At 37.7% G+C, this 144,179-nt stretch overlaps 1 protein-coding gene across 1 annotated transcript; it reads right to left on the bottom strand.

The window, feature by feature from the left end:
• Positions 1 to 32,524: 32,524 nt before the first annotated feature.
• On the bottom strand, positions 32,525 to 119,625 carry Chl1 (cell adhesion molecule L1 like). The gene is made up of 25 exons (XM_059256810.1): positions 119,462 to 119,625; positions 112,973 to 113,078; positions 110,868 to 111,055; positions 92,435 to 92,557; positions 91,247 to 91,417; positions 90,284 to 90,331; positions 88,458 to 88,578; positions 82,972 to 83,156; positions 75,254 to 75,385; positions 68,927 to 69,067; positions 68,621 to 68,732; positions 67,162 to 67,328; positions 65,683 to 65,848; positions 62,784 to 62,908; positions 58,346 to 58,447; positions 57,420 to 57,617; positions 56,278 to 56,348; positions 50,847 to 51,069; positions 48,822 to 48,937; positions 48,450 to 48,654; positions 48,117 to 48,239; positions 44,161 to 44,340; positions 40,010 to 40,141; positions 37,038 to 37,110; positions 32,525 to 33,445 (listed from the first exon to the last, which is right to left on the bottom strand). The coding sequence occupies exons 1-25, from the start codon at positions 119,550 to 119,552 to the stop codon at positions 33,229 to 33,231; spliced, it is 3,516 nt and encodes a 1,171-aa protein (XP_059112793.1). The 5' UTR covers positions 119,553 to 119,625; the 3' UTR covers positions 32,525 to 33,228.
• Between the last annotated feature and the right edge of the window lie 24,554 nt (positions 119,626 to 144,179).

Below are 144,179 nucleotides of genomic sequence, written 5' to 3'. Positions count from 1 at the left end.
ACTTGTATTTATAGGAGATGGACTCATAAACACTAGAGACAAGATAGTACTTATTACTCTGTGTTTACATTGATGGAGCTATCATAACAGGAAAACGGATAACCAAATAGGAAGCAAGCAGACTCTAGGAAATATATACTTAAGTAGATGTATGTAGGTTTGAATTCATAAACCAGAAACTCATAATCATAATGTTTTAAGCAAAGATAGGTTTTTTTCCTATCAGATTATAGGTAATTGTTTCACAGATGGTTTGTTGACTTAGATCCATGATGCCCACTTACTTCCTACTCCCTGATCTTCTATTCATAAATGAAGCCCTCATCCTCTGGGTTCAACATAGAGCTGGAGCTACTGTCATGTCCACATTACTGGAAAAAAAAAATGGGAGCATATATCTCAGAAGTCAAACATACAATGTTCACTTAAACTTATTACCTAGAAATTTACATAGAGGACAAGACAGACTACAAGAAGCTAGAAATAGCCGGGCGGTGGTGGCGCACGCCTTTAATCCCAGCACTCGGGAGGCAGAGGCAGGCGGATCTCTGTGAGTTCAAGGCCAGCCTGGGCTACCAAGTGAGTTCCAGGAAAGGCGCAAAGCTACACAGAGAAACCCTGTCTTGAAAAACCAAAAAAAAAAAAAAAAAAAAAGAAGCTAGAAATTACAGCAACATTTTCCTTCTGAGCCGTCACATGTTTAGCTGTATTGTAAGTAAGGAAACAAGAGATAAGACACAATTGTGACAACTGGCAATTTTGCCATAATAGAGCAGAAAGTTATAAAGAAGAAAAATTGGGAAGTACATTAGTGGGGTTTGGGCAGCAAATTCAGAGTGGACTTTCAAGATGAGCATTTCTAGTTATCTGATGTGTAAGTTGGTACAGCCTTGAAAAGAACCCAGTGATGCTAGTTATCCAAGCTGAGTAAAATGTTACTCCTTCCAACATACAGTGCCTTTAAATATCATTTAACATCTCAAAGTTTTGACTCAGCTCAGGTGGGTGAAAGCTATCCACAGGCCAGCCTGGATCCTTAAGGCTTGGGCTGGTGGGAAGACATCCATAGGCCTATCTGATGCCACTTGGCTCAGGCAGGTAGAAGCTACCCTTAGGCCAGCCTGGGTCTCCAAGGCTGAAGACATTCACAGCCCACCAGGTGTCTTGTGGCACCAGGCAGGAGGGTACCATTATGATGAGCAAATGTGTGGTGGAGAAACAGGAGTGGAAGAAAAGTGTAATGGCTCCTGTACTGTGGAAAGAGGTAGAATGGATGAAGCAATGGAGGTGAGGAGCAGGAAGATATGGGTAGCTTGCTTGATATTCACTGGGGGCCATGGCGATATCTGGGCCCAGGCTGCTGCCTAGGGCCATGTCTGGATCTGTGGTCCTACTGCAGCCATGATCTGTGCTGACATCTGTGGCCCATGTTGCCTCCAAAGGCCACAAGGATGCCCAGTGTCTGGGCTGCCACCTGTGCCCAGGCAGGTGTCAGAAGGCCATGCCTCCACAGAGCCTTACCTGTCTGAGTGGCCTGCACTGCCACCCATTGCTATGGTGATGTCTGGGACACTAAGGTGCAGCTGAGGTCCATGTCTGGGTCTGTGGCCTTACTGCAGCCAGGGTCTGTGGTTAAAGTCTGTGGCTCCTGTTACCACCAAAGGCCATGTAGATGGCCAGGGTCTGGGCCACCATCTGGGGCCATGTTGGTGTCCGAGGGCCATGCCACCTCTGCAGTCATGCTGATCTGAGTGGCCTATGCTGCCACCTGAGGCCATGCTATCATCCAGGCCTGAACTACTGCCTAGGGCCATGTCTGGATCCATGTCCCTACAGCAGCAAGGGTCTGAGTTAACATCCATGGTTCCTGTTACTGGTAAGGGCTGTACAGATGCCTGCGGTCTGGTCAGCCATCTGAGACCATATTGATGTCCCAGTGAGGATCCAGTGATGATGATGTACCTATACTATGATACGCACCATGGCTCCCAATGTCACTTAGAGGAGCAAAGAAGGTGTTGGAGGGGCAGGAAAAATAGAGGGGCAAAGTCTTTATTCTTTTTGTTTTTGTTTTGTTTGTTTGATTTTGTATTGTTTTGTTTGGTCTTAATTTTTTTACATTTTCTTTTCGGGGGTGGACAGTACAAGGGTGAAGTGCAGATGTGGAGGGACTGGGAAATGAGTGAAATTGGGGAGCATGATGTGAAATTCCCAAAGAATCAATAAAGAAATTATGTTAAAAATATTTCTAAGTTTCTGTGAGTAAGAACTACAGATGTGGTTTTTCTTAGCTTCATGCTCTAAGTCAAAACTATGGTGAAACCATTGAGCCAAGATGTCAAACCATCTCATAGCTCAGCTGAGGAGGAACCCACGTGTGGGGGCAGATGATTATTAACAGAATCTACCTCTTGGATTCTTGCTGAGCTGACAGTTTTGAAGACTTGTTCCAAGTTACCTAGTGATAGCCTTCAGATCCTACTTGCTTGAGGCCATATCATGAGGGCTAAGCAGCATCATTCAACAGGGACATAAGGAAATCTTCTACCAAAATTGAAGTCACAGACACTATATCATAATTTCAAAAGTGAGGTCTTATCTCTTTCTGATGAATTATTTTCAAATGTGAGTGGCCTGCACTGCCACCTCGGGCTATGTTGATGTCCTTGGCCTGTGCTGCCACCGAGGGTTATGATGGGGTCTGTGGCCCATGCAGAGAGAGACAGAGGGCCATGTTGATGTCTCTGATCTGTACTGCCTCTGGAGACCCCAAGGTCAATGGCACATGCTGACACCGAAGACCATGTGGCTGTCCATGGTCCATACTGTCATCAGAAACCATGTATAAGTCCATGATCCATGCTCCTGCTGACTGCAAATGGCAAGAGAGCTACTTTTGCCATGGTATTGATGACTGTAAACTCATAGTTGAGAAAGAGTGACATAGAGTGCACTTCTGTGACAACCCCTACCCCACTCGGCAGAAAGTAACAGCCTAGACAGAAAGCCATTGAAGAGAACTCTTAAAAACTGTGATAAGGATGCTAGAGTGTATCTTTCCACAACTGATGGCTTCTGGGGAGGGAAAGACTCAGTTTTCGTTAAGGGACTGGCCACCAGGAGTATGACTGTGCTCCAATGAGTATTTAGGCAACACAGATTGGAGCTCCTCTTCCTCCTCCTCCTCCTCCTCTTCCCCCTCCTCCTCTTCTTCTTTCTTCTCCTCTTCCTCTTATTTTCCTCCTCCTCCTCCTCCGTGTGTGTGTGTGTGTGTGTGTGTGTGTGTGTGTGTGTGTGTGTGTGTGTATGTGTGTGTGTGTGTATGGGAGGTTCCAAGAGTTGGGGGGCAGACCTGAGAGGACTGGGAAGTGAGGGTGCTTGGGGTTCATGATGTGAAATTCCCAAACAGTCAATGAAAGTATTGTGGGGGAAAAAGAGAGAAAAGTATGTAATAGAGCATGAATGTAGCAGGAGGTGATTTTTTTCTTTTAAGGTTTCCTGCCATGCTGTTTTAGTTACTTTAATATTTCTATAATAACATACTAAGACCAAGGATACTTAGGAAGGATTTTATTTGGGGTTTATAGTTTCAGACAGCTAGAGTCCATGATTTTCATAACCAGAAGAATGGCACCAGGTTGGCATGGCCCTGGATCAGTATCTGAGAGTTTACATCTTGGTCCATAAGCAGGAGGAAGAGGGAAAGAGACTAAGAATAGCACTAAAGTCAGACTCCCAGGGATACCTCTGCTCCAAAAGGCTATGTCTCCTAATCCCTCTAAAGGATTCTATTAACTGGAGACCAAATATACATCCATGAGCCTATGGAGACAACTTCATTCAAATGACGTATGTGCCAATTACAGAAATAAATGCACAAAGATCACTTCAAGAAATATGACTAATCAGTATAAAACTACCATGGTAACAACCATGGCATGTTAAAAAGAGAAGCAAGGAGTACTTGACTGGCATGTATAAGAAAAGAACCAAAGAAGAATTCAGTGGTATGTGGATATCAGATTACATAGGGCTTTAGGGTTAGGATTAGTAGCTTACATGTTATTATATTATAAAGCCTTTAGAACACTTTGGGCAGAAGACTGATATAGTGTAATTAATGTTTTTACAAAGTTCACTCTGGGCCACTGCACAAGATAGTCCAAGAAGGTAAGATGGTACATTATAAGAAAGCCAGCAGAATGTACGGTCTTGGAGAGCAAGAAAAAAAAAAAAATCACCACGGTAAACAATCCTGAGAGGTGTATTCAGAGACAAAGATCTGATCACTGGATTAGAAATCGGCATAGCATCAGTGAGACTGGAAGCATACTTAGAGCTGTAGGAGGTATTGAAGGAGAAATAAAGTGGGGATATCATGAGGAATGGAGGAATGTGATAAGGGGACTACAGAATGCTATAGTAAGAAGATTTTGATGTGGACTTGCAGGACAAAGGGTAGGCATCTGATTTGTGTGGAGTACTGGTTATACTTGACTGGGTTGTATTGAGTTCATCTTTGATCCTTAGTAGCTTAACAGAGCAAACATTAATCTCTCTCTCTCTCTCTCATACTACAAAATCCAATACAGGTTTTCAAGAGTTTAAGTTATCCTTCACACTTAGAGAGGTAAGCTGATGTAAGTCACACCTCCTCATCATTAATAATCTGTCCCCAGGCCAGAACACATCTTACAGAGCTCCCACAACAAATGAACTGGTCAAAGCAACTCCTACATCCATATCTAATTCAGAAAGATCAATAACAGAAAAGGAGGTTTAAAAACCACTGCTAAGAGCATCTTTCATTAAATGTATGTTTCACAAACTCCATGAAATAATTACATCAAGCAGTGAAACAGAGAAACTGATCATACTAGAGAAGAGAGAATTGAGAAAGTGAGAGAAGATGGGCTCACACTGAGAACAATTCTTTAGTCTCCTATGAGCAGGTATTTTAATCTGCTGCAATTATTTTAACAAGATAGAATGCATGAAACTTGAAGAATGTATACACAAAAGGGATGCTTAAATACAAAGTATTACAGTGCTGGATTTTAGGATACCCAAAGTTTATCTACACACAGGGAAAGATACAGATATTGAAAAGTAACTTGAAAAAAATAGTTGCAGAAAAACATTTAAAAGAAATATAGAGAGATGGCTCAGCAGGTAAAGATGCTTGCTGGCAAGTCCGATGAGCTGGGTTCAGTCCCCAGGACCCACATGATTGAAGGAAAGAATAATCTCCTCTGATGCATATACATAAAGTAAATAAATTAATAAATGTACAAAGAAATACATGGAAAATATGGAGGTCATATGCCATCTAACATACATGCACATACCTATCCATGCATATACCTGTCCATATGCACATACATGCCCATGTGCCTATTGATAACATCATGGGAAAAAGAACTCTAACATTACTCATGAGAAACACTAACAAACATTTCTGCCACTTTCTGGAGACTAGTATAAAACTTGGGTTGGATAGAAATGAGAAAATATTTGTTCTTAAGTGGGGTTATGCTGTTTTTATACTAAAATAATATTTGGGTAGTGTTTGTATAATTTTTAAACAGCTAATTAACTTTGCCTAACACAGAACTTCCTAAATGCAAAGCTCCTTTTATGTAGATGAATGGCTTACTCTGGAGTTTGATCTCTGACCTCTGAAAGTGTACTGTGGCATGACTGGCTGGCATATTCATGCACACACATATACACATGCCACACACACTAGAAGACTCTAAAGGAACAATGCAAGTGTGTAGCAGGAAAACTTCTTCTACTACCCAGAACACTGTGGAATCTCTCATAAGTCTACCAGAACCCAAACGGCCATCACCATGATTGTTGTAAATGTAGCAAAAGAAAGGAATATAAATATGGAGGTTGAAACAAGGTCACTTTTGTTCATAAATATTCACACAAATGAAACTCTGAACATCCTAACAGAAAGAGAAAGAGAAAAAAAGAGAGATCTTTAAAAGAAACCAGGAAACTTCCATCTGATGAAGGACAGGTGGACTACAGGGACACAGTGGTGTCTAATTGTGCAGCTTTATTTCCCTTCCACTCAAAACCACAGAGGCAAGAGCAAGCTTGAGGTAGAGACTCCTCAGAGTGAAAGATCAGGGAGGCAGGAGGAAACGATTCACATTCCTCTTGCTTTAGTACCTGACAAGGATGGCATTGTGATTCCGTCCTCAGGTGAACTACGAGGAGAAATAAAACACAATACCTCAATCAAATTTCTCCATGGAGTACATCCCTAAAGCAGACTACCACATGGGGCCTCCGCCCATCAATGGCGTCTTCAAAGGCATCTTATCATTGTAAAGACTACCTCCAGCCTCTGCCTCACATTGCAAACAAGAAAAGCTGAATAAAAGAGAATAAAAGGACTTGAAGTTAGAGATTCCCTAGCCCAAGGACAGAGCACTTAACACATTCACGAGATAAAGTGGCTTGACCGAAACCAGTTTTCAAAAATGTATTTCTGCGAAAAATATTTTTCACCTTTAAGGATAAATGTAGCATAATGGCTTTATTTGAGAAAATTATCTAAGTTAGACACTGAATTATGATTCTTTTCATTATAGAAATATAAGGGCATGCACGCGCACGCGCGTGCAGACACACACACACACACACACACACACACACACACACACACTCAAAACCTTTTATCCCTCTGGCCAAGTCACAGATACACATTTGAATGCTTCACAGGAGTAAACTCTCATTGCACATTTAGCATACTGCACTGCTGTAGACACAATCAGTTTATTATGTTGTTTTTAATAAACTCTTACATATTTACAATTTGCCCTGCAATCAGTGCCTTTAATTGCCATCAGGGAGATGATTGTGGCTTAACACTGTGAGCATTTTTCTTTCACTGTAGACTAATTTTTATTTCCCCCGGGGAGTCATTTAGGATTTCAGAACCTCAAAGAGCTGAGGCTGTTTTATTGAGGTTGATCACACAGAACTAAGGTCAGAAAACTTTTTCTACAAAGTACTTGACAGTGAATATTTTAAAGTTTGTGGGTCATATGCTCTATCACAACTCCTTCCGTCTAGTGTTAAAATATGGAAACAATCAAAGACTGTATCTAAGCTATTATAGCTTTGCTTCTCAAAACTATGAAAATAGCATGTACACAGGGGCCATAGTTCTCATGCTGCTTATAAAAATCTGTAGTTATTAGATGTTGGAAGGCCTAAGTATCTAGCCATGCCTACATTATTGTCACAACATATTACAAAGAAAAATTTTGCAGTAACATAAATGTCAGCTCACATTAAGGGTACACATATTTTTTAAAAATGTAATATACCTTGTTTTTATATTACTAAATTAATGATAACTTGGCATAAATATGAAAAAATATAATTGCTTATTTTAGAGGGAAAATAATGAACAACACAAGATTCTTATTGCAATATCTTTATCTTCCCCTCCCAAATTAAATTCAATTATTAACTCAACTGCATAGACAGACGTGTAACACACAAGGTTTGTAGGGAACATTATTTCCTTCAGCTGATAATTGCCAAGCCTGACTCATCAGGGCAAGCCTCAAATGATGTGAGAAAAGCCTTTAAAGAACGTACTTCTGGCATAAGCTGGAGAGCCCAGAAAAACAGAGTGTCTTTGCTACAGTTCCTTCATGGAACTAATGACAAGTGTGAAATCTCAAGAGGCTAGAAAAACCATTAGCTACATAAAAACTTCTGAGCCCAAAGGGACTGGGATAATGATGTGCACCAGCTCCAGTGCTATGACCAATCTCCTGAACCCTCCCTAACTACCTGGAAATAGTAAAATATCACGGAAGGAAAGACACTATGCTCTCTTGCTAATTGAACCAATCTTAAGCTTTGTGTAGGAACTTCTACAACTGTGCACTCACTAAATTGCAGTTTAGAGCAGACAGAACATAAAGAATATCTGATAATTGTAAAAATTAATCTATTTTCTATCACAGATAAATCTAACAATTAATTTTCATTTTATTATCTGATTATGAGGACAAAAGAAGCAACTAGTCCTGTCAGACTTCCCATGAAGTGAAAATGAAAGTCATGGGTAGGACAGAGAGAGACTCATTTGTCTGGTCACCAAGTTTAAAGTCGGCTCCAATTTATAATGCTTTGTCTGTTTTATCTGGAATAAATCTCATTTTGTTTTCCCATCAGTTTTAACCTGGCTGTTTGAAAGTCACTTGTATTTAATTTCCCTTCTCTACCTTTACAATTTGGGAATCTCTTGACTAACTCTTTCCTTCTCCAGTTCTCTCTGCAGGCAGGTGGGGCTCCTAGCGCCTTAGTTTGAAAATACACAGTAAATGATTGTGTATTTGCTTGGGTTTCATTTGCTTGTTTATTTTTCATGAGTTGCCTTTGCATTTAGAATATCTTTTCCTTCCTTCCTTTTCCCTTCTTCCTTCCTTCCTTCCTTCCTTCCTTCCTTCCTTCCTTCCTTCCTTCCTTCCTCTCTCCCTCCCTTCCTTTCTTTCTTTAACAGGGTCTCAAACTGTAGTCCATGCAGTCATCTTGCCTCAACATCATGAGTGCTGGGCTTACAGGTGTGAGCCACCATGCACAACTCAGTAGTATCTCTCACATCATAATGAGAGTATTCTAAATGAAAATGGTAGGAATAGCTGTTTCAGAGGGTGCTGGATACTGATCCTCCACGAACTCTCATCACATAGAAACAAAACTCTGTTCCAGCAACATAGACAAAGCACAATTATCATTGAAATCCACAGATACACAAAATAATTTGGAACGTTTGCTCTCACCCTGCCTCTGTCATATGTGGATCCAAAAAGAAGGAAGTTTACTAAAAGGCAAGAAATAACCTCAACAGCCACCAATCAGCCAGTGCTTTCAACTTAGACTAATCAGACTCCATAAGCATAGGAAATAAGCATCAATTGTTTAAGCCACCAAGTCTGTGGCTTCCATTTACAGAAACCCTAGCCATTAAAGACACTGTTTTTATAGTGTAAAAACCTCATAAGATAAAGATTACCCACCTTCTGTGAGTAGACATAGAAGTAATAGATACTTCCAAAACAGTAATTTCCGTTTACTATTCAGAGGAGATTAATAAACCAATTACTGTAGGTTCAGTCATACATCATTATTACTGAATTGTAGCATTAAATAAAATGGATGATTTGAAGACTTAGGACAATTCATACTAGATATTTTCTGAACTGGGACCATTTTGGTATATAACACAGAGTAGCACTTACCCTAATTCAGACTTAAGTGATTCTTCATAGCCTAGGAAATGGACCATCTTACTGCAAAAAACAAACACAGGAAAAAAAGATCCACCACATTTTCCCACGGGGGAAAATGAGACCGTACTTATCTATAACATAGACCCTCCACATTTCCATTTTCTGCTTCTTGAGTGACAGGCTGAGCTGTCCTTTCTCTACTAATTATGAAACAAAATTTTTCTTGATCAAACTTGGTTTATTTTCTGGTGAACTCAATCCGCTGCCCCAGTGGGTACATAGCCCCTTGTCGGCAGCATTTCTAGGGAACTGAGTCACATGGGAGGAAATCATACTTTTGTCTACTCTCTGTTACCACCAACCCTCATTCATCACCTGAGACCGTATCTGTACACCCTTATTTCCTTCAAGGAATGTGGCTAATCTTTTCAGTTTCTGTGTCAGCCAACTCCTGATCATGATAGCAAACACACGAAATGGTTACTTTAATAAAGGCAAGGGCTCATTTGGTTTACTGTTTTCAAGGTTACTCTGTGAGTTGTAGGCCCTCCTGCTGCCTGTGTCTGTGGCAGGGTCAACTCCTCATGCCCAACAGCCTGTCAGAGCAAAGCTATTTGCTTCCTGGCTTCAAAGTGGAAAAGAGAAAGAGGAAGACACTGTCACTATCCTCCCTGAGGGCACACTGTCAAGCCTGGAGTCTCTCTTAAGCCCCACCTCCCAATGGTACCACCATCTCCAATAGCACCCATCAATAGACCACAGCTGCAACACGTGAGCCTTTGCAGAGCTTTGAGGATGCCAACTGAAGGCCTTGGTGCTCTTGTGATCATCTCATTCACCCTCTTTCATAATAATTTTGAATAATCTTTTTCTACCCAAGTCTAGATTCATTTTTAAGCTTCAAAAGAAACCCGAAAGAAATATTTGTTACACACCTCAGGGAGCCTTAGATTAATTGGCTGCTAGGATTGCTCACCTCCTTTCCCCGTGACTGCCACTATGTCAAATTTTCCTACTGTAATTGAAAATTGATGGGCAAAATAAAATAATACATAATCAAACTAGAGACATGTTACTGCTTTGCAGGGAGATTTTTCTCAAGGGTATTTTCTGCCTAATCCAATTTGAAGCATTCTAATAAAATTTCTTTTTATTCAGAACCTTTTGTACAGCTGGAAACTGAACTATTTTGCCAAATCAGTTTTAGGGCGATATTAGAAGGTATATTATAAAAGTCAAATCATCTTCACACTAGGGAATCAGGGATATTATTGCATAGACTTATAATTACCTAATCAACAGGTTCACATATTACAGTGATGAAGGTTCTCACCAGAGTAATATTTTGTGCTAAGAAGTTAGGGTCTAGCTTGGATATACTGGAGAAAGCTATGATTTAGACTCATGTAGTGGAGGATTCCCGTTTTGTTTTTCTATTCTATAACAGCTGGGTGATATATTGCTTTAATTGCTTCACCTGAAAATCTGGGCAATGCCACTTTGCTTTACTCCATTATGAGAAGAACAGAGTGTGGCCAAAGTGCTCATCTAAGTACCTTAGAGTAGGGTTAATAGATACCATTCTTAATAACTTCATCTTCTGTCCCAGTGATTATTGAGAGGATGGCCCATTTATCCCTAGACCAAATCTATATTTTACTGTTTGGTTTTTTAAAATTTCAAAGTTCAGTGTCATTTACCACTCAATTTTGTTGAAATACAATGAGTATAAAAAACTGCATATATTTGATACATATAATTTAGTTAATGTGTATGCATGCATGCATACATACATATACCTACTTGTTTTACTAGTTCTAAAATCATTGATCATACAACACAATATATTCACAGTGGCTTGTGCCCCTTTGTTTTTATTTTGTTGTTGTTGTGTATGCACATAAACAAGAAATGTTTATGCCTTCAACATGAGATGGACTCTTAAGAAATTTTAAAAACACAATTACTTCTTGTGAACTATAGGTACCATGTTGTTGTTAGATCTCTGGAATAAACTCTCATATAAAGATAAATTCATACATTAAATATATTTTAAAACTCAAAGTTACTTTTTATGTTTCCAAAGATAGTCTCTGTTCTCAAATTCAAAGTGTCTACAACAATGATTGTAAAACTAGATAGCATGTTGGAAGAGAGTGGAAGTTGGTAGACAGCATCTGGTTTACTTCCCTTTTCTCACTTGAATACCTGACAAGTATTTGTTATAATTTTTCCTTGTTGGACAACTTGTACAGTTTTAGGGGAGATTAAAAATTTTTGAGAGCTCTCCTAGCTCCTCTGCCGATGACAAATAAGTTTCCATTTCTGCTGTTGACTTCCTCCTATGTTCCAAAGCTTACTATCACATTTTCTCCAGTCCTGTGTGTCAATCCTACAAGTATGTTTTGTTTATGCTCTATCCCATGTCACTTGCACTCCCTCATGGAGCACATTAAGGCTCACTAGAGACACTTTATGCATCCTGTTTCTCTCCCTTCACTGTTCTGCCACACACTAGCCAATTCTTACCCTTCAGATTTTTCAGATCAGAGTCAAACTCCAGTCTGTTGTGTTGCCTTAAGTTCTGGGAACCCATTTCAAAATTCTATTCCTCTCTGTCTCTCTGTTTCTAACCCTTCTCTCTCTCTCTCTCTCTCTCTCTCTCTCTCTCTCTCTCTCTCTCTCTCTCTCTCTCTCTGTGTGTGTGTGTGTGTGTGTGTTGCTAGTGTTTGAAGCCAGGAATTTGTACCTGCTAGCCATTGAGCTACAACTCAGCAATCGGTATCCCTTTGTAATTACTCTTGAAAGTTTGTTGTTGTTTGCTTTAGAAAAAGAGGGGGGCGGGTGGGTGATTCCTTCCAGTTCTCCTTGAGAAGGTAGAGGAGACAAGAGACTCATACCCTTATGTCACAATCTTTCCCCAGGTTTTAACCCAATGTGGGTGAGCTACTTCTAAGACCTTACAACTGGCTCTCAGCTACCCTAATTTTGTAAGTTCTGGTAAATAGATGCTTTTTACCATCTCTCTCTCTCTCTCTCTCTCTCTCTCTCTCTCTCTCTCTCTCTCTCCCTCTCCCTCTCCATATATATATATATGCTAACATCTTGTTATTAATACCCTGTTGAACTATTAAGGATTTATTAATTGAGGCAGCACATAGATTAATATAAGTGAGTTAATTTAAGCTTAAAAAAAGCTAGTTAGAGACAAGCCTAAGCTAAGGCTGAGCATTCATAATTAATAAGTCTCTGTGTCACGATTTTGGGCCTGGTGGTTGAAGACAGCCTGTTACAGACACGGACCTCAAAAACATGCTCCTGATGACCTTTCCTACAACCTGAACCTACCTTCTAAAAGAGGTGCCAGCAGCTCAGGCCCAGGCTTTCCACATACGATCCAACGGAAGACATTTCATATTTAAAGCATAACACTAGAGTATGTTGAAAACTTGGCCAATGTCAGTATTTCACATATACCATGATTGACTGTACATTATATTGATAATGTGGTGTTTGTGCTCACTGAGAAGCTGACACTCCATTAAGGTTGCGCCTTCTCCATTTCAGACCCTAGCATGTTTGTCTCATAGTGTCCTTCAAGGTCCATTGCCTGGGGCTGGGGCTGGGCTTGCTCCCTAACTCTGCGACTGCAAGGTAAAAGAACAAGAATATAATGCAAAGATTAAAGGCACAGTGCCCTTCTGAACACTCAGAAGATGAACTATTTCCAACGGAAACTACTGTTGTTTATCCATGATATAAAAGTGCCCTCAGTGGGAAATAGCTGGAAGCTCAGCCGTGGGGACAAAGCTTGATGGGGAACAACAGCTGAGTGTCTCAACTTCCACAGGCAGTTTCTCCTGGATGCTTTGAGCACTCAAGTTGATAATGTTTTGTTGTCTGTCTCTGTCTCTTGCTATATGCTCTTCTACTTGACTTACTATATACTTAATAAATTCACTCATTCAAATCTGAACATGTAGGTATCCTAGTCCATTCTACAGACAGTACAGAAAAGGAGAGAATAGCTAATTGATGGGAAATACAAACACATAATTTATGTCCTTTAATTTGGCTTAAGAACTAAAGTTAAAGTTTTTCACATGGTTTATCAAAGATAGAAAGAGTCACATTCAATCAATTGCTAATAGGTTTAAAAGTTTGTTTTGATAACAAATAAAGAGAACAGGATATTTTACATCTTTGAGGGAAAACAAAGAGCCGCCCTTAACTAGAGGTTTGGAGATAGCATAGTTAATGCTTTTAGATACCCGAACTGGCATTCACCATTGTTTGACAGACAGAAAGAGAGCAAATATCCCATTTAAGAGGTAGAGAAGTAGCAAATATTATCACTGTTTACTACACAGTATACACACACTATCAGGGTCTGTGAGGAAGAAAACAGAAATTCTAAGAGCCAATAGATTTGTAGAACAACAGATTAACTGGGTTTAAACCTCTATCTTTGAAGTCTTCCTGATACAATTGATGTTCCAAAGACAGACAGTTTCGGTTCAGCTCCACACTCCTTTCATCATAGAAGTCTTTTGTTCCCTTATCCACTCTCTAGGCCAAAGGACCAAGTTTCCAAAAAAGGAGTGCCAGGGTCTGGGGAAGCGTCTTTGAAAAACAGCTATCCAAATGGCCACAGGGCTGAAGCTATGGTTCTCATAAATCTATTTTAAATGTGTTTATTGGAAGGGAAATAGAGCAAGGACTGTGGGGGCTTCTCATCCACAGAAGAACCGTCAAAGCGGGTGTCTAGAGAGAGGCAAAGCGTCTGAGTCAGACGTTTGATCAGCGGGATCGCTGCATAATGAGGTTGCACATTCAACCTCCCAATCTGATGTGTGTAGCTGGAAACTGACGGTAAGACTTTGGCTTCTTTTTGAAATTTTAAGTGATAAATGCTTATTTTTGGCACAGAAAGTCACAGTCTTTTTTTTTTCTTCAATAGCGATTTTCCAGCTGAAATAGCTCATCATCGTGATAAGCACAGAATGTGTACTACAGACAACTTCCTCTGCCATCTGCGAACAGAGCACACACAGTAGGAGGGCATGACAGCTACAATATGCAGCACCGCTTAATAAAAACCAGCTAAGAACAGCTGTTAGCAAGAGGAGTGCTCCAGTCCCTTCTAATTTATTTATTATTTTACATGCCAAAGTGTTATCGGAGTCCTATCAATTTCATTTTATGTTAGAGGAATTTCACAGAAGCTCTCCAGAGAGAAGCAGCTAGCTCTTCAGGCTACCTTACAAAAGAGTCCAATTAAGATCTCTTTCACAGAAGCTGACTTCCCAGGATGCCAAGACTGACTTTGCTCTTAGACCCTCCTGTCACATGGCTGAGTGCAACAAAACTTTTGTGGATGTAAGGCTCAGGTTGACAGCTCAGAGGCTGAATGGCACTGTGCTATACACCTTATAAACTCATCCTGAACTCATTTGACCCCTCCTGGTCTTCTTGGATGGCATCACAATCTCAGCTGTAATCAGAATCTTTTGAATCTGTTCTTAGTTCTAGATGAAAGTGGTTCCCAGAATGTCTGAACAGCATGGATTCTTTACTTCCTAATCCAAGGGACAAACAAAAGAAGTTCAAGATGTAGCTGGAGAATTTCTCTCCAGCTCCTGCCACCAAGTCCCACCAGTCCCAGAGCCCATTTATAAAATAAACACACGAACTCTTACATTATTTAAACTGCTTGGCCATTAGCTCAGGCCTGTCACTGTCTAGCTCTTGCTCTTATATTTAGCTCATTTCTATTAATCTTTACTTTGCCACATGGCTCATGGCTTACTGGTACCTTACATCTTCCTTGTCCTGATGGCGGCTGGCAGTGTCCCTCTCTCCGCCTTCCACTCCCAGAATTCAGTGCCACCACGTTGGACGCCATCAAGATATTCTGCTTATAATATAAATAATAAATAATATAATCTGAAACAGGAAAGGGGATTAACAGTGACTATCTCAGCTATTGGGGTGATAGTGAATTATACTTTAAGGTTTCTGAATTATTAAATAACATTGAATCAACTATATTCTTACATTATACATATAACACCTCCTAATGTAGGAGTTGCTTTTGCCATATTATACATTAGTCATTAGGACAAACTAGTGAGAGATAATATAATTAGTTTGAAATCAAGTAATGTACTTGGTTCAAGAACACTTAGCTTAAATGGAATAGCAAGTGAACCACTTGATGTCAGGATGTTTCAAAGGTCAGAATGTGTTTGCCAATCGCGAAGTCACCTGATTCAAAAGTTATATTTTTAGGCATTGGTCTTTAGATATGCTTGAAAGGAGTTATATTTGGAGAATAATGTTCAAGGACTGCTATTAGTTCTTAATGTCTCTGTCAACAATTTACTTCTTAAACCTGAGATGAAACTGAAGAAATATCCATCTTTCTACAATTTCATCAGATAGAGTAGTAATACAACAAAATAGCGGTTTTTTGGTATTTGGCTATTTTACATGTATTTAATGATCATAAGCATAGAAAGAGGCAGAAGGCAGACTGACAAAGAGAAAGAGAGAAAGAGGAGGAAGAGAAGAGGAGAGAGACAGAGGCAGAGGCAGAGACAGAGAGACAGCAGGAGACCCTTCCCAAAATTCATGTTAAAATTGAATTCCTATTGTGGTTATATTAAGAGAGTAGAACCTTCAGAGGATGATTAGATCTAGAGAGAGTCACCCTCATGAATGAATTGGTTACTTATAATAAGTTCACCCCATTCTATTCCTTCTTCCATTGGAAGACACTGCAATGAGGTACCATCATAGAAATAAGTACTGGGACCTCCCCAGACACCAGATGCTGGCTTCTTGATATGAGTCTTCACAGACTCCAAAAGTATAAGAGATACATTTCTGTTCTTTATTAAATTATTCAGCTTCATGTTTTAACAGCACACAGAAAAAAACCCTTCAACACACATTTAAGGTCACTTAGCCACTTACCTAGTGAGAGGGAATGCCAGGAATTAAATCCAGGATCCTCTGATGATTAAAAGCTACAATTCATCACCTCCAGCACAGGAAAGATAAAACACAGTATTTCTGTGTACATGACAGGCATCACTGATCAATTCTGAGACTCTCACTATCTTTTGGTCCTGTTTGAAAGTGACTTTCCCTTAAAACAGCTCTCCAAAGAGCCATGGTAAATGGATGGAGTTGAGATACAAAATCAATGATCTTAGTTTTTCAACAATACTGATTTTAAGATTTGTTGTTTAAGAAAAATCAAATACACTTTGTAGAAAGAGATAGAAATATGTAGAAATTGGAAACACATTTATAATTGATGATTAACATGCTCTCATTATTTATACAACAGAATGATATGTATGCCAGGATAATGTGGGTTTCACAATGGGGGTTAAGAAAGCTCCTAATTGTTCTTGTATGTCCTATGACTTTAACAGTTCTTGCAGAGAAAGAAGGACTTTTATGAGGAGAAAGAATTAAAGATAAGTGTGTCAACACACACACACACACACACATACACACACACACACACCACACTTACACAGACTACGTTGGGATCATGGGATCAGGAACGTTGTGATTATCTTCCCAGAGCCTTTTAGAAAACATAAGAGGCAAAATCTCATTCCTTATCGAAAGCTACAGTCTCTTCCAATGTTTCCTTGACAAGTTTGCCATACACTACAAAGACAAAGTGTAAACCATTTAAGAGAAGCCCAAGAATTAGCTATAACTAGACACCAGTACACAGGACTCTGCTGTTTCTTTCTTTCTTTTTCAATTGTCATGACTGTTGGATGTATCTATGCAAAAACCTCCAGGTAATTATATTTTGTCATGATAATTTCACTGGGGTTATTTTTTGAAGGACCCAACTATTATAAGCCTTTACTTTTAGTAGCAGAATAGAAAAATGTGAGCCCTCTGCTGGAATTCCAACTCAACAACTTCTGCTTCAAAATCTTCACTTAAAGTGTGGTGCAGGAGTAGCTCAGGCACAAGGAGACTTTACAAACCTCCACAGTGTCATTTGTAAGGATTCTTTTTTTCTTTTCAGCTCTAAGTGCTTCCATTTTGGTAATCACAATATTTAGTCCTGTATTTTCACACATGATTATTATGATGCTTAACTTTATTTGTCTTGACTGGGCACAATGCAAAGATCTGTTAAAAGTCAAGTCTGCAGCCCAGTGAGGGTGTTTCTAGATGAATTTCATCTCTGAATTGGTAGTCTGAAATTGTAAGTCCATTTCCCCCTTTATGTAGGTAGGCCTTATCCAAAATGTTGAAGGCCTCAATAGACTACATGGCTAAGTAAGCACGGATTATTTATCTGTTTGACTGACCTTCTAGCTGAGCCTGCATCTGTCTAAGACTCACAACATGACTTCCACAACTGGCTGCCTTGATTTCCACAGCTTTAGACCAAAATTATAACTATATCATTGTTACTCCTCAGTCTCAGATGACAACTGTATATATGATGTGTCTCTGTGCATGTGCATCCAATTGTCTCTGTTTTCTCTAGAGGATGAAGATTAATACAATAAGGATTACGTATTCCATATCTCTCATTTGTTTTACACTGTTAAATCATCTTTTGTTAGAAGCCTATTTTATTCCTTGTTATTTTAATTGTAATTTTCTTTTATTTCTCATTACAAGCCTTAAAGCTAGATATTATTGCAGAAAATAACACTGAATTTAAAGTCTTTAGTAGTTCATTGGGTAGTCAGCAATTGGGAGAGTCAGAGCATTAAATCTGAAGCATCAGATGCATTATCAGGTGATCTATATTACCACCCCCAATGCCTAGAGAACATCATGGAAGCGGGGGAAGAATGAAAAAAATAAGAGTCAGAGGATGGGGACAAGCTATGAAACATTGCATGACTGCTGCAACCATGAACACACAGTAACAAAGAGTACCTGCACAAGATTGAGCCCTTCCATATTCCATCACGGATGAGGAAGACTCTCCTAAGGCTCCACTGCTTCCTAAGAAACTAGTGGTCATTAATAGTTGCTGGCAGGGGTACCATTTTCTTTTTTCTTTTTCTTTCCTTTTTTTTTTTTTTTCTGTTTTGTTTTTCGAGACAGGGTTTCTCTGTGTAGCTTTGCGCCTTTCCTGGAACTCGCTTTGGAGACCAGGCTGGCCTCGAACTCACAGAGATCCACCTGCCTCTGCCTCCCGAGTGCCGGGATTAAAGGCGTGCGCCACCACCGCCCGGCTAGTGAATCTTTTTTTTTTTTTTTTTTTTTTTTGGACCATTTTCTTTAGTGATGTAGTCGCTGGTAAGTTGCTCATACCCCAGGAAGCATCTCATCATCCAGGCTCATCCAAGAAGCTTTAATTAACTTCAGTGGATTAAAGGAAAAAACAGCTGGGAAACTAGGGGGAACCCCAGTTGTGAAGAAGGAGTTCAGCATTAAACTGTCAACAACTAACTAAGAAATAAATCAGAGAATTCCTTTTGGCTTTCATCACTACATACAAGCAATGTGACCATGTTCAAGTCCCTTTTACCGATTTATTTTATAAAATAAAATAACAATAGTATTAAACTCCTTATCCTATTATTCTATCAAGGATTATCCTCAATAATAATAATAATAAATATAATAGAACAAATGCAAGGAAATGAGGTTTTATGTTTCCAAATAGTAGAGAGATACTCCAGGGTTTGCAGCTATGATATAGAGTGATGAGACAGCATAGCACCTTTGGAAACTAAATTGTTTTAGACTTGGCTTCTTAAATTGGATACAGAATTGTATAAGGAATTTCTTTGTATGGTGAGTAAAATGGGCTTCAGTAAATTCCCAAGCCTTGGCTATTTGATGCAACAGTGCTCAAAGGGGCACCTTTGAAAATCTTATAAAGGCTATTATGGACTTTCCCTAAAAAAGAATACACATACGCACATGAATACAAGGCTTATACATAATGTCACAGTATTGATTCCTGGACTAACTAAAGTCCATGGTCTTTTTTTCCTCTGACAGTTTATCACTATAGAAATGCCATCTCTACAAGAGGCCTTCCTTTAAAATAACTATGGAATATGACATCATTGTATGGTGTGTTCCTTCTTACACTTTAACTTATAGGAAAAGTAGGAAGTGCATAGTTTTAAATGTCTTTCTTATCTGGAAAGTTTTCATACACTGGGATTCCTATGGCTAAGTGGCTTTCATTCATTACTTCAATTTGTATTACAAGGAGGTGATAGGAGCAAGTAGGCGACTGTTCACATTGTCAATTCTAAATATTAGCAAGACTTAAAAAAAATTTCTCAGTTTGAAGGACCTAACTGTATACTGCTTTTTACTTTTAATTTTATTGGCACATTATTGCCTTTGTGTTTATATGTCTTAGTTTAAACTTACCACAGCTACAAACAAGATTTTACATTATTCGAATGATATGGCAAACCTTGAAGAGTAAGAAGGAATTCTTCCCTTCGGATAAATCTTGATTTCAGGAGAAAGTACTAATGTCTGCACTTTTGTCTAGATAACTACAATATTGTGTATAGAGTTCTGCCCTGGTATACTAGGCACAAAAACAGGTTGCTCATTTTATCATGTACACTAGGTGTCCCCATAGCTCCACACTTCCTAAATTTTCTTACAAAGGAGTGTGTGGAAGATCCTGAGGGGAAAATAATTTATAAGGGATTTACAGTAATCCGCTGTGGGCATGCACTTTAAAAGCTGCAGGGGAGACAGGCAATAGCAGACAGGAGTGACTTGGGGACCAAGTCAGGGTATTGGAGGATTTAGAAAAGTTCTATGTTGTTTATTCCCATGCAATGGGACTCTCTGCTGGGCTTTGGAGGGAACCATGAGCAAAAGTTAGCTTACTCTGCTTCTCAACCAAAATGGATGCTGAGTGATTTTCAAACCATTGCCCAACTCCTCAGACACTTTGAGATTATCTCTTGTGCATTGGCAAAATTTTAAAACAATCAGCTAATGCCATAAGTCAAATTTTTCTTGCCTAGAGTTTTGTTTTGGGCAGTTAAAAAAAACTTAAAAATAAATATCTCACAAATATTGGTATTTTCTGTCACTGTGGAGTCTGCTGTGCCTCTTTGATAAGGACTTAGGAAGGTTTGCTGTGCACCTGTGATCTGGGCATGTGGGAGGGGTCCCTGAAAATGCCAAGAGAGCACCAGTAAGCATAGAACCTTGTCTCAGGAAGGAAAAATGAATACTTGTATCTTACCATGATAGGAAGTTTATCCCAGAAATTATGAAATGATAAAACTGTTGTTAAGTGTTTTCAATCTGATGGTCAACTTGGTACTTCTTTTTCAAAACAGAATTATCAAGGAATCAATGAAAGAGCACTGTACTTAAGACTTACTTTCTGTCTTCTTGAATTTCCTCAGTGTTAGGTATTTTTACACAAGTGCCTTTTTACAGACCATTGAGTTCTCAGGGGAATTTTCCTGGTCAGCAGCAGCAGCTAGAAGCTCATTACGAATGAAACTTCTGATGCAGGCATGGTGGCACGAGACTTTAATCCCCACACTCCAGAGGCAGAGGTAGCCAGATCTCTGTGAGTTCGAGACCAGCCTGGTCTCTGTTACACAGAAAAACCTTGTCTTGAAAAACAAAACAAACCAAAAGAACGAAACTTTGTGTGCTGTCCCTTGGTTCCTCCCAGGGGATGGGACTCATAATGTATCTTAACAAGCTTGCAGGCAATAAGGTTGCCTGCTGCTGCTTCAGAATGTTAAGATTTGTGAAAGCATTCCCATAAAAATATTTCACATTTAGATATGGAAGTGACCGCTCTACTCAATTTTACAAGCAATGCTTGATCTGTAACACCATTTCAGAAGCTTCAGTCCATAGCAACCTGAATCCTTGTTATGGGGCCTGTGAGAAGATAGAACCCAATGGTGGGGAGGTGGCCGTGGAATGAAGCCACGGTACCACAGCAGTGGGCAGCAGGAAGAACAGGAGAAGTGGACCCATGGTCCCTTTAAAAGCACGTTCCCTGTAACCTGCCATCCTTTTACCATTGCCCCAGGATACCACAGGACTACAACCAAGGTTTGAGTATACGAGAGACACTGAAAATCCAAACAGTAGGGGCTGCAGAGATGGTTCCGTGATTAAGAGCACTTGTTCTTGCAGAGGATGAGGAGATTCAGTTCCCAGCAACTTACAACAACCTCTAACTCCAGTTCCAAGGGATCCAATGTCATCTTCTACCCTCCATGAACAAGAGGAATGAATGTGGTACAGAGATATACATGCAGGCACAACAGCCACACACATGAAATAATTTTTTAAAAAGATCCAAACCATAACATGATACTATTATTTCTATGTGTATCTATACATTGAAAACTGTGTTATTATTGTATCTGGCTTATTTATGCACATTAAAAAGGACCTAAGACATCTTAATTTATTTGAAAATGTGTAATAATTGAAACAATTCAGAACCATTTCTATTTATTTCTATGGGAATTTAGAAAGGTAAATTGTTCGACTTAATATTTGTATCTTTGATATTATGAAAATGTAGTTTTATCATACTTTGTTACCATTTAGAAAACACCCTTCAAGATTAGAAATGGCCATAAAATTCTACATTTTCATTAAATAACATTCGCTATAATTGGAATGAGATAATAGTTTAGAAGTGAAAGGAGAGTAAAACATCCCTAGTACATACAAAGAAAAAAGCAGCCAGTGAGGGTGACACAATGTAAAGAATGAAGCAATAGAAAGAGAAATTGACCACAGCGTACTTTCAGGAGGCACTTTTAAAGCTTTGAAACACTTCCACCTAGTGGCTAAATCTTTTAACTACACCTTTTATTAAATGATTTTATATTACTTTGAGACTTCCACTGCTAAAAGAAACCAACAGGGGCATAAATTTAAATTTTAAATTTTAATAAAAAATGATTCCCATATCCTATGCAAAAATGTTGTATACCATGAACACTTCACCCATCAACTCACATCACATATTACAGTCCTAAAACTACAATAACCACCCAACTGTGTAGCGTGAACTTCAGTTAACCTCACCATGTGAAACTTACTGATATTCACCAGGCATTGACAGAGTACTGATTGCTACAACTGTAGTGACTTACTTGATCATCTTAGAATATGTTCAGCTTTCTTCCCACAAAGGCTTTTTAAAAGACAAAATAAATGTTAGGAGATCACTTCATGGTCATGAACTCAGAAATGAAAAGACCCAGTTACACTGGGGTAGCTACTCAAGCTAAAATGAAGTGATTCTGCTAAATTTAAATTTATTTTATTTTATTTTCCTTTTCTATGTGTATGAGTGTTTTACTTGCATGCATGTCTTTACACCACATATGTTCCTGGTGCCCTGAGAGGCCAGAAGAAGGTATCAGATCCCCTGAAACTGCAGTTACAGGGGATTGTGAGCTGCCATGTGGGTTCTGGGAATAGAACCTTGGTGCTCTGGAAGAGCAGCTAGTGCTCTTAACTGCTGAGCCATCTCTCCCACCCCATAAATTTATTTTTTGAAAAGGGCAAAATAATAAAGAAAACAAAAAAAGAGTTAGCTTTCCATTGTACTCGGCCCTGCTTACAATAGGTGTAGTTTTGTTGTTTTTGAGTTGTACAGAGTTTTTGATTGGAGACATTATAACTCTAACTATAGGAAAAGTAAAACAAAAACAAGAACATGAATCAGTAGATTTTGAGGAGAAGATTATATATTTTTCCTTAATGTGATTTATTGTGTTTTTTCCTTGTTTGTATAATTAATAATACATAGATGGCATCAGGATAAGGGGATCCTAAGTGATCCAAGAACACAATTGTTACTCTTAGGGAATTTAGTCTATAGTGAAAACAAAAGAATAAAATCATATAAAAATTAAAGTAATGCAGTAATGATTGCTATCAGGAAGGAGATGATGATGATGATCTTATCAGAGGGCCTGACAATCAGAAAACTCTTACTAAAAGCATCTTTAAAACATAAAAATAAGTGACAATAGTCTGGTTAACACAAGGTTTGAAAATAAAGTTTTAGACAATAAAACAATAGTTGCAAACGATCAGAACAAATGAATTTTGGTGAGTTATACAAAACGCAGAGAGATCCAAGCTTTGCTTCTGTGAAGATGATCACAAGGCTGCCAGGTACCAAATCATGTATGGTCCTATAGTCAGAAATCATGCTTGCCCCTCACCCCCAGAAAAATGAACATTAACTGAAATGATTCATAATCCATTCCTACACTCTGACTATATGCTGATTACTGACATGGCTTTACACATTGAAGAAGGGGAAAAGAACAAAGCAAAACCACAAGTGTCGGGAAAGAAGTGACTCTCTTGCTGTGAGGAGGGCAGTAGTGAAGGCAGTGCAGGAAGAAAACTGATTAAAAATACGTTTTGGATGTAGCACGGTGATGGCTTGGGTGGATTGGGCCTAGGACATAAAGTGAGAGTGTTCAAGAAAGAAACAAACCGTTTGTTTTTAACTCTTAAATTTACTCATAGAAATTTAAATACACATGTACTTTGTATCTTAGTCATACTCACTCTTATATCTCTCCTTCAACTCCCCTAGGAACCCAATCACATCTCTCTCCCAACTTCATGTCTTATTTATTTATTTATTTATTTATTTATTTATTTATTTATTTACAGATTTTGTGGATCAATGATTCCAATCAGTGTATCTATATACGCATGAGAGCAGGTCAACTGGAGCATAGGGAACTAAATAGTAGCCACACTTCTAAAGAAAGGTGACTCATGCTCATGGTATCATCTCCCCTGCCAGGTAAAGACAGAAGCCAGAGGCCTACCTCCTGTTGTGTGGTGAAGGCAGGCTGAAGACAGTGTCATCTCAATGAGCAAAGATGTGGTGGGGAAATGGAAGAGAAAGAGAAGCAGAGAGGTTCATGTGCTGTGGAGAGAGGTGGACTGGAGACAGGAGGCTGTGAGGAACAGGCTGTGAGTGGCCAGCTTTGCCACCTGAGACCATGTGATGTCCTGACCAGACAGTGCTGCCACTGAGGGTCATGTTTGTGTCTGTAGCCCTATGGCAACTGGGGTTTGTGTTGAGGTCCATGGCCATGTTTGGTCTGTGTAGATGCCCATGGCCATGCAACCCCACCCAAGGCCATGCATATGGCCATGGTCTGGACTACCACCTAAAGCCATGGTGATGTCCATATGTCATGCTGAGTAGGATCAAGCCATGCAGCAGGAGACCTGGCCCTGCTCTTCACAGGAGAGCTGGCCCCAGTGGTGGGGGCACAGGAGTGCTGTCCTCCTGGGGGTGGGGGGTGGTTCCCTGTTGAGGCCTGGGCTAACCAACTCAGCTACCATCCAGTCCCACATCCAGTGCTTTGAGTTGGCCCACTTCAACATCTATGAGGTGCTGGAGTTTGTGAAGGTTCTGGTCCTATGGAACCAGGGTCTCCATGACTTGGGGCAACAGCAGGATATCCAATAGGAGTCTCAGTGAGCGTTCACTATTGAAAATCTAGTAGAAGCCAGAGACCTTGAACCAGACCAGCAATCCATTGCAATGAACATTCCCAAGTAAAACTGCTTGGGCAAAAGGGTATACCACGGGACACACTGCAGCTCTTACAGCCACTTTGATGAAGAAATAATGTGGTGGAGAGGTGGACAAGATGCTAGTGGTTTTTATTAAATCATTAACGTTTTCTTTCTTTTGGGGGGCATACAAGAGTGGAGGGTAGGCATGGAAGGACTGGAAATGAGTGGGACTGGGGTGCATGTTGTGAAATTCCCAAAGAATCAATTTTGAAATTGTTTTTTAAAAAAAGAAGAAAGAAAAGTGACTCATTCTCACCAGAAGCCATAAACTGCCAAGAGCTCCTCACCCAGGGTTGGGGCCTTGGGAGCTCCCCCTCCTTCTTTGCTGAAATTGTTAACTGGCTTGATTTTAGATAGGTTTGTGAAGGTAAACACAGCTGCTGTGGGTCATGTGTGCAATAGCCATGCCATGTCCAGAGGCCAGCCTCTCACACAGAGTAGGCCTTCCCATCTTCTGTCCCTTCCACTCTTACATTCATGCTCCTTGAGGTACATGGCTTGAGTTCCTGGGTGGGTGATGGAAACATTTACCTTGCTGTAGAACAACCAGGGTCAAAGCAGCCAGGATTGCACACGGCTTGCTTCCATGCAAATATTTGAAATTATCTCAAAGTCATTCATAGTTTGTAAATATTGCCTCTGCCTCTTCAGACTCCTTCTGTTTAGCAGACATTTAATGACTGCCCATAAGATAAGAAGCATTGTGAGTATCTCTTTCATTGTTCTCCCACTCCATCCTTGCTCCAGCTTGACCATCCCATTCCCTTATGTTCCTGTAGGAGGAAATGGAGGGTGGGGGAGGAGAAGGCTGGAAGGGCAGGAGGAGGGAAGAGAGGGGATCTGTGATTGGTATATAAAATGAATAAAAAAAATTCTTAATATAAAGAAAAGCAGCACTGTGTTAGATGGGTGGTGTTTCTAATGAAAAGGATGATGAATCTCCTGGCTTTGTGAAGCTCTAAACTTACAGAAGAAAAAGACAGTACTCAAATACCAAATCAAATCAAATTATGCTTTTTTTTTTTTTTTTTTTTTTTTTTTTTAAAGAGAAATCTGTTCCCTCCAGCTTCAACTCTCACAAAGCTACGAAGGAAACTTAACTAAACCTCTCTCCCTCTAAAGAATTCAAGATTCAAAGGCTAAGGTAGAATTCTACTCTCAGAGGCAAAATAGCAAGTAGCTCACCTCCTCTCCTTGCTCATGTCCTCCCCAAAGCCCCACGCTTCTCCTCGCCCCTCCTTACAAACCCTTCTCCACCTGGCTCCTCCCTACCACTTCCTGTCAGCTAGTTGCTGACGCAGCCTCCTGACCGCAGGTGAATTTTATTTAATCAAACACATTTTTGCATCATTAAACAAATGTTCCAGAGCATAGACAAAAGTAATACACCTTTAAATAATATTCTACAACAAAATTAAAGAGTTAAATCTATAAAATGATTAACACTAAATAACAGAGGTATACATGCCCTAAAACAAGATTTGATCTAGTTTTGAAAGTCTTAGAAGTCTTCCCTAAAGAAATTATATTCAGCTTAAACAGATTATTGAATCTGTGGTGGGAAAAGGAGCAATTTTAAGGTCTTCAGACAGGAAGGAATTTGGTGAACATCAGGGACTGATCAAGGACAGGTTTAGCCTGGGATCCTAACAGCAGAACACGTAGCTACTACTCCATGAAATACTCATTTCCTATGGAGTGTAAGCCTATGCAGGCAATATTAGGAGGAAAGAGAGACAGGAAAGATACAGACCCAAAACAAGGTCACAACTGAGTTGGCCACCATTAAGGAATATAATTTCCCTCAGGACTATGCCATGTAAGGGAATGGAAAAGAAGGCAGGGTAGGAGATAATGTTGAAGGACTTCATCTACAGTGCCCTTTTCTGCAGCAGGTAAATGGATACCCTATTAGGTATTAACTTCTTCTTTTTTTTTTTTTTTTTTTTTTTTTTTGTTTTTTTTTTTTTTTTTTTTTGTTTTTCGAGACAGGGTTTCTCTGTGAAGCTTTGCGCCTTTCCTGGATCTCTCTCTGTAGACCAGGCTGGCCTCGAACTCACAAAGATCCACCTGCCTCTGCCTCCCAAGTGCTGGGATTAAAGGCGTGTGCCACCACCGCCCGGCAGGTATTAACTTCTTAATGCTTCTGGGCTGAGCATCATGGTCCTCGGGCAACCTCACTGCATCTTATGCCATCCTACTGAGGAAAGGTTCCTGGCAAGATAAGGCATAAGTACTGTGCACCTCAGTCATTGCACAGTTTTTGAACAGGCCTTTGTAGAGACTGACACAATATTGATGGAAGCCCAGAGATTCAAAAGCAGGAAAGAAGTGGTAGTGATCAAAATAATTCTTAAAACTACCATGAGGAGACAAAAGATGGAAAGGAGAGAACCGAAGAATTACGTACAGACTTGGGAAGTTAATGGACAATTTCTGCTTTTTAAATAACAGAATAGCTACCTATTCAATAGTTTTCCCATGTTCATAGTAAAGAAACATTGTGAGCATATTTGCACCTTTATAATCACTTTCTGAGCTGGAGAGATGCTTCAGTGGCTAAGAGCACTTTCTGTTCTTCTGGAAGACTTAAGTTTAGTCCCCAGCACCCATGACAGTGGCTCATAAATGACTTTAACTACAGCTCCAAAGGACCAGACACCCTCAAATGACCTCTGTGGGCACCTGCATACATGTACCATACACTCACACAGACACACACATAAATAAAAAATAAAACTTTTTAAACAAAGATCTGCTCCTGTGGATGGTGGAGAGCCATTTATAAGGGGAACTGGAGCAGATAATAAATACATAAATTAGCAAAGAGCAGTCAAGCACAGGTGCTCAAAGCATGGAGAAGGGGCAAGATCCAGGAGACTCATGGAGAAAATAGCAACAAAGCCTAGCAATGCATGTGTTGAAGAACAACTTTCTGTGCACAATGACATCAGTGTTTTCAGCTTGAGTGAATGAACACGATTTTCAGGTTTGGAAGAAGGAAGTGAAGCCTTCATCTTTTTGTGTGATATTTGTTTCATATGAAAAAAGTCACATGTGAAAATGTCATATTTCAAAAGAGCACTTAACTAAAAGTAAGTTGAAATCATCTGTCTGCAGACAATAAAATGAAAAAATCTTTGCTTGAATGTACAAAATAAATCTTGACTCCCATATGCTCGGATACCATATTCTTTCAGCAGTTAACAATGCACAAAATACATCAATTTTATTATTTTGTATTAGCATTTCCAAAGTATTTTTATATTTTTGATGAAATTATTTTCTACAGAATCAGTAATTTAGGAATATCTCTCTCTTTCCTCTCTCTCTCTCTCTCTCTCTCTCTCTCTCTCTGTGTGTGTGTGTGTGTGTGTGTGTGTGTGTGTGTGTGTGTATATACAATAGTTTACTATGGCAAACTTTAAATTTTACATTCTGTTACACACAGGCCAGCCAATAAACATTATACTCCTCCCCCAAATAGAAGCTATATATTTATGTTCAATACAATACATTATTTAGTATTCAAATGTTTCTTTCAGGAAACATATTTAGGCTTTCTCAGCTTATGTATGTCTTGTAAGGAAGACATGATTGTAGTACCAAATGCTCACAACACAGCACACTAAGTGTCTTTAGGAAATAGTACTTATCTCACCTAAATCCGACTTTGCCATAAGGGCTCTCCATAAGTGTGACACCATGAATCCAAAAATGTATGGTTTAAAAATCTGGATGGTATTTTACAGCAAAGCAAAGGAGAATAGCAAAGGGAGGAAGAGGCCCCATTGTAGACTTTTTTTCTAATAGGACAACAGAAATACTAACTTAAAATATTCAAGACAACACCTATGGATGCCAGTCCTGGGAAGAGCTTCAAGTCTTTTTTCGTTTCCTAAGAAGCATCAGTGGAACCTGGTGTTCCCAATTCCCTTGCTGATTTTTCTGAATGCCTGTTACTTTTTAGGTTATCCACATTCACTTATTTGACACAGTAAAATATTATTTTCCCCCTCTCTTTCAAGTCTTCACAAAATATTTTAAAACCAAGTCAATTGTCACCATGTTTAGCAGATCCACATTAAGTTCCATGCACCTTTCTTAAGCATTTCTAAGAGAATATAAAGGAGTAAGGAAATTGGAAAAAAAAAAAAAGCAGACCAGTGTGACAACTACAGGCTTTGGACTCAAATGGCCCTATGTTTAATTTCTTGACCTGAATGACTCTGTAACATTATCTGACCAACTTCTTTGTTCTCTAGTATACAAACCAAAAAAAAAATGTGAGATTTTCAGGTAAAACGTGATAAAGTATCTAAGGTACTTAGCAAAATATTTTAAATATCAAAATATATAGTAAATTGGGCATCCCATATTTAAAAGAAAATGTCATAATTAACTTTTATCCATTTTGAATATATAGGATATTATATGTTGTTAAAAGGACACAGTGCTACATTTTTTTCCTGAAAAATAAGATAGCTGAAAATATATACATGTTAAATTTGCATTCATTGTAACTGTGAACTTGATTGGTATATTTTCTAGGCCTTGATGACATCAAGAAGTCTGTTTGTAAACACAGTAATACAAATAAAATATTTTACTTATATTACTTCAAATTTAACAAATTTTTGCTTCATTTATAGTTTCAGAATCAGCAGGAACCAAGATTAAGCTCACAATGTAAATTTTGCCTTTAATTGGACAGAAAGGGACACAGACATCTTTAGAGTACATGAAGTCAAACTTTTATTTGAAAGCTGAATTCCATGTGTAATGAAAATAGTTTTGAACCATACATATCCATAAGCATAATACAAACACCATCTACAACACAAACACATTTGAATAAAGATCTACTGTGAACATTAATCTAAGAACAGAAAAGCTAACTGGGTGAGCCTGCTCTCTGTACCTTTTGTCTCTTGATGATGCAGTCAATTGAAGACACAAAACGAAAGTAGCATTGACTCAGCCCTACTTATCTCACTATAGGAATACTAGGATACGTCTACTACCACAGACCACAAACCAGTCCTATCACAACCAATTTAAAGTTGTTACAAGAATTACGCCTTCATGGCATGTAAACATATTTAGGGTTTCAATTGGCAAATACGTTTTAAACACTTAGAAAAGCAGCCGACACCTCTCCTTATTGTCCTCTATCTCTTCCATGAGTATAAAATAGCGTTAAGTCCATTGTGCTCTACAGTTTTTTATAAACATGGGTACATCTAAAATATCAGATGCCTTTATACCAAGAGAATAAATCTACTGATTTCACATCTTATAAACATGCATGCAGAATTAGTGGAAAATGCTTTTGTATAGCAAAGACCCTGCTTAATTTTCTTCCGATTAATAATTTTCAATGGCATGTGCAAATCGTCCTCCTCACTTAACAGTAGATTTAGTTTATTTTCTGTAGATACGTTTTCTATAAAAATATATTTATGTGCTTAGAGGGGGAAAAAGTTGAGTTGGTGTATGTGGGGGTGACTTTTTGATACATAATTTGATTCCATGTTGGGTTATGAAGTTAAAAGGCATCTTAGATTGTATCACTTGTAAAGTTTCTTCGTACAAAAGAACACCCTGTGATAACGAACATTAGCACTTTGTAGCACAGTTTGAAGTGAAGCAGTTCAGCAACGTGCCTAAGGTTTCTGTGTAAAATCAGTGCTGGAACCTGGAAGAGAACACGGATTTTCCTGACCCTCAAACAGCTCTCTCTGAAACTATCCCCATCGACAATCCTTGAGATTATATACAATCACTTACATTAAAATCATATTGCCAGTAGACTACAGAAAGTTACTGCAAAACCAATTAAGAGCAAAGTTGTACATATTAGCAGCTGCCTTGCGACTCAGAGGGCATTTTCCAAATAATTATTCCCCTTCTGCAATTATCACTGCACATCACAGAGTCTCCCACTCATTGTCTAAGAGAAAAAGAATTAAATCCACTTTAACCTACTGGATTTGTTTTCCTTTGAACACATTGAATAATGCAGTTCTACAATTAAAATCAAAGGAATCCACAGACCTTGTCCTGCTCTACTGAAGATTTACAATGAAATGAAGCCAAATAGTATTTAGAAGTTCACAGAGGTTAGCAAAAGGAGTTATAACGGAATCTCATTTTTCAACAGCTAACAAAAGAATGATTAAGTCCATTTGGAACAAAAATGTAAGTATTTGTGTCAACTTCTGACTTAAAGATTATTAAATTCTTAATGAGTCAATTCTAAATTTTTGGATATTATTTTTAACCCATGCGACCCTTTCCAAACTACATTTTGCCTGATGACAAGGAGGAAGAGGCAGGATAATAGCATAATTAACTGTCAGTCATATCCTTTATTTTCTATGAAGCTCAGTACCACAGTTCCTCCCACAAAAATTGCACATGTTGATGCTCCCCCAGCAATCTGTTCATTAGTTATCAGATGTGGTGGTAGGGGGGTCAGTTTGGACAGCTGGATGTGTAGATCCTTACACTCATAGAGGCTAGAGCACAAAAATGTCTGCCCCATTACTTTTGCTATTTCCAGGAGAGTAGCCAAACATTGAGATCCATGATTTTGAAAAAAATCAAGCTTTTCCTGCCTATGCATTCTGGAAGAAACATGAGGTTAAAAAGTATGTTTCATGTACATTACTGCATTCGTCATTTTTACATATCCAAGATTTTAACCCCCAAGCAACATAGTGCATCATATCAATTAAACATGAAGACTGAATAATATATGCCAGTAATTACACAAAGTAAAGTTAAATCTCTGAGCCGATATCACTAACATAGTTAATAATTTCATGGTGAGGTTAAAAATTTCCATTAAATGAGAGAGGAAATACCAATTATTTACTTATATGTATGCAGAGTCCTTCAAGGCATTTCTAAAACATTCTAAAACTTCAGTACCATTTTAGACGGACCGGTAGCCCACATGCCAGAAACAAAGTTCCCTGACTCTGTACTAACTTTGACAGAACAAAAACATTAAAAAATGATGATATCACCACAAATACATTTACAATATTATATAAACTAACAGGTATATAAGAATTTCTACTGTAAATAATTTTCTTTGTGGGGGACTGGGGCAGGAATCCACTCCAAAACTTATTTTGAAAAATATGAATGCATTTCCCTTCATGGTTATATGATATTTTACTTTGAGAACACGTGAAGGAGAGAAATATAAGAACAGAATCCAATTCTTCATGTAATCTGGAATCCGGAACCCCATGTTATTGTGACTAGCCCCAGGAGGATAAAAACAGCATCCTACTATATATATACACTCTAGCTGTATACTCATGCTTATTAATGTTCTCTTTCCCACTTCAAAATAAAACACTATGTTTTAAACTGTGTAAATATTAATATAATATGTACAATGCATCCATGAAATATATCCACGTGTACCAGTATATAAACATAAAGGCTAAAAGCTGTGAACATACAAATGGAGATACAAAATACAATCATCAACATCTTCTTTCTATTTTTCAAATAACCCCTGACCACCACTCTTTTTGCAGTTCCAGTTAGTTCAAGTTGAAAAATGATAGAAAGAAGTACGGAAAGAAGGAAGGAAAAAGAAAGAAAGAAAGAAAGAAAGAAAGGAAGGAAGAAAGAAAGAAAGATGCAGAGTTACCATACTGACAGAAATTAAAGACAATCATCCAAAAACTGAAAACATTGTAACTCTGCATAAAGATGGCAGCCTCTGGGCAAATAGGAGCTCAATAAATACGTGTTGCAAGATCATCTACAACTTTTACTACTAAAGTTTTAAATAATAACTTTAGACTGTATAGATTCCATGAAGTGTTTAATAAGACATTCATATTCCTTTTTACATTTTAAATAACCAGCTTGCTTGCTTACAATCTTTTAACCTGTAGTGAATCAAAGTCACTAAAATAGTTCTTACAAACTAAGTACAATTGTGCATCCAGAGAGAAACCCACACAGTTAGCAACGTTAATGCACACACATTCAACAGGAGAACCAGGCAGATGTGGAGTACGTGAAACAGGAACTTTGGATTCAGTCAAAGTGGATCTAAGTACAGGATTTGTTTTGTGTTTTGCATTTTGAGCACCCGAAAACAAAACCAAAAATGAAACACAGGCTTGAAGTGTTTGACATCTGATTTTGATTTTTTTTTTTCTTTTTGAAGGCAGTGCTATTTTTCTCAGCAAAATTGCAGAATGTCAGAATGTCAACCTCTGGACACGTGTTTCTACTCCTTTGTAAAAGGCTTTGCTCCCCAGAAGAGACAGGGGACGTCTAGGCTAGCCAGCCATGGTGCATGAATGTGCTGTGCTTATGCTCGGAGTGGGAACGTGGCCGTCGAACTTCCATTGCTTTCAACAGACCCCTTCTCCTTAGCGCCAGTGTAGGCGCCAATAAAAGATCCGTCTTCGTTGAATATGGAGTGGTCTCCCTCTCCATATTCCACTAAGCTGTCAGCACTCTCTGTGGGCTGCATGTTCCTATTCAAGGATCGAAGGCTTCCTTTGAGAGGCTTTTCATCACTGTCACTAGAAAACAAAACAGAGCCATTGCCCAGGAGTTCAGATTCACAGGCACATTCAGCAAGACTCTTTCACAAGTGCTAACAGGTTCTATAATTTTTAACTTGTTCATATGAACACAAATGACAGCTGAAATGACACCCCCCCCCAAATAAGTATTTTAAAAGCCATAACTAATTTTCTTCATTCTGAGTGACTGAGGAACACTTTTTCTATTTCTTTGCCCTTCTGCTTCCCTTTTAAATGAGGAGCTTCATTGGGACATGAAGATGCAACATGTTGATTTATGTTGAGGCTATGGAGTGGGTACATGTGTGCCCGTTAAACTCACATGCTGAACTGCTTCACCCCAGTAGGATGGCAATGGTGTGTGGGGTCATTGGAGGTTACTAGTCACAGAACAGCCTTCATGAAAGGGATCTGCCCTAGTGAAAGGGCCTTCAGAAAGCCGCCTTGCAGTTTCCAGGGGGAGAATAAGAGAAAAGGGCATGCATAAGTGAGATGATTACCTCTCGGCACACACTCACTCTGTTCTGACCTGGATCTTACTGTCCAGTCCCAGAATTGTGAGAACTGTTTTGCTGTTTTTTTTATAAGTCACTTAGTTCTGCTATTTACAATTGCTACTCTTTGGTTTAAGACAGAAGACAAATGTTACTTTCCTTGCTTTATGCAGTCCTGTTGCTTCTAGGTCCATGTTTTGATCTTTTATCTTTTATTTTGATCATATAAACTCCTGTAACCTTCCAAATTTTCTCTTTTGTTTGGTGTAACTGATCAAGTTTAGTTTTTTATGATTTTTTTCTTAGATTAATATTGTTAAAACACCCTAATTAAATTCAGCAAGTCACCTCTCTCTCTCTCTCTCTCTCTCTCCCCCCTCTCCCCCACCTCTCCCCCCCTCTCTGTCACACACACACACACACACACACACACACACACACACACACATACAGAGAGGGGAGGGGAGAGAGAGAGAGCACATCACAGTAGGAGAAGCATTTGTTAGGAAGACTAAGGGCTTGAGCTCAAAGGTGAAAGGGTAAGATAACATAATGGATAGGTATGAAGAAAGTACCATATATACAATGGAATAATGAAATAACAATTTCTAAAAGAAAATATAAATAATTATGAATACTATTAATATACTATCTGATGTGCATTTTATTCATTACAAGAAGCAAAGCTGAAGTCACAAAATATCTACAAAATTATACCATTTTTTTCTACATATCTGATTTAAAAGTGTAAGTACCAGTTCCTAAGTGAATAGATGACAAGAACCGTCTGTGTTTGACACACTGTTGGGGAGGGAAAGTTCGGATATCCCTCTTTGACATTAGCATAACTCAAGATATCTGTGTGGTTTGGTAACACACTTCAGAATTAGGACAGTGAGGTTCTAAAAGCAAAATAAGAAGAGGTGGCACTGGCTTTAGGGGCAGATAATGAGTAGCAAAGACATATATCTAAGGGCAAAGCATGTAAGAAAGTTCCTGAAACCCAGAAAAGACAAAAGTTTGCTGATGAATGTGAAGTTTTTGAATAAAATGACAGAAAACATATTGATTATTTGAAAGGCTGTAATTGTAAACAATGCAGGGAAAAGAAATTACCTGTCTTTTCAAAGAAAGGAGAGTAGAGTATAGACAAATAAGTTTTTGGACAAGGAATAGATTCAGGAGTTTGTTTTGTTTTGTTTCCCTTATAAAAATGTTTGTGGCCAGTTGTTCTGAGACCTCAGTGATGCTGCCAAATGAAATTTGAGCAATTGTGTAATGTCTTTCTTTCAAATGTGTGCTGAACCTACTGACTCACCGAGCATAGTAGGTAGAATATACTACAGCAGTGAGATGTAAGTTCTAAGATTGGGGTATCAACATACTATGGATTGTAACTTAGGTGTTCGCTTTGGTGTTTCTGCTCTGTCTGAAGCTAGGTATTATTAAATGTCCCAGAGATAGTTCGACATGGTATGGAACTAAGGATGACTCTGGCTTCCCAAAATCTGAAGTTCTTAACCCATAGATCTGAATGAAACCAAGCTCTGTCAACACACACATAAGGAAGCAGATCCACTATCAGCCAAACCTCCAGGTGAGACTACAGTTCTTATCAAAACCCTGTCTCCTGAAGACCATAGGCCAGAAACTCATGCCTGGCTTCATTTCACATGGGGAATGGAGATAATATCCAATTATTATTCTAAGTTTCACATTTCAGAGATAACTAGGAAGCAAAGTCCAATCAGCACTGACCATAACTTACAACTCTCCCAAGCTAACATTCTTTTTCTTTTTACTCTCCTGTTTTCTTTCCTTCCTCCCCTTCCACTTTCTCTCTTTCTTTCCTTCCCTACCTTACAGCCACCCATGTCTTTCTCTCCCATTATTTGCTTGTCAAGAAATATAAAAGCATAAAAAGAAAGCATCTAATCATCAGAAAGAGAAGCTATAGGCATAGAGCCAAGCAGAGGCATCATGGTGCTCAGATCTGTATGAGTTACTCCAGGTCATCTACTCAAAGTTCCTCACATCCCTGGTCATGCAGACAGATTCAGTGATGGGCCAGTGAGGGCCAGCTAGATTTCTTATTTGGTAGGGATTCTGGATTGTATATATCAACATCAATATAAATCTGAAATTTATAATAATTTTCCTGACTACAATAGAGAGTAGAGACAATCTGACTAAGAAATGGTGACAATTCAAGAAAGAAAAGCTAAGACATATGATAGGTATAGGATAGGGCAGAGATGTCTAACTGGAGAAGTGGGAGTTTCAGTCCCTCCTCAAGCACTGCTTCTGTGCTAGACTTCTTGCTGTGTGGCTTCTGTCTGATTACATTCATACATTGAGACATGCTCTTCACGCAGTTATCAGTGACTCTATGGCTTTAAGTACTAACTTATCTCTTAGATGGTTCTTTTCCCAGAATCCTTGTCATGCAGAAATAGTTGTTCACTTTTTAGTCTTTCATTCTAATTGGTTGATAATATTATCTGAGCATGGTAGGTTGTTTTTTTCTTTTTCTTTTTTTTGTGCCTAGGTTCATGTAAAGAGCTGAGTTTGGAACCTCTTTACTTTATAAATGCACATGGAAGAGTTGCAATCTGTGTGTGTGGGAGTGCAACCCTAATGTAATTGGGTCCATAATGTCAATACTAAGAGTGGCTTTAAGACATTTCAATTACTTAGTTTATGGGGACAGTACATGGGACATGTGTTTTGCACAGAGCTTCAACCAAGGAATCTTGATGCCCCCTGCCATCCAGACTGTGGTCCTCAACACATCTCCACCCCTGCATATAATAAATCAGTTCTTACAAAAAATAACAGTAGACAGAAAGGAAAAAGGAAAGAAAAAGAAGGAAAAAAGAAGAAAGGAAGGAAGGAAGGAAGGAAGGAAGGAAGGAAGGAAGGAAGGAAGGAAGGAGTGGGGACAGAGGTTGGGTAAGGAAACCTTTAGTAAAATTTCCTTTATAAAGTCAATATGATGTAGTTCCATCCCTTGAGTTATAAACAAAGCACTTTCTCCACTTGACAAACTTGATGAAAGTGTTTCAAGTGATCACAAAACACCAAGTTCCATTTACCTGTATTCACCAAAAGTTTCATCTTTTGCTGATTGAACTTCTGGATCTGGGTGTAAATCTTCCTTTTCTTTTACTGAAACAGAAAAATTTAAAGTAGTCTAACATCAAAGATATTGTAAATACCTGTCAGCATGGCTGCTGAAAGGTGAGTAGTCAAAAGACATTGCCACAAATTTTTATGTCAGTGATACTAGCTTTGTGAGCAATAGGTATAAATTATCAGTTACTTTTCATTTAACCAGAAAATACAAAGGATTTTCTGGGTTCTATTTTCCTGCTATTAAGCACCTGGCAGACTTTCATGTCATTCCTCCATATAAAATTGTCACTTGCTATACTAAAAGAGTCGAGCTCAGATCATTCTGTCCATGAACACAAAATACTCAGTATTCATTTTTTTCCCACCAAACTATTTGAAGATGTAATAAGCTCCTAATGACCTACGTCACGAAAGCCCTCAAAAATCAATCATTAGGATGTTTTGCATCAATATTTTAATGAAAACTTTCTTGATAATCAAACTAATCAGAGCCACCAAAGCATTATAAATATATAATTATTACTGTGGAGATGATTCGATTTCTATAAAGTGTCTGTCAAACAAGTATAAGGACCTATGTTTTATCCAAGCACCCGATGAAAAAGCCAGAGTTGATGGCAGCCAGTTGTAGTTCCATCTCTGTGGAGGTGGAAACAGGAGGCTCTCTGAAGCTTGTCAACTAAATTAGTCTAGCTAAATTTGTAAGCTTCAGGTTAGTGAGAAACCCTGTGTTAAAAAAAAAAAATACAGCGGAGATGATTGGAGAAGATAATGGATGCCAGCCTCTGACCTCCACATGCAAAACCGCATGTGGAGGTCAGAAAAGGTTCACATCCCTCCATATTAAAAGTAATTTAGTTTTTTTAATTATTTATTTATTTATTTATTATGTATAAAGTATTCTGCCTGCATGTATGCCTGCATGCAAGAAGAGGGTACTAGATATCATTACAGGTGGTTGTGAGCCAACATGTGGTTGCTGGGAATTGAACTCAGGGCTTCTGGAAGAGTAGTCAGTGCTCTTAACCTCTGAGCCATCTCTCCAGCCCCCAAAGTAATTTAGTTTTATTTGAAATACTGGGGCATGATTGGGTTCTTGATTTTCTTGCCTTTAAAATCTCAAACAAGTTCTCTTTAAGATTCTATTCATCACTGCTTACTCTTAGCTGTCCTTCGATATGAAAAGTTGTTTGTTTGTGTTTTAAAGCCTGGACAGAGGTAGGGTTTCAGAACATGTATACGTTCATACTTCATAAATGTTACTTTTTAAAAGATACTCAAAGAGGAATGCTGTCTCTCATTAAAGTTTCTAATGAATGATCTGGAATGTCCATTTAGTCACTGTGAACATAATTGATACAAGCTAGATTTTAGAGGAAAATTGAAACGGACAGCTGTGTCAATTACTCATGCTATTTCATGAAAATGTATAAGTCGTGTTCTTTATGGTTTTATGTATATGATATTCTCCGTAAATGTTTGCTTGATGAACCAGGAGCCAATAACGAACAGTTTCTAAATCTGAATACTTTAAGCTGAGAGATGCAAGAGTTAAATCTTTCTCCCTTTGTAAAAGCACAATGAACAGGAAACAAAAATAGTAACAATGTATATTAAAAAAAACAAGTTGTATATAATTAAGATAAAAATAAGTTAATAACTAGAGTGATTTTATTTTTATTCAATGTATAATTAATTCAAGAGGTAGTGCAATCAATAGATGTTACCCAGTAGAGTAATAGGAAATGTGCCCTCTGCAATGCAATGGTGAACCCTAACATAGCTGGGTAGTGGAGCCAGTTCTACCAGAGTGTAACAGCACAGATCATCAGAGCCAGGTACAGAGACAGAAGCAGAGGCATGCTATACATAAATGAGCTCCTTTTAAGGGTATTAAAACATATATGTGACTTAATAATGTACCTTCTCAATATCTGATATAGCTATGAACAGAAAACATAAGTTTATAAGCATTATGATCTTTAAGGACCAATTTTAATGCTTTTATCCTAAAGATTCATTTCATTTGGGGGGCTGTGGAGTAGGGGTTGTCATAGATGCTTTCTATGTCCCTCTTTCACAACTGTGAGTCTGCAGTCATTGACACAACTGCAAAAGAAAATAGTGATAAATATGCTGAGATGTAGCTCTGCACAACTGATTGCGTCTATTGGGGGTATGGGTGTGGAAGGACTGTTTTCCTCAAGAGGCTGGCCACTGGGAGTATGACTATGCTCCAGCGAATATATGGGCAACACAAATTGGACAACTTCTTTTGTGGAGGGAGATCATAAGGGTCGAGAAGCAGACATGAAAGGATTGGAAGGTGAGTGTACTCAGAGCGCATGATGTAAAATTACCAAACAATCAATAACAATATTATGTTGAAAAAATATTTGATTTATGTGTTTGTGTGATCGGAGGTACCTGAGGAGACCAGACACATCAGGACTCACTGAATTCAGAGTTACAGGCTATTGTGGAATTATGGCTGCTGGGAACCAAACTCAAGCCCTCAAGTAAGCACTTTGAACCATCACTCTAAACTGAGCCATCACTCTAGTCCATACAGTCTCTTTAAAACACTAAAATAGACAGGTGTAGTGGTGCAGACCTTTAAATCTCAGCATTTAGAAGGCAGAGACACAGATGGATCTCTGTGAGTTTGAAGTCATCCTAGTCTACCTAGTGAGTTCCAGGCCAGCCAGTTTTAAGAGTGAATCATTCTCTCAAATAAGTAATTCCTAAAAACTAGCATTATAGACTATGCATATTTCCTTTGGTTGCTTAATTAAAATATTTTTCTTTAGTATATTTCATAGCTAATGCACTATAAAGTTTTATCTATATAATTTTTATAAAATAGTTTACATAGACTGATTCCCGAAATACGCTATTCCAAGTTGAAAATCACGTTAAGCCATGGTTTTACCTGAATACTTTCCACCTTTGTTCCTCTTCACGAAGCAAATAGTTAACAATATCAGTGTGAGCAGAGCGATTGCACACATCAGTCCAATAAACCATCCTTGAGTGGAGATGTCATCGTATAAGCCAGCATATTCTGTTGTACAGAGAGAAGGTACAGCGTTGACCAACTTCTAGAATCAGTCCGGGATATTGTGTAACATTGGGGCACACTCAGATATCATTTTAAAATAATAAGTAAATAATATTTCCTTTGAGCCCACAGGAAATAAAGTATTCTGGAGGCATTTTGTTGGGAGACACTAGGAAGCCATTGCTTCCTTACTAGGGAAGAGGCTCTGTCCAGTTGCATTTAGCTCTGAAGATAAGAATCAGAAGGATAGTGAAGTTAAACGCAGAAGCAGTAGTAGGAAAGCCATAGCACAAGCTGCCTGGGTTACAAGCAAATCACGGCATCTCTGTGAGCTCTGGTTTGCTTCCGTTTATTTTCTTAGTTTCTGTTATTTACAGGTGTTAATTAGCGTAAAATTCATTCAGGTGACTACTCTGAAAAACCCAGTGGGGGAAACATCAGATCATTGTGATATGATTTCATTTTGGTAATTTTCAAATACTATGAATGCCAATAAAAATTGAAATTATGACCTTTATATCTAGTGTACTCTGTACTTTTTAATATATATATATATATATATATATATATATATATATATATATATAAAATTAATACACAGGACATAGTGAATTGTCTAAGACTATGGCCCACACAATCTCATTTCTCACCTCTCCCTCTTGTCTCAATTACATCTTGAAAAATGCTATCGTTATCACCCCAGTTCTTAGTCATTAGGTGAACAATATGTTCCGCTCCCGGCACAAGTACCTCTACAGGGTGAATCTTTTGGGTAAGATTTACTCCTTCTGTTATCTTCCTGATACCTTTACCTAAGAAAGGTACACAGTTAAATCATGTAAATTTTAATCACTGAAAAGCAGGAGAGAAATGTAAAAAAAAGTATATAATTTTTTGAGATGGGAAAAAAATCATTTTGGCATTTTTATCTTAAATGGCTCCTGAATCATCAGTGGACCCAGGAATTAACATTTCGAGATTTTTCTCTTAAAATGTTGAAAATGAATAAATGCAATGATTTCAGTTCATGGCCATTTACTGATGAAATGGTACTATAAATCTGCCTTTATGTGAATGGCTAAAAACCAAACACAGACTCAGAAAAAAAAGAAGAGAAAAACTTCCAATTTTTTTGTTATTTTTGTATTAGTTGAATTTTCACAGCTAGTGAAAAGCTGAATATATAGCCTTTGGCTTATGATTACAAATATAATTATGATTTTAACTACATTTCATTAAATACATAAATACATTGCTGCCTTGATCTCAGTATGTTCTCTTAATATGGCATCACAATATATTCACATATAAAGTATTTTAAATTAGAATCTTCAGCGAGATTAAGTGCAGGTTTATAGGTACATTTAAATGGAATGGTTTCACTGAGTTTTGGAACATGTATGAAAAAGATGAATAATATACCAGGAGAAGTTATCAATAATATGTTAATAAGTTAACCATTGAACCTCAGAGTAACAGATGAAAATGAGTCCAGTTTAATTAATATACATTAATTTCTGATCTTGCAATTAAACATGTAAAATACTTTTGGCATTAAATTCATATGTTTTCTAGGAATCAACTTAACATAGAAAATGTAAATTGGTAAATGTAAATAATTTACACATGAAATGAAATAAGATCCCCAGTGAGAGTAAAATGGATGATGGATGATGAAACTCTTGGTTATGTGGGCATAAGATACAAAAATACTTGGTTATAACTTTTCATCACAGAATAAAAGTTGATTATATGACTACTGAACAATAAAAGATTTCATTAAAAATGGTGCCATAGAAGAAATAAAGCCAGTTACACAGAGCAGCAAAGCTTTTCAGCAAAGCTTTAGACTGGATTATTATAATAGAATGGAATTAATTTTTACTTTAAAAACCAGAAATATTAGTATATCATTTAGTGCAAGCTTTTGAAAAACAGAAATGCAAAGTGATTTATTCAAACCTATAATGACACAAAAGCACATTCTAATTCCATCCTCTTCCCTTCTTTAATTAGAGAGCCACCTTCAAACTGGAGTGATAACCAGAAAACAAAAGTATAAATGTTAAATCTCAAACTTTCAATACCAGAGTCTTAAACTGTGTTCCCTAATCAAAGGAAGGAGAAGAAATATTTGCAGCAATAGATTCTAACTGTTATCAGTTTCAGAGTTCTTAGTGAAGCTGAGATAAATCTCTGTAGAACTGTATAATATTCAAAGATTGTGTCAAAGTTCAGTGGAAAAGCAACGATAATTTACAACATGGCAATATATGTCTACAGAAGAGAAATCAGTGTCAACAGGGGGAAAGGGCAGTAGCTGGAATACTGAAAATGCAGATCCCTGGAAAAGAACACAGACACCTTAGTACGGCACAGTTTTAATAACCGACATGGGATAGTGAAGCAACTTGCCTTTGTACACTGAAGCATGCTAGCTCTAACTTCGGTGTGCAACAAAAATGTGACATCAGCTATGAAACCACCCAGCAACACTTCCACTCTCTAAGAGAGTTTGGTAAGCACAAGTGCACAAAGCCCAGTTTTCCAATGTATGTAGTATAATGTGGAGCATGGCTAAGGCAATTCTGTGTTTTTTTTTTTTCCCATGCTCCTTATTGTCAACAATGGGGCTAATATTTCTCCTCATTGTTAAGTTGTCACTTCTATCAAAACAGCAACTATCTCTATGGTTGGATATCTTGTATGAACAATATGGAAATTGAGTATTTAGACCACTAACTACTCTTTGACATACTGTGAATTGAAAATTTGATGCCAGTTTATACGCCTGAGAAATATTCTTCTTTAGCGACTAGCCCATTGTTATTATCTTGAAGTCTAACATTTTTACTAGATTAATGGGTTTTTCATCTCATTCAGTGTTTTACTTGTCCTTTACTCATGGGTTTGGGAGTGATGCTATTTGAAAATACTCTTCCTATATAAACAACTTTAAGTTTAGAGGAGAATATATAGACTCAAAGTTTTGTAGCTGGGATGGAAACAGTAACAGAGAGAAACCTCTAGTAAAGTTCAGAGTCTAACAATTCCTAGCAGGAGTACAATGAATGGTAGTGATTCACACATCTGAGTGAGTCATAATTGCGTCATTAATAAGTGATGCCCAGTTTGGTTTTCTTCCTCACTACTCTCCTTTTCTCGGTATTTCTTCCATTGATTTAACTGTGTTCCTAATTGACAGAGAATTACCTTTGCCATATACTTCTTGTGAATAAATGATTTTGTTTCCCTTATTGCCCTCTCCCATCAACTCCTTTCTCTTCCCTCAAATCCTCCTGTGCCTGACCACTCTGAACCCCACACGAGGCCCTCTTTCTTGTTTATGTGAACATCAGTTCTTGATTACGTTTTATTTTACTACTTAATCTATTTCAGTCTTGATTCACTATAGATATTATATAGAGAGTAGGAAGGAAAAATCCTAAAATTTTCATTGGAGAAATAATTTTTCAAGGTATATTGTTACAATATAGGGGAAAGATAGAAACATAATTTAATTATAACTGGGCTACATGTGAGACCACAGACTGGTAAGTCATTTTCAATTGTTACTTAGCTTGACCCACCAGACCGTAAAATCAAATTTGACATATGAATTAACATACTATGGGTCAAGGCATGGGAGTGGTATATATTTGATTCTATAAAATATCTACCAAAGTAAAAGACCATATTTTTAGACAGAAATATTTTCCAAAGAAAAATATCTTTCTTCTAACCTTGTGAGAAACTTTGAGCCCATGTTCACTTATTTTACTTAACTAGAAGTATGTTCCTGACCTTGTATACACTAAGCTATGGTTTAGTTGTTGTTCAGAAACCCATAAATTGAACCAATGTGAACTTTTCAGACAGGATCAGTAAATTCTGTATCTGTGTCAGTGGTACATAGCGAGTGAGTTGGATGTGGGTCGGTTGTTTCTAATTTTCAGAGACTGGGTGCCTGTCCTATAGTGCAGTGTGTGAAGCCACAGCATGCAGAAGCATCGGTTACTTACTCCCTTCTCCCAGTGTGACACTTTCCTCACTTATTGGCTTTCCACAGCCTTTCGAGGTGCATGCCTTCAAGTAGAACTTGTATTTGGTTGTCGCGTTGAGGTTTGAGAGATGCCAGCTAGATTTAGATGGAGTAGTAACGTTGACTTCATTTAATTCTCCAATCTCATAGGTGTCGTTTACTGAAGAAACAAGAGTGATCATTAGTACTGCCAAGTTCTTCACAATTGAAGTTACAGTGTGTTGTATTTTTCTCTATTTATTGAAAAAGTCGCCATCATTATTCATCACTATCAACTCTTTCCAGGTACACAGATTTATTATCACTATGTCAACTAAAAGAAGACTGGGTTGTGAAAATAGTAAAATCCTTCCTGGGAAGCGACTCAATGTCTGGTAAGCTAGGACTTTCCAAACCACAGCCATTTAACTGAGTCACCATGTAATGATGGTGGGGCCGATCACCTTCCCAGTTTGCTATACGTGCTGGACACTTCTCCATTACGGAATGGATCCTTAACATAAATACTTCCCATGTTCTGTTATTATTTGAGATAATAAATAATAAAGTACAACGATTATTTTATGTCTTCTAGGGCTTCTCATTTACACTGTAGCTTCAAGTTGGCAGACATGTTCCTAGGCTGGGGACAAAATTGTCTCTCATCCTTAGTGTGTTGGAGGTATCACACATAAAGCACATGTTTAGTATTCCCAGTCTCCTGAATGTAACTTAGCAATGCAATATTCTATGGAGTTTGGGTTGCTGACTCCCATTATTGTTTGACTGACTAGTGGCTGGAATGAGCTGTCACTGCCAAGCCACATCAGAGAGTGTGATGCTGCATATGGGTAGCCAGGAGAAGAGCAAATTAAAAAATCGTGAGGTCCCAACACCAATATAGGTTCTTACTGTTTCTCTTAGATGCCCACCAGGAATTGCTGGTAAGACCCCATTGCTGAAGACAAACTTTGGTCAAGAGATATAGAAAAAAAAAAAAATCAAGCTGGAAGTGACCTGGAAGCTTTCATCCTGATAGTTAGCTTTCTTAGTTCCAGAAAGTACTATACCAGATGCTTGGGGAGAAAATTCATCAGCACTTTTACCAAGGTGTGAACCCTGAAAACTATGCTTCTGATCTATCTGGTGAGACATACCCATTGGTGTAATAATGGTAACAATATAATACAGTAATCAACCATTTTTGAGGCACACGTCACAGCCTTGTATTGTAAAGCTGGCCAAGAATCCACTGTTAGGGAGGTTATAGGACCAAGGGAAGAATGTACTACTATTATTTTGCTAAGTGAACAAGATATCAAGCTATCTTCTAAACATTTCTCTTTAAATCCCGTACATTAATGCAGTTCTCAGCCCTCATCAGAGATGCTTCTTTTTGCCATGGAAATCTGTTAAAAGAAAACTAACAACTGGTCAAAATACAGAGAATAAGTGACTGTATGGTGATCAGCTTTAAATGGGATATATAAATCATACCATTTCCCCAAAAGGGCCAGTAAATTTTACAGAAGAACCCTCACCCTAAGCCTGGAGAATCCTCCCTCTAACTGTAAGAGTCATAGGTTGGGGAAGGCTGCTCTGAAATAGTGTCTTTCCGAAAGATGAACTCACTGGAACTATGGTTACCAGCTCAAGGGTATGCCCCTCAATATCTCAGCATGGAAGGCAGAAGGGTTCATGAGGTCCCACTTTGCCCTGAGGGAATATTGACAATCAGTGGTGATTGGGGGAAGGGTGTCACTTAATTCAGTGGCAAAATCACAGATAAGTTGCCCTTTCTCCATAAATAACCTCCTGCCCATGCTCATGCAAGCAACCCTAATTAAATACAGTAGATCATACACATAAAAAGACATGGGAGCAGGAAGGGAATATGTTGGGAAGAAGGGATTCAGTGGGAGAGGGAAGGGAAAACAGGATAGTGAGGAGTAAGAGGGATGAAATTTCATTATAAATATGTCTGAACTGGTAAAAGAATAAAAACACATTAAAAAATAGTGTGGGATTTCCTGAATATGCATTATATTTGTACCCTCATTAATCTCAAACCTGCAGTTAACTCGTTGAAAGTCAAGAGCTCTCTGAGCTCAGCATATAGAGAATCAATGAACTGCTGAACTGGTGAATGAATTAAGTGCTTTTAAATATCTACTGTGCTCTGAACACTATGCTAAATGCAAAAAAAGGCTAAATTATGTGGGGATATGTTTAAGGTCTGAAGACGGCCATGGCAAGGAAAAGACTGCAAAAAATCCTCTCTACACTCATAAAAAGTGAATTTATTATTTACATAAAATACCTTCCTTGTTCTACATAATGCGATTACATCAAGAAACTAAGTAGTAGTCTAAACATTGTAAAGATGGAAATATATTGGTCACTTTATCACCATTAAACACTACAGATTCAATTAAAATAATTACTAGAATCAATACAAGAACTAGAGAAAGTATATACCACTCTGGTATATACAAATAGCAATTAATTAGACCAGAGAAGAAAAAGGAAAGAAAAACACTATTAAAATGTACCCAGCACTTAATATTAATAGGGAAATAAATAATTTAATATTAGTGAATTTTAAGAAGTACAATGACTATTGTAATTATTAATATCTCAACTACTCTGTTATGAGAAGTAGTTTTTAAATCAAGTTTAAATCTTACAGATAAAAAATGCTTGAATTTAAACAAATTAACTAAACAAAATGAAAATTTAAAACTCTTAAAATATTTCAATTCTGCCCACATTTTTAAAAATTGGTCCTTTGAAGAGTGTGGCTTAAAAACTCAAAAATCTAGACATACACAGACTTGAGTATTCATCCTAGTCCAGCCCTTAACATTGTGGTGTGACCTTAAAATAAGAGTAGACTGTGTGTGTCAATTCCTTCATCCATAAAAGAGTGCTGATGTACACTACAGCGGGCACTGCAGAAGCTGCATGGAACAGGGCAGGGACAGCACTTACTACAAAGCCAGCATGCACTAACAACACTGCAACAGGACTTCCCTTGGGTTTCCTCTGCATTTACTTGAACAGGTGTGCTGTCCTCAGCAACAATCAATGGAACCTAAAGCTGATATGTGACCCAGATATGGCAGCTCAATAGACAGCAGAGTAGTACACCAGGGCCACGGCAAAGTTGGCTTTTGTGAGCAGGGTAGACTGAATGACTATAATCCAGGCTACTTAACAATTCATGGCCATTAAGTCTTATCATTGAGATATGACTAAAGTTCCACTTTTCATTTTGAAATGATGCTTATGTTTGATGACTGTTTCAGGTAGGGATGCTATGGCTTTAAAAAATGTTTTAAATTTGTTTAAACATGTTCAATCTAGTGACACAGAAGTATGCAGAGGAGATTGTTCTGAGTCTCTCATCATGATCTGCCTGACTAGCAAGCTACCAATTCAGAGTTCTACCCAGACAAATATACTTAGGCACAAGACTGGAATCATTCACCCACCATAGAAGAGTCAGTCTTATGATGGAGCTTTGAATGTGCTTTGTGAATCTACATTACATTATTTACTAACTCTGCCCTCTGTTCCATAATTCTCAAAGCCACTCACAGATGTATGGTAAATACACCCCTAGTACCCACTGTTTTAGTTACAAAATAGGAGTCCACAGACCTTTTATAAATATAAACTGTAAATACTTAATATTATGAGAAACATGTAGTGTTTGTTGCCCTAATTCACATTTTCCATTCTAGTGAGAAAACAGCTATAGTTAATGTGTAAATGTGTGAACTAGCCATGTCCCAAAAAACACAGGTTTCTTACTGAAACATACAAGGGCTACCACTTACCTTTATTTTACTGATCCTTTTGCTATAGGGAATACTGTTCATTATGCAGCAAGCTAATTCCTCAAACCAAAATTGAATCTTTGGTAGATTAAATCCAATTCAAATCTGTACTTACTTATCTGGTATTGTAAAAGATAACCAGTTAAATTTCCATTTAGTTTCTTAGGAAGTCCCCAGGATAAAGTGGCAGTGTCTTTATCAACTTTGATGACCTTGAGAAAACTTGGCTGTTCAGGTACTAGAAAACACAAGATCATAAATGGGCACTCATAAACTAATGAATTTCTAGAAAAAAACAAACAAAAAATTCCCCATGAGATAACACATTTATAGAAACCAAAACGTGAATTCCTCTGAGCTGCACATTCACTATCAATAATGAAGGGAATGTTTAAGAGAACCATTAGGTAATTTGCATAGACGGCACCTTCCACATTTATTCTCTTACCTCCTTCTGGTGTCCGAAATATATAAGGCTCACTTTCTGGACCAGCTCCTTTGGAATTATAGGCTAAGACTGTTAAGTGGTATTCACTAAAGGCATCTAGGGAAGGAACCATTCCCGAATTTCGCTGTCCTGAAAATCTTAAGATGTTCACTTCTTTGGGATGTGTCCTTCCATCCAACAGACTTTTGGTTTTCCACCAATTTATCTGCAAAGAAAATACAAACCCTTTAACACAGCAGCCGTAGTAACAGATACTCAGTTGACCTCTTGAAATCAGTTTAAACTCTCAGTAAAGAAACAAATTCAATAGTAACAATTAGGAAATAAAAATGAAACAAAAATTTACTTAAAAAATATTATCCTGGTACCAACCTGGTATCCTTTCAGAAGCCCATGTACTGTTTCTTTTGGAATTGATGACCAGGTAACTTTAACTAATGTGCTGTTCATAACATCTACACTATGGATCACAGGAGCTGTACTAGGATCTGCAAAACATTTAGGATTGATTAGCTTCCAATGACCTACACACAGGATTCATAAGATCTCTCTCCAAAAGTGATCTTCATAACAATTAGTCTGGGGAAAGCACTCACGAGCTATTGGTTTCAAATGATACCAGTAGTTTCTTGGTACAGAGGACTTTCTCAGTCCGCAGGAGATACTTTATCTATCCTATTGAGAAATGATGACAGTAATGGGGAAAAAATCAAATGAAAATTTAAAACCATGTCCACTGGAATGTTCTCTGAGTAAAAAGAAAAAATCGACCCAGTAACATAAATTATTTCAGAATTAGATTCACATTAAAACAACAGTTGTCTTGGTCAGATTTAGTGCTATTTATTTACTTATTTTAATTTTGTCAACTTGACAAAAGCCAAGGTCATCAGAGAAAAAGCAATTTCAAACTGAGAAAATGTCCCCATTACATTGCCTTTAAGCAAGTCTGTGGAGCAATTTATTGATTCACTGGCTGATCTGGGAAGGCCTGGTGTACTGTGGGTACTAGCTCCCCTGCGCTGGTGGTCCTGGATTGTATAATAAAACTGAGTAAGTCAAGAGAGCAGGCCAGTAGACAGTATTCCTCCATGGCCTCTACATCAGTTCCTATTTCCATGTTCTTGTTATGAATTTTTGCCTTGACTTTCCTCAGTAAAGGAGTGTTGTTCAGAGAACTGAAATAAACCCTTTACTACTCACATTGCTTTTGTACATGGTGTTTATCACAGCAAAAACATTTTAACTAAGACAATAGTCAACATCAATAGAGCATGCATTATGCTTCAGATATTTAGAAACTCTATCTGGATCAACTCATACATACTTTAGAATATCCTTATGAGATCAGCACTGTTGTTCTGTTCTGTACAACTGAGATTACTAAAAAGGAGCCAGCAAGACAAATTGTTTATAAATGATTTTCTTTGTATCTTTTTATTTGAGTATAATAATCTAAAGACCGTTAATATAAGAGATTATCATTCTTGACCTTTCCTTTTTGATTCAAAACGTGACTCCAGATACTAGAAGAAAATAAGAATATCTCCTAATGTGAAAAGTTGTCCAATGATGTTTTTTTCTTTTTCTGGACTACAATTGCAGCAGTTATTATGCTATTAGTATTTAATAATATGACCTCATGACAGCTATTTCAAAATCATTCAAATGGTTAGAATTCATATTTAAATCTGAATGTGTATCTCATCTGTGTTAGGCAGTCTCCAGGCATGCAAATGAAGTCCAGAGAATAGTAGCAGGCTGTTGCTAAGAAGTCCTTGACAAGAAAGGGTACATCTAATAAAACCGTGGTAACCCGTGACCATTATGTTCCTTCACAGAGTCTTGTGATGGTTCCAGGTCTTTGATTTTCAAAACACAAAGAATTTTAACAGGTTCTTGAATAAGGCTGAAACTTTCAAAGTACTTGTTTTGTTGTTATGATTTAGTTTTTTTTTTCTTTGCTTTCAGAACTTTATTATTGTTTTGATACTGTGTCATATGTTGCCCAGACTGGCCTCAAATGTATTATGCAGTCAAGGATGACCTTGAACTTCTTATCCTTCAGTCCCTACCTTCAAAAAAACTGGAATTATAGGCATTTTACATCACATCTAGAGTTGCATCACACTAGAGCTTCAAACACAGAGCTTTGTGCATGCTGGGCTGGCACTCTGTCAACAAACTACATGTTCCCAGCAAAAGGACTTCTTTAACATTCTATCTTGACCAGGTTTCTCCAAGATCAACCCTAACTTCAAGGCATCCACATATATTTTTCTGTCTCATGGGTAATATATTATCTTTGCAAGCAGTAGGTATTGAAATACATTGACACAAATGCAGTAACTTGAAAATTTTCTTGATGTGCTTAGGATTTAATAATGAACCACTTACAGTCTTCCCCTGAATAGAGTGTCACTGGCTGAGGCTCAGGCCCAGAGCCGAGTTGATTGATGGCTTGGACTTGGACATCATAAGGAGCATAGACAGTAGGTGTCATCACCCGCAGTGTGTGGTTTGTAACTGTTTCTTCTTCCCATTCCTCAGGTGCTCCCTGGGGCTTCCAGCTCACTCTATACTCCAGTCCTGGCCCATTCTGCTCCATGGATTTCAAAGGCTAAAACAGAAATCAATGCTCATTTGATGTACTTGTAGATATGCTGACCTAAAGACAGCAGTGACTCATTTTAAAGACTGTAAGACTAACTGAAAAAAAATAGATATCTTAACTATGCTCCTTAGAGTCAGAAGCATTATTGCCATTTTATTAGTTTAATTTTATGCATCAGTCTTCTTCCATCCAAATACATGGGACACTTTAGAAGCCTGAATTATACACATATGGTGAAACACAAATGCTCATATATAAAATAAATTACAAATAGATTACAAATAGTGTTTTAGGTTTCTTGCTTCTGATATATTCTACATTTTGTTTCTACCAAAGAAACAGAAACTATGTGGCCATGAACTCTTGGCCATGGATTCTCAGGCAGAATATTTTCCTCCACAAGATTCTGTCCCAGCTTCCATTAAAAGATGGAGAAGGAACCATCTTTAATTTCAGAAAATGGACATGTTTATAGAGAGCAACTGGAAGCGGTACTTCCCCTTTTTAATTAATACTTTCTTAGCTCCTTGGCACAATATCACCACTTTACTTACTTTATTTTGTCATATAGAATGGTTTTGTGGAAGAGTTTCTGGTTTTCTTTTATTAGAAATTGGTTATTTCAACTTTAGTTTTTAATTAAGGAAAACTTTAAAGAAAAATAATGTGGTTTAAAGCACCAATTTAATTTTACAAATCGGTACTTTATTTAAATGATTCAGCTATGTATATAAGAAAATTCACTTAAAATGCATTTTTCATCCTAGATTAGAAGTTAATTTATATTAAGAGTAAATTTATGTATGTATGTGGGTGACTAAATGCCGTATAAAATGTTCTTGAAGTTTTTACCATGCTTCTTCATTCAGTATAACTGGCTAAAATACTTACTAGAAGCATCGGTTGGAATTACATTGAAAACAGAGTGCTCTATCAAAAACAATTTTAATTTTGTATTTATTCCAAAGTAACCACTTAAACTAACTAGGAGAAAGAAAATCAAGGACTCTTAAACTGAGCATAGTAGGAAACGCCTTTAATGCCAGCACTCCCAGAGGCAGAGACAGGCAATCTCTGTGAATTCAAGGCCAGCCTTTGGTCTACAGAGTGAATTCCAGGACTTCCAGGGCTATTACAAAGAGAAAGCCTGTCTTGAAAAGCCAACCGACAAACCAACCAACCAAGTAAATAAATGACTCTTAATTCCCAAAGTTCTTGTTTTTATTTACATTTACTAGAAAGTATCATTCAAAAATATTTCAGTATAATATACCCATATTGATTTAAATTCTTAGATTAACTAGGGGCCTAACATTATCTAAATAAATTAGACTATACACATTTTTAAGGATTTATTTTTAATTTTAATTACTTGTATGCAGTGTGTCTGAGTGTAGTTATGTGCAAGTGAGTACAGGTGCCCAGGGACTCCAAAGAAGGCATTGTTTCCCTGGACTTAAGATTACAGAAGGATCTCCATGTCCCTTGCCTGCAGTATCTCTCCTCTCTCTCATCAGTTGGATTCCCAGAGCTCAGCCTGGTGCCTGGCCGTGGTTCTCTGTATCTGCCTCCATCAGTCACTGGACAAAAGCTCTGTGATGACAGCTAGGTTATTTGCTAGGCTGGTCACTAGAGTAGACCAGTCCAGGCACCGTCTGGACCACTGCCAGCAAACCAAGGTGGGGTCAACCTTGTGGATTCTTGAGAGTCTCCCCAGCACCTTGCCTCTTCCTATTCCCATGATGTCCTCATCTATCATGGTATCTTCCTTCCTGCCCTCCCACTCTGTCCCTGTTCCAGCTTGACCCTCCCATTTCCCTATGTTCTCATCCCCCACTCCTCGCCCTCTGCCACCTCCCCACACCCAGTCCACTCATGTAGAGCTCATCCACTTCTCCTTCACAGGGTCATCCATGTGTCCCTCCTAGGGTCTTTCCCTGTTAGCTAGCCTCTCTGGAGTTGTGGGTTGTAGTCTGGCCATCCCTTCCCTCACATTTAGTATCCACTTATGAGTGAGTACATACTATGTTTGTCCTTCTGAGTCTGGGTTACCTCACTCAAGATGATATTTTCTAGTTCCATCCATTTGCCTGCAAATTTCATGATATCATTGTTTTTTACTGCTGAGTAGTACTCTATTGTGTATATATGCCATATTTTTTTTTTATCAGTTCTTCAGTTGAGGGGTATCTAGGTTGTTTCCAGGTTCTTGCTATTATGAATAATGCTGCTATGAACATAGTTGGGAGGACGTGCAGAGATGACCAGCCACATTAGTGGAAGCCCATGAACTGTGGACTGATGGCTGTGGAGCCCCCATGGGACTGGACTATGCCCTCTGGATACAGAAGACAGTTGTTTGGCTCGAACTGTTTGGGGGGCACCCAGGCACAGGGATCAGGATCTGTCCCTGGTGTATGGGTAGGCTTCTGGAGCCCAGTGCCTGTGGTGTGACACCTTGCACAGCCTTGGTGCAGTGGGAAGGGGCTTGGACCTGCCTAGGCTCAGTGTGCTGGGCTCTGCTGACTCCCCATGGGAGAACTCGCTTTGGGGGATGTAGGGATGAGGGGTGGCTTGGAAAAGAGGGCTGGGGGATGGGAGGAGGGAGGAGGGGGGATCTGTGGATAGTATGTGGAGTGAGTAGAAAATTTCTAAATAAAAAAAATGAAAGAAAAAAATAAAAATTAAAATAAAAAAAGAAAATTTGAGGAAACATACACACAAAAAAAAGATTATAGAAGGATGTGGGGCATCTGTCATGGGTGCTGGGCTAAAAAACTCAGTCTTCTATAAGACAGCATGTGCTCTAAATCACCAAGTCAACTCTCTAGTCACTGATACAAGCTTTTAGGTCCAAACCACAATCAATAATTATATTTTTTCCCAATCCTTACTGACAATAAGTATATAAGTTAATATTATTAAGTTTGCTCATATTTTGCTCCAAGGAAAAAGGTAAATTTAATAATGTTCTCTGACAAAGTTTAAAGTAAACTGTGCCAGTGTTAAGAATAATTACTTAGTTATGTTGCCAACTATTTGGTCCCTGGGCTTCTGAAGGAATTTTGTATTTTGCTTTGAGGCAATAGTCAACAAGAAAAACAAAAACAAAACAAAAAGACTTCAATAATGTTCAAATAACATAAGGAAAGTTAAGTCTCAGAAGAGCAATGGTGATGAATCAGGTGAAGAGGCCACTAGCCTCCCGTCTCTCGTCCAGCCTGACCAGAGTGAAGAGCTCTCTAGAAGGACACTGATAAGTTAGGGACATAAGAACCCACAGAAGTCCTCGGAAGGACCTGAGAAACCTATGCTATTGTTATCAAGTCAGAAATTGTGTGTACTTAGTGTAGAGCACATGTTATTTTGAATATATTTATATTGTAGACTATAAAAATGGTAAAAATCACATAAGTTTTCACTGTGTCATACATAAGTATTTTTGTGTGGTGAGAGTTGTTAAGATTCTCCCTTCTACCAATTTCTAAGAATACAGCACATTTTCTAAACAATGTTTATCATTTTGTTTCCTTAATTTTCCATTTAATTCTCTTTAGTTGAATTTTAAGTCGGTTCTTTTTCTTGTGAAATTTTGAGTTCATATAACTAAACCTTTAGCACTGGGAGGTGAATGCCCTGGGTATTTAAGTTAGCTACTGAAGAACTTCCTACTTCCCTGCTTTCGCTTGATGTCTGGGTGAATTCATTCACTTGCTTGTTGTTTTGGTTTTACTTATGCATTTTACTTTGAAGCTAGTTATGTTATTGAAATAAATTTTAAAATTCTTTTAAATATGCTTAGGAAAAATGAACAAAAACTATCAAGCAAGAGTATTTTTTTTAAAAAAATCCTTTTGATGATCTAAATCCATATGTTAATATAATAAATTTTTAAGTAAAATAGAATTACATCAATTTCCCTTTCTTCTCTCCAACCTCTCCCAGGGACCTCCTGCCTCACTCTCTCTCAGCATCATAGCTTTTTTTTCATTTGCTATTGTTTTACACACACACACACACACAAATATATATAAATACAACTTGTTCAATCTGTTTAGTTTTACTTGTATGTATGTATTTCAGGACTGACTGCTTGGATTAATTAACTACTTAGGGGAAGACTATTTCATCCATGGGGAAGACTGTTTCTTCCACTCAACATTCCTTAGTTGCCTGTTTTTTGTTATTTGTTTACAGATGGATCCTAAGGCCCACTCAGCAAGACAGAAATCATCCCTGATGCTAGACACTTAGCCAACCTCCTGGGGCTAGTGATGTCATGGGATCTTAGTGGAGAACCTACTACCACCAATTTACTAAACAAATATAACTCCTAGCTGCATTCTTAATATTTATCCGTATACCTTCAGATGAATGCAGCTCTCACCCTTCATCTAAGAAACTTCTCTTTGCAACAGGAGAAAATGACAACCAGCCAAAATGCAGAGAACAAGGGACTGTGGGGCGTGCCCAGGCCCAGTTGATCCATCTACTACATAACCCTAGTTCCAGAAGAAACTTGAGAATTATATATTGAAATAATATTATCATGGATGCTATCTCAGCAGATATAAATTGTTTTGCCAAAGTCAAAGAGCGCTCTGTTTTAGCAACATTTCCTGGTCATCAGTTTCTAATAGTGTGAGGAAAGGAAGGCCCTCAGTGTCTGTGTCTAAAGCAGAGAATTGATGAGGTTATAATCAGAATCAGAAGTAAATGCCTGTAAGACCCATGGCACCTATTTGGAGAAGGGTATTTCATAATATTTATTAGACCATATTGTGAGAGGTTTTTTTTACTATATTTTAATTGTGAAAGTATCTAAAATACTTGAAATAAATTACTAGAAATTTGAAATTTCCCATATCAGATTTCATCTTGATCAATTTGTTTATCTGTCATTAAATCTTTTTTTCCAGAATTAATCCCCATTTTACACTTATTCCTTTTGTTTGTTTCTCAGCTCTTGGAACTGAGCCCAAGCTCTCTTTCTTTCCAGACAAGCACTCCACCGGTGAACTACATCTCTAATCCCATTTTACAGCAATTTCTAATCACTGTGATCTTACAGCACTGAGAACTAATCCAAATTCAGCGTTAGTTCCCAGTCTTATTTCGCTGTTATCTAAAAATACTGTTGTGTCATTACAGTTGGCAAGCCTGGTTAAAAGGAATAGCCAAAGGAAGCAAATTAACACCTTAGTGAATACACACCTCCCATTTTATAATCATCTCCTTGGGTTGGGATGCTTGAACCCTGATGTTCTGTGGATTCTTGTCCGGAGCTGAGAAATGACAAGCATTAAAGGTATTTTTATATTTTTTAGTAACCAGTTGGTTAAACATCACATAACTCTACCTAGCCCCTCAAACACCCAATAATTAAATATTTTATATTTATTAATTTCAATAAATCTCATTGCTATGAAGATGATACATTTTATTAAAAGGAGTAAAATAGCACTCTCAGAGTTCTGTATTTGCTATACTGTGGATAGTACATGATTTACTACATATACCTTAAATTTAAGCCTACTAATTAAAATTCTAATCCTGATTTAATATACTTGTTTTCATTTTCAAACTGTACTTTTTTATCAGAATTATTGAGATATGTATATGATGTGAATATATACCTCTAGAAAATGAAATTGAAATTCATGTATCAACATCAACAAGCAACTTTTATGAATATCAAATTGATATAGCATGCAATACACACATGAAATAAATTCAGGCAGATACATTTTATTAGAAGCATCCTAACAAGAATTTTAACACTGAGTCCAATATAAACTAAAATCATGCGGGCAACATTCTTATTTTACTCCAGAAAAAGCAAACACTATATTAAACCATGATACTGCCCAATGCTAATTCTGTAACATATATTGTTTGCAATGTCTCTGTTGGTTATTCATAAAAATATACTGATGATATAGATAAGTATGGAAATAAAAAATGCCAAATGCATAAGATGTAACACTAGCACACAGTTTTAAAATTTTAAAAGATTTCATATGAGCTAAAAGCATTTCTTTGAAAATTGAATACATGGCTTTCTCTATATATTGAACTTCCATTTAGAATATACATGATGAAATATGCTTCAACTGTGATATTTAACTATTGAAAACTATTCAGAGTAATGTTTTTTCACATACCATGCCCCAATGCCAATCTTCTGTTCACTATCAAATAATTACACAACTCTAAAAATTAAAAATACACTTCTAATATTTTACATTGCTAATTTATAGAACTTTTCAAATTATTTGGAGGAATCTAAAATCCTACATTACATGTTTGATTTTTTTTTAAAGAAATGTGTTCAAAAACAAAGAAACCATCCATACCTGCTGGTGGAGTTTCATGATGGTCCGATGGAAGGCTGGCGTGACTTCTCCCCACTTCATTCACAGCTATGACCCTGAACTGATATCTCACATATGGAGCCAAAGATAACACAGCCTCTGTTTCTACTCCTTGGACTCTAGTTAGCTCCTGCCACTTTCCAGGTTCCTCTCTGTTCCCTTCAAATTCTATAATGTACTCTGAGGTAAGAACAGGAGCAAACCATTAGCTCATATTGAATTTGTTGAAGGTCTACTAAGATTTATTTGCCATATTAAACGCTTAAAACAGAAGAAAAAGGGAAGTGATATAGGTACTGACAGAACAGTAAAAAGCATTTTCCTTCAAAGCATGAAGCCCTGTGTTCATTTCTCAAACCCACATAAAAATCTGGTGGTGTGCATTTGTAATCAGTGAGGAGAAGGTGGAAACAAGAGAATCCCTAAGGTTCCGAGACAGCTATCCTCATCTACTGGATAAGTCACAGGCCAGTGAGATCCTGCTTCAAAAACAGTCAGACAAACCAGTACCAGCCAATATTAAGGAATGACACCCAAGGTTGATTTTTGACTTACATACATGCACACATGTGTACACATACACACACACACACACACACACACACACACACACACACACACACACACCCCTGATTCAGTTTCCAGCACATACACAGCAGCCCACAATCATCTGTAACTCTAGTCCCAGGCTATACAATGTCATCTTATGACATCCACAGGTACTTTACTCATGTGGTATACAGACATATAAACACAAACACACAAACACACACACACACACACACACACATTAATAACACACAAGTCTAATTTAAAAAGAAAGATAATCTACCAATGGAAATTAAAATAGCTATGATATTAATTTGACTCTGTTAGGTAAAGATGAAGGTCATTTCAAATCTTCCTACCGCTGATATTGCTGTTGTGGTCATCTCCAGCTTCCCAGGACAGCCGGACACTCCTGTTTTGTCTTTCTGACAAGAGAAGGTTTCCTGGAGGATCTGGAACACCTAGTCAATAACAATAGATAGCTGTAACATGGCAGCGAACAGCTTACAGGAGAACTGAGGGTGCCAGAGCAGAGATGGTTCCATGGGGCAGGCACCACCTTTTTCAAGGGATTTCAAGATCATTGGTCATCAAGATCATTGGTCATCAGTCAAGTTCAGCTTCCTGAGAGGAGTTAATAGTCAAAGCTTCCAATTTATCTGTAAACTCTTCACTCTGAGGATGAACTAGGCTGATGGTAAAATAGTCTTTTTATACACTTATGATTCTTTAAAGTTCACAAAGCATGTTTTCATTTTTTTAATTATTCTTCTCTTATACCTGACCACAGCTTCCCCTCCCTCTACTCCTCCCAGTTCTCTGCCACCTCCCTCTCCCGCAGTTCCATGCCTCCCCCACCTCCCCTGAGAAAAGAGCAGACCTCTTATCTATGTTATTTTATTTAGTCAGAGTGTTTGCCTCTCTTGGGCACTGGTTCAAAGAGAAGCTGAAAATATTTTACTTTTGTCAGTGATGCATAAAAGTATTAATAAAACAAAATATCAAGAAACTATCTGTTGTAGGATAATCTTTTTGTACATTGTGAAGATGTGTCTTTGCCAAGGTGCTTTCTGAATGGTTTAATAAAGAAATGAATGGCTAGTAGCTAGGCAGAAGAATGTAGGTGGGATTTCAGGGAGAGAGAGGGAGAGGAAATGAATCTAAGCATGAGAGAGATGCCAGCAAGACATGGAGGGAGTCAGACATGCAGAGTGAAAGGAAGGTAAAAAGCCACACGGCAGAAAGTAGATTAATAAAAGCAGGTTAATTTAAGTTATAAGAGCTAGTTGGGAACAAGTCTGAGCTAAAGGCCAAACTTTCATAATTAATAATAAGTCTCTCCATCATTATTTGCAGGCTGATGGTCCAAAAAGTCAGATGGGAACGCTTGCTACAACTACCTGAGAATTTGTCCAAGCTTAGTTGTGCATGTCACTGTGTTTCTTTATAAACAAACATGATCTTAATACTTGAGGTGGAAACAAAAGACAGCTATAAAGAAAGCACAGGCTGCTGCTTTGCTGCCCTGATTCCCAGGCTCAGAGACACCCGCAGTCTCCCTTCCTTTCTGGGACCACTGAGCTGTACACATCTTGGCAGCCCTAGAGCTTCTATTTCAAATGAGGTTTTCTTCATATCTATTTCCCTGTTGGACACAATTGTTCTCAAAAGACCACGCTTGACTGACAGGGCATTGGAAATGTCTGGAGAAGAATATTTAACAATGAATGGCATCTGTTCTTCATGTCTGGTTTACTGAAGGAGGGATGACCAGAATGGGCACTTGCAAATTTCTTGCCTATGTGATGATTATGTATGGTCAGGTTTAGGAGATATGATGGGTCCCTGGTAGATCACTGATTTCCTCCAGTTCATCCTGATCTATGTGCCAGGCTCTTCTCCTCTGTGGGACTAGAGTATCTTTCGGAGAAGGGATGTCTTACTAATCTTTGTATTGTTCATGATGCCTTGCACATAAGTGTTTTGTGACTAAATGAGAAATTGGAAAACATATTGTCATTTCAACCATGCATATAGTTATTCTATTAAATGAATAAAAATTGTGTCCTATGGTTATAGATAAACAAGACAGGGACTATGAGCTTTGCATGGCTCTTCTGCAATTGATTTGGGATTTTACTATAATTAGTGATAGTCAGTTGTACATGTGTTATAACAGCTTTTATAGGATATTGGCCTGGTGTTTGCAAAATGTGGGAAATAATTGTATAATAGAAGATGCATATTGGGCACCGGCAAATGTAACAGAAACTGATAAATCAAAAGCAATGACAAATATTTAAGTGTTAAGGTACATGGGTATATCATATATATGATATATGTATGTCTCCATGGTAAAAAGAAAATGTTATCTTAAACTTTAGTTTAAAATTTGCTCTAATATTCTCAACTATTCAAGGACATATGTTTTAGCTTGGAGGAGACAATAAAGCTATTACCATGCTGGTCTTTACTATTTGGCAAATTCTTGTTAAATATACATTTACAAAAAGCATTGTTTATAGTTCAGAAAGCAACATGCTTACTTTTAAAGTTTGGCACATGACTCTATTCCAAGGTCAAGGACTTAAATAAGAAAATGTTTCCACAGGAGAGGGCTTCATGATCAGACTGCCTGCCAGGGGTGTACAAAACCATAGGTTTAGCCCAGTCTTCCCTGCTCACAAAATGTATTTCTTCAACAGTGTTCTATATTTGCCAGCTTGGAGAATTTACTTTTCTCTTTGGGATTTGCTAAGAATCCAATACATCCTGTGGTTTCCTCGCCGATCCCAATTATCATGTTTCACTCGAGATGAAAATCTGACTTCTTCAACCAGCCATCACATGGAACCAGAAGAACAAAGGCTTTGAAAACTGATTCTTAAAATATTTGATACTAAAACCCCTGGAAATAACTTCTAAGCAAATTTGTTTATGTCTAGGATTTTAAAACATTGTTTTCTAGGATAAAATATTCTAGGAGCTACACCTATGTCAAAAATAATTTTGTCAATTATTGATATATTTTAATCAGATATCAAAACTAAAAAAATCTAATTTAAAACCAAGGAAGCAGTTTTAAAAAGTATCCTATCTTATCTAAAATTCTTTACTAAATTGTTAGGAGAGAACATAAATGGTATCTATGGTCATAGCTACTAGCTGGGTGGTGGTGATGCCACCGCCGCCAACCTGTGCCACCTCCACCCGGCTGGTGATGCATACCTTTAATCCCAGCACTCGGGAGGCAGAGCCAGGCATATCTCTGTGAGTTCGAGGCCAGCTTGGTCTACAGAGCGAGATCCAGGACAGGCACCAAAACTACACAGAGAAGAAACCCTGTCTCAAAAAACCAAAAAAAAAAAAAAAAAAAAAAAAAAAAAGAGGAAGACTAATATGAGGGTGGATTTTAATATTTGCAATGAAATTTAGAAGGTGGGTGCTGACAGCAAAAAGCCGACCTTTCCTTGCTGCCATCACTCAAAATATGGAGGTGGAAAGCTCATGTGTCCAGATGCTCTGTACTCATGACACCTGAGATGCAGCTCGCCAGATGCTCAGCTTCTGTGACTTGCAAATACTGCTGGAATAGCTACCAGAGAATGAAATATATCCACTTGCGGAGTCCTGAGGAAACTCACTTACCTAGAGCTAAACAACTCACCCACCGAGCCAAGTCTATACTCTCTACGATGTAGGATGTACTACATTGGCCTCAACTTAGCAGCTATTGGCTTCATATAAAGGAATCCAACATCAGCTTACTCACTTCCCATAGAAGGAAATTATTAAGCTCTCGGTAGTGGGCCATCTCAGGTAATATTTAGCTCATTACATTAGGAAATGTCAAAGGTGTTAGCAGGAAGTCCTTCTTAAATGCATGTGGTATCCATGAAAAAAAAAAAAAAAAAGAGTATCCAGAGCCTGTTTTTGAGGTTGGCTTGAAATTCGAATGATAGGAGGATCCCTTGAGAAGGAATTGTGTAGGAAAAGCCTTTTTGGAAGAATTATAACTTTGGCAGTGAGATTCAGCAAGCGTACATACAGGGAGAGAAGAAGGGGTATGATTGCCCTCCATACTTCTCAGGATAGTATGCCTGCAGCATCAAAGGAAAACTACAGCTTAAATGGTTTGCTGCTGTTGTCTTTACGCAGCAGGTTTGCAGACAGAAGAGCTGGTGGTGAGTCAATGGAGAACAGCAATTGGAAAGCAGCCAGCAGATGGTCTGAGGGCTATAAACTCTGGTGATTTCAGGGCTAATTGCATGGATTGCACTAGTGAAGTGTGCACACTGTTTTCCAATTAGTAATTTAAAAAAATCAAAGATGTTCCTTTACCAAATACTTGATATCTGTGCTCAGCTTCCTGGGGCCTTGGGAGCTCAACCTAAGGTTCTGGTGCAGACTATAAACACCAGGTATCGACCACTGGACACTCCCATTCTCCAGTCTTAAATAGAGCCCTCTTCCATTCTCAGCCCTACTTCTCTGAACATTAGTAATGGGTGGATTGAGACCTTTGTTTTTCTTTCCACTGCCAGCATCGCTTATCTCCTGCTGCTACTGGCAAACTTCCCACATAGGGAAAAGGAATTAAGCATTAATTAATTTCTTTTATGTGAGAAGAGTAGAAATAATCTAAAAATGAAGTTGCAGTTCAAACAAACAAACAAAAAAATCAAATTTTATTTTAAGAGCAGAGGCTCAAGAAATCAGTAGCTTTAACACCTAGAAACGAGGGAAGTTAATTGCTCACAGGAAGCATGTGCAGAGATTCTCTCTGTTTTCACTTACCAAGGACGGTTACTTGAGTTTTCTCAGAAATGCTATCAAGAGCAGTTTGAGCAGAACAGGAATAAATACCCTGATCTTCTACTGAGATGTTAGATATGGTCAGATTAGCTCCATCAATCACTATTCTGTTGGGGGCAGAGGGCAAACACAAAGTACATGATGAATATCTCCAACAGCAGAAATACAGTCCTTTAGCAACACATGATGCAAGTTCCTTTAAGGTAAATGATTCCAGGCAGAGTGATGAAACCAGTTCATACAATGCAAATGTTACCAGAGAAGGTCACAGATGAAAACTGGGAATACAGTCTCACAGTATATATACATGACTACACAGTATTAAATGGAATCCCATTTTAACAAATTACAAAATTACAGGTTGCGACGGAAGTCTGGGCTGGCTGCCATGTTTAAGAAACATATCACACTAACAGAGCTAGGATTTTGTGATTTTTGGTTTTCAGTTTTTAAAGACAGGGTTTCTCTGTGTAACCTCCCTGGCTCCCAGGCTGTCCTGGAACTCTCTCTTAACCAGGCTGGCCTGGAACTCCTAGAGATCATCCTTGCCTCTGCCTCCCAAGTGTTGGTGTTTATATAATTATTATTATATGAGGGAATCTCATAAAGAATCAATGAGGATGCTTCTGAAAAGAGAAGATTCTATAACCCTACCCAGTTCCATAGAACCAGAATATTATGATGGAATCAGAATATAATATAATCTTTTTTAATGTTTCCCTGTCCTCTACTTCCAAGATGTAATAATGGAAGCATTTAATGTATTTGAACACTAGGTGGCAGTCCTGTACTTCTTTCTGCAAATCATTTCAAGTAGCTTTTTAAAATTCATTTTTATGTATTTTGCCAGTCTGCAATAGTTTGTCATGCAAAAGTCATTCTTTTGTCAATTTTATTTTTTACTCTAGACGTATAGACATATTATCAACACAAATCCTCATTTTTTTTTACATAAAGTACTATTAAATTTAAAATATATTCACAGTAATAGCTATTAGTTGAAAAATACTGTAAGCAATGGCTTCTTTATGGAAAGGATGACAGTCTTACATAATTGAAAATTTTAATGCTAAATTAATAAACTGAAAAATTTTAAGACTATAAAACAAAACTGAATGATATGTGACTGACTTTGGCTGGAGGTAGTGCCCCTTGTTCTTACATCAATTTGTATAATGAGAATTTGCCAGTCAGTACTACTAGTTGTTTGTGGGGAAAAATCCCACTACAATAAGTTAGAGGTCACAGTTGAAACAAATGCCTTTGCAAAGAGAAATGGCGTATATACACATACACAGATATTAAGACAATGAGGCCAAGGAAGTAGCAGCCAGGAAAGAGACCGACTAGAGAAATGATGAATGAATTGTCCAAAAAAGAGTAGTGAACAATGATCTGTTTCCTATATTTTCTAAGACCATCAATTCACAATAATCGTATGCTCCAGATTTTTATTCCTTTCCATCGAGTCACGTTATAAAAAGTGGAGGTAGAAAGACATCTAGCAGATAATGTGAGGGCACCAATCCCTTAAGGGCCAACGTTGAGATTTGAACACCACTGAGTTTTAATCCATTTAAAAAAACAAACAAACAACAAAACAAAACAAAACAAAACAAAAACAAACAAACAAACAAAAAAACAAGACTCTGCTGAGATCTCATCAAAAGAGAGCTTGGGCTATTTCCAGACCTTCTGAGTTACTATGTAACTTCAGATGAGATTTGACTTCAAAATGATAAATTCCTACCTCTCACTCAAAGACAATACAAGCTGAGGCAGAACTGACCTTTGTGCCATTTAACAGACAAAGCAGCCTTTCTCTTTTGATTCTACTGGATGCTACTGATCCCTTTATCTTTTTGTTGCCCTTAAACTCCAGTGATTCTCAACAGCCATTCAAACTTTCCTCTTTGTTCTATGTTCTGTATTTCTCCTGTTCAGAATACTCAGAAATTCAGCTCCAGCCTTTCTACACATGAGCTCTCCATTCACAGATTCAACTGATAATGGATGGACAATGTCTTTTAGACTTGCATCTGTACTGAACAGGTACACTTTTCTTGTTATTATTCTCTAAATCACACTGTATAGTGACTATTTGCTGAACATTCCCACCGTATAGAGTATTAAAAATGCTGTAAATGTAACCTACATCATGAATAAAGGCATGAAATTCAAATAGAACACCCTTTTATAGAACACACTTGACCACATTGATTTTGGTATCTGCCTAGGATTCTGCAAGCTACTGCTAGAGATATAAGGGCCAGCTAATGCAGGCAATATCTTATAACAGGATAAGGGGTTTTATGGGTGAGAAGAACTTGTGTGAGACTGGCAGATAGAAGGGAATGGACACTGCCCTTCTAGGAAGCAGTGGAGACAGTGGCTCTGGCAGACAATGGGGTAGCAACAGTTGACCTGTCCTGTAGCATCCGGGGGTGGGGGGTGGGGGCGGGGAAGAGTGTCTGAGGAGGAGGCAGAAGTTTTCAGAAACCTGGACCACAGATGTACTGCCCATGAGCAAGAACCCTCCAAAACAGCAACATCTTCCTCTTTCAGTCTTCTCAATGGTTTGGGAAGCTCCTAAACCTATGCAGCTAATCTGCATCTCACACCTGACTTCTCCTTCCTACACTGAGAGGAGAAACCGTGCTTCATAAAAATGAGCACAAGCAAGAAGAAGAAGAACATATAAAATAAACAAAACAGATATTTTAAGACCTTCTGAATACTGATTTGAAGAATGAAACATTTGAATCAGTTTTTGTACTCTAATGCAGTGTGAATAATTTGGGGGCTGTTTTTTTTTTTTTTTTTTCTAATGTGAGATCTTAAACTCATATGCACCGATGTCCTTCCCTAGCAGTGTACTTACCTGCCATCTTCTGTGCCATTCATTTCAAAAACTTCTCCATCTTTACTCCAGGACAACTTCAAACTGTGTTTCAAATGTGAGTCACATTGGCTTTCACAGTGTAGTTCAAGCACGTGTGATTTGGGGATTCGAGGATTCTTTGGAGAAATTTTGAGCTTTGTAGCGTCTGTATGTTTTTCAGTCAAACAAAGGTGTGAGTTAGAACTACAGAGCACAGTCCACTTTGTTATTCAATGTCTATAACCTTAAAATTGTCATGATGCTGTCAAATTTACATGCAATGTGTCCCACTGTAATTTTCTAACATTAAACCTGAGAAAATTTAGGTGCAAGCACCAACTAATATTAGCATGATTTCTTACTATTCTTTGCTAAAGTAAATAACTAAATTGTGAGCTGACAATATATCTCTAGAGGTTAAAAACAACATAATTTATCATTGTGTATCATCCAGATGTACAATTATGTTATAAGGAAAATTGGAAAGTTAGTTGATTTTATATTAATATACTTATTATTAAGTCAGAAACACGAGCTGAAATGGTGAAGCCCTAGCATCAATGTGCTATCCACACAAACATGGGGGATTAGACATAAGCCCTGCAAAAGGGAGGCCAACACTTGTTTTCCTTCTCAGAGGTACTCCCAGAGCTTAGGAGGGAGGACACTGTAAACATTGAATATTTACTTGTGGAGTTTCTTGCTGAATGAATGTGGGAGAATAATAATTCAGGATAAAAGCAATTGCTGCTATCAAAACCATGAAGCTAAAAGATTAAAAAAATTAAAATAAAAAATGTCAGTGAAGCCTGAGTCTATCAGCAGCTTCCAAGGACTTCACTGAAGGGGAAAGCCTGGTTGATGTTCCTAGTTTAAAGAGAACAAAGAAAGCCTGCCCAAGCTGTCAGGCTGCTTTGTTTTTTTCTAGTATCAAACTTCTATGATTTTTTAAATGCTCAAACAAAACTGGTACTTGGTAATACCTCAAATTCACTACTTGATTTAGTATAGATAAATAAACATAGAATTGAAACTATACCCAAATAAGCCAGGTGGTGGTGGTGCACGCCTTTAATCCCAGCACTCGGGAGGCAGAGCCAGTCATATCTCTGTGAGTTCAAGGCCAGCCTGGACTACAGAGCAAGATCCAGGACAGGCACCAAAACTACAGGACAGGTTTCTCCATAAAAACCCTGTCTCAGAAAAAAAAAAAAAAAGAAAGAAAATATACCCAAATAGGAATTTCTTAAGATATAGGTGGTCATCTACCACTAACAATCTAACAACACACAGCGACCTGCTAAGAGGGCCCCAATCCACGGATATCACATCCTGCCATACTACCAGTAGTCTTTCAGATGAAATACAATGGAGGGCTTTTGAGAAATGGTACTCAAAATGACACTGTTTTCTCTGAGAGAACAGAGAGAAACCAAAGCCATGTGAGAACTCATGAAAGCAAAAGCAAAATAACAATACTTCTAATATCCAAGTTGGCTGTGATGACGGCTTTTCCCATTGCGTTGTCTACCCAACAAGAGTATGATCCCGCATCTTCCTCAGTAGTTCTGTAGATCTCCAGTGTGCCGTTTTCATGGGTGTGGTACCGATGGCCTTCAAGGGGATGTGCTTCATCAGCCACTTCCCTGTGGTGATGCAGAAATGAGTCATTTTGGATTAGGACACAATTCTGTACCCTTCAGATCCTGCTCCCTGATGTTATCTAGGCTCACGCCTTCTATGGGTGCTTGGTAGACCATCTGAAATCTTTTTGTGGGAACTAATTTCTCTCCTAGAACTGTCCAAGATGTAAATCAGAGCTGACCAACAGACTATGGCTAAAAAGAACCCAATTTCCTCCTTGGACAGTTGCCTCTGTCTGCCTCATAGATTCTAGCACTGCTTTACACATGTCCTAAAGCTTAATAAATATTTTCTGGCTTATTTATGGTGAAGTCTTTAGTTAATGATTGCTCCAGGTTAGCAAACGGGAAAGCTAGTAATTGAAACAGATAATGAACCTTCCCAACCTCCCACTGTCCTAGGAGAACATTGGTCATTCAGAAATATTATAAGCCAGGAAGTCTTGCCTCTCCTGTGGACATGCATTACATTTACCCTATCAACCTCAGGCTCATTTTCTCCCACATTCATCCATTCTCCAAGCATTTCTTGTCACAGCTTGATTAACCCTGTGCATTTCACAGTAAGTGATTGCTTGTGCTCACAGTTGCAGAGGACAAGTGGGCCCCTGGCACAGGTTTTACAAAGTGAGGGCTAGGCTGAGAGGTGCATAGGACTTGCCTCAGATGCAAAATGTAAAAGCATTGTCAAAAATTAAGGTAAGTAATATTTTAATCAAATAGTTCTAAAGGTCAAAACCAAATAGAAAAACATCACAATTGACTTAGACAAGATGTGACTCTGATTTTGCATAGCCTGACTTCACTTCTTTCACAGTAAAGTAGTCAAACCTTATCAGTAAAGCAACTAACACAGTATGTGCTTATGGTGATAAGTTTAAACTTAAACAACAGTATTATTAAAATTAAAATGAATGTTAGCAAAGTCTTCAGTGTATTTGTAATTGGCTGTAGGTTAAGATAAATAAGCAGACAGCCCAGAGGCCATAACAACCCTTAGATAGTCCCATCACAGACAAAATAAATCCATCTTTAAAATTGTCTTAGGAATCATTTTAATTCTTTGCTCTATGAACACAATTGACTCTGTATATTTCTTCATGTTAAAAAAAAAAAAAAAAAGAATCCCAGAATTCTAGTCAATGTTTTCAGGAGGGATGAGTCATTAAAATTTGTTTCCTTATTTTTCAGAGGCATCGGCTCTCTGTAGCGACACAGACACAGTGCAGGCTGCCAAATGGTGGCTCGAGAGTCCCCAACATCCATTCCCTTAATGGAGCAGCAAGTCATCTTACCAGATTACAGTGGCCTTGGGTGAAGCAAAGTACTCGCAGTGTAAGAAGGCACTATACCCAACTACCGTTGCATAATTTTCTTCGTTCTTCGTTTGTATCAGTGGGACAACATCTGGTCAGAAATAAAGATAAGGTTTTAAACCTTTCTGCCTGAGGTTGTCCTCTGGCCTCCACATGAACACAAACACGTACATTCCCTCACTGAACTTAACACACCCCCCAAAAAAAAGCTGGCACTTGTGACTATAACTTTGACCATTTTAATTCAGCAAATAGCAGGTGAAGTCAGGACTCAGGTCTGCTCACCTACAACGTCAATATTGGCACTGGCAAGGATGGTCCCATGGATATTTGAGGCTTCACATTGATATACAGCAGTATGGTTTGGTTGTAGATTTGTAAAACTGATTTCCCTGGGGAACATAACGTCACCAGGAAATGGATGATCTGAAAGAGAAAAGAGAATGTCAGTATGATAAAGAACAGAATATAAAATATTTATGAACCATTTATTAAATGTGTCACACAGTATCTATATTTGAAGACCAGTTTAGGGTGAAAAATAGTTCACTGAAGTCACATCTTTACAGTTTGCTCAAATCAACATGGGTGCCTTTTCAGACCCTTTTGCATTTGCAACATCTTTTCAAATTATGTTTTCAAATAAATATTATGAGGACCCATGTTGCCCTATAGCTCATTTCCTCTTTGTATCCCTGCTTATAATAAGATTGGAGGTGACCTGTTTGACACCTGAGTCCTACTGTGAGGGAACTCATACCTCAGCATCTGCATCTAGATGTCACCAGTGCATAGCAACACAAGAGAGCCTAACTGGCCCTGGTTTCTCTCTTGACAACATTTTCTCTGGTTCATTTTTTCCCTTCCTGCTATTTTTGTATTTATTCCATTATTTTGTGTGATTGATATTATCATTTAGCCAGTTCAAGTATGTAGCTCACAACCCTTAATCCTTTCTCCTTCCCTCCTTCCTTCCTCATTCACCCCCTTCATCTTTTTGAGAGTAGTTGCCATGTCTACAACTTTTTAGGAATAAAATCTACACTACTTTCTATAACGATCTCCTTTTTACTCCCTGGTTTCTGAAGTTACTAGAGGGTATTTACTCATATCTGAAGATTTGGAGTTAGGAACCAGAGATGAGAAAGAATATGTGGAGTTTATCTTTCTGGGTCTGAGTTACTGCACTAAACATTATATTCTCTAGTTACATCTATTTATCCCCAAATTTCATGTTTCATTTTTCTTTACAGATGAATAATGTTCCTTGGTATATATGTACCATATTTACATCATCCATTTATCAGCTGAAGAACATTTAGGTTGTTTCCATTTCTTATCTATTTGTGAATAGAGGTCAGTCCTAGCCTGGAAACATGTTCATTCAAGGAGCACTGAATAGATTCAATATCTTGTATTTATTGTTTGTTCTTGTGTGTGTGTGTGTGTGTGTGTGTGTGTGTGTGTGTGTGTGTGTGTTTGTGTGTGTGTATCTATGAGTGTGTCTCTCTCTGTGTGTGTAACACTAATGACAAAAGGACAATAATGACTAGAGCAGCTGTGAATTTAAGAGGGAAGGTCCAGCAAAAAACTATAGGGAAATGATGCAATTACATTTTAAATGAATTTTAAAAACACATTAAAACACAATACTATTGATTAAACATATAGTTATCTGTTGGAAATTAGAGTACCTAACACTTTTGTGGGCTTATTAAGAGCCACAGAATCCCACTGGGTACAGCCAATGTGTTATTACATTGTCTCTGCTTAGAATCTGTTATATCAGCATTTACAAGGCTTTGTAAGCATCACTTTCAAAGAAAATGAACATCTTACAGCATCTGGCAACAAGTTGGGCTCTAAATAATCCCTTGTCTTGACACTCAAGAAATGAAGAAAAATGTTTTATGCTAGAATTTTTGAGCAAGGGACAACGATTGCAGAAATTTTAGTTTAAATGACATCAATAAATATTTTCTTTCTCCTTGTATTTCCATCATACAAAATAACAATTACATTAAACTTCATGGAGTGGGAAACAAGAACTGCTACATATTGGGAGACTGTTTTATACAATTTTTTTCTTTCACTAGAACCATAATGTATGCATTCCTCCAGTCAGCTGTGATGCCTGTATCCATACAGATGTATAGTGTGTTATTACTACCTAAAGAGCAAGCATAACAAAGCAGTGAGTAAATATTTGTGGAAACATCTGAAATAAGTACAAAGGATGACATCTTATTCATGAAAGTTCCCTGTCAGTAGACAGAAATATAGGGTCTGATGTTCACTCACAGAACTATGACTATGTACCTCAACAACAACAACAACAACAACAAAAGCACCCAGGTGTGAATAAGGCTGAGGACTTTGATATAGAGGAGTTATGCTACAATTCAGGTGGGCCCCGTGTAACTACATTGCTTCTTGAAAATCAGAAACTCTTGTCTGGCTATAGAATCAGAAAGGTGTGGGCATGAGAAAATGACCATGGTGATAATGATGTCAACTATGAAGACAGAGGAAGAGAGTCATGGGTGAAGAATATAGGCAGCCTGTCATAACTGAGAAGGAAATGGAGGTAGAAATGAAGAATGAGGGAGAGAGAAAGTGAGAGAGATACTTTGATTTCCTTGCAGAGAGTCTTACATTGACCTCCTAACTTTCAGAATTATACAACAGAAAAATTGTACTGGTTCAAGTGACCAAACTCCTAGGAATTTGTTATAGCACCATCAGAAAGCTAATATCCACCTTTGAGGCAATTTATCAGCTACCTTTTCAGGATTAACAAGGTAGATAGCCTTTCCAAATTCTGTATGACAGAAATCGTAAAGGACACCATGAGGGATTACGTCTCTGATCTCTTCCTTTATTCCTCTACTATTACACAGGCTGGCAGAGCTAATCTTGTCACCCCCATGTTCTGCCTTATATCACAGGCCCTAAGGGCAGCTTTGAATCAATACAGTATTGCAAAAGAAGAATTAAGACCAAATCCTCATGTGTGGATGAAAAACAACTAACCCTGACTTAGCTCTCCTTCTGGAAATGTGTTTGGAAACTTTACAATATACTACACATTGTAAAAACATAATTATTCTAAAGAAAACATAACTTTTAATAGTATCTACCAAACTATCCTAGTCCTGACATAATCCCAGGATTCTTTCTAGATGACTCTCTCTCATAAGGTCAATGAGAACAAGACAATATGGTTGGAGATCCCTCCACTCAAATTCACTCTTTTCTAGGTTCCATTCTAGCCACAAATTTACTTGTATTGTGTCCTCAAGTAAATACTGTAATTCTCATGAGCCTTGGCCATTGCCTCTGAAAAGTGAAGAATAAAGAGACCTGTTTTTCCAAGGTTTTCTCAGAAATACTGGATGCCATATCTGTGGGAAAGGTTACAACAACTGTATTCATTTGGCTTAAGTCTGAAATAAGACTCATAAGGAATATGATTTTCTAAAAGTATAAGTCTAAAGAGATTTCAAATCCTTCTGTCAGCCTGACTGTCATCCCATGGCGGCCCTGTTGCATGTGATAGAAGAAAGCTATGCTCAAGAGCTGTGGTAAGAGCACAGCTTGTTGTTCAACATTCGTTTCTGTGGTGATATGTTGCGTACCCTAATAAACTTGCCTGGAAATCAGAGGACAGAGCCAGCCACTAGATTAGACATAGAGGCCAGACAGTGGTGGCACACACCTTTAACCTCAGTACTGGGAAACACACACGCCTTTAATCCCAGAAAGTGACAGCAGGATGGAGAAAGGTATATAAGGTGTGAGGAAACAGGAACTAAGGCACTTCAGCTGAGATCCTTTCAAGTGAGGATTCAGAGGACTTCAGTTACAAGATTCGTGGAGTTGGTGAGGTAATAGATGGTAGCTGTGGCTTGCTTTGCTTCTCTAATCTTTCAGCTTTCACACCAATATCTGGCTCCAGATTTTTTATTAAAAAAAGACCATCTAAGATTCGAACAACAGGTTTTAGTACCTCGTATGTCACCTGTGAACACAGCTATGCTCATTTCATCCACCAAGCAAATCCATTGTCTCTACTTTGGAAATATCCACTACCTGACCACTCTGACAAATGTCTAGCCTGAGGCCTCAGTGTCTTTCAATCACTCTTCTGCAGTCATAGAACTAAAGGCTGCATTCAGAGACCAGAAAACCCCTTTAAACATAAATTACAAGGGCTGGTATATAGCTCAGTAGTACAGCACTTGCCTGGCATGTGGGAGGAAGCTTAGTTCAAATTCTAGTACTTCACAAACAAACAAAATATAACATTTCTCACTCAAACTTGTTACTCAAAACTCTATGATTGCCCATCTGTCACCATTCAAACCCCAAGACCCTAATTGGGACTTGTCATCTTCTACACTCTGATGCCTTCATTTACTGAATGATTTCAGCAGTTAACAATGCCTCTTCCTCATGCCCCAAGCTTAAGCTACACTGGGTTATTTTCTTTTCCTTCTCCAGACACACATGCCTCGGAGTCTTTTCATTTACTCATCTCTCTACTCCAAATGCACTCAGACAGCAGATGGCAGCTGCCTTCCTTACCTTCTTCATCTCTCAAAGTATGTGTACTTTTATCATCATAAAGCTACCTTGCATTTGAACTTTTCACTCTCCTCAGTACCTAGCTATTTTCTATACTTTGCATTTGAACTTTACACTCTCCTCGGGACCTAGCTATTTTCTATGTACAAATTTCTCAACAACATGACATGACCTCTTCTGATTTTATGTCCTCTTTAATCTTTTTATAACCCATTGAATCCAATTAGTGCTGTCTGTATTTACATGGTTGGGGGATATCCACTGGAACACTTATCGTTGTCTGTATTTACATGGTTGGGCACTAGCTATCCACTAGAGCGTAGGCAACCTACCAGTGACCATACACCAAAAGTAAAATGTCTCCTCTCCATCAACATCCATCAAATGCCAATAACTCTTCAGCTAGAGGGATGCCTCATAAATTCCCCACACTCACCTATGCTGGAGTTTTGACTGACAGGTCTCATATAGTTACTAATATGTTCTGTGAGTTCATGGGGACAATGACTGGTTCATGTCCAGAAGAGAGCATTTCATAGCACTCCTCTCATTCTGTATCTCTTACGTTGCTTCAGCTTGCTTTTCTGTAATAGTCCATGGACCACAGAGGGGCTGAGGACACCAATTATCTTCAACACTTCATCCAGTTATAGGTCTCTTTATTAACCACTCTCTACTACAAACAGAAACTTCTCTGACCAAGCCAGAAAGCAGCCCTAATCTGGGGGTTTCAAAAGCTGGCTGCCTGGGGGTCCACCCTTAAAGCTCTTCAGTATCAGGACAGGGATCCAAGCAGCAAGGATTGACTCCCTCATCCTCCTGCGTCTACCTTTCAGAGTTGCTGTTTTGTGACAGATCCTGTGCAAAACATTCTTTGAGTGGTGTTTTCTTCAAGCCACATAACAGACCCACAAAACACTGCTATTTTCATCTCTGTTTAGCTTATGAAGAAACGGGTCTTAAGATGGTAAGTCATATTCTTAATCATACAGCTAGTCAATGATAGGATGGCCATGTAAACACAAGCAGTATGGCTCCAGAGTTCATAAACCATGAGAAACCTCTACAGATAATCATGACCTTAGCTAGCTGACTTATTCAATCTCTTTCAGACACTACCACTGCTTCCATTTGGCAGCTTGAGACACTTAAGCTTAGATGATTCATTGATCAGCTGGAGGCCACAGAACTGTGAAGGGCCACAGCCCAGGGAGGACTTAGGTTTGTGAAGCACAAGGAGGCCTGCCTAGTATGGGGATCCAGGGCAAAGGAATACATGGGGGCCATATGCCTGCACTCAACACTCCTTTTCTCCATGAAGCTAACCAGAACATAACACATTACATAGGTTCTGTCCTGTGTGAACAAATAGCTTCAGAATAGCCTCAGCTCTGGGTACAGATTAAAAGCTTAGGGGCGTAGAGGCTGATGCAATGAGGACACTGGGCCCTTAGTCCTGCTCCATTCCCATCTTTCCATGGCCACCCAATGTGGACACGACTCCAGGGGATTTTCTAACGTGTCATCAGCAGTTCAGGAGCAGTTGTGTCATGTACTTCCAGGCTTCACATGCTTCCTGGCCACAATAGGGAGGCAATGTCTGACTAAAGGATATTCACAACAGGGGCAGAGCCCAGGATAGGGGATATTGCATGGGTGCAAGATTTAACTTCCAACTTATGCTTTCATCTACTAGGCTACTCTATCATTCCTTCTCATAGGCAGGAACAAGTGTTGGTCCTTTTCCTGATTCAGTCATTGGGTTATTACTTACAACATATATATTTAAGTTAGTGTGTGCATAAACACTATCCATGCCTCTTCTGCTGTGTTGGTTCCCATCAATGAAATTGCTCATAAAGAAGAACTTATTGATTTTCTGGCAATGTATTATGCTAATACAGCCCCACCTAGTTTACCTTAACACATCACCAAACTGTCTGATGATATACTATCCCATCCAATTGCTGCCTTCCCCACCCTTTAGCTCTCTGGTTTTTTGTTTTTAGTTTGTTTTTAACTCACTTTCAATTGGGAAGCCATTGACTCTCCATTTGATTGTGGGTTGAGGTTCTCCTTCCGCTTCACACAACAAGATGCCATTGCTCCCCGTGCTGTACACTGCACTCTGAGGTTTCTTTTTCCAGTGTGGAGGCTCTGAACACAAAACAAAGAGATTTTCAGAAAGTGTATCCCTAGCAAAAGATCCGATCTCTGTAACAGGCCTGCATTTCTACCATATACCAGCAGAGGGCAGACACCACAAAGTATTCCACAGCAACTCTTTTGGTTAGGTTCTGCAAAGTAAGGAGGGCGTACTGTGTGTGTGTGTGTGTATGTGTGTGTGTGTGTGTGTGTGTGTGTGTGTGTGTGTGTGTGTGTGTGTGTGTACTTACATTACACTCTGAACATGTATATAAATCAACATACTAAAAATACACAGCCACTTCAGCTACTCAAGTATACATTTCACTAGCGGAAGCATGAGGGAGAACTAAGCAGATGGTAACTCATTTAGGGCTGGCTACTGTTTCTACTCAAGCTGCAACAAAGTAGCTGGAAATGTTGATATGCAAGAAATAGACTTGAAGAGCTTTTTAAATAACAGTCAAATTTGCAAAATCTTGTTCCTTGATTATTGACTACAGCATTTACATATCCTACCTATACCAATTTCCATAACTTATCAACTTGGAAAACATAATTTTCAAGAGATGTTCTCCTTGCAAAGGGGCAGGGAGTGAACCTGAGAAGAACATTTGACTTTTTTTTTTTTGCTTTTGAAACAATCGGGAAAAACAGAAACAAATGATCTCTATATTTTTATACATAAAACTTCAAATGTGTAACTCTAATTGAAGTATTAGAACAAAGCAAGACAAGTTCTTCAGTTTAAACTGTCATATTTTGTCAACACCAGAGTAGCACTATGTCAACAGTGAATACAAGACTTGAGGTGAGCATAGATATTATTATTACTACTACTACTACTACTACTACTACTACTACTACTACTACTATTGGTGTTCTGCCTGTATACATGCTATTATCAGTTTCTTGGATGTCTGGTGCCTGTAGAGGCATCAGACCCCCCTTAGCTGGAGTTACAGACAGTTGTAAGCTACCGTGTTGATGCAGGGACCTAGACTTGGGACCTCTGAAAGAGAAGCCAGTACTCTTAACCACAGAACCATTGCTCCAGACCTACTCAGAAGTAGCTTAATAAAACTTTGAAGTAGTAATTCTCATCAACTTTAGCTTAGTCATTTTCCTCCAAAAACTGTGGATTTCTGTCTTGATTCAATGAGGAAATTTTTTTTTAAAGATATGTACATGTATACAGAGAAAATATCTTTTAAATGGTTTTAGTAAAGGAAGGAAAGTGTATTATACAGGAAAAAATCCAAATTCATCAAAAAGAAAACACACACACACACTCACACACACACGTAATTCTGGCAAGTCTCTGTAAGCAAGAGACATGCCTTTAGAGTCTTCTACAAGATGTAGGCTCAATTGTTAATTTCGATGTTGAATACCTGTGTTTAACAGACTAATCTAAAAATATTGAGGTACTTAGCATAAAGTACAATGGTCTAAATTAGAACTGTAGATCACTTTCTGAAGGGAAGAGTGCCTTTATGACATTATTATTTTAAATATTTATTTTTATTTGTATGTGTCCTTTCCTTTTAAACATCCCCCCCTTGGTCTTCTTCTTTTTTTTTCATTTTTCTTTATTAAGAAATTTTCTACTCACTCCACATACTATCTACAGATCCCCCTCCTCCCTCTTCCCACCCCCCAGCCCTCTTTCCCAAGCTACCCCCCAACCCCACATCCCCCAAATCGAGGTCTCCCATAGGGAGTCAGCAGAGCTCAGCACACTGAGCCTAGGTAGGTCCAAGCCCCTTTCCAATGCACCAAGACTGTGCAAAGTGTTACACCACAGGCACTGGGCTCCAGAAGCCTGCCCATAGACCAGGGACAGATCCTGATCTCCCTGCCTTGGTGCCCCCCAAACAGTTTGAGGCAAACAACTGTCTTTCATATCCAGAGGGCCTAGCCCAGTCCCATGGGGGCTCCACAGCCACCAGTCCACAGTTCATGGGCTTCCACTAGTGTGGCTGATCATCTCTGCACGTCCGTCCTCCCATCATGATCTCGATGTCCCTCGCCTACAGTATCTCTCCTCTCTCTCATCAATTGGATTCCTGGAGCTCAGTCTGGTGCCTGGCCATGGATCTCTGTATCTGCCTCCATCTGTCACTGGACAAAGGCTCTATGATGACAGCTAGGTTATTTGCTAGGCTGGTCACCAGAGTAGACTGGTCCAGGCACCCTTTGGACCACTGCTAGCAGACCAAGGTGGGGTCAACCTTGAGAGGGCTGATCTCCAAAATATATAAAGAACTCAAAAAGCTAGACATCAAAATACTGAACAATCCAATTAAAAAATGGGCTACAGAGCTTAACAGAGAATTCTCAGCAGAAGAATCTCAAATGGCTGAAAGGCATTTAAGGAATTGCTCAACATCCTTAGTCATCAGGGAAATGCAAATCAAAACAACTCTGAGATACACCTGTCAGAATGGCTAAGATCAAAAACACTGAAGACAGCTTATGTTGGAGAGGATGTGGAGAAAGGGGCCCACTTGGTCTTCTTATATAACCATAACAAAATTCAACTTGTAAAAGTTACAGAGAAAGCCCAATGAACATGCGAACCATTGTGTTCACAGTAGAAACTATGACTCCTCCTTTCCAAGTGTGTAAAAATAATGATCCTCTCATGAAAATATTCTTTCATTCCCCTTGTATAATAAAAATCAATTTTTTAATCACTATCCTCAGCCCAAGAATTGCATAAACCTTTGTGTGTGTGTAAAGATATATTACTGTTAGAGTCAAATGAAGAAGTGAGGTATCACCTCATCTAACCTTTGACCCTATGGAAATAATATTGAGCTTTGGAGAATTCATCTATTTTTTTTTCAGGGTTATCAGTGAAAGAATCCTCATTTCCTGTTCCTGCCACTCTATATATCTCAGAACAGAGCCTTTGGGGAATGAACAGAGAGATGCAAAGGTGTGGAGGCTGTTCCTTACCCACTGACATTTTACACAAGAAACTAGGAATCAAGGTCAGTTCAGTTGTCCAGTTGAGTCTTTGCATTGAGTCTTTGCATTTCCAGCATCCCCCATCCCCATATCTATCAACTGACTCCTGAGGTCTCAAACATTTGATAGTTGGTTAGAATCATCACTATACATTAGCCTGGCCCTTCTTCCTAGGCTTTAAGAACTCTCTCACATTTCTGTAGATGCTTCTTTCCCTTTTTTTTCCCTTAAGCTTCTGATTCTAACACTGATATTGACATGAAACTTGAAAGAGACTTAAAACTTGTCTATGACTTCATTACATCTAGCCCAGGCTGAAACTCTCACTGTTGACTTCATTAGTTGAATATTCAGTAGTTCAATACTGAAGTCTGCACTGAGTGTCCTTAGACTAGTGATCTCTGGAGAGCCAGGGTTGAAACCTGCTGTTTTGTTTCTTCCTGGTATGGCACTCTGGCTCAGAATAGATGTGTAGAGTAGGCTTTTATACAGAACTTTATAACTATCTAAAAACTTCAGTAGAAAAGACATAAAAAAAAAACCTAAAGCATCTTGGATGAAAAATAATCCGTGCTGTCTGGTCATTCTCTCTCCTACGACATAGATTTAATGAACATATTGTTTAACTGATACTTGGTTCACAAAAGACATTATTGTGCAGCCTGTACTGTACATCAAGACAGTAGCTTGATGAGAAACTCAGGGTAGCTGAGATGCAGGGCCGGAGAGTCAGCAGAAGTTTAGGGAAACTCACATCACACATCTGTGTAATGGGTAAGATTAGTCAAGGAGATTACAGAGAGACTAAAGAAAAAGGAAATGATGAGGAAACCGGAAAGTGTAGGGGAAGAAGCCACAGGGTCCCATTCTTTTATCTGCATGCTTAAGATATGTGGTAGCTGATAAAAAGTTCACCCAAATTTTGTATGTTCATGGACTCTGGACTGACAGCTGAGGAACCTGCACGGGACTGAGACTGAAGTAGGCCCTCTGAATGTGAGTGACAGTTATGTGGCTTGAGCAATTTGTGGGGCTCCTGGCATTGTGACCAGGATTTATCTCTAGTGCATGAACTGGCTTTTTGGAGCCCATTCCCTATGGAGGGATACCTTGTTCAGCCTTGATGCAGGGGGGATGGACTTGCTCCTGCCTCAACTTGATATGCCAGACTTTGTTGACTCCCCTTGGGAGGCCATACCTACTCTGAGGAGTGGATAGGGGGTGGGGTAGAGATGAGGTATGGGGGAGGGGAGGAAAGGAGGTAGGGGGAACTGTGGTTGGTATGTAGAATGAAAAAAAAGTTCACCCATTTAGTCATAATGGTCAGCAAAATGCAAGATGATAAATTCAATTTATGCTGTCCCAAACAGAGATGTCAGTGCATGAATTCTGACTTAATAAGAATTCTAATAGTTTATCAAGAGACCAAAACCCAAGCGCAACTGGAAATTTGATATCTATGAAACATGTAACAAAGTAGACATTTTCTTAGTAAAACATTGTTTTTAATCACAGATGTCTACTTACTATTTGTATTCTTGATTTTTGTGAGACAATGTCTCATGTATAGCAGGTAGGCCTCTGTTTGGTATGTAGCTAAGGATGACCTTTAACTGTGGATTCTCTTGCCTCCACCTCCCATGTACTAGGAATACAGGAAGGCACCACCAGACCCAGTTTATATGTGCTAGGGATTGAACCAGGGGCTTTGTATACATTAGGTAAGCATTCTACCAACTTCTTAGGAAAAAAAAGTTATTAATTCAAAACAAGCTATTGTCCATGGTATCAATAATTAGACTGAATTTCAGTTCATGGCATCTTTTAGGTACTGCAGGGCACTATGGATAGAATTAAGGATTGCATAGATGTGCAAAAATGATTGATATTATATTTCTAAAATTTAGCAATCTGAAATGATTCCAAAATGGACAATATAATTTTTTTTGGTGAAGGATTTTCTTTTACATTATCAGTTTAAGTGTGACTGATATTCCGATGTCTGGAATTTTGTTTTATGTGACATTCGTATGTATCTGTTTTCTTTATTATTATTATTTGAGTGTGTGTCCACACCACAGTGTACCTGTGGCAGATAACTTTATAGGGTCAGTTCTCTCCTTTCATCTTTATGTAGATTCCAGACATAGAATTCAGGTTTGCTGCAAGCCCCTTTACCCACTGGGCCATTTCACTGGTCCTTACTATACCTCTTAGTACTGTATATATAATAATCCATGTTGCAGGTGCCCAGAAAATATGGTTACATCTAATTAAGACATCACAGTTGTTTTTCTCATGCAAAATAAGGCATTTGACTTGCAATCTGGTCACATATTTAGGCTGCTGTAGTTTAAAGTACAAGCTCATGAAATTTGAGTTTCAGAATAGGGAAGAAAATCACAAACAGAAAAGAAAACAAACTATGATTCTGCATAGCCACGTAAGATATTTTCATAATGGACTAGACTTTCACAGTATATGGTAGTACTTCTTTTCCCCCATATGACTGATTTAATTTGGGTTTCTAAATGAAAGAATGAAAAGAAAGAGAAAGACACAGGAGACAAAAGAAAATGTAACAAAGATGAACTCATCTCTCCTGATGATTAGTGAACTTTATTGTTACTGTTTTTTCATTTTAGGGAGAAAAACACTTCTTGAATGTATTTTTTGAAGACAGTCCACTGTTTCCATGCAGGTGTAAGGAGAAGCTGAAACATGCTTCTAAGTGTACCTTTAGCATTTTCTCACAAAAGCGAAATGATAAAAACAATATTTACATCTCCGCATCACTAATACCTGTTTTACAAATAGTGAAGATAATTTGTTCAAGAAACCTATATCCCTTTGGAATCCTATAGTCAACATTTTAAGTTGTATAATTAATTTTACTTGTATAATATTTTTGCAACATTTGCAATTCTTTTGAAAGCTTTGGTCTTAATAGTCAAGAAAACCGAGGCCAGATTGTTAAAATATTCAGCTACCGTAGCAACGCAGCAGCCATCTGGAAGGATTTCTAACAGTCAGCAACTCGGAGTAGAAGCGGCTAATAATTATGTATGTCTGGTTTGAAATAGAGGGAGAGAGAGAGAGAGAGAGAGAGAGAGAGAGAGAGAGAGAGAGTGAGCAAGCGCCTGAGTTGGGCTAGGAGCTAGGGAAAATATCCCCACCACAAGATATAGCCACATTATATACAAGTATCAGATAATGTCTAAAATTAGAGACATGTCTTTCATACTTTTTCTCTGAATGTCTTTTTGAATAATTTATTGTCAGAGGAATCTATTATTATTGCCAGATGTTGATGTTAATGTCTAACACTGAGTTCTCTCCAAATAGGTTTTGCTTTGTTGAACCAAAGAAAATTAATTGCCCTTTTTTTATTTTCTGTTCTCACCTTAACTAAGAAAATAGTATAGAAGGGGTTGGGAAATTGTGTTAGTCCAAACAGGATCCTGACTCAGTCAATGGCTGTAACATTTACTTGTGAGTGAAATTTGTGCCTTGTTTCTTTTCTTTTCCAGTAATTATGGAGGAAAAGCCATTACTGAAGTGCTCTTTGCACAAACTGAAGCTTTAAAGGATGAACTTTATCAGAATATTAACGGAGAGCCTATAGCTCCTGTTCATGAACCGATAGCCTGGGAGAGATGATTCTCTTCCATAGTTAAGGCAACACAGCACTGAATGAGTACAAACGTACTATGTAGAGACTACTCCCTCCTTCTGATTGATACAGTTAAGCAAAACACAGAAAGACTAGGTGTGACTCAATGACTCAACCCACAGAAAGCAGTCTGTGTCAATCAAATCCCAGCAGGATCAGGCAACCTCCGCACCTGCACTACAGGCACAGCTCTGATTTCTAATTATGTGGCTGCTACTTGATGAGAGTGATGTCATCATCACCTACTTATTCTTAATTACAACAAATGACAGAAAATCTCAATTGTTCAAAAAAAAAAAACCAATTCAGTTTTATGGGCAGATGAAAGTAATGTATTTTGGTATCATTTGATAAAAATTAATATGTACATCATATTTCTCTCCTTATAGTTCACTGTAAGAAACATACTGAATACAGGGTACAGAACAAAAAATGCTGGAGAGAGGGTAACGCTAAGATAATCCATATGACTCCATCATTGCTTTGACAAAGAACCCGAGGAAGAGAAAAACGAAGCCCAGTGATCATGGGTAAAGGAGCTGAGTGACAAGATTAGGAAGTACTCCAAACCTCCTTCCAGGGTCCTTGCAATAATGTTTAATTTAATGATCATGACCTCATTTATGAGCGTCATGCGTGCATTATAATAAAAATCATTTCATGCAATAAAACCTTACAGGAGGGTAGGTTTAATAACCATTTAAACAGACCCTGGAAGTCATGTATGTTCAACTCCTAACATGAGGCATTTGTGCCTTCCATATGGTTTGGGGAAATAAATTACAAGCCTGATTAATTAAGTATAGTGTCACTCAGTGACCATACTACACCCAAAACCCTAAACTAATGATCAACTTTGACACATACACTGTTGAGGCAAAGGTCTGTGAATCGTATAAACTTATTTTTCTCTTTGAAGCATAAATTTAAATCTTAATGGGGAACGTACCTTGTACTATGATATGAAAATCATGACTGGCTTTTCCCAACAAATTGTTAGCTGTACAGCGATAATTTCCTTTGTCATGGTAGGAGATGTTTTCTATCTTCAATGTCTTTCCATAATTTTCTTTTGTTTCTCTTCCCTTTGGTAATTCACTACCCAGTTTGCTCCACTCGACCTGTGGAGTTGGTCTGCAAAAAGTATGATGAATGCATAGATAAATAAATACCAACCACAAACAACCCCTCATGGCACATCTGTTACCATGTTGCCTTACATAATCATTGAGTTTTAGCAGCCTCACCAATGGACACATCACCATGGGAAGCATAGTGTTGAAAAAGCATATTTCATCAGGAGCTCCTTTAATGGTCTACTCCCTAGGAATCTTGTCCCCTCTATTAAGTGAGCTAACTTCACATGAGTGCAAAATCAATGAAGCTGGATGCAAGATGAATAACTGAAGTCCAAATAAGTAATATTACAAGATGTTTCTCAAGTGTGAAATTCTCCCTATGGTCAGAGATCAACAGATCCCCCGCTCTGTGTGACTCTCAACAACATGACACAGTAGTCTCCAACAGCCAGCAGAGGAAAACCACAATTTCCGTTGAATCCTAATGAAGCCAATTTTGGCTAAAGTGGCTTGGGAATAGAGCCAAGTATGTGGGCTGGACGTAGGAGCAGTTCTTTCATTCTAGGCAGCTTGGAGCTCCCAGCACAGACCTTGCTTTCCTGCTCTGTGGGGAGCAGAGGAAAGGAGACAAGAACTCAGAATCTCCCTAATTCAGGAGCATGAGAGAGATGGGCACACAAGATTAAAATAAACAAAAGCCAAACAAAAGGCAGGGCTAACCTTGCCATATGCCAATACCTTTCTTCATCTTACAGTGAAGGAAAACAGGAGCATGAACCAAGCCAAATGGTTTGTGGAAAAATCTCTTCTAAAAATGAGGGTGAAAAAATGACCTCCTATGACACTTGACTTTATAATGTCACTGATAACCAACTCTAAGTGGTCATAACTTTGTTTTTTCCTCCTACAAGATTGGAAAACACATAATTCTGTTATTTACCATATTCCTGGTTACTAGTTACTAATCTGAGAACTATCTGAGAGTGAGCTATTTTACTGTTATAATTTTACCAGTGTCAAATTGAAGCTCCAAGAAGCTAATTAAATAACACATTGATTCAAAACTTAACATTTTTCTTAGTTGTTTCTCTTTGATTTCTGCTTTTCAAGGAATCCATCCTTCCTAACATATGCCTCTGGTCAAACTATCCATCGGGAGCCAACGAAATAATAATAAAAATTTTCAAGATTTATTTATTATGCTTTTATGCTTATGCATGTTTTGTCTGCATGTATATATGTGCAATACACATACATCTGGTGCCCATGAGGGCCAAATAGGGCATTTGATCCCCTAGAACTGGAGTTACAGATGATTGTAAATGACCATGTGAGTTCTGGGAATTGAATCAAGTCATCTGCAAGTGATCTGAACTACTGAACTATTATCTCTAGCCCCAATAATTAAATTATTGTCTCAAATTGTTTATTTCAGTTATTTCAAAATACCTATTCATAAAGAAAATGAATAAAATAGCTCAATTATTAGGAAACACTATATTGAAGGTAAAGATGAGGTCTTTTTACAAACATCTGTTATTTTCTCTCAAGGCCAAAGGAATTAACCTCACAGATTTGAAACAACAACCTGCTTTTTGACCAAGCCCAGAGTACATGGGAGACTTCCTCAGGAAATGGTCATTGCAGACAGATAGTCGCATGGGGAGTATATTGATTAGCTGCTGAATTCTAGAGAGCATGCCACCAAGCAGTACTTAGAGTCCAAGTTTCCTACCTGCTTGCCTTTTAGACCGTCTGTCAAAATGGCAATCTGCCAAGTGACAGGCTGCCCCGGACCTTAGTTCCTCCCAAACAGATTTTTATGAGTCTGTGCTTTAGCAATGCATCTTGCTTTCCTCAAATTCTTCTTTTACTGCTGGTCTTGAAAACAATCATTTGTCTAACACTCTTCACTCCATACAATCAAATTAAATGATTTTAAATTAGAGAAACCTGACATCACAAGTAGGGGTAGTTTATACAGCTAGAAGAATTCCTACTGTATTCTCCACAGTTCTGATTTGTTTGTTTGCTTGCTTTATTTTTAAGGAGCACTTGCTAACAGACCCTGAACAAGGTTGATTGAGGGAAAATGTGTTATTTAATGCTTTGGTTTTTTGCACACCAACGTACATTATTTTATAACTTCAAATATTTATGCCAGTTCTTATGTGGGTAACTTTTCTTCTGATTCTTGATTAAAAATGTAGGATTCACAGATATCATATGTGCTTAAATTCATGATGAGTCTGTTCTTATTTCACACAGTATGAATGTGAATTATTAAAGCACCACCATCTCCCCACTGACAATAAGATGGCAGGAATGTGAACACCTCATGAGAGTCAAAAATATCATTTAACTCTACCCCATCTTCAGGAATCTATAAATGCTAAGCTTTCCAATTTGTGTATCTCTCTGGAAGCTTCCCTGACATAATTAATATCAACATTTGTGTGTGTGTACGTGTGTGTGTGTGTGTGTGTGTGTGTGTGTGTGATACATGTGGCGGTGTGCTTACAAGTGCATAAAAGCACAGGAGAGTGTCTGTTGTCCTTGGTGTCCTGCTCTACCACCTCTACCACTTGTCACCTTCTTCCTCCCACTGCTACGGTCACAGATTTCCAGCCATGTCTGACTTTTCAAGTGAGTGCTGAGGACTCAAACTCAGGTCCTCATGCATTCACAGAAAGCATTCTTAACTAACAGCACAAACATTTTTATTATCATTATTTTCTTAAATGTGTACTTTATGTAACCGCCTCAGAGCAGATGCGGTGCTCCTGTTTCCCTTGTTTAAACCGAAAGGGTTTATTTGGTTAAAACATGTTGGTGTTTGTTACGTGTAGAGTAGCTTAAGGTTTGGGTGCCCAAAGGGTTGAATGAGCCAGGTTCCATTAGCTTGTAATAGTGCTTTTCTTCAGTATGAGCTCTGTGGGCTTCATTTGCCTAACCTGCATGTGGGAATGATTACAGCCAGGGGATGTTGGGAGGCAACGTGAGTCATGGATGTACAGGACAAAATATTAACACAATGGTCAGTGATTTTTACTTCTGTTACTCTAGAATGCGTGTGATTTTAAACTTCCTCGAGATATATATGACATCCTTCAAAAACCTTTTTTTTTTTTTGACAGTATTGCCTCCATTTAAAGGAAGACCAAATGAACAAATAGTCCAACTCAAACCAATTAGGAGGGGGGAAAGAACCCTTCTTATGAAAGAGTATCAGGAATCTTCATGTTACAAAGGCAAACACTTCTTACAATGTCCATTTTCTTCTTCTATGTGCATTCCCAACACTCTGGTCTCTACAAAGCACATGTTTTTTGTTTGTTTGTTTGTTTTTGTTTTGTTTTGTTTTGTTTTGTTTTGTAAGTGGAGGATGATCTGAACAGATGCCAATCACCTCGGAAAGAAAATGACAGTGTTAGCAGGAGATGAGGGGAAAGAGTCCCTAAAAGGTTTGCCTGACCCTCAGAGTTAGCCTGACCAGTGACAAAGCCTGAAAGAATTTAATTTCTACCACACTATAAATACATGCTGATGCCAGGTGGTTAAACACAAATTACAGCAGATGGGAAGGCTTTGACCTTCTCACATAAGAGACAGACCAGGGCTAGAGAGAAGGCTTAGCAGGTAGGAGTACTTTGTCCTGGCAGACGACCTGGTTTTAATTCCCAGCATCCATGTAGTGGTTCATAACCTCTGAAACTCTACTGCCTTTTCTTGCCTCTGTGGGCACTGCACACATGTAGTGCAGACATACCTACAGTCAAAATATTCATGCATATAAAATCTTAAAAAAAACACACACAAACACACAGATACCAAACTTTCTCCATAGAGGTCATGTGACAACATATTGAAATAATTTATCACTTAACACTGGTGATTTAAGGCTGATAAGTAACCTGGCTGGAAAGAGAAATGTGAAAAGTTTAGAAGTTGTACAATAATTAAAATAATTCCTTTCCTCCACAATCTAACTTAAAACAGGTCATTCAGACTTTTCACTGAATTACAAACAAAGGTGGATTTTACTTTTTACTTTTAATAACTAATTAATGTAACACAATTTAAGACATTTCAAATCCTAGTTGATTAAAGAGACTCTCATTACTTGCACAATGATCGAATCTCAAATTAATAAACTGGAAGATGAAATGCCTTTCTCCCCAGCATTCCCAATGGGAGACTGTTAAGTCAGCGGGAATACTTGTAGAATAGGTGAACTCATATGACCATGGCTCCAGTCACATAAATGTACAGTAGTTGCTCAGCTAAGGCAACAATTTTAGGAGATGACAACATGTCAACCCTTTGGTGGCTTTGGTGGAAGAGCTGAAACAGGGCAGTAATCTTGGAGATATGAGGAAGTGTTAGTCAACCAGTTTTGATGTCCCCTAAATTTCATGATCTGGACCTGCTTTTGCAGAAAACACAGAAGGGGAAATAAAAATAAATAGAGGCCTTTGGAAATTAAAAAAGAGAGTAATGTAATGGGCTGGCACAAATGAAGAGATTCTAATAAGACTATCAAACCAATGAAACAATGGACCCCAAAGAAATGAGAATTTCTCTAGGAATCTCAAGCTGGGAGAAGGAAAAGAGGCAGCCAGAGGGCGGAACTTCTCTCCCCTGAGAAGAAATTTCACATAGTTCTAACAACTTGTCATCCTACGTTACAGTATGAGATTGAAGTTCAGACAATGCTTGATGAGTCAGCAGTATGTGGGGCCACACCTTGCTGGGATTTCTTCAGTGTGCTCATCCTTAGATCTCCATTTAAAGTTGACTCTCACTTCAGGATCAGAAGACAGACCCAGGAAGGATCTCCAGATTCTTTTATATCTCTTCAAAATATGGGCACATTGAGTTAATCTTCTTTTCTGTTTTTCTCTATTAATTTGACTCTTTTAATCAGCCTACTGGGGATGGGCAGCTGGACATGGCTTGGGCACAGGTTGTGACCCTCTCTAAGTACTATAACAGTGGAGCTAGTGCCCTATAAACCAGGGTCTGACAAGAGAATAGAGAAGAAAGAAAATGCACAGCTTAAGGGCTTAAGGGCAGATGGAGTGCCTACTAGTGCACACGCTCCGAGGATAGCACTTAGAATATCTACTTCACTAAGGTTTTCCTTGATCCCTGAATTCCACAATAAAAAGAGATACTGATAAGTCAATTTCAGTTGTAGCCTGAAGTCTGCATAAAAAAGCACAAATTAGTTTCTCCAGTGAAACAGGAAGAGGGTTTATATTTTTAAAAAGAGTAACTTAAGAGCTTGCACGTAGCAAAAGTCTTGATTTTGCAGTCTTTAAAACACTGTATGGGAGAAGGCCAAGGTACTCACAGGCCTTCAGCAAAACATTCAAGTAACAGGGTTTCCCCTTTGAGGACAGTCATTGTGGATGCACTACCACTCTCAGCGGGAGGCAACAGAAGTTTGGGTTTCCTTTGCTTGATTGAATTTGCTGGAAAAGAAAAAGGAGGAGTCAATTCCCTCTCGAATAAAGATAGTAAACATTCTATGGTGCTAGATTGTTCTTTAAAAATGACTTCACATCGTTTTATGTATACATCTCTATGTGCTGCTTCCTAAACAGATTCTCTCATCCAAGACATGCATCCAAGGAACCAGGTGTCTTTCAATTTCTTTACCAACTTTTCTAAATGTCACAATGTATACCATCTGCTCTTTTTTCAGAAAGTGAAGCCTTATCCAAGACAACTTCTTGAAGACACCCTCAAGTTAACCGATAGTCTGACTTTGTGCTCTATAGTTTGACCATAACCTTATTATTTTTGATGATTATGTATGTTTATTTAATTTATTGATCTAAGTATTGGATAGTATGCCTTCTAAAAAACACAGCTTCCTGGGGTACTTCACTGAGAATTCAGACTGAGGAAACAGAGTAAACACAAGGCATCTGTGAATTTATTTAGTGTCAGGAAGTTCTTTGTAGCCTCAGACCTTCAAGGATACACACTGTTATAGGAAATGATTCATAGTAAGTCTCCGCACTAAGTAGAGACTGGGAAGCTTCATTTCTCCTTTTCTTAGTAATTTTAAAATATAATGGCAAATTAAGACACTTCATTCATACTACACTTTGATATCATTTCCAAATATTAACATAAATTGATTTTACAACCATTGCCAAGGTGACTTTATCTTTTGTGAAAAGACAATGAATACTGATCTACTATCAGAAGAATAAAGTGTAAAATATAGGAAACCATGTGCAGTCTGCTTTGCATTTCCTTGCATGTATTTATATATTAGAAATGACTTTTGAATTTTATACTATATGCAATGTTCTTTGTGCTCGAAGATTATATATATTCATATATTATATGTAGAAGATATATAACTAATTTCAAAAAAAATGATGCTGGGGATGAGTCAGCCCACATGAAATGGCACCCCAAGAGGAGCCTTATCCACTTCTGATGACATCAGTATACTAGAAATCTAAGTGAAGCCTGTAGTCTAACATCATATAAAGGGTATTTATTTCATTCATGTATGGGTTATAGTGTAGAAAACAAGTTGACTATTTAAAAGGAAGAGAATTGGAGACTGCATATATATATTGAAAACTGCATTCTTTCACAGAGTTAGAGTACATAATGATTTATCAATTATTCTGATAAGTCTGGCAAGTAAAATTAATTCATGTAACTTTCCTAAACCCAGTGTTTCTCTACTTTTCTTGATAGTAACCATTTATTTTCTCTTTCCTTTTGTAGAGTTATCAACCTTCCATGTCATTTGTGAACTCTTAGGAGAGCCAAATTTATAAACACACACACACACACACACACATATACTTTTATAGATATACCTAAAACTACAGACACAAATTTATGATAATTATATATGATTATATATTACTTGTAGAGATGACACACACACATTTATCTACACATACACACAAACTCACACACATGCACATATATATATATATATATACATACATATGTCTATATCTTTGCTAAATTCTAAAACACAGTGGATCATAAAACTTTCTATACTAAAGGGTTACTTAACAGAAGTATTTGCATTGTTTCTCATAAATTCTTGGAGTATATAAAGGAAAAATTCAAACTGAGATGACAATGAATGACTAAAAGTAAAAATAAATGCCCAAATGCTTCACATGGACAACTTACCCTTGGAACTAATTTCTGTGGATGAACTTGAATCATTAGCATGCTTTACTGAAATAAAAAAAGATGGAAGAAACTAACACAAACATAATGGTAGATGCTAACATCAATAAAGTATGAAAAGTCAAGGTCATGCATTTATTTCTGGAAAATTACAAAATGAAGTACAGCCATTCCATTTGCACAACGTCTATGGGACTATATATTCATACATATATATACACACACACAAATATATATATATATATGGAGCTTAAACTTGAAGTTGTGAAGAGACAAGTGATAATTCTATTACAGAGATTTCAGGCTACTGAAAGGCATCATAGAGAAGACCCCACACATCATATGACACAAGATAATGGAACAATCATGGACTAAATTAGACAATGAAATGGTCATGCTAAACTTCTGCTCGACCAGGGCCAATTACTCAGTCAGGAAGCTGCTAGGATTATTCTTTGCCTTTGATCTTACCACTTCACCTCCCACTAATTACTTCTCCCCTTTTGGGAATCCAGATATGCATGTGCAGATTCAAATAGGAAACAGAAAATCAATTCAGATAACTTTGTCAATTTGAGAAGGACAAAGAAAAAGGTTGAAGTGATAAAAAATATAAATGGTGATTTTCTTTTGACTCAATTTTTGTCTCCTTCATTTTCAGCCTGATGATTTATCCAAGGTCACGGTGAGCCCATGCCTGAGATGTGCCTTATGCTCACTGAAAATGAGTAGATCCTGCAGACATCAAATGAAACACATTTGTACTGTGAACTGAGATTTGATTTTCTGGCTGCCAGAGACAGAGCTACTGTGGATGTGCAGCTGCAGAAGCCTAGATTATCTGTAGGAAGTCTCTGGAGTTAAACAAAACAATGATAGAAAATGTCTTCGGAGAGAAGAATGAAATTACGCACATATTTGCATTCAGCATGAGTGAAGGAAGAATAAATCATTTGGACTTACAACTGTTCACAGTTAGTTTCATTGGCATTTTTTGTACAATTGTCCTTAATTTTGGAAATGCAGCAAAGCAACAGTAATCATTTCGACTGTCTTTTTCTTCCACATTTGCAAAGTACAGATCTCCCTTTTGGCTCATGTATACTCTTTCATCTTGTTCAATGTGTTCTAATTCTGCAAGGAAAAAAAAAAGTAAAACCTTGTCACTAAAATGGGCTGCCCCTTCTCACAATGCTGCATCAGATTTTTACATTTCTATTTTTTATACAATTTATATTGTGATGTCTTCTTGTCTGTACTTCCTAGTTTTCTACAGTTTATTCTTACTGTAAGAGCAGTGAGCAAGAAAACAGCTAAAAAGAGGCAACAATGAAATCCTTGGAAGACTGACAATCTCACAGATTTTCCAGCAGTTCAGTGTTCTTTCTCTCATTACCAATTGGTCTCTACCTTTGCTCTGGCTTATTTGAAAAGTGTTCAGTCCTAATAACAATCAATTATTACTTTTATTGTCTCGGGATGATATTTCTCTGAAGCTGTGCTCCTCAAAAGTTTTGTGTGAGCACCAATCACCCTGCACTGGGGGCAGTTGTGTAATTCTAGGATGAGTGAAGGATACAGATTTTGGCTGCAGACAAGTGTAGCTTCACTAATTCTCCTCTGGCTGATTTACAAATATGATTTTTCTATGTAACACAATGGGGAAAACACCCAGAGGGCTGTTTTGAAGCATGTGACAGAAGAGGCTTTGCAAGAGGTTTCAGGAACCACCAAAGCACTTCAGAAGATGAATCACGCAGGCTGACACTGTTTATAGGCCATTGATTTTATCAGATAGAACTAAAATAAAACTGTAATACTAAACAAACAACAAACCCAAGACTCTTCAACTCTGACTTAGCCTGTGTTCCAAAGATAAGGACTGTGGAAGGAAGTTTTTTCACAGGTGTTTCCTATCATATGAATACTCCCCTTCCAAATACTATAAATCAAGGAATGTAATGATTTTCTAGTGTCTTCATATACAGTTTATACTCAGGAGAGAGGGTGGAATTTCACATGTATCCAGTTTTGAAATCTATTTGATTCTACAGGATAGTCAATCACATATGAATGGTTGTTTTCATTATGTTACTTACATAGTGCATGGACTTAAAGTGACTCAGAATGGTAGGCCAGAACACTACTTACCAATATTCATCCAATAGATATGCAAAGGTGGGAGGCCTTTGGGAGGGTTGCAGGGCAGGACAATGGAATCCCCTTCTTCCACATCCAAGGGTTCAATTTTTTCTTTTGGGAATTTTGGAACACCTGGTAAAATGATCACCATGAGACATGAGACACAAGATATTCACTTTAATGTAACCTTAATATTTTCTATGTTATTAATCACCAATGACATTTTTGTCATAAAAATGAGCAAGTAAGAAATTCGGCATTCCATGTCCTTTTTCTCATATCTATCTACAGATGCACACACTATTAAGAATATGGTAAGATGCAGCTGCCCCCAGACCTTCTCTTTCTGTTCCTCCAGTTCCAATCCCCGGGTCTCATCCCAGGTCTACAGCAGAACAAGCTCTGCAGCAGAACACCCTTGGCAGCCTAGCCCACTCTCATCTCCCACTGTTCCCACAGATGTTACCCCTTCTAACTTTCCTCCCCAACTCCTACCTTTTTCCCAGACCCCAACCACATCAGGCATGCCCCACTAATCCAAGGGCAACCCCTCCTATGGCAATAAGTAGGCAGAAGGCAGACCCACAATTCTCCTACTGCTCCTGAGATCCAACTGCCCCCCAATTCTCCACCAGCTTAATCTCCAATTCTGAAGCAGGAAATCTGCTCTGGTTTCTCTTTCCTATCTCAACTCATTTCCAAGAGATCACAAATACCTTCTCCTCCAACCTTCTTTATCCAAATTTATCCCAGTATCCCAGCCTTCAATCCTGGAAAGCATTTCCTATGAACATACCACCCAACCAGGCCAGGAAAAACAAGTAACACACAGCCATCACATCCTCTAAAAATCCAGGGAAGAAACAGAATCCAAGAAACAAAATACATCCAACAAGGACAAATCCAGAAATCATCACCTAGACCTATAACAGTACCAGATCCAGATGCCTAGACACCAGTGTAAAACACAGTAATAGGCAGGAAAATATGTCTTTACTGGAGTCCAGCTATCCTACCACATCAGGCCCTGAATATGCCAACATAGCTGAAACACAAGAAAAAAAAACCTAAAACCAAGTATTTAAAGATGATAGAGGTCCCTAAAAAGGAAATTAATAAGTACCTTAAAGAAATCCGGGAAAACACAAACAGTGTGAGGAAATGAATAAATTCTTAAAATTCTTAAAATAAATTCTTAAAGAAAGCTAGGGTAACACAAAGAAAAAGCTGGAGGAAATGAATACATCCCTTAAAGAAATCCAAGAAAACATAAACAATTAGTTGACAGAAATGAATAAAATTGTTCAAGACCAGAAAATGAAAATAGAATTAATAAAGAAAATACAAACAAAGGGAATTTCTGGAAATGAAAAATTTAGGAATTTGAATAGGAGCTACAGGAGAAAGCTTCACCAACAGTGAAGAGCATGAAGAGATAGTCTCAGGCATTGAAGATACAATAAAAGAAATGGATACATCAGTCAAAGAAAAGGTTAAGTCTAAAAAACTCCTGGCACAAAATATCTAGGAAATCTGGGGCACCATGAAAAGACTATACTTAGGAATAAAAGGAATAGAGGATACAAAGAATCCTAGCTCAAAAGCCCAGAAAATATTTTCAACAAAATCATACAAGTAATTTCTCTAACCTAAAGGAGGACATGCCTATAAAAGTATAAGGGGCATACAGAATGCCAAATAGATTATACCAGAAAAGAAAGTCCCCTTGCCACATAGTAATCAAAACACTAAACATACAGAAGAAAGAAAGAATACTAAAAATGGCAAGGGAAAAAGACCAAGTCACATAGAAAGGCAGACCTATTAGAATTACACCTGACTTCTTAGTGGAGATTCTAAAAGCCAGAAGGGCCTGGATTTATGGCTGCCGACTCTAAAAGAGTACAGATGTCAGTCCAGGTTACTACTTAGCAAAACTTTCAACCAACAAAGATGGAGAAAATAAAATATTCCATGATGAAGTCAAATTTAAACAATGTCTTTCTACAAATCTACCCCAACAGAAGGTGCTAGAAGGAAAACTCCAACCCAAGGAGGCTAACTGCATCCATGAAAACATAGGCGATACATAATCTCATCTCACACCAGCAAAATCAAAAGAAGGGAAACACACACACACACACACACACACACACACACACACATACATACACTCACATGTACACCACCACCGTCTCTCAAAATCAGTGGTCTCAATTCCCTAATAAAAAGTCAGAGAAGCACAGGATGGTTGTGAAAATAATATCCATCCTTTTGCTGCATCCAAGAAACGTACCTCAACTTCAAGGATAAACATAACCTCAGGGTAAAGGGCTAGAAAAAAATATTCCAAGTGAATGGACCTAAGAATCAAGCTGGTTTAGCCATTCAGTGTATAACAAAATAAACATCAAAACAAAACTAATCAAAAAAGATAGTAGAAGACATTACATTCCCATCAAAAGAAAAGTCCACCAAGATGACCTTTCAATTCTTAACATCTATGTCCTAAAAACAAGGGACCCAAGTTTAAAAAAGAAACATTACTACAGCTTAAACAATTTATTGACCCTCACACACTCATAGTGGAAGACTCACCAATGGATAGGTCATCCAGAAAAACAAACAAACAAAAACAAAAACTAAACAGAAAAAATGCTAAACCTAACATGTTATAAACCAATTGGACATTACAGGTGATATTTACAGACTATTTCACTCAAACACTAAAGAATATACCTTTTTCTCTGCATCTCATGGAGCTTTCTCCAAAGTTGACCACATTTGGATACAAAGCAAGTCTCACAGATACAAGAAAATAGAAATAAATCCCTGTATCCTATCAGACTACAAAGGATTAAATCTGGATATCATCAAATAACAAAAGCAACAGAGAGCTTACAAACTCATTGAAACTGACAAATCTCTATGGAATGAAAAGTGGTTCAAGTCAGAAGAAATAAAGAAATTAAAGATTTCTAAAATTCAATGAAAATGAATACATAGCATACTCAAACTTGTGAATTCTAATGAAAGTGGTGCTAAGAGGAAAGGTCATAGCACTGAGTGCCTATGTTAATAAAACAAAATAAAACAAAACAAAACAAAAAACTGGTGTTGGCATAAAAACATATATGTTGATCAATTAAACTGGACTGAAGACCCAGACATAAATCCACACACCTACAGACATCTGAATTTTTATAAAGAAGCCAGAAAAACACAACGGAAAAAGGAAAGAATCTTCAACAAATGGTGTTGGTCAAGTTGTAGTCTGCATGTAGAAGAATACAAATAGATCCGTACTTATCAACCTGCACAAAACTCAAGTTCAATTGGATCAAAGACATCAACATAAAATCAGATACACTGAACCTGATAGAAGAGAAGACAAAATGGGGAACAGCTTTGATCTCATTGGAGGAGAAAACTTGCTGAATAGAACACTGATAGCAATTAATAAATGGGGCCGTGTGGAACTGAAAAGCTTCTTCAAGGCAAAGGACACTGCCATTCCAACAGAGCAGCAGCCTACAGATTAGGAAAAGTTTTTTACCAACTCCACATCCACAGTAGAGGAGTAACATCAAAAATATATAAAGAACTCAAGGAACTAGATATCAAAAAACAAATTCTCCAGTTTTAAAATAGGGTATAGCTATAAACAGAGAATTTACAACAGAGGAATTTCAATGGCTGAGAAACACAGGATTGTTCAACATCCTTAGGAAATGCAACATCAAGAAAATACAAATAAAAACTACTTTCAGATTCCACCTTATATTTATCAGAAAGATCAATAACACAAGTACCAGATCATGCTAGAGAGGATGTTGAGCAAGGGGAACACTCCTCCATTGCTGGTGGAAGTGCAACTTTGTACAACCACTATGTAAATCAATATGGCAGTTCCTCAGAAAATTGGGAATCGATCTACCTCAGCATCCATGGGTTCTCCTTGGCCAAAAACTCAACTGAAAGCAACCTAGTCCCACCACTGGAAGCCTCACCTAGAAATGACCAATTGAGACTCTGTAACCACCACTACTAGGAGTCCTTATTAGGATCACCTTTATAGATGCCAGGGAATTTCCAGTGCACTAGCTTTCCGTACCACCTCACAAATGCCCCACCCCCAATTCCTATAGTTTCTCCCAGAACTCTCTTCCTCCATCCCATTTCCCCCTCAACCTGATCCCCCTCTATGATCTCCACCCACCCCCAATCTACCTGTAAAATCCATTTTATTTCCCCCTCCCAGGGAGATCCCTGCATCGCCCCCTAGAGAACCTCCTCTTTACCTAACCTCTCTGGGTCTATAGATTGTAACTTGGTTATCATTTGCTTAATGATTAATAGCTCCTTATAAGTGAAAACACATTTCTTCTCTATACAACTACATTTTCTATGTCTCTCTACTCACTCAGCTACATCTCTCTTTCAACACACACACACACACACACACACACACACACACACACACACACAGTACAACTCTTTACACAGTTCCTTCACATCCTTCCTCTCATAGTCAAACTTTGCATACATAGGAGTTACATTTTCATTTCTAGAGTAAACAATCAGAGACAGAACCTAACTGATATACACATAAGGAATGTCATGGTTTCTCTCAGGCTAGGAACGTCACATGGACTGGCTAGTGAGTAGCACTTGGCCAAGCACATAGCCTGAGTGGTTAGCATTCACAGAGAATGACATTGAAATTCAGGACTTAACAAGAACAGTTAGTAGGCTGAAACTTAAATGGTTGGGTTACATGCAGAAAGAGAATTATTGTAACCAAAGTTGTTTCAAGTCTGACCTTGATTCAGCAATAAACACCTGGAAACTTATGCTTGTATATTCTCTGCAGGGGTGGCTAGTCTGTTTTGAATTTGTTCTGAAGTCTAAAATTAGCTGTCTTTGTGACTGAGAATACTGTTATTTTCCTGTGTTAGTTATGAAATATAATCTAGTATTATTTTTATTCATCAGAATTATATAGCTTAAACAGAAATCATCTTCCTGACCATCCCCAACTATAAGTGTGCACAATAGAGGGACTATTTTCACAAGATAAACACATAGCAGTGGAGTGACTACACATAGCTGTTTTTAGGAAAGAAATACAATGGCACACAGAAGAAATTATAGACAGAAGCAAATTGTTATTTACTTGGCTTTGCCAAGTGGGGCTCCATGTCTGGTGAATCAACCTGTTAAATACTAGTTGTCACCTGCTGTATACTCCCACAGCCCTCATCAGGCTATTATTATTGAAGCCATAATGAACATGGTTGAGCAAGTATCCTTATAGTAAAATGGAGTGCCTTTTGGGTATATGTCCAAGAGTGGTATAGTTTCTCCACAAGGAAGAACCCAGAACCAACACTGCTTAGGTAACTAAGACTAGATAGCCTAGAGTTCTATGGTAAAACCAAACACTACTGGTCTTAACAGAAATCAATTAAAGTAATTCCTATTGATATTCTGCTATCCTCATAGATCAGTGCCTTATCCAGTCATCATCAGAGAGGCTTCCTTTGGCAGAAGATGGGAACAGATGAAGTGACTCACAGCCAGACATGCAGAGATAAAGAGTCTAAATTGGATGTTTCCTTCAAATCCCTCCTCTGAGAGCTCAGGGAATCCCTTGGCCATGGTAGTGTAAAGAATATAAGAGCCAAAGGGCATGAAGTGCACCAGGAGCACAAGGCCCTCTAAATCAACTAAGGAAGGTTAATATGACTTCACAGAGACTGAAGCAGCAAGCACAGGGCCTACATGGGCCTGCACCAGGTCCTCTGGAATATATTCTAGCTATTAGTTTAGTATTTTTATGGGACTTTTAACTGAGAACGAGGAGGTGTCTGACTCTTGTGCCTGCTCTAGAGACTCTTTTCCTCCTATGTCAAACTTCCGTATGATAGCTTTTGCTTCATCTTATTATATTTTATTGTGCCATGTTTAGTTGTAATTTATTAGAAGCTTGTTCTTTTCTAATGAAAAACAGAGTGGATCCAGAGGTGAGGGAAGGTGGGGAGGACCTGGGGAAACTTCATTCAAGATATATTGTATGATAAAAGGATCTATTCTCAATAAAAGGGAAAAATAGCCTGGCATGAGTTTTTGTACACTTTCAAGATCCTGCTTGGACACATGAGATGGTGCATTGGGTAAGCCTGACAACCTGAGTTTATTCTCTGGAACCCAATGGTAGAAGGAGAAACTGATTTCTAAAGTTGTCCTCTGGCCTCCACACATGTGCTCTGATACAACCACTAAATGATACATACACAAACACACACACACACACACAGAGAGAGAGAGAGAGAGAGAGAAAGAGACAGAGAGAGAGACAGACACAGAGAGAGACAGAAAGAGAGAGAAAGACAGACAGACAGGAGAGAGAGAGAGAGAGAGAGAGAGAGAGAGAGAGAGAGAGAGAGAGAGAGAGAGAGAGAGAAATGAAAACAAAACATTAAAAATATTTCTGTATGGTAAAATCCTGAACCAAAATATTTTTTGCTTGTGCTCTGAATAAGGCATGAAAACACTCATGCATGTTTTTTTCTGAGATACACTGCAAAGCACAAGATTTGTTCATTTTAGTTCCCACAGACATGATAGCATTTTTCTTCAAACATTGGTATTTCTTCTGTTAGTTTTATGTTGCTTAGTGCTGGATTTATTGCAAAGGCAGTAAACATGATTGGCAAATACTCTATTCAGATAATAAATTACACTAAACAAACAAACAAATCAAAGCGCACATGAAGAAAAGGGAAACACAACGAAGAGCAAATTTGACCACTCTAAATTGCAAAGAGAGCCACCCATCTTGAGATCACTCAAATAAATGCAATTTAAAATGAGATAGAACTGATGTTGGAAAGGAGGATTTCCAATAATTCACTCTATTGTTTCCTCTCCATGCTGGAATCAGTTTCCAAGGAGCCAAGTATGAAAGGAATGCATGTCAGAACCTCACATGACTGGCAGCCAACACCAATACTCCAAGTTCATATAAAATACTTACACCTATATGGATATTCAAAATGTATTCTTCCTGAACATTATATAGCTTGCTTCCAACTCCATGGGGGGAGACTTTGTTTTGTGGATTCACACAGGTTCTGATGCAGGACAATGGTTAGAGGATGACATTTACCAACAGTCCTGGCCTGATGAGATTTTTTTTTTTAATACGTGTCCTACATTTTTTTTTATACTTAAGTAGTGATTCACAAAATAATACCATATTTTTTGGAAATCTAAGGCATTTCTTTTTTAAAAATCTCAATATTTCACATATCTTGCCAGTCTCTACAAATTTTATTGTGAGAACTGCTGTCTATTTCCTCTGTATTTATCACAGAGCTCTTTAGCCCCATCCCATTCTCAGTCTTCAGGGCAATTAGCTGACATTTTGTTGTATCCAGGTTTACAGCTCTTTACAGGGAATTGTTTTTTTGTCTAAATTCAAGGAGTTTTCAAAGCCAAGTATTATAGGAGGCAGTAGTCTATTAGAGAACCACAGCAAGACGGGCAGGAAAGCTTCAATATCTACACTTTCAGCCATATGCCATATACACTTTCATTCCCTCTTGGTCACTACACTTATGCCAGATTTTTTTTTTTTTGAGACAGTGGCAAGATATGTGAATTACAGCTATCCTCGAATCATGCTTTTGCTGTAGGTACCATGAAATTCCTAATAAAAGACAGAACGATTGCTTAGTACTTCACAGTTAGCACTGCAATGATAAAATAGTATGCCAGCTAAAGCTCTGGCATTGATTGATAGGAAACACACCTTACTCATATGCAAAATTAATAAAGGTGTTACATATTTAAACTTGAAATTCTAATGATTTATTTAGTGTCATTTGCCACCCTGAGGCCAAATGTTCACTGGTATGGAAGTTAGCCATGTTTGGGTTTTGATGAATCTGTTTACACTCAGAACCAAAGAACAATATAGGAAGAGAAACACACATAGGAAAAATGAATGGGTATATTATTTTTATCTAATATGCAAACAATCCAGTGCTTAATGTGAATACCCAGCTTGCTAGAAGTAGATAATTAATAAGATATATGAATCATTAGTTGGAAATCTGCTCCCTCAAAGCATCCAGGAAGGTCTAATAATTCAGACAGATAATACAGTCAGTGAAATGCTAGCATCCTTACATTAATTAAATCTAGATTATGAAATTCCAGTTCCCAAATTGTAAACATATAGTTAGTTCGGTGAGCATCTAATCCATCCATAATATAATGGAAAAGAAAAGACAATTTATAAGTCTTCCAAGCCCTTAAACACATGCTGTAAATCTTCAGAACAGTTTTTAACTAAAGATGAAATTAGTATCAGGATATGAGAAAGATTATATATCCTCTAATTTAAGGTCTCAGAGGAAATATTAAAAACAAAATTAATTATTCTGGGTTGTTTCATTTTTCTGTGACCTTGAATCTTTTAGCATTCACTATAGAAGAGCATGAACATTTAACATTTACAGTAAACATTCTTTTGCTTTCTGTTACTGTGATAAATGTCATGAACCAAAGCAACCTGGGAGAGGAGAGGGTATATTGGGATTATACTTGCAGGTCACAGTCCACTACTGAGAGCAGTGAGAACAGGAATTCAAGCAGGAACTACATTAGAAACAAAGAGGGATGCTGCTGATTGGTTTACCTCTTGCTCATGCTCAGCTAGGTTTCTTATATAGCCTAGACCAGCCTATGGGTGGTATTACCCACAGCAGGTTGCATCTCCCTACAGCAATCATAATTCAAAACGACCTCTCACAGACATGACCACAGGCCAATCTGATCGGAGCAATTGCTCAATTGTAGTTCTTTCTTCCCAGATGACTCTAGGTTGTGTAAAGTTGATGATGAAAACTAACCAGCACAATGTTGTTGTAAATTAAATTATATAACTCGGCAGCAGTCATCGAGCCAATTTTAACTCAGACAGAGAAATGATTCTATGGAAAACTACTCTGAAAGTGATTGACTGACTGTAGTTCACTGGTAATAACCACAGAATTATTTTTTGAGGACAAATACAATATGTTTAGTCTTAAGTAATAGTTTGTGCTTATGTGAGTCAATTCCATCTTTTTGCTTGCTCTCACAGTTCTAAGGAGCCCTCCATCATCACCAAAACACAATCATTTAGATTAGATTTGACCCTGAGTGGTCTTCCTGAAAAGGATCAGAATCCACCTACTCATCACTGCCCACCTAACCAGGGCTTAAAATGTGTTCAGAATTTCCATCACCCAGTGTGGATGAAATCAACCTCCCATCTACATGACAATACTGCAGATCTATTAGCACCAGCAATTGAAGCACTTGGCAACTTCCCACTCTTCATGATTCACTGATGGGTCCTCTTCACGTCCATCATTCAGCACAGTGTACTGATCTCCAGTATTCACTCACAAATGTGAGCTACACTTCGCTATGTTCACTTCAATTCTCCCAACATTCAGAGAAAAACTATCTCTTCGTACTGAGCAGAGAAAACATCTGACAAAAGTTGGCTGTCTAGAGTAGTGGTTCTCAACATGTGGGTCGCGACCCCCACAGGGTCTCAGCAGATATTTACATTCTGATTCATAACAGTAGCAAAATTACAGTTATGAAGTAGTAATGAAATAATTTTATGGTTGTGGGGGGGTCACCACAACATGCAGAACTGGATTAAGGTATCACAGCATTAGGAAGGTTGAGAACCACTGGTCTAGAGGATTCTCTAGGATAAACTGGGGAATATTGAAACTGTTTTAATATTAGATTATCATTCCTTCATTTAAAGTAACTAGAACATATGCAAATGATAGGTTACAAACTCAAAAGCACAAAGCAGAATATTTAGTACAGGCTATGACAGATCAGGAAAGCATATGGAGAAAGCTCATCAGCAACCTGAAGGATGTTTAGTATTAGGCAGCCAAAGTATAGGCATTTATATCCTCAGTTTAAACTCTGATGATTAAAAAGAAGGGAAAAGAGCTTCCCTCTGCACACATACCCCAGCCACAGCTACAGGATGTAGACATTCTTGTTTGGTTTGCTGTGCTCTCCCAAGTCACTAATGCTAAGGTTCAGGGAAGCACCCCTCAAATGTCCATGTGTTCAAAGCTAAGTCTCCATGACCTCTACTTGGAGATGCTAGAACTTTAGAGAGGTGAAGCTTAATGGTAAGTTGTCAGGGACTGTAATTTTGAAGAGAATTTTGGAACTTTGGTCCTTTCTCTTTCTCCTTACTTCCTAGATCACAATGTAGGCATATTTTATTCTTCCTCATGTTCCATCACAATGTGCTTCCAATAATCTGTCCCAAAGCAATAAGGCCATCCCATCAAGGATGGTACAATACAAAAATGTGAACCAAACTAACATTTTTAGCTTTATAAACTGATTATCTCAGAGATTTTGCTATAGTGGCAGAAAGCTGATGAATATAAATAGGAAAATAGCTCAAACAGGAAGGGGACCTAGTTATGACTTGTTGACTAATTCACTGACTGAGACCCTACGCCACAGATATCCCATTTAGGGAAAAGATAGGTCATGCATGCATAACAGATGCAATCGATTTGTTGGTCTTTTCCTCTTATCCACTCCCTAACAAACTCAACTATGATACTATAAAAATAGAAAACCAATCATTGTGAATAAAAATCTTCTTTATACTAAATAACAACTTGATAACTGAGAGAGACAAACCCTAAAACTAGAAGCATCAAGTTTCCATCAATATGAAAATAAAAACAATTCCCTGCAGCTTAAGAGAAAATCCATTGTTCAGGGAGGAAGCTTGAAATGGTCCTATTCATGAACTCCAAAGGACTGGAGTGGAGGTCAGATGATGAAGTATTTTCAAGACAGCCTAGAAAAGATTTGTAAGAAATCTAATTCTTTGTACTTGTTTCTGCCGCAGCAAAGAAAGAGCAATTACCTACATTAAAGCCCTGATCTTTGATCCACCACCTCTTAACTGCAACACTGTCATATTCTGACAAGAATTATCCTCATACTACCATCATTTCACTGATAATGCTTAGATAATGAGAGAAAATCTTTTTAAAATCTGTTAATTGTATCTTATATGCAACTGTCCAATTTCTCTCCTGCAGTGGGTCTAGCTATTGCCATTTTTGTTTATTTCCATAGCAACCACTTGAATTCAGGTTAAGAACCACCCCAAAACCTTGTCTTTTACGATATAGATTTAATCTTTCTTTCATCCTATATTTCTAACCTCATTTCAGTTAAAATATGTACAATAGAGACATAGATTTATGAAAACATACATAAAGTAGTCCCCAGGCCAAGAAAAATCAGTGTATATTTGGAAAATGTAAATTTTAATTTTGAATATATTCTTTCTGAGGTTTGCTGGATCCAAAGGAGCAGAAGCCAAGATTAGAGAAGGCTGACTATTTATTAAGTAGTTTCTTGACTTTCAGTCACAATGTTCATGGCAATATTTTCTGATCCAAAATTTATAGACATTTCTAACTAAATGTCATTTCAAATTAACTCTAAAATGAAGTCTTGAAGTCTACTCATTGCTGCTCTGTCCATTACTTCTGTTGTATCAGCCCAAACCTAGGACAGCCACTTCAGCAGCACGACCACATCACAGAAAGGTTTGTTCTGAATACATAAAGAGACCATTAGTGAAATAAATTCAGATGATACAAAGGAAGAAAGATACACAATGGAAACTCTTTTACACACTGTTCACTCCACCAAGAGCATTACCATCTTCCACATGGTGCTGACCCCAGTCTCTTCCAGCTCCGCTGATGGTAATTATTATCTTCAATACTGTGTTCGGAAGTCCCTTGTTATTCATTAAACATTTTCCAAGTAAAATTTTATTCCTAACCAATATTTCATGTGGGTTTACAAACTTGAAACTAAAGTTAAAATTACACCATACACATTTCTATAAGATTTGTTTTTATAACTCCAAGTATTCTTGATTCTTTATATTGCTGAGACATAGTTTCTGCAAGCCTATATGATAATTTATTTATATTACACACTGAATTTCCACCTCCCCAAAAAAGTTAAACTTGTGATAAACATTCCACGAGGCTGACTAACTGATAGAACTTGAGTGATTTTGGAGAAAGGGAATATTACAAGTCCAGAGCTAAATTATCTCTAGCCTCCTTAATATCCATTCATTGTTCAGCTCTGTGTTACCTCTAACACCCTGTGACCAATACAAAAATTCTTATAAAATATACAAAAAGATCACTAGCACTCTTCAAACTAAAGCCTATGAATGACATCAGACAGCATCTGATGGCTGTAGCAGAGATTTTCTCACTGCACTGTAACCTACCTGCCTGATGTGCCCACCAACATGTTCTTAAAATTCCTTGATTTGTGACTTTCTTTGTTCCATTACCATAAAAATCTCATCAACTTTTGCCGGACTAGAATGCGCTATTTGGGGCAACCTGGATCTGTGTTGTCAAGCCATCGTCAGTCAGAACTGGCTCTAGAATAAACTTCCCCTGTGATGTGAGACCCAAGTCTGTGCAATAGTACATTCCACTAGGGGTGAATTGTTAGATTCCCCATGTCTGTGCATGATACATATGTACAAAGAGATAAATGATTATAAAGCAAATGCACAAATGCTGGTGTCCCCCAAATTCCTGTTGTGTGGGGAAAAATCACATACACCCGAGCAAGGAAAATGGGGGAACCTAGGTGAATGTATCTTTAAGAAGGTGGGGACAAAACATCCTAAGACAAAGGACTGAAATGTGTCTTCACTGTACCTATATCTTTTTTTTTGTTGTTGTTTTGTTTTTTCAAGACAGGGTTTCTCTGTGTAGCTTTGGAGCCTGTCCTGGAACTCACTTTGTAGCTCAGGCTGGCCTCAAACTCACAGAGATCTGCCTGCCTCTGCCTCCTGAGTGCTGGGATTAAAGGTGTGTGCCACCACCGCCCGGCTGTACCTATATGTTAAGGTGAAGCCCTAACAGGAGAGGGGACACTAAAGAGAGTTACATGTGCCCTTCCCTTGGGCCCCTATACTGTTGTCTCTTTTCTACTTGTAAATTTACTGTTTAACAGGAATACAGAACTCTAAACTGAAGCGAACATTGATGAAAAGAAATGAAAAGAAGAAAAGAAAAGGAAGGAAGGAAGGAAGGAAAGTGGGAAGGAGCCCACTTTATACACCTATCAGAGGAATGAAGCTGGAAACAGATCTCACTCAAATCCAGAATGATGGATTATCGCCAAGTCATTTCATTTTCTCTTAAAAAATCCAGGAACTTTAAAACTCTTGTTTCAATTATCTCAGACTGAATAAAAGCTATTGATCTCTGGGTAGACTGTTACAAGATTCTCACTAAAGTTATAAATACATGCCATCTCCAAATTTCTATAGTTTGCTTCTCATTTTTTTAAACCAGATTTTAAGATGTTTTCCCTGTTAGTGGTTAAGCCATGAACACACCCAGAACACTCAGAAGAGTTAAGAAGCACAACTAGCTAGAATGCCAAATGCAGGGCCCTGAGGGTCCACTAGGAAGTGTTATATTCCAGCTAGAGCTGGAGTGGGGAGGGGAGGAAGTAAGGGAAGGAGGGGGAAGAGAGAGTAAAGACAAGGATGGAAGACAGGGACAGAGGGAGGGAAGGAGGGAGAGAGAGGGGGGACAGAGGAAAAGAGGGAGGGAGGAAGGGAGGAAAGGAAAAGGAGAGAAAAAGAAGGAGAGGAGAATGCAGAGAGGTAGAAGAATGAGAGAAAGATTGATGGAAGAACTCAACTTCTCACTGTTTTCATTCTAGTAAATGGGGTTTGTCTCTGGGTTTATCAGACTTTCATATGGCCAATTCAGCTTGCTTAATCCCACTCAAAACCACACTGACCTAATTATTTATGGTTATACTGAGGCCTGATTTTCTGATAAGCCAAGTCTTTGCTACATTTAATCCTTTAGCATTTTCAAATTGTTCTTTGTATTCTGTGTATTTTTCATTCATCTGCTCACATTCCGTAAACACACAGGCAGATAAACAAGAATTCCGAGTAAAATTATCCCGTATCAATTAGGGATGGATGGACATTTTAACTCTATTGAGTCTTCTGACCCATAAAAATTGTTTCTTCAGTCTCTGTTTATCTAGATCATGTCATGATTTTTGTGTTTATGGTGTGTGTGTGTGTGTGTGTGTGTGTGTGTGTGTGTGTGTGTGTGTGTGTATCACTGTAGCAGGAATGTTAAAGAGTCTTATTAATAAAATCAAACCCGGGGCCAGTTATTGGGGTGAATACTGGAAGATCAGAGAGACAGAACAAGCCACAGCTAACCTCACCTGGCCAACTTCTCAGCTTGGTCTTGTTTCCTCAGACTGGAAGCTTCTGTGTCTTCATCCCAATAGCTCTCAGCTGAACTGCTGCTCGAAAGCCTTAAGCTTAACCAGCCAAATGCTTAACCAGCCAAATGCTTCTAGTTCCTGGTCCTCATGCCTTATATATCTTTCTGCCTTCTACCACCACTCCCTGGGATTAAAGGCTTGCTTTCTGCGATTAAAGGCGTGAGTCACCATGCTTGGCTGTATCCTTGAACTCATGGATTTCTGCCTCTGGAATGCTAGGATTAAAGGCATGTGCTACCACTGCCTAACTTCTATGTTTAATATTGTGGCTATTCTCTCTCTGACCTCAGATAAGTTTATTAGGGTTCACAATATTTTGGGGAACACAATACCACATTTCCTCTCTTTTTGTCTAAAATTTAAAAAAAAGCTTATAACTAATACAAGAAAAATTATATCCAATAAGTATATACAATATACACAGACAAGATTACATTAACGATGTCTAGTACATTAACATTTGACAAATTCAGGCAAAAAACTCCATTATATATATATTAACAATGTCCAGTCCAGTAACATTTGATAAACTCAGACCAAAAAATTTTCATTACTTATCTTATTTAAAACAAGTAGTTCCTTTTTAAAAGTAGATTCCATAATCTCCCTTTTTATCTTATCATATCCATATTCTCTCTTTTTTTTTCATAATGGATTCAGTAGTCTACCTTTTGTCATTTTTATATCTTCCCCTTTTTCTTCAGTGTAGATTCAGTGATCTACCTATTTATCCTATTATTTCTTTATCTTTTTTCTCAGAGTAGATTCAATGATCTATCTCATATCTTATTCTCTTTTTCTTTTTGCTTTCTAGGGGTGAAGATATCTTTAGGAAATCTTGAAAAGAAATTTTTTGGGTTAATTGTCAAGTCCTGTATCATTTGTCCAGTATCTGCATAAAAGGAAAGTACAGGGCTTGTCATAAGTCCTTGCTCGAGTAGTCTGTCAGGCTGGATCACCTCAGCTAGTCATCTCGAAATTGTCCTGACCAGTTTGTAGTCCAAAGTCTATTTTTACATGGTGTTAATAGGCTTAATGGCTTTATCATAGTCCATGTGGAATCATCTTTATTGGGTCCCATCATCCTTTTGAAGATTTCAAAGTTGCTGTTAGGTGTGGTCATGGTTCCCTGCAGACTTTTTTTTCTTTTTTCTTTTCTTTTTGTGCCTCCTCTGTGGTTTGGAGCAATCATAGTCTGATAAATGTCTGTCTCTTGGAACCATGAACATTCTTCCCTAGAAGAGAAAATCTTCACAGCATTTTTTCCCCACCATTTGTCTTGCCAAACTTTTCCAAAGTGACCTTTGCCGATGCTTTCTTGTAACACGATGGTCCTGGCAATTCTTCTCTGAACAAGCAGTAGTAAACCCTTCATCCCAGGTAGCAGCATCATTGTAGTCACCAACACGATGAGAAGAAGCCAGCAACTCGGAGTAGCAGCCACTGCCTCCATGGTTCCACCACTGTTTGTAGTTCGGTCCGGGCCGAAACTTCTCCCAAGCCTCCTAGGACGGCCTCAAACTCGAGATCCTCCTGTCTCTCCCTCCTTCAGTAAAACCTACCAGCATGTGCCACCACAACCAGCCAAGTGTAGCTTTTTCATGAATTCCTACCACAAACGTTGGGCGCCAGATGTAGCAGGAATGTTAAGGAGTCTTATTAATAAAATCAAACCCGGGGCCAGTTATTGGGGTGAATACTGGAAGATCAGAGAGACAGAACAAGCCACAGCTAACGTCATATCACTCCACTATACTTTTTGAGACAGGTTCTCTCACTGAAGTAGAATGGCTAGACCATGAGCTCCAGGGATCTGTCTGTTTGGCTGTCCTCACTATGGCACTGGCATTACAGGCACAAGCCACAGTGATGGCAGCTTCTTACATTCTGGGGCTCAAACAGAGGTTCTCATGCTCACATGGCAAGCACTTTACTGATGGAACCTTCTCTTCAGACCCCATTTTCCTCTTTAGTAATGATGTATATGTTTGATAGTAAATGTTGTACACCATTAGAATTAGTTTTACACAGACACACATACACATGCATGCACACACATACACACACACACACACACACACACACACACACACACACCACAACCTTCTGTTACCATAAGTTAGCTCATTCATTTTCATTCTAAAGCTATGTTACATAATTAACCTCTATCATTAATGTCCATTATTGTTCCTTCTCAGATAAGTTTGAAAGACATTGAATATTCCTCTAAATAATGCTGTCATGGTAGCAATATATCTCAAGCAGACTTTTCCAAACCCTCATTTTCACTGTTTTCCCTAACATTTATTATTTGACCTGTGAGTTAGAAATAAATTATTTAGTTTTCAAAAATAGGAGACTTTTATTGTTTCTCATTGGTTTCTGGCTCAATTACATTTTGATTATATTCTCTTTATAGCTCTTTATCACCAATTTTACTATTTCTTCCCCAAAACATGAAATAATTCATTCCACAGTTTAGGTATGATATTCCATACACGTTCATTTGCTACAGCTTATACCTTTCAGACTTAAGTCTTGTATGTCCTTACTAATGCTCTTTTCTGCTTGAGTTACCACATGATGATGTTATTATGGCATATTTATCTATTCCCTTTTGCAGGCCTATTATTATCGCTTCCCTTCCCATATTTCAATATCATATATGCTTAACTACTTAATTTCTAGGAAGGCTTTTGAAAATAAGGTAAGTTTTGACTGTTGTTAACCAATGTTAATTTAAATACCTTAGCTGTGATAATTTCTTCATTTCCTGTTATTTTAAAATTTGGAATATTTATGGTTTAGATATTTTATGGCATTTTAAAACTACTCACTTAATTTACTCTTATCTTTAATTTGGGATGTACTTAGATTTACATTTTGATTTATTCCTGTCTTATTTAACTCTTTTCCATGTCCTTCCTTTCTGACTTTTACTTCATAACACATGGTCTGATAATCATTCATTTTATCTGTATTTTCAGTTGCTCACTATTTAATGTTTTAGAATTTGATAAGGAGTTAACAATTTATATACAGTACTCTTGCTCAACTTTCAAGAAAATAATTCATCACTACTTGTTACTTTAACATTTGTGTATATTTTGTCTTAGCAGGGATCCAAGTTCTACCAGGTCTAGGACACTTCTTGAGTTCTTTATGTTTATAAGATTCTACAATAAGAAATTGTCAAAGAGGCTAACTAAAATTTTTACATGTAAGAATTTACTCTATAAAGCTTTGGGTTAGAGTTGTGTAAAGTTAGGAACGATAGGTCAGGGAAAATAAGTGAGTGGATATTTCATGCATATAGGTAAGCTATGTTAATGATTATAATCAGAAATTGGTGATTATTTTAGAAAATGACAGTCTTAACTGCAAAGGATTTACAGTTTGTCATGATTTCTACCTATTGTCTACACCGCAAGTCACTGGCCCTACCCTACTACAGGGAATGACTTTGTTTAACTGGGATTATGCAGCTAGGTGAAAGAATCACCTAGACACTCTTTCTAGAAGGATTTATGTCCTATAAACAGCTTTTATGCTTTTGTCATAGACTCTTAGATTGAGGCTGCATATTTTATGAGATATATCACCCTGGATCCACAAGAAGACTACATGAAGAATATGGGTCCTGAAACCTGACAGAACTGCACTAAACTGTGCTATCAAAGAGTGCCTTTGTGGTGATGTAGAGGTTCTGAGATTATCTGTTACTGAATACTGAGCTAAATTTAGGTACTAATAGATTTAATCATCATCATATATGGACAATAATGATTTTTTACCCAGGTTAGATAGAATATAACTGAAACACAGTACAATTGTGCTTTCTGACAATAACTGATTGTTAATATTAAGACTCTGAGGACAGTTTTTCTAGTAAATGAAATATATGCTGATTAAATTCATATTGATTTATTTCTTTAGATGAAATGATATCCACTTAATACTTCACTAGACCAACTCTCAATGAAATCTCTACCTGAACACTTACCTGGAACTATGAACTCTATTTCTTCTGATATTGCAGTTCCTAGTCTATTAGATGCAAAACAGCGGTATTTCCCTTGAAAGTGAGAGATGTGCCCCTCATTTGGGATCTTGAATGTGCCTGAATTGTTAGATACAATTATCCTGGGGTCAGAAAGATCAAAATGTTTGCCATCCTTGGTCCATGAAAATCTAGAAGATAAAGAAAGTATACTCTAAGTATTGGTGACATTTCTTATTTTTAAAAAGTTTTACTAAACAAATGCACAAATGATAAAACCAAGAGAATTTATGAGTTTTAAATATATGCAATAAACCTTAACAGTATATAAAGACAAATGCAAGAAATCTTACAAGTAATGAAAATACAGTGAAAAGTGAGATAAGAGATTGAAAGCAGTTTTATTCTCTTTTAAATTGAAGGTATATACCTACACACACACACACACACACACACACACACACACACACACACACACGAGTCTCTGTAACATACCACTTACCTATGTTCAGGAAATCTCTGGATTTTAGTATGTGTCTCTTGTTTGATGTTGTTCTCGCCGGTTGTATTTCTATTTTTGTTTAGGTTATTACCTTTCCCCTCACCTGGACAACACTTGATAATCATTCTTATTGTATATAGTTTTATATTAGGTTAGAACTTTCTTATTTAGACAAAAGGGAGAGATTTATTGGATAGCTGTTCTATAACCTTCAAGCTCCACCCCTAGAGATACAGGATCATTGCTATATTTTAGGACATGAAGTAAAGACAAATATAGAATGTGCTTTTCTGTGTACATGTCTGTGTGAAGAAACTTACAAACACACTCAAATTCCATTAATCCCCTTTTATCTGGTATTTTCAAGTGTGTGACACATTTGAATCTATCTTAAATATATATATTTTTCCAGTTTAAAAATGTCAGTTTTAGCCAGGCGGTGGTGGCACATGCCTTTAATCCCAGCACTCAGGAGGCAGAGCCAGGTGGATCTCTGTAAATTCGAGGCCAGCCTGGTCTACAAAGCAAGTTCCAGGAAAGGCGCAAAGCTACACAGAGAAACCCTGTCTTGAAAAACCAAAAAAAAGTCAGTTTTAAAATAATATTAGCCTGCCAGTGGTGGCACACGCCTTTAATCCCAGCACTTGGGAGGCAGAGGTAGGCGGATCTCTGTAAGTTCAAGGCCAGCCTGGTCTAAAAAGCGAGTTCCAGGACAGGCTCCAAAGTTACACAGTGAAACCCTGTCTAGAAAAACCGTAGTAATAATAATAATAATAATAATAATAATAATATAATATTAAAAATAATTTTATAATTATATGTTATATTTTTGTCATGGGGTTGCTATTTCATTTTTTAACTCATTTAAATGCTATTCCTTTTATAAATAATGTAGTGGTAAGAAACTCTATAGAGTAATCCTTTGATAAATATATTTCCCATATATTTTAGGACAATTCTTCCTAAACAATGACAGTAGATTTGTAGGGAAAAAGTCATTATAGTTTTAGAAAAATATTTCAGAATTTTATTTGAGGAAAAAGTACATAATTAATTCTACTCACATATGAATAGTTGTATGGATAATAATGTAAATAGGCTTGTGTGACATACATAAACATATTCTGATTTTTAAACTGATGTATATTCTAATTATTGTTTATCAATAAAATATCAGGAGTCAGATATCAGGCTAAGAACCTGAAAGATCAGAGAAGCAGAAAAGCTGGCACCAGTGACCTCCTACCTCTCCATTACTCTATCCAAAAGTGGCAAGATCCTCCCTAAGTCCCACTTTGCTACTTCCTCGGTCCTCCAAAACCTCTATGGTTAATTTGGTCAGCTGGTGTCTAGCTCTGCCTTCTGATTCAAAACAAACCTTATTTTCAGAATGCAATCTCAGTATCACACAACAGTAGACTTCACTATCATTTATTTAGCAATTTGGTGCTTCAGTAATATGTAGATTTGTATTCTAAGTTATGGTAGTCACATTAAAACAGCATAAAATAAAATAATTTCAAATATATATATATATATATATATATATATATATATATATATATATATATATATATTTCCAATATACATTTACTAATATACTTACTTTGGTTCTGGGTTTCCTTTAGCTTCACATTCAATTTGAAAATACTCATCAAAGGGAAAGGCAACTTGCACATATGACTGCTTTATGATCGTTGGAACCTGTTGAACTGAATAGCAAAACAATATACTTGAAGATTGAGGTTTTCAAAACAGGACAAGATTAAAGAATAGAGACCAGCATGTGCTTTCTACATTGGCAAGTGTGATGGTTGATCTTCCTTGTCAACTTGACTGCATTTAGAATCGCTCAGGAGGCACATGATAGAGTGCACTATCTGGGTGTTTCCAAAAAGGTTTAAATGAGAAGGAGAGAGACTTCCTGAATATGAAATGGGCTGGAGAAATGGATATTGGAAAATGGGGTAACCACCTGAATGCCATTCACCTCTCTTTGCTTCCTGACTATGGGTGCAAATTGGCTAGCTATGTCTGCCTCTCACTGCCTTCCCTGACACATTGGAGTCAATCCCATCAAAACATGAACCAGAACAAATTTTCCCTCCCATAGGTGCTTTTTTTTTACATATATTATACCATAGTAATTAGAATAGTAATTAATATAGTAAGTAAAAGGCTATCCCAAGAATTTTACTTCTCTTTAACATATAGTTATGTCCCCTGCCATCATTTTATATTGCCTCATATATAACTTTCAATTAACCCCAGAAATAATTTTTAAGACACAAAAAGAACATTGTATTATAACTTTAAAATATCTATTTTTAAAATATTGGCATTCCATTTATGTGGGCATGTGTAGTAATTTTTATACATTTCTGTCATTTGGAAAGTTTTCTCTGTTATTTTTCCTGCTTCCATTTAGATATCATAATTATCTAATTTAGCATCTTTCACCGTACTGATATCCTGTGTCTTTTTTGATATTTCTTCTATTATAGGGCATGTTTATTTTCCATCTCTCTTTCCAGTTAATATGTATTTCAATAGATAACATGAACATTACAGATTTTCCATTATTGGATTATCAATGTATGATGAATTTTCAGATAAGGACATAATGGAAATGACTCTAGGGATAAATGCCAAAATCATTTTACAAACAATGCATGATTATAGCAGTCCTCATAGTGTGAAACAATTGATTAATGGTTCATTAAAATCTGTTAGGAGTCCATATTTATTGCAAAATAACTTTTCTTTGATTTCAATTTATTATTCTTGTTGTTAAATCTTGTCTGCAGTCTTTCTTGGTATTTGACATTTCCCATCCATGAATGTATCTTTTATTTCTCTTTCCCACTTTAATTGTCATTCCCCATTCTAAAATCAGTTTAAAATAAGGCTACACAAAATTCATAGATGCTGAAGAAAGGCACTTGGATTAAGTTTTGAAATAGATCATAGATAATGATGTACATAATGCTATATTGCAGGTGAGTGTTCAGTAATTTTCTAATTGAGACATTCATTTATTTCTTTTTAAATTTTTTTCTTTCAGGAAATTTTTTTCATTCACTTTATATACTAATCAAAGATCCTCTTCCAACCCCCCCCCTAGCCTCCCCCTCTCAACTTACCCCATACTCCCCACCCCCACCACAAGAAGGCAAGGGCCTCCCATGGGGAGGCACATCCAGTAGAGGCAAGGACAAGCCCCACCCCCCCCTCCACCCCTGCCACAAGGCTGCACGAGTTGTCCCATCATAGGTAATGCGCTCCAAAAAGCCTGCTCATGCACCAGGGATGGATTCTGATCCTATAGCCAGGGGGCCTCCCAAGCAGATCAAACTACACAGCCATCTCGCCATGCAGAGGGCCTAGTCCAGTTTCATGTAGGCTCCACAGCCATTGATCCAACTTTCATGAGTTCCCACTGGTTTGGTTTGGCCATGAGACAGTCTTTAGTACAATTCTGACAACTGTTAATTTATGTTATTGATGTATAAAGAATTACAAAGCAACCAGTAGCAGAAATTGACTTTGGCATATCTATTTTTGAGAAATGCAATTTGCAGACAAGTAACTGATTACTGAGTACTATTCAATCATAAAGTACAGATAGAAGGACCTTCAACCCTATGACACTGGGCCAGGTCTTGATTTCTTCACCTTCTTTAAAATTACAAAGCACCCAAAATGCCCCTGTTTAACTGGATTATAAGTAACAATTTTAACTATATAAAAAGTAAAAACTGAATGTGTTTACTTATTTTTTAAATTAATTCTACAATATGTTATATAAATAATATTTTTTTTTGAGACAGGGTTTCTTTGTGTAGCTTTGTACCTTTCCTGGAATTCACTCTGTAGCCCAGGTGGCCTCAAACTCACAGAGATCCGCCTGCCTCTGCCTCCCAAGTGCTGGGATTAAAGGCGTGTGCCGCCACCACCTGGCTATAAATAATATCTTACGAAAAATCACTAAACATCAGGAGAAGAGTTGCATTATTTTACATGACTGTACAACTGTCATTTCTAAAGGGATGCTAGCAAGATTCTCATGTTTGCTTCTGCATTCTTTATGTTGTAATAAGCTAGTGTGATTAAAAATGTACAAATTCAGCTTCCTATGAACCTATAAACAAAAGGACTGGGAAATTATATATTCCAGTCAGATGATTTTGGTTATTGTTTTATTCTTACCTATTATAATATGAAATCTAAAACTTAACCAGTATGCCTCTTCTTATTCTATTATATTGTACAGTTTTACCTACTTTTTTACCTATATATGAGTTTCAGACAAGGCCACAGTAGTGTTTAGAAAAAGCCTGGGTTTGCTGAGTGATATAGATCTGACAAATATTTGCACATTTTCAAACAGGCAATCAAAAAATGTCACTCTACTTTGCCACTGATCTAATCAGGAAAACCACTGATGTTTGAAAGCATTTGGGCTCAGGCTTATAGTGGAGCACAAGTCTTCTACAAGTCTAATTTTTACTTGAACACTCAAATTTGGTCATTGACAGTTATCATATTTATATTGCCAGTTTATCTTGAAGCGCCAGGATGATTTTGTTCATTTTGGGGAAAAATATCTGCCTGTAAACATCTGACCAACCATAATTAGTCTGCCAGTCATACTTTCAAGTAAAAATAGGGTGTGTGCTGAAGCAATGATATAGTTGAGAAATCAGAAAACCCATTCACTTTAAGGCAGCAGAATTATTTTATGTCTATTTTACAGTGCATTCCAGTGTTGTTTAGAAGTAGAGAATAACATTAATTGCTTCAGGGATTCAACAATCTTAATTTTAAGAAAAATTGTTCTGTTTTAGGGGTATATGACTATGAGTGCAGGGCTATGAAATACACCTTGTGTGTTGGACAGCTTAGAGCTCATGCCGTCCTTTGTATTAAGGAAAGAGAAATTTTTCTACCATAGATTTCAAAAAATCAGTGCAGAGGACAGTGACAGTAAAAAGGTGGCCCTGACTGGCACTGGGATATTATTTTTAAAACACTTGGATCCCACAAACCATCTCAATGTATCTCTGAGATCCTGAAGCATCCACAAGTTGTCATTTATGCATCAACAGCCAGCTAAGACTTAATAACCCAAAGCTCTCCTCAATTTTAAAATTGCATTGATTCTCTTTTTGTCTAATAAATGTGGTAAGTCACACTGTCATCATGCTGCACACAGTAATTCAAGTTCAGGCTTCATCCAGTGGACACTGATCACCACTTTATTATTTGCTGAAAGCATCGTCATACTCATTGGCATTTGTCTCATTTCAGATTAACACCATTTCTAAGCAAAGTGGGTATTGAGCTTCTTGTAAGTTCATCCTGTTTAAATTCTATTGCAGTTACAAATGGTAAAGAGAGGCACAGCAGCAGCAGCAATCCCAAAGATACCAGCTAATAACTTGAGAACAACTTGTTTATTACAACATTATTCTTTCTTAAATTTGCTAAGGTTGTAAAGGCTCTGCAATAACTAATTATTCAGGGAATGGAGATAATAACCTTTGGGTGTTTGTATGAATATATATTCCACATTACAAATCCTTTCCTCTATAATTAGGCCAATTACAGAGACACCAGACTCGTTGACATTCAAATTGGATACCTGCCTTGGTTTCATTTACTAGTGAGTGCTCTAGAGTGCCAAAATAAATGGGCAATATTCAGTTGCTCTGAAAACATGCTATTAATATTTTATAACAATCGTCTGAGGACATTACAGTATGAACGATAACTGGGACTATCAGAATAATACTAAGTGACATAAGCTAATACAAAATTTTGCCTCCTTCATCACTGAAGAACAAGTGCAAAAACAGGGAGCATGAATGTGTTTGTTAGAGAAGAAGGTCAGAGGTTTGAATCTGGAATACCACACACATCCTTGTGGTTCTTAACTATGCCCTGTACTCTTACACAAGAAAACTTAATGAGGTTGGAAAGATGGCTCAGCAGTTAAGAGCACTTGCTGCCCATCCAGGGGACCTAGGTTTGGTACCCAGAACACATAAAATGTTGCACAACCATCTAATTCCAGTCCCAGGGTATATATTGCTTTCTTCAGGCCTCTTTTGGCACCAGGTATTCACATGGTGCACAGACACACTTGCAGGCAAAACAAAAGCAAAAACAAAAAACCCACATAATTTCTTTTAAAGGGGAGAATCTACTAAATATGAGGGTGTTTATAATCTCAGCTCATTACTGATGAATCTTGATGAACTTGTACAAGCTGCAAGATGTAAAAGAAATGTGAATGTGTACATAAACATACATGCAGAACAGGAAACTGAGCTTCCTTAACAAATGAGAATACAGAAACAGACGCTCAACCATTTGTTAAGAATATAAGGGAGTGAATTCTCACCTGAGGAATCAAGGTAGTATTGGACAACACTTTCTTAAAGTAATTAAGATTGACTGTCAAAGGTGATTTTAAAACACATCATAAATGGTTTTCTTGCTTTCTAGTCACATTGAGTCTAAGTACTTCAAAAGGAAAGTTTTACCTTAATATATTTACCTCAAAATATTTAATAAACTGTCCACAATAAATGGAACATTTTCATATTCAAAATTTCACACTAGATGGTATTTCTAGACAATTTCCTTAGAATTCATATGATTCGTAATGTTAATTTTCAATGTTCATATTCTAATAAGCAAAAAAGGACTCTTATAACTATCAGCACTATATATAGTAGACACAGAAGGGATTCTGGTAGAAACACATGATAAAAATATCTGAATCACATCTCAAAGACTTTTCATAGCTAGAAAAATCCTCCAATTGTTTACATTTCAAACCAACATAAAATGTGTTTACAGTCGTATTACTTTAAACTATTAATATTATAATTAGTTGAAAATGATTGAGAATGACTAACCTTTTGCATACAATTACCAAGAAATTATAAATATATATTCATAATTCACACTAAAATACACTAGATTGGGAGGCAGTATTAGGTAATATGTTTTGGGCTCTAACATGATTTTTTGTTATTTTTCATAATTCGTCATTTGCTATGAGATGTCTTTCTATATGCTGTGTGAATATGTATTGCTCTGATTGGTTGATAAATAAATCACTGATTGGCCAGTAGCCAGGCAGGAAGTATAGGTGGGGCAAGCAGAGTAGGAGAATGCTGGGAAGAGGAAAGGCAGAGTCAGGAGCAGTACCCAGGAGAAGCAAGATGTGAAAGTACTGGTAAGCCACAGCCATATGGCAACTAATAGGTTACTAGAAATGGGTTAAGTTATAGGAGCTAGGTAGTGAGACCACACAGTTTGTATATAATATAAGCCTCTGAGTGATTATTTTACAAGTGGCTTTAGGAATGTGGGTGGGAGAGACTTGTCCTGACCACGGGGCCGGGCGGGACTGGAGAAAACTTCTGACTACAGTAATTCCCATTTTTAAGTACAAATTACTTTGGGAAAGAATAGGAGGCTTCTGGAGCTGGAGAAATGGCTCAGCAGTAAAGAGTCTGTACTGGTCTTGCAAAGAATTCAAGTTCAGATCCCAGGTCCAGTGTCAGACCTGCTATCCCAGCTCCAGAAGGATCTGACACTCTCTTCTGGCCTCCGAGGACACATTCACTCATATGCACACACCCACATCTGAGCACATATACAAATACTTGAAAACAAATCAAATCTTTTTAAAAATGAGGCTTATTTAATTCCTTTTTGTTATAGATTTTATAATGTTACCCATTTCTAATTCAAAATTCTCCTTAAATAGATAACCAAAGCACATAAAAGAAAAAGCTTTAAGTAATATTCCAGGTCATCCTGGACATATGACAAAATATCACCTGTTCTTTCAGTTATATTTCTTGTAACAGACCAAGGTTACATAAAAAGCCAAGCAACTAAGTTGAAAATTTATGACAGCAACTAAATATCCTAACCCAAATCTGAAAAGTATAGTCATGAATCATCATGATAGTTCAGAAATAGGACAGAAAAGTTACATCCTCAATCCACACATGTTTCTACTTAAAAAGCAGACATCAAGTTCCATATTCAGGACTGGACACAGTGCTTTTACCTGAAAGTGGTATTTCAGCTCTTGACAACTTAAACAGGAGGAAAATTAGACTCAGGATGAGTCCTCTTCCATGTAACAGCAGCCCCATCATTCTTCAGAAAGGAGGCAACACACAGAGATGAAAAACTTAATGTCCTAGTACTTTCCAATCCCAGCTGAGGAAAATGTGGGAAACCTGGAAAAGACCCCCCAGATAAACAGGATATTAGTTAATCTACTTTAAAATGGGAACATAGCAGAAATTAAACACATGTGTAATGAACAAGCTAATGAGCTTACTATCTAATAATACTATAAGAGTTTTTTTTCTTTATATTCAAAACAAGAGACATTTAATGTATGATATATTTTAAACTATGAACCATTCAAATGAATCCTATTTGTAAATTAGAGTACGATTTGTATTGAAAGCCATTTCTCATACTGTAATGAGTCAGAGAAAAATTTCATTAATCTTATTCAGAAAGGAGTGAATTCTCAATCAATTCTTTACATTATTAAAGATCATAAAGACAAAACTTGGGTTCTTCTGGTAAATTACATTTTCATACTCAAAATTTCACATTAGATGGTATTTCTAGTAAGAAAGAAGGAAAAAGTAAGGAAATAATGGAGGGGGCTCAGAAGATGGAATCAGTCTCATTAAGGCGTTTAGCATTCAAGCATGAGGACCTGAGTTTGAATCTCAAAAAGCAAGACAAAAAGCCTGGCATGGCTGGGAATGGCTACAAAATCAGTCCTAGGAAGACAGACCACAGGTGCCTGGGGCTCACTGACTAGCTAGTCCAGCTGATTAGTTAGCTACAGGTTCTATAAGTCCCAAAAAGTAACATTATCAAGACTGGGTACATCCAGATGGTGTGAAAAGATGGAAATTCATTACATTCATGTAAGAAACTCTCAAAGCATAAAAAGGTAAAAATTATAAAGATACAGAGTGATGAAGAAAGACATTCACTGTTGCTCCTTGGCCTCCATATGAGCACACACATGAAAAGTCACTCATGGCCATGCACAAACATCCACATCCACATATGCGCACACACACACACACACACACACACACACACGCACGCACACACACGCACACGCACACGCACACGCACACGTGCGCACACACACACACAAAGCAAATGGAGAAAAACAATAGATTTTAAGCAAAATTTACAAATAATGTCATTGTTTCAAGCAGAAGAAAAGTCATCAGTTGATTTCCATTTGAAAATAAAATAAGGATTAAAACTGGCTTTCTTTCTTTCCTACTGTTACTTCATTTTTCTCCCTGAAATATTATACTAGCATCTTCATATTTTTTCCATAATATATTTCTGTGATGGTACCACAATATTTTGCTTCAGAATGTGATATTTTTTCATGAACACAATTTTCTTATTACTATAAAAATTAATTACTTTATTTGTTCATTACAGAAACAGACAGATTACTAAATTTAAATTTACTTCCAAGTATGTCAGCTCATAAGTTTCATCTCAAATTGCAACTCAAGAGATCCTAGGAGCTGAAAAGCCAGCTAGCTCAGGGATAGGTCCTCAAATTCAATTGTCAGCACTGCAAAACCAAAAGAAAGAAACAGATGGTACAGCCTGTGTTCTCAGGTTCTTTTCCTGATGCTGTGATAAACATACTCCGACAACTTAAGGAATAAAAGATTAATTTTAGCTCAGATTTCAAGGCATAGTCTAGCATGATGGAGAAATCAAGGCAGTAAGCAACTGAAGAGCCTGATCACATTGCTTTCAAACTCAGAAAATGACATGAGTGCATGCTTGTAACTGTTCTTTTCCCTTCTGCTACATACATAGTTCAAGATACTAGCCAGAGATTGGTACTGCCCACAATAGATGGATTTGATTACCTCAATTTAATACAATTATGTCCCAAAAGTGTGGCCATAGACCTATCTCCTAGAGCATTCTAGATTCTGTCAAGTTGACAATTAACACTAGACATGGCATGTGTCTTCCCTATACAAATGTGAGTAAGTCACATTTAAAGTAAAAAAAAAAAACAGAAAAAACAAACAAACTAACTAATGCCATTTTTAATGAGCTGGGGAATATTCATTGGTAACATTTCATTTTGTATTTTGACTTTGAAAAATTCTACAATGATCATGAAATACAGGACCCTACTACTACAGAGGATAGGAACTGGGAAAACATTTTATGCATTATTTTACTTTATCTGATCTTAATTGTGCATCAGGAAAATGAGAATTTAAAAGCCAAAATTATCCTTGCTTACTTAAGAATATTTACAAGTATGACAACTTATATAACTAATTTAATCTATTTTCAGACATATCACTGTGATAACTGACAGCTCATTTTCCTTCTGAAATAACTTATTCTGATCAACAAAACAAAATGAATAAAAACATTACCTTTATCTACACATTAGCATAAAGCTGCAAGATGTTCCATCTACTTCAAAAATTAAATGTGCAAAGAAAACATTAACATCTGCCCTTTGAAATTTCCTTTTCCTCCCTCTTAAATAGTTGAATTAACTACCTATAGTGACATACCACTCCTAGAGTATATCTTTGAACATTCTATTACATTAATGTTTAATACTGATGGCTTCCATAGCATCTCACATATGTGTTTAATGAATTGCCCCCTATTTGTAAGGAGTAAAGCTTTTAAAACCATGATGATGTTAAGAGACCACATTTCCAGGTGAGTATCTAATATATCATCATAACCAGAATTAAAGATGGCAAACTAAGTCAGAACTGGCTCATTTATTGATTCTCCTGATTTGGACTAATGAATTAAATGGTCTCTAATTACTGTAGCAGAGTAGCTCATAAAAGCTTGTTGCTCAGGAGCATCCATTGGACTTGGAAGTTTAATAGTTTTGCCTGCATGGTCAACCAAGATGTCCTATCCCGTAAGAGGACACGGGAGAGTTATAGCAGTAATCCCTATGCTCTGGTGGGATAGGCAGGAGGATCATAGGCCAACTTGGTGTGCATAGAAAGGTCCACGCCAGCCAAGGCTACATAGACTTGATCACAAAACAAACAGAAATGGTACTATCTTGAATTTCAGTCTTACAATAAAACTACATGCTTTTTTACATATCAAATTCCAGAATATAGCTCATTCTTATCTTCTATGGGAATTGCCTTTCATTTACCTGCAATTTGCATGCTCATCTGGTATGACATTAAAATTATTAAAAGGTAAAATGTGAGACCACTTTTAAGAAAGCTTTCAATTCTAAAGTCAGAAGACCCAAATAGCTCCCAGGCTGAGAAAGAAAGTAAGCCTTATTTCACTGTCAGAAACATAAAGGGCACATCATTAGGTAATTCTATTTTGAAACAGAAAACAGCAATAAAATTATAATCCTATTTCTCTTTTTTAAAAGAATTTGAATTTAATGACTCATGTCAGAGCTCAAAGATAAAAGCAATTATTGGAGCACAGGGTAGAGCTGACACATAAGACAAGTGTAAGATATACAAAAATATTTTGAGATCCAGCTACATAGAGACAATTTCTAACAGCTTAGTTTTATGACATTGACTATAATGCAAGACAAACCAATACACTTTCATGAGTCTCAAAATTGGATAAAACTCTCTCATTATTTTAGCACGTTGATGGAAATAGAGAAATATATTTTTGTTACATGACAGAATAGAAGAAAACAGACTGATAGATGTCACATCATACATTTGACCCTTCCAATTGGTTAAGCTTCTCTGGAACAACTAGTTGTACAGGAATTAAGAATAGGTTAGTTTAGAGGTATTATTTTAGGCAAGGATAAGCAGATACTTGCCAAAGTGCTACTTCCAATGCACCAACTACAAGGAGAGTTCATAGATATACATCTAGGCTTGTTGTTTGTTTGCTTGTAGTGCTATAGACCAAACTTTGGTCTCCTACATGTCAGACAAGTACAACTAAGGCTATACCCATAATTCCCTCTGACATTGCAAGGCAAGATATCTAGCAACAATTTACTCTCTTGACTTAATTGATCTTATGCCTTTAGAAAAGAAAAGAAGGGAGGCTAAGCCTTTGTTGATTGCATTTTTGTCTCCCGAGAAAGTGCCGGATAACAAACCAGACCATGGAAAACTGAATCACTGTACATATGCTACCACTCAGTATGTTGCTCAAGAAAGTTAATATGGCCTCTCTCATACAGTTCATGCCAGTAAGTTTAATAGTTTCTATATGATATAAGGGATGTTCTTTAGGGTCAGGTGGAACAATGTATAATTAGCACAGAGTCGATCCTAACAGTACTGGTAGTGGTGGCCACCGTACTCCTGGTGGAGATAGGATTAGTCTCTATTAATCTTTATTAATACTACTCGATTTTAAGATTACAGTTAGCTTGCAGGCTCATATTGGATTCACAGAATCATTTATATCACAACTTCAAACATAAAAAAAATCTCCAGAATATTAGTGGCATAATGACATCATGGAATTAAAATATTCTAGAAAATAAAAAAGCAAAGGAAGAGATAGATTGCAAAAACCTTCTCCATTCTGCTTTCTTGTGCTCATACACCTTCAGTATAGCTTTAAATGCCATCCTGATGAGTCCCTTCCTTACTGTAGCGACATTGCAGGTCATTGGCTCACTGGATGACTTCTGAGTCTAGCCCTCAGGAGCCTTACAGAGCTTCTCTCTCCAGCCTTCTGCATGTATCAGGAGAACAAGCTTGGGCTATCCAGCTTAAAGACTGAAGGTATTTCACATCCCTATTGTAATCCTAGTCAGCACTCAGCCAACCTGTAAAGGAAAGCCATCCTAGAACAGCCAGGACAAAATCACAGGGCAGCTGAACAAATAGTTGAGAACCAGCTCTGCCATCAGTTATGGCTAGCAGAGGACAGTAAATTCTCCCAAAAAACAATAGACTGTGGAATAATAGTACACTATTCTTGCAGATAAACCAGTTGGTTTTAGGCTGACTTGCCATGTAGCAATAGCTATTATATATTATTCAGATGGAAAAAGCACAAAAGAATTTATGCAATATTGATAAGTGCTAAACCTTTGTCTCTTTTAAGGTATATATTGATGTTTCTGTAACAAAGTCACTTTTACTGTTTCTGAGTTTAGTTGATAATAACTTCCTAACATAAACACATTCCTTGCATATTCAAAATTGGTCCAAAATATTTCAGCAGTAATAAGTCAATATTTTTATATAGGATTTGTAATTCTGAAGGCCCAGGGGCATTTATTTTAAAACAAACAAACAAACAAAATCCCCAAGCCAGAAAGACAGTCTTGCTAAGGCTGGAATGCAATCCACCTCTTATTTAATCCCTTTGAATATCAAGACACACATTCAATATCATCTACACAACCAGTAAATACTATGAGTCAATGCATTTTTTTATTGGTTTAAGATGTTCGAAAGCCACAGAGTAAATGAAAATCTAAGTCCAATTTATAGTAATCATTTAAATCCTGACAGATTTATGAATACACTCAGAATACATTTTCATCTTTATTTTGTATTTTGCTTATTAATTCGCCAATGGTTTTTATTGGAGACTAAATTATATAGCAAAATATAAATAGGCAAAGATGAACAAAAAAGAGGTAAGAATTCTCACTCAGCATAAATGCACAAACATTTCATCCTTATAAATTGAACATTAAAAAAAAGCATTTCTAAATTAGCTCAAACTCTCTGTTGATGTATTCTGAATAATTACCATTCCCTAATAATCATTGTTTTTCTTCACTTAACAATAATGGTGTCATGTTTACTAAGAACCCTTGACCTGAGGGTTCTCTAATGTTCCTCATGAATTGTAAATACACTCATTTTCCACTTAGAAAATAAAACCTATTGAAATATGTATGCTGGAATTTAAAGGACAAGAGGTTCTTCTTCATCCTGAAGAGGAGAGAAATCTGAACATAGAGAAGAATCATCAGTAAACCTTAGGAAGGCAGCTAGTCCAGGACAGTGCATTTTGACTCAGTGATACTTTATTTACAACCCTGGCATTTTCTACTTGCAATTATTCACAGACCTATTCAGGTCAAATTTCTAAAGAGAAAATAGAATAAGGCATATCCAAAGGAGAAAAATGCAGCTATTATGATCACTCTTTGAAAAAGAGATGTGTGGCTACCGCTAAAAGGGCTAGAACACAAAGCAGAAATGTCAATGACACTCCATCTGTGCTTTATCTCACAGATGTGAAATATACACAAAACCAAAAGAAAAAAAGACTATGTGACATCCCTTTCCACCAAGAACAGAACCAAGCTGTCACAGCCACCATGAATTCCAGAGACTAAAAATAACTTTGTATATTCTAAATCATTAAATATTTTTCTACTCGGGAATGCTTGATACAACAACATATTTTATCAAAGCCAGCAGGAACAGGCATATTATGACACTGGTATCCGAATAAATAACACAATGGATTTATATAATAGAATGAGCCACTGTTATAACTTGGAATTGTGTGAGTTTTCTCCTCCCTGCACATGAAAAGGGCTTAAAAATCACCAAGCTGAATCCAAAAAGGTGCCTTAGACAAAACCATTTGACACTTTCATGATGGAGGGGAAGTCACCTTCACTCCCCTCTGACCTCAAAGGCTCCTTTATGAGATTCCTTTTCATGCAATTGTCAGTCTGCAGGAAAAGATTCCCCTGATTTGAAATCAGGTCATAGTTGGGGTAGGAGGTCCAGCAATTTCCATAAGCCTGACGTGTGATTGGAATCATTCAACACCTTGAAAGTGAGAAAGGATAAACACACAGAAAATTAAAAGGCTTTTGTTCAATCACCTGCTTGGCTCATATCATGAATCAATTTACACATGCCATACGCAGAGTAATCCTGAAATAACTGCTAATGGCTTTTCACTCTGAAAACAAAGGAAATACTGTACATTATAGCCATCTCCACTTAGACTGTGTTTCATGTCACTGAAGTGACAAGACAAAGGAATTGCTTGAAGTGTTAATTCATCCTTCCTGTGGAGGTGGCATATTTTCATACAGTGAATCAAAGAAATGTAGATTCTATTACAAACCAATCGATTTTATTGAAAACATATCAGTTTTAGTTAATAATTATGTGAGATCCATTGATTTTTTTTAAGCAGCAAAATACTGTGGTTGAGCATTGATAGGCATACCTCTGAATATAATATGCAAAAATAACTACACAGCAGTTTCCCCCTTTGTTAGTCTATGCATTAAACAAACTGTATTCTGTAAATCTTCCCAAATGTACTTTATTTGATGGGGTATTAAAAAGAAAACTACCCCAAACCAAAGTCATACAGTGACAGAGAAAATTATTTTACTTCCTGTAACATGAATTTTAAATGGTCTTATTAATAAAAAAAAAAAACCTGGAGCCAGATATTGGGGTAAAAATTGAGAGATCAGAAGAATAGAACAAGCCAAGCCACAAGTTCTTACCACTAAGATATTCTCAGCCCAAGTGAGATCTACTTCCTGTATACTCATGCCTATATACCTTTCTGTGCCCTGCCATCTTACTTCTTCTCTCTGCCCAGCTCCATTACTTCCTCTTTCTGCTGGTGTTCTCCAGTCCTGTCCTTCTGCATCAACAACAAGGTAGCATCTCTCCTCCAGGTGACATTGCTTTATGTATGGACCCTTTTACTGCCCATCACGACTACAGAGTCCTACTATTATTCAGCAGGCAAGAACCATGGACTTTAAAAAATTTATAGTGTGTAGCACCTGCAAAATGATCACCTTAGTGTGAGACACACTGGTGCTCTAATTATCTTGGATAAAGAGCTGTGTAGTAAATAATGATGCTGTGTACATTGCCGAGGAAATAAGCATTTTGGAAGACACTTGGGGTATCCCTACAAAACTCAAATCTGACTACACAATCTAGACTTTATACTCCTTAGCTTTCACTAAGGACTTTGAAAACACCAAACTCACACAAACCCCTGTACATACATGTTTGCAGCAGCTTTATGCACAAAACCTATCAGAGAAATGGGCATAACAATGAGTCAGTAAGTGTTCTGGGTTGTTTATTTTGCTGTAATGAATACCATGACTAAAAGCAACTTGGGGAGGAAAGTGATTATTTAGCTTATAAGTACTAGTCATAGTTGATCCTTAAGGCAAATCAGGGCAGGAACTGAAGCAGGAACAAAAGCAGAAACTATAGAAAAAAAGGTGCTTTTCCATATCATCCCAGATTACCAGTCCAGAGGTGGTACCATCCACAGTAGGTTATCCCACATCAAGAAAATGTCCACAGAACTGCCTACAAACCAATCTGTTTGAAGCATTTTTTTTTCTCAATTCAAGTTTCCTCTTCCTTCTGTGACACTGACAAAAAATAATCAGTGCAACAGGTAAATACAAAAACACTCTGTGGTAATCCAGTGTGTAGAATACCAGTGCTGAAAAGAAACTAATGATCAAGCTATAAAAAAATAAAAATATGAATAACATCTTAAGTGCATTTTATTTAGTAGAAGAAATCAATGTCAGGGGATGTCTTTACACTACATTCTTTTGATTGTGTGATACTCTGGAAGATAGTCAAAGCATCACTGATTCCTAGAGATTAGGACTTAAGAAGGAAGAAGAAAAAGGGCAGATAAAATACTTTGTGTGAAGTATGGTGGTAAACACATGTCACCAAGAGAGCATCTGAGTGTGTCTGTATATGAGAAGCTATGATGGTTAATGTAGGCTCCTCATTTATAGCATGTGTATCACTAGTAGGGCTATTAATAATGGAGATGCTGTGAATGTGTGGGGCCCAAGAAATCTTTATACCTCTTGTTTAATTTTGTTGTGAATTTAAAAGCTTTTCTAAAGTGAAATATATTTTAAAAACTCTGCACTGTATAGGAAAAAAGCAATTGCAACAATTACACGGGATTTCTAACACATCACATATAAATCAACTTCAAGAGATAAATTTTTAAACTAAAGAAAGCATCCTTATAACCTCTCCCCCAGGCCTCTACCTCCAGATTTATGCAAAAAAAAATCACAGACGACCACAGTCATCTTTTAACACACAGCTCTTGGTTCCCATCTGGCAATTCCAAAACTCTTCACGTCTAATACTTTTTTTCTCTTCTCATTATCTACCCTTCTCTAGTCCTTTGCTGTTTTATTTCCTCTCCTCTAAAGCTTTGCTCAGTATCATGCAAGCAACTTAAAAAATAGAGCAACACAAGATGAGGGTTGCTTTGATTATTGATAAATATTGAAATATTTCATTGTGTCTGAAAAATGACATAACACCAACCACAAACAAGAAATCTGAAACTTGAAAAAAGAATGATAAATTACATAAATTGGTTTTAACTAAATATAATAATAGTAAAGTGATTAGAAAAAATACACTTAAGTTATGAGCAGCTTTAATGTTTTTACATATCTCTGCATTAATCAAATATTTATAGTGACTGCTTACACTATACTTGTAAAATTAAAATTTGGGTGAAAATGTAACTCAGTGAGAGAATTCTGGCCTACCATGTGAAAGGTCTTGGATCAGTTCTTAACACTGCAAAATGATAAATTAAAATGATTTAACTTAAATGAGATCTCAGTGATATGTTTACATATAATTAATTCACATATTTGTTAAACAATAACAAAAAACAGAAAAGGTATATTTTCTGAAGTTGGTACCATATTCGACCCATAATTCTTATGCCTGCTATAGTGTGACATTCAATGGACCTTTGAGAAAAAATGAATAAATTTGACTCATATTTCAAAAAATATATTCTACATATAGAACATCAATTAAATTTTAAACATTTTTCTGCATTCACACAAAGATAACTTAAAATTATATTTTGTAAAATACCTGTTAAAGTAAATATGGTTTTGATTGTTTAAAACATTGAGCTGCATATTGCTGGGTTTGCAGAAATAATTTTATAAAGGCTAGCAGAAATAGAACTTTCAATGAATCTCATTAATTTTATCAGTATCTAGTTAAGGTTAACTATATTCATAGAATGTAGCAGTTTTGACAAGTGCCAACGAATTTAAAGTATTAAGTTTTCTTAGGTTTGCTTTCAAATACTTAAGCATAGATGTAATACTTATGTAGATGGTACTGCGTTTTAATCTACCTCACAAGTAGGATGATACGAAATGTGAAAGTAGTTAAAATTTTCTAAATCTCTCATCAATGTAGGAAAATCAGCTTTTGTATTTAGTTTAGGTAGCTAATTTATTTTCAAAAGTATTGGGAGGCTTGTTAGTTATCAATGAATGTTAGAAAAGGGTTTCAATGTGGAATAAAATGTTTAATATGTGCTATACCATGAAAAAGACTATACAGACTGAAGATAATTTACTTCTGCTTCTGATAGTACTTAGTCCTTCATTGAATATTTTCCCTTCTGACTCTTATTGGAAAGTAGTTGATCTCAGCCATCATCTGGTTTATCTCCAAGGAAGTGGTTTTGCAAGGCTTTCTCACAATGCCTCAAAGATTTGACAGCTGGTGGTCACTGCACTACAGGACATGTGTGATAGACGTGTCCCCCAAAATACATATGTGCATATGGACATGTGATGGCTAATACAAGTTTCTTTGTATGGAAAATTTTAAGACTTGATACACAAAACCGGGAGGACAGTGGATAAGAAAATAACAGTGTTCTTTTCCTCTAAGACATAGTAATGATTAATACCTGCAAAAAGAACTTAACTGGAAAAATGAAGAAGTCATATTATGTCAGTATACACACATGAAGAAATCATGATGGGCTGTGAACTAACTGTATGGAAGAAGCAGGATCAAAAACAAAACTTATAAATCTGGATAAGCTGTATTCTATTGTCTTAGTTACTTCTCTATTGCAATGAAGAGACATCATGAGAAATGCAATTTATAGAAGAAAGAATTTATTAAAGTTTAGAGTTTCAGAGAGTGAGTTAATGACTATCATGACATGGAGCATGGCAGCAGGCAGGCATGGAGCTAGAGCAGTAGTGGAAAGCTTACATAATATCAGATCTAAGTGTGTGTGTGTGTGTGTGTGTGTGTGAGAGAGAGAGAGAGAGAGAGAGAGAGAGAGAGAGAGAGAGAGAGAGAGAGAGACAGAGAGAGAGAGAGACAGAGAGACAGAAAGACAGAGAGACAGAAAGACAGAGACAGAGACAGAGAGAAAGACAGAGAGAGACAGAGACAGAGAGACAGAGACAGAGAGACAGAGACAGAGAGACACAGAGAGAGTACTAGCTAATTGGGAATAGTGTGGGCTTTTGAAACATCAAAAGGATACACCTCCTCCAACATATCCACATTTACTAATCCTTCTCAAATCTTCTGAAATAGTTCTGCCAACTGCAGACCAAACATTCCAACATATGAGCCTATGGGGAATATTTTCATTCAAACCATCACAGCCATTAATCTTAACCTAAGTCCCTTCACAGATTTTTAGCACATGTATTCCAATCCAGGTACTTGAATACTTTATCTTTTTCAATATTTGAAAAGCACTCAAGTATTTTTCAGTGACCAGGATGGTCGCAATTATCAACTGCTAGAGAACATTAAGTACCACAATGCAATATATGTAGATTTGAGTCAGGATTATAATAATATTACAGGGTTGGGCGTCTCTGACTTCTCTTTTTCCATGTCTGTGCTCTTTTATACCCAGTATGCTGTTGCAATAACCTTTGTTTTGAATTCATACACAATGGAATACTACTCAGCAGAGAAAAACAATGACATCATGAGGTTTGCAGACAAATGGATGGATCTAGAAAAAATCATCCTGAGTGAGGTATCCCAGACTCAGAAAGACAAACATGGTATGTACTCACTCATAACAGGATACTAGATGTGGAACAAGGATGACTGGACTGCTACTCACATCACCAGGCAGGCTACCTGGAAAACAGGACCCCAAGAAAGACACAGGGATCGCCCAATGACAGAGAAATGGAATGAGAGCTACATGAACAGCCTGGACAGGAGTGGGGGTAGTGAAGGGCGAGGGTCGAGGGAAAGAGAGCTTGGGTGAGTGGGAGATCCCAGCTGGATCAACAACAGAGAGGGAGAACAAGGAATAGGAGACCATGGTAAATGAAGACCACATGAGAATAGGAAGAAACAAAGTGCTAGAGAGGCCCACAGAAATCCACAAAGATACCCCCACAACAGACTGCTGGCAATGGTCGAGAGACAGTCCGAACTGACCTACTCTGGTGATGGGATGGCCAAACACCCTAATTGTCGTGCTAGAAACCTCATCCAACTACTGAGGGATCTGGATGCAGAGATCATGACTAGGCCCCAGGTGGATCTCTGGGAGTCCAATTAGCGAGAATGAGGAGGGTTTATATGAGAGAGAATTGTTGAGACCAAGGTCGGATAAAGCACAGAGACAAATAGCCAAACAAACGGAAACACATGAAATATGAACCAATGGCTGAGGGGTCACCAACTGGATCAGGCCCTCTGAGTGGGTGAGACAGTTGATTGGCCTGATCTGTTTGGGAGGCATCCAGGCAGTGGCACCGGGTCCTGTGCTCATTGCATGAGTCGGCTGTTTGAAACCTGGGGCCTATGCAGGGTCCCTTGGCTCGGCCTGGGAGGAGGGGACTGGACCTACCTGGACTGAGTCCACCAGGTTGATCTCAGTCTGTGGGGAAGGCTTTGCCCTGGAGGAGATTGGAATGGGGGGCGGGCTGGGGGTAAGGTGAGGGGGGCGGGAGGGGGCAGAACAAGGGAATCTGTGGCTGATATGTAGAACTGAATTGTATTGCAAAATAAAATAAAAAAAAAAAAAAACTGTCAAATCTCTTTCCAGGAGAGGTAAGTTCCCCTCTTCCAGAATGAGCTTCCTGGGGAATTTCCCATTTCTCTGGAGTCAGTTGTTTCAATCGTCTAATAGTCAGATTCAGAGAGATAACTGTTTCTTAAAAAGTCTACAATATTGTCAGACATGTTACGATTTTACTTTTGTTGAAATAAAACCATGCTGAGAGAATAGATTGGTGTTTATGAAAGACTGGAGTGGTGAGGGGAGTATGGATGGGTGTGTTTATAAGTAATACAAAGAAACAGCTAGATGGAGTGAGTTCTAGTGTATTGTTATATCAAAGGGTGATTACAATTAACAGTCTTATATCATATACATAAAAATAACCAGAGAGGAGGATTCTGAGTGTTTCAATAATAAATGAGACATGTTTGAGATGATGACTCACCTAACCTCAGTTGATCATCATGCTGCATAATCATTTACCAACAAATCACAATATATTCCATAAGTATGTACTTGTTACTTAGCAATTAAATATAAATTAATTAAAATTTAAAAGTCTTAATCTATAGATATATCCCTCTTGTCAATTAGAACATTCAGGAGAATCACAATGAATCAACTGTGATCAAATCGATTTAAGGCACATCAAATAAATAATACCTGTGCATAACCACATGCCAGAGGTATCTTAATAGGATTTATTTATGCAAATTCGTATAGAAGGTGTAAGTTTTTGTTTCAAATACTCCATTTTGTATCAAAATGCTAAGATACGTTTTTAGTAATTTGGGGCCTGTAACTCTGCAAATGGTAAGAGGCAGTCTGTCCCATTTAAGGCATCTGGAACAAAGTATGATTTTAAGGCAGTTATGAAAAATTTATAAAGACCTTATCATTTCCGTTAGCTCATCTTCTGCTCAGTTGATGACATTAAAGCTGACAAACTTGACTGATCATCCTGAACTCTTTTCTGAGAAGAACTAATGCAGAATCCTAGGCCAATGACCTAGATCCCCAAACTCTCTATATATTGTGCTCTCTTCCCTTGAATAAGAAATAAGAACCAGAAAGCAATGTCAGCTTACATGTCATTTTAAACTCATCACCTCCTTTTATTTGAATAACACATATAACATTCTGGGCTAGAACTATACAGTTTACATAATTCTGTATGTCTAATAACCACTGGCATTTGATTCTAATACTAATACTATTGCTTTTTTATCATATATCATTTTAACCTGTTTTTATTTCACATTAAAACCAGAACATTGTAAAAGAAATTATGTCAAATGATGTTACGAAATAAGAAGTAAGAATGTAAAATATTACACATACTTGCTCTTCCCATTTCTAACAAGACACATAAGAAGTAAACATGAATATTTGTTTAAATAGTGTATATATTATATATAATGTATAGTATATCTTATAATAAATGACACATATTTGTGGTCTTTTATTAAGTGAGAAAATCCAGTTGTGGTGGATACAGAACTAGCAGATAATGATTGAGGAGCTTCTCTTGGAAAATTTACAGTTATTTCTTATTCTAATTGTTTAGGAAAATAATGCTTGAGAAAAACACTGTCAAGGGGCTTAGCTTCATAAGTGTAACTTATAATTAAGGCAGAGGTCACTGAAATACTGTAATTTCTCTTAAGTTTATCTACACTTGCCAACATTAATTCACTGATTTAATGTTTAAGACCAAACGGTGTTCAATCTTATTGTTGGAGGATGTCTCGTCTATCTTTGTGAGTAGGAAGAGAATACCAAGGCCACTGAAATATCCTGAGATTACAGGGTGACAGGGTACGAAGTGTTCCACAAACCATTTGATGAGAACTGAGGTGAAGTAAAATAGCTTTTACCCAGGTAATTTTGGCCCTGAAATTCGATCTTCCCCTTGAATGAAAGAATTTAAATTATCATTCTTGGCTACTAACATGTCATTAGCACTAATAAAATATAATACTAAAGAGCTGATGTTTTCATGAGTGTTGTGGTATATCATGTAATTTAAAGTCAATGAAGCTAACATGGTCAAAAAAGGGAATAAACTTTATACATGGCCAGATAGGACTATGGTATAATTTATTAGGATGTAATTGACAAGAGAAAAGCTCTCAGTCATAAAGAATAACTTCTTTGTGAAGGAAGAGTTACAGACCAGGAGGTCATTTCCATACAATAATTGCATGATAGCAGCAATTACACCACAGGAGAGTGTCTTCTTTGGAAGAAAAGTGATTCTCACCAGAATTCTGCATTTGTCCTCACACTTTCAACCAGATAGTGTTGAATTTCAGCAAAGGTGTACATAATGACTTTTCAAAGGTGAAAAGACTTCGTTTTCTCACCAACCAAAAATCACTTTCACTGAAGGTTTCATTTATTCAATGGGGCCTAATATTTCTCAAATGGGAGCTTCTGGCTCAATCAAATCCCTACTGGTTTTGGGGGGATGTGGCAGTGACTTGTATTAAGCAGCAAGGAATGATAAGCTTTTTTTGTTGTTGTTCTTTTCCATTTCATTGATTTTGTTTTTCTTTCGGGGTCAGAGCTATCTAGTTCTTTTTCCACAGATGTGTTATCTACCAGTTGCAGTATTAAGTGTCCCAAAAAATGTGATCTGCAGACTACAGCCTTATGTATTTATCTGTGCCTGAAGAAACTGGTAAGGAGAAGGCTTGGTGAGAGTCAGATCTATTGCAATCAATGCAGAGCTCCATGGAAGTGGTGGATCTTTTCTATTTTCCCCTAATTCTTTAGCACTCCATTTCTTGGCTGTTACCATCTACATAAAGATCTGATTGAACAATCATTTTAAAATAAGAATGTACAACAGCATCTCATTTCTCATAAGAACATGGATCAGAATTTTTACTCTGTTAGGGAAGGTCAGAGAAATATCTCTAACTCCTCTATCCCATACTCTGGATCTCCAATTGCACATCATTTATTTCCCAAATACTCCAAACAATGACTGTCTGTCAACCTCATGATGCTTTTTGTATACAAAGAAGATTTGCCTTGTGAGAGCAATTGTCTGCAATTGGCATTATCCGTGCCTTAATAACTGCCCATTTTTCTTTTTGCACTATGTACTCATGAGAGCAAGAATTAGTTAGGTGCCTGTCCATCACAATATACTATTACCAAGGTCATTGTCTTTCATGTACTTGCCACCTAATGAATGGGTGAACTGAACAGAGGTTGAGTTCAGAAAAATCCTAAATATTGCAAAATTCAATGACTTTCAACTCTGACATAATGTCACAAATGGAAAATTCCACACCTGACTTCAATTGAAGTTTTGTAAACTATAAGTACATTAAAGTATCCCAGACAATTGCCTCCAGACTGTGAATAAAAGATGGGCACAGAGCATAAATGAATTTTGTATTTTGAATGTCACTGTGTACATGATATTTCAAAATCAAAAAGATTTGAAGTCAATCTGGCCCTGGACTTCCCTTCTGAAGCACAGCTCCCAGCTCCCATCTTGCCCCGGACTTCCCTTCTGAAGCACAGCACAGCACAGCACAGAGAGCTCCCATCTGGACAAGAGAGAAAGACTTCCTGAATCTGTCAGCTCTGTCTGAACCAAGTGTGCGGATAAGGCCAAGAACGAACCACAAGGAGATGGGCAGACGTCAAGGCAGAAACACATACAACAAAATGAATAGCAATACACCATCACCAGGCTCTAGCCCTCCTCCAACACCTAGACCTGAACATCAGAAATTGGAAGAAGCAGAAGAAAATAGCCTTATGAATGTCATCATGAAGAAGCTAGAGGCTCGTGTAGAGGAAAAGACAAAGAAATGTGAAGAACGCTGTAAACAACTAGAGGAAAGGGCAAACAAATTAGAAGAAATCAATAAAGTCCTGGAAGAAAACAATAAAGTACTGAAAGAAAATCAAGAAAAATCAATGAAACAAATGAAGGAAACAGTCCAAGACCTGAAAAGGGAAATAGAAAAAATGAAGAAGACACAAACAGAGGGAATGCTGGAAATAGAAAATCTGAAAAAACGATTGGGAACTTCAGATGCAAGTATAATCAACAGAATGCAAGAGATGGAAGAGAGAATCTCTAGCGTTGAAGACACAATAGAAGAAATAGATTCATCAGTCAAAGAAAACACTAAAGTCAACAAAGTCATGAACCAAAATGTCCAAGAAATTTGGGACACCATGAAAAGACCAAACCTACAAATAATAGGGGTAGAAGAAGGAGAAGAATACCAACTCAAGGGCACAGAAAATATATTCAACAAGATCATAGAAGAAAACTTTCCCAACTTAAAGAAGGAAATGCCTATGAAGATACAGGAAGCCTATAGAACACCAAACAGACTAGACCCCCAAAAAAAGTCCCCTCGCCACATAATAATTAGACAATTAAACGTACAGAATAAAGAAAGAATATTAAGAGCAGCAAAGGAAAAAGGCCAAGTGACATATAAAGGCAAACCTATCAGAATAACACCCGATTTCTCAATGGAGACTTTGAAAGCCAGAAGGTCCTGGACAGATGTAATGCAGACACTAAGAGACCATGGATGTCAGCCTAGACTAATATACCCAGCAAAACTTTCAATCAACATAGATGGAGTGAACAAGACATTCCATGACAAAGCCAGATTTAAACAATATTTATCCACAAACCCAGCCCTACAGAAAGCACTAGAAGGAAAATTCCAACCTAAGGAAGTCAGATACACCCTCGAAAATGCAGGCAATAGATAAAGCCACAGCAGTAAACCCCAACGAAGAAAAGTACACACACATCACCACCAAAAAATAACAGGAATGAACAATCACTGGACATTAATATCCCTCAATATCAATGGACTTAACTCACCTATAAAAAGACATAGGCTTACAGAATGGATACAAAAGCAGGACCCATCTTTCTGCTACATACAAGAAACACATCTCAAATTCAAAGATAGACACTACCTAAAAATAAAAGGCTGGGAAAAGACTTTCCAATCAAAAGGTCTTAAGAAACAAGCGGGTGTAGCCATCCTGATATCCAGCAAAATAGACTTCAAACTAAAATCAATCAAAAGAGATCAAGAAGGGCATTACATACTCATCACAGGAAAGATCCACCAAGATGAAGTCTCAATTCTGAACATTTATGCCCCAAACACAAGGGCACCCACATATGTAAAAGAAACATTATTAAAGCTTAAATCACATATAAAACCCCACACATTAATAGTGGGAGACCTCAACACTCCACTTTCACCACTGGACAGATCCCCCAAATCGAAACTTAACAGAGAAATAAAGGACTTAATTGATGTCATGACTCAAATGGACTTAATCGACATCTACAGAACATTCCATCCTAACAAAAAAGAATATACCTTCTTCTCAGCACCCCATGGAACCTTCTCTAAAATCGACCACATACTTGGTCACAAAACAAATCTAAACAGATACAAAACAATTGGAATAACCTCCTGTGTTCTATCAGACCACCATGGTCTAAAGTTGGATTTCAACAACAACAAAAACTACAGAAAACCTACAATCTCATGGAAACTGAACAATACCCACCTGAATCACCAATGGGTTAAGGAAGAAATAAAGAAAGAAATTAAAGACTTCCTAGAGATCAACGAAAATGAAGACACCACATATCCAAACCTATGGGACACTATGAAAGCAGTACTAAGAGGGAAATTCATAGCACTAAACGCCCACATAAATAAACTGGAGAAATCTCACACTAGTAACTTAACAGCACACCTGAAAGTTCTAGAACAGGAAGAAGCAAAGTCTCCCAGGAAAAATAGATGCCAGGAAATTATCAAAGTGAGAGCTGAAATCAATAAAATAGAAACAAAGAGAACAATACAAAAAATTAATGAAACAAAGAGTTGGTTCTTTGAGAAAATCAACAAGATAGACAAGCCCTTATCCAAACTAACCAAAAGACAGAGAGAGAGCATCCAAATCAACAAAATCAGAAATGAAAAGGGGGACATAACAACAGACATTGAGGAAATCCAGAGAATCATCAGGTCATACTTCAAAAACCTCTATTCCACAAAACTGGAAAACCTAAAAGAAATGGATAATTTTCTGGATAGGTACCACATACCTAAATTAAATCAAAACCAGATAAACTATTTAAATAGTCCAATAACCCCTAACGAAATAGAAACAGTCATTAAAAGTCTCCCAACCAAAAAAAGCCCAGGACCAGATGGTTTCAGTGCAGAATTCTACCAGATCTTCAAAGAAGAGTTAATACCAATACTCTCTAAATTGTTCCATACAATAGAAACAGAAGGAACATTACCAAACTCCTTCTATGAGGCTACAATTACCCTGATTCCCAAACCAAACAAGGATACGACAAAGAAAGAGAACTACAGACCGATCTCCCTCATGAACATTGATGCAAAAATACTCAATAAAATACTGGCAAACAGACTCCAAGACCACATCAAAACAATTATCCACCATGATCAAGTAGGATTCATTCCAGGGATGCAAGGATGGTTCAACATACGAAAGTCTGTCAATGTGATACACCATATAAACAAACTCAAAGAAAAAAACCACATGATCATCTCACTAGATGCTGAAAAGGCATTTGACAAAATCCAACACCCCTTCATGATAAAGGTCTTGGAGCGATCAGGAATACAGGGAACATACCTAAACATAATAAAGGCAATTTACAGCAAGCCAACAGCCAACATCAAATTAAATGGAGAGAAACTCAAAGCAATTCCACTAAAATCAGGAACGAGGCAAGGCTGTCCGCTCTCCCCATACTTATTCAATATAGTACTTGAAGTTCTAGCCAGAGCAATAAGACAACATAAGGAGATTAAGGGGATACAAATTGGAAAGGAAGAAGTTAAGCTTTCCCTATTTGCAGATGACATGATAGTATACTTGAGCAACCCCAAAGATTCCACCAAGGAACTGATACAACTTATAAACACCTTCAGCAACATAGCAGGATACAAGATCAACTCAAAAAAATCAGTAGCCCTCCTATATACAATGGACAAAAAAGCGGAGAAGGAAATCAGAGATACATCACCCTTTACTATAGCCACAAATGACATAAAATACCTTGGGGTAACACTAACCAAGCAAGTGAAGGACCTATATGACAAGAACTTTAAGTCCCTGAAAAAAGAAATTGAAGAAGATGTCAGAAAATGGAAAGATCTCCCATGCTCATGGATAGGCAGAACTAACATAGTAAAAATGGCAATCTTACCAAAAGCAATCTACAGATTCAATGCAATCCCCATCAAAATACCAACACAATTCTTCACAGACCTGGAAAGAATAATACTCAACTTCATATGGAAAAACAAAAAACCCAGGATAGCCAAAAGAATCCTGTACAATAAAACAACCTCTGGAGGCATCACGATCCCTGACTTCAAGCTGTACTATAGAGCTACAGTAATAAAAACAGCTTGGTACTGGCATAAAAACCGACATGTGGACCAATGGAATCGAATTGAAGACCCTGACATTAATCCGCACACCTATGAACAAATAATTTTTGACAAAGAAGCCAAAAGTGCACAATGGAAAAAAGAAAGCATCTTCAACAAATGGTGCTGGCAAAACTGGATATCAACATGTAGAAGGCTGCAAATAGATCCATATCTATCACCGTGCACAAAACTTAAGTCCAAGTGGATCAAGGACCTCAACATAAACCCAGCTACTCTGAACCTGCTAGAAGAGAAAGTAGGAAATAGTCTTGAACGCATTGGCATAGGAGAACACTTTCTAAATAGAACACCAGTAGCACAGACACTGAGAGAAACAATCAATCAATGGGACCTCTTGAAACTGAGAAGCTTTTGTAGGGCAAAGGATACGGTCAACAAGGCAAAGCGACAGCCTACAGAATGGGAAAAGATATTCACCAATCCCACATCTGACAGAGGACTGATACCCAGAATATATAAGGAACTCAAGAAATTAGACATCAAAATGCCCAACAGTCCAATTAAGAAATGGGCTATAGAACTAAACAGAGAATTCTCAACAGAGGAAACTCAAATGGCTGAAAGACATTTAAGGAATTGCTCAACATCCCTAATCATCAGGGAAATGCAAATCAAAACAACTCTGAGATACCACCTTACGCCTGTCAGAATGGCTAAGATCAAAAACACTGAAGACACCTTATGCTGGAGAGGATGTGGAGCTAGGGGAACTCTCCTCCACTGCTGGTGGGAATGCAAGCTTGTACAACCACTTTGGAAATCAATATGGCGCTTTCTTAGAAAATTGGGAATCCATCTCCCCCAAGATCCAGCTATACCACTCTTGGGCATATACCCAAGGAATGCTCAACCATACCACAAGAGCACTTGTTCAGCTATGTTCATATCAGCATTGTTTGTAATAGCCAGAACATGGAAACAACCTAGATGCCCTTCAACTGAAGAATGGATAAACAAAATGTGGTACATATACACAATGGAATACTACTCAGCAGAGAAAAACAATGACATCATGAGGTTTGCAGACAAATGGATGGACCTAGAAAAAATCATCCTGAGTGAGGTATCTCAGACTCAGAAAGACAAACATGGTATGTACTCACTCATAACAGGATACTAGATGTGGAACAAGGATGACTGGACTGCTACTCACATCACCAGGGAGGCTACCTGGAAATCAGGACCCCAAGAAAGACACAGGGATCGCCCAATGACAGAGAAATGGAATGAGAGCTACATGAACAGCCTGGACAGGAGTGGGAGTAGTGAAGGGCGAGGGTCGAGGGAAAGAGAGCTTGGGTGAGTGGGAGATTCCAGCTGGATCAACAACAGAGAGGGAGAACAAGGAATAGGAGACCATGGTAAATGAAGACCACATGAGAATAGGAAGAAACAAAGTGCTAGAGAGGCCCACAGAAATCCACAAAGATACCCCCACAACAGACTGCTGGCAATGGTCGAGAGACAGTCCGAACTGACCTACTCTGGTGATGGGATGGCCAAACACCCTAATTGTCGTGCTAGAAACCTCATCCAACTACTGAGGGATCTGGATGCAGAGATCATGACTAGGCCCCAGGTGGATCTCTGGGAGTCCAATTAGCGAGAATGAGGAGGGTTTATATGAGAGAGAATTGTTGAGACCAAGGTCGGATAAAGCACAGAGACAAATAGCCAAACAAACGGAAACACATGAAATATGAACCAATGGCTGAGGGGTCACCAACTGGATCAGGCCCTCTGAGTGGGTGAGACAGTTGATTGGCCTGATCTGTTTGGGAGGCATCCAGGCAGTGGCACTGGGTCCTGTGCTCATTGCATGAGTCGGCTGTTTGAAACCTGGGGCCTATGCAGGGTCCCTTGGCTCGGCCTGGGAGGAGGGGACTGGACCTACCTGGACTGAGTCCACCAGGTTGATCTCAGTCTGTGGGGAAGGCTTTGCCCTGGAGGAGATTGGAATGGGAGGCGGGCTGGGGGGAAGGTGAGGGGGGCGTGAGGGGGGAGAACAAGGGAATCTGTGCCTGTATGTAGAACTTAATTGTATTGCAAAATAAAAATTAAAAAAAAAAAAAAAGATTTGAAGTCTGGAATGCTGCTGATACTAAACAGAATATGGAAGGGTTTAGCTTCCCTGCACATACACAGTGTCTATGTGGAAAAAAAAAAAAGATCAAACATTAACAATGAAACTTGACCAGCATTGCATCCCTTGTCCTTGTAAAGTCCTTGCTATTTAATATGCTTCCCTACTCAGCCTCATAAACTTAACTGATCCCAAATCCATGTCTTTTATTCAATCCTACTGAATCAGATCAATTCCTATCTGCTGACCTGGTACACTAATCTGGAAAAAAACCTTCAACAAGCCTTTTCAACTCAGAAGAACCAAAGCTATGTTGACCTATCCTCCTGTGTTGATTTCCAAGTCCATAGCCTCACTCATTATCTACCCTAATGACCCCAGAGCAAAGCTCCCATGTCCATTAAAGGACCAAAGTAGAGGGTATGCTCCATACAGCATTGTGCTGGAGTCTCCCAAACTGCAAGCCAACATAAGCCTGTTATTTTACCTATTAATCATCTCAGGCATTTTGTTATAGTAATGGAAAACTAACACACAAACATCCATATGCTGACATACTATCACTTTACTGAGAACAGCACTGAGAACAGTGAAGATTAGCTATGAAAATTCAGGTGGAAATGGTAGTCCACTTGGGATTACATCAGCATAGTCAGAACTGATGACCAACATGGTCTGTACACTCCAGCTCTGGACCTGACAGCTACACCAGACCTGTGCAGTTGGTCTGCAATTTGCAGTCTAATCTAGTTCTGTAATCACTAGCCCACTGAGATGGCCCAGATAACATTCCTGCATCAGAGTAAAGAATTGACAATATTAAAATCAATTTGGCTTCCTGTTGTTAACCAAGGGTCTGTTTCTTCAGTCCCGCAGAGATGAGGCAAAAAAAATGGAGCTCTCTTTGAAGTTAACAAAAGCTTAAGGTCAGATCATCTCCATGGGATACAAAGCAAACCCAGGAAGAAGTAGCAGCTAAATAGTATTTGAAGTACTCGAGTGGAGAAGCACTTCTGTAGTACACAGTATTCATTCATTATTCGATAGAGCTTTGTTCTGTCCACTGTGTTTGAAGTACTGTATGATTAGAAAACATAATATGTTCTTTCTCCCATTGATTAAAATAGCACTATTCTTTGAGAATTGTTATTCTATTTGTTCAGATCATACTGAAAGCCATTATAAGCCAGGCATTCATTTTACCCACAATTCTCATTTTACCTGATGGTTCTTAATAACTGGAAAGAGTGAATGCAAAGATAACAACAACAGTGGAACTTCCATTTTCTTTCATGTTAAAAAGTTACATTTTCTAACCCTCATCTTACCCTATTTTTTGCCTGTAATGCTCATCATCTTTTCTCTCACTGTCTGAGAGAATGTCTCACCATTCCTATGATTTATACATATCATCCTTATTTCCCCATGTACCTTGTTGACATAATTATATGGTCATATATTTAAGAAATTGAAAACGTGATTACTAGTTATCTATTCTCCAATTTAATCACATACTTCCCTTTTATTGGTTCATTTATATACATAGGTAGACTATGATACAATGGATAACTACTTTTTCTCTCATTCCCTTTCTTTCTCACTGTCTTTCTCTCTAACCTCCCTCCTTCTTCTTCCCACCTACTTTATTCCAGATGTGGGCTTGTAATCAAGGTTGGGCATTCATTATATCTAACCTCTCCCAGAAACCATGATGGATTCAATAGATGAGCCTGTTACCCAAGTGGACAACCGCAGTTACTCTCTGAGAATTTCCAAAGCCTCTTTTCCTCTGTGGTCAGGAAATTATGAAATCATGAGTCAGAAATTCCCGGGGATCATGACTCTAACCCCATGGAACAGTCAGTGAAAAGTAAGCTGATGCCGACACAAAGAGAAGCAAAGAAGCTTGGTGGGGGAGGGCGAGGGAGGGGAGGAGGGAGGAAGAAAAGGAGGAAGGGATGAAGGGAGGGAGGGAGGGAGGGATAAGCATCAAATTCTAACTGCATCTCTAAAGCTAGGAACAGGCACGGTTTGCACAATTTTCGCATATGAAATGATAAGTCCCAGTTTTATTAAATAAATTGACATAGGTTTGTCATTTACAGTCAAAGTCCTAAATTTATAAAAGATATAAAACTGAGTATATTATACTGAAGTACAGATATAAGCCTAATTCAGTGCTAAAATAGGAAGAAATATCAATTAAGAATTAACCAATTAATAACCAAGTACATCATAGGATGAAGGAGCAGATATTTCTTAGGAGGCACAAACTATCTCTAAGTAGCATCTTCCAATGAACATGGTACATGAATCACAAC

The sequence above is a fragment of the Peromyscus eremicus genome, chromosome 3 (assembly GCF_949786415.1).
Source record: "Peromyscus eremicus chromosome 3, PerEre_H2_v1, whole genome shotgun sequence".
NCBI classification, from domain to species: domain Eukaryota; kingdom Metazoa; phylum Chordata; class Mammalia; order Rodentia; family Cricetidae; genus Peromyscus; species Peromyscus eremicus.
Note: the sequence above shows the minus strand (reverse complement) of the source record. Positions and strands in the feature narration are given on the sequence as shown.

Excerpts from the sequence above, each read along its gene's own strand:
- Chl1 (XM_059256810.1), bottom strand. The coding sequence starts at position 119,552 with ATGATGGGGCTGCTGTTACATGGAAGAGGACTCATCCTGAGTCTAATT. Across the intron at positions 113,079-119,461 it reads AGCTGAAATACCACTTTCAG|TTCAACAGGTTCCAACGATC; the intron begins GTAAAAGCACTG and ends TTTGCTATTCAG. Across the intron at positions 68,733-68,926 it reads TGCCAATATTGACGTTGTAG|ATGTTGTCCCACTGATACAA; the intron begins GTGAGCAGACCT and ends ATTTCTGACCAG.